Here is a 144,179-nt window from a genome sequence, read left to right as displayed (position 1 = left end):
CATCAGGAAGTTGCGAGGACTGTGGCAGGTTGGGGCACCTAGGTGACCAGAGTAACAGTGTGTGGGAAAGGTGATGAGGGAGAAAGGTGATATCAGAGCATTTGGAAGCTTCTGGCAACTGGGTCCCAAATGTCTAGGGCAGCATGTACAGGAGGAGAGAAGACCTGACGGGTGCAGGATAAATCTCTCCATAAACCAATATCAGTGATCTTTAATTAGTGGCAATGTGTGCATACCAGGGCTGACTTCTCTTTTGTGAAGGTGAAAAAGGTGAGGAGAGAGGATATTGATTTGCTGAGCAAATTAAAAGTAGAAGCAGATGACAAAGGAAAATTTACATACTTAAGGGACCAAATTGATTCAAGTCACTTCAGTATGTATTTATGTGCATGCAGTTTATGTCTAAGGAAAGGGAAGGCTGCAGTGGGAACAGAAACTTATTAAGATCATTCTAATCCACTCATTAAAATGGGACTATGAGTATATATCCTAGTATATATAAAGAGTCAAATACAACTTAGTGACTTAACAACAACTAGTGTATAATACTCAAGTAGCTTATCCCTTCCCTGACCTTTCTGACTTGGTCAATTCCTACTACTAAGAATTTTCATTTTACCCTATAACCTCTTTTCCTCAACACTTATTACAGTGCTTATCACCTAAGAATTTAATTTTGTGTGTCTGTGCATGTTTATATTCCAAGAGGATTCCACAAAGGATTGTATATTTTCCCTTCAGCTAGTACCTACAGAGAAGCTGGCACTTCCTACTGAAAAAATACTATGAATGCAATACAATTAAATATCTTTTAAATATATTAATTCAGACTTTCCACTAAATATTGGTTATAATGAAATTACACTAAGGGGTGTGCAAATCACCAAAATGATAACTTATTGAGAAGAAAAAATTATTCTGGTAAAATAATAATAATCATGGACAATGTTAAGATCCTTTTGCTTTCAATAATAGTAAAATAATACAAGAAAATGAAGCTCAAAAGTCTCTAATAGCATGGTTATATAAATACCTTATAGTATAATCCAATGAGCTAAGTTTTCACCAGAATTAAGCCAGTCTTAAATTCTTTGATCCTTATTGGCAAAGAAAATGTCTTGCTTTTTTCTTGACTGAACTATGGAAAGAGATCTCCTGTCCACCATCCGTTACCTCCGCACTACAGCAGTTCGCTTTGCTTCAGCCCACTGCCTTCCTTCTGCTCTCTGAACACTCCAGGCCTGTCCCACCTCAGAGGGTTTGTATCTGCTGTCCCCAAGCCTTTGTAGAGCTTGTGCCTTATCTGCCTTCTGGTCACCCAAAGAGGCCTTTTCTGGTGCTAATAATGCCAGTGCTAATAATGCCTACCCCCACGTACCTACTAGCAGGTCCCTGCTTTACTTGCTTACCACCTCTATCCTCTATCCTCTATGTTATCCTCATCGATTGGCAGGCTTATTTTGGGTCTCCTCCAGAAGAATGCAAGGACCCTGAGAGTAGGGAACTACATCTGTCTTTACATGTTTATTACCCCCAATGCCTACCATGGTGCCTGGTAGGTGCTTCATAAATATTTACAGAATGAATGAATAGGAAAACAGATGAGGGACTAAGTGAACCATTTTTATTACATAACATCGAAAGAGTTGGATAACATATTCTTGGATGGAGATAATGGTGTGTAGATTTCCTATTAAAGTGTCAGCTGGGCTGTCCAGCTGTCCAGGCATCTGATCACTTAGGTCAGCATGTATGGTGCACTTCGGTGTGCACACATTTCTTTGTTTGGTTCTCACAACAATCCCATAAGTATACAGGGCAAGGACAGAAGCAGGATCACTTATGTTTTCACAGATGAAGAAACTGAGTTCAGAAAGGTTCAATTATTTTCCCACGTCATCTGGGCTGTCTCCAGCCCAGTCTTTTGTAGTTTCCCTGCTGTACCAGACAATGTCTGTCTCTTACGTTTTCAAACAAATCACTTCTTTATTTATTCTTTCAAGAAACCTAAATCAGATACCTGCTACTGATTGTGAAGGACTCTCTTGGGCACCATACAGTAATCAAGCTGTGCAGGTAACAATTTCTCTCTGGAGAATCAAAATGCACAAATGATTCACCAACCTGAAGATATTTAGGTAACACGCCTTATTCCTTATTATCAGGAAAACTTTAATGTTATACAGGTAGGAAAACCTTCCAGCTTGATTAATACTGGGATTAGTCTCCAGAAAAACTGACTTTGTAGCTCTCCCTGGAAAGGTAGATGCAATTGCAATAGGAGAAAAGAAAAGAGAGGACATTCTAAGCAAAGGAAACAAAATGAAACAAGAAAATATTACACTTTCAGAAATTGGTAAAGCATTAATCAAAGGAAAATGTTTGAATAGAGGGGAAACCGTGGAGGTAATAACGGGATTAATATTAAATGTCAGTTGTTGTTTGGTGCTTTTAACATGTGGGAATGGGTTCTTGTGAGGCTTGTAAAATGCGAAGACAGTTGCCATAGAAATATAGTGTCACTATGCCACAGAGGAAGCCAGGCACCTCAGATGGTGGGGAGGGATCCTGAAGCCCCAAATTCAAATTCACAAAGACCTGTGGCCAAATATATTCATTTTTAAAGCCTGAAATTGTATGAATTAAATGTTTGATATGAAATATCTATTTTTTTTATACCCAGAGAATCTTAATTGAAGTTTCATGAAGGTACAAAGTGAGAGAAATATTCATATTTGCTTGGGAAAGAAAGGAAATATTTCATGATTATTATTTAGTGAGACTCTACAGCTGTATATCTAAATGTATCTATAGAGATGCACTGGACAGAAACACACACACCACCGCACTACTACTGCCACTGATACGAAAGGCCAATGTAGGCCTTGACAGCATTCTCCTCATACACTGGAATACACGCAAACTCACTCTTTACAGTAGGACCTAATATTTTAATATCACACTTGAGTTAACTAAACTTGTAATTCATTTACATTAGTAAACGTGTACAAGGTAATCTAAGAGGTGGGTGGTGAGAGGTTTTGACATTAGAGATATGGTTTACACAGAGTGAGTAGATGGGTCCATGTATTTTCATACACAACACCATAATTGCATTACATTCCTTGGTGTTTTGTTAAATATCAGTAACTGGGCTATTTTATTACAGATGAAATTTTCTTATTATTGTGGTTATCAGGAGTATAGACTATGGAGTCAAAAGGAAATGAATTCACATTCCAGCACTGACACATCTTGTGTGATCTGGGGAAACAATAATTACCTTTCTCACTGAGTTATTAAGAAAAAATGAATTAAAATCCATGTACAGTGTTTTGAACAATATCTTGCACATATTAGCCACTTAGCAATGATACACAGTAATAATAATAATAATAATTGCCTTAAAAACAACAATGATCACTTCTTGAGTAACTAGTTTGTTCAATTACCTTAAGTACATTATTTCTAATCTTTGCAAAAACACCGTGTGTTAGACAATATTATTACACTTAACAACAACAAAAAAACCCCGAGGCTTCTAAAGATTTATAAACTTACCAAAATGACTCCAATGGTAAATGGAGGAGCTGAGCTTTGACCCACACTTGACCTACTTCATTGTTTTCTGTTTTTTTGACTCTGCTGTGGCTTTAATACCATGAAGTATCTCAAGTGCCTCAATAAGGCTTTCTTTCTTTTTATCTGGAATAATGGCTCATAAATATTATGACATACAAAAAAAAACTCAAATGATGCATCATTTACTGAACAGAACTTTAGAAATCTAACAAAGGAAATGAATACCGTGCAAGATAAAGCTTGTGCAAGTAAGCAAACAAAGACACAAAAGTAATTCTTAGCTGGTGGACCATCTGATAGTCATTAATACCTGGCACTGGTATAAATGAATAGAAAACAGATTCCTGGTTATATTATGGTTAAATTATGTGTACTACATTATCATCACTATATAAGCAAGATAGTCCAAATTTGACAAAGCCGAGATGAGTAAGTTATTCAGAATTCATCACTGGTGAGGATAAACACTTTCAGACTGATTTTAAAACATTATCAAATGCCAGAATAAAAAAATCTGAAAAATGTAACAGGGAGCATTACCAATTCTTCTTGATTCTTTACAATAGAGAATCAAGACCATGTAATCTTCACTTCATTGCAATTAACTTTAGGTCACCTTTAAAACCTAAGATGAATATTTTGTGGGTGGCATAATTTATGCCAATAAAATCTCATTTATTTACTATGTTATTTGGAGACCAATTAGGCAGCACCTCCCTGAGAGGCAGTGTGTTCTGGTGGTGAAGAAGACAGACTTGGGTTCCCACTGTGTTTTCACCATTTACTAGCTGTTATATTATACACATTAACTTTCTAAGCCTTCGTTTTTTCCATCTGTGTTAAAGTGATGATAAAAGAATCTACCTCATGGAGTTATTATAAAGATTAAGGAAGAGAATATATGTGAAGCCCTTATTTCAGTGCCTGGCCAAAATAACTCTTCAATAAATATTTGTGGTTGCTCTTCTTATTATGTAAAAGTAGAATGATACAGCAGAAGCATATGAGATTTGGATTAAAACAAACTTTGGATGGGATGTACAAAGCCTCATTCAATTACTATTTATGGAACTAAGCAAATACATAACTGTATTCCAGGAAGAGACTCTCAGAAAGTTTGGATTCTTTACTAGATAGGTTAGAAGGGTAAAGCCAGGGTGGATCTTGGGGAGGGGAAATAGATTTTTTTCAAGAAAGTCATGATAATGTACAAATTATAGTAATAAATTTTAATCCTAGCAAAGATATCCAACTTTTAAACAAGACTAAAAAGTTCCCCCCAAAGACCAGAAAACTGGCAGGAAAAAGAGATTATTGACTCACACAATTAATGTGCGCCATTGAGGATCACATTCAGTTGTTTGAATTGTTGATATTCTAAGATGTGCTCCACAACCCCAACAAGCCAGAAATAATACATGTCAAAAATTATGAAGGATTGGAGATTTTACTCTACTTGTGAGCTAACAAGTTAGCCGACTACCGTTTCATGGCTGTTGGTGGAAGACACAGGACTCCTGGATCAGAGATGAAGGACAACTAATTACTCACAGCAAGAGCAGTCACCAGAGAACTAGCATGCATTTTTGTGCCAGCTCCTCAAGCCCCAGTTCCCAATTCTAAGACCATGTGAAGAGGGGCTGATAACACCCGCACACAGTACACTGAATTACACAAGAGGAATCCTAAGCTGAAGGAATCTTTTATAACAGGTAGAGAGAGTGCTGCACTTTTCTCCTGAGGCAGACACAATCATTATTATCCTGGACAAGAAGCACGCCTGCACTTTGCTCCAGTGGGAAGCACTATCTTTCAGGTTTATCACCAACAGTCTTGGAAAGGCTGTCCAGAACAAAGGACAGCCAGCACGTCTGCTCACAAGACATACAGAAACGTGAGACCCGTGCAGAACTGTTGCCCCAAGATGCAACAAGACAATGTAAATAAAACCTTCTCAAGTCATCCTTGTTAGAAAAGAAAAAGTCACTTAGAGAAATCTCTTTATGATTCTGAAACCTATATATCAAGCTTCATTTCCCCACCCTGAGTTCCTATTGCCTAAAGCTCTACTCATCACTGCAGGAGTCAGCACTAACAATTTACTTAACGTCAGCTTCGCTGAGCCAGAAAACACCCCTTCTGATCTGCCAGCTGGTTTGGGGCCTGATGCTCTGCATCCTCACAACTGCCTCGATTGTGTTCTTTGTAGTGGGTGAGTGATACCCACGATAATGAAAAATGATGGGTAATTTCCTTCTCTTAAACCCTGCTCTCTACCGACACACTGTGAAAAGTCAGAGGATGGCTTATTTCAACCCCCTCTACAATTGCACCATTGTTGTCGGAGGAACATAGTGTCACAGTCCTACTGGGAGTCTCCATGGGGAACCCTGGCTTACATGGCTCCCTAGGGATGGCAGCAGGAGACTGCAAGAAGAGACAGATCGCTCAGTCTGCCCTGCAGCTCCTTCCTTAGATGCGGAAGATTGTGAGATAGAGACGGTCTATGGTTCTTTTTCAGGAATCTCCTTTCATCATTAGATTTCCTAGTCCTTCCCATCAGGAGTCATTCTTGGAAAAGCATCAAACAAATTTTACCTTAGTGTGTCTCAAGGCAATATTTTGCTTGGTGAGGTTGGGTGAGGGGGAAACTTGAGTTTTAAGCCCATTCTCTGCATGGAGAAGTCACTGTCTCCAATTAAGAATAGTCATAATAAACCCTTGCATAGCATTTGCCAGGTACCAGGCACTGTTCTAAGGGCTTGGCATATAGTTACACATTCAATCAACATTATTATCCTCATATTATAAATGAGGAACCTGAGGTACAGAGATACTAAAATAAATAAATGGCAGAGCTAGGATTTGAACCCAGGTAGTCTAACAGCTTTTGAAGTGTGGTGTTGGAGAAGACTCTTGAGAGTCCCTCGAACTGCAAGGAGATCCAACCAGTCCATTCTAAAGGAGATCAGCCCTGGGTGTTCTTTAGAAGGAATGATGCTAAAGCTGAAACTCCAGTACTTTGGCCACCTCATGCAAAGAGTTGACTCACTGGAAAAGACTCTGATGCTGGGAGGGATTGGGGGCAGGAGGAAAAGGGGACGACAGAGGATGAGATGGGTGGATGGCATCACTGATTCGATGGACGTGAGTCTGAGTGAACTCTGGGTGTTGGTGATGGACAAGGAGGCCTGGCATGCTGCGATTCATGGGGTCGCAAAGAGTCAGACACGACTGAGCGACTGAACTGAACTGAACTGAGTCCAACAGCAGAATCTGGGCTCTTGGCCACTAACAAGACAGTGTGGGGGTTAAGAGAGTATTACCCATATAAGTCAGACAGTGATAACCTATAGGTTGAACTCAAGTAGAGCTTATTGGTAAATTAGTGCAGTTCAGTTCAATTCAGTTGCTCAGTTGTGTCCGACTCTGCGAACCCATGGACTGCAGCATGCCAGGCTCCCCTGTCCATCACCAACTCCCAGAGCTTACTCAAACTCATATCCATCAAGTCGGTGATGCCATCCAACCATCTCATCCTCTGTCATCCCCTTCTCCTCCTGCCTCCAATCTTTCCCAGCATCAGGGTCTTTTCAAATGAGTCAGTTCTTCGCATCAGGTGGCCAAAGTATTGGAGTTTCAGCTTCAGCTGAAGCTGAAACTGTTGGATCTCTTTGCAGTCCAGGGGATTCTCAAGAGTCTTGAACACTGCAGTTCAAAAGCATCAATTCTGCAGTGCTCAGCTTTCTTTATAGTCCAACTCTCACATCCATACATGACTACTGGAAAAACCATAGCTTTGACTAGACAGACCTTTGTTGGCAGGGTAATGTCGCTGCTTTTTAATATGCTGTCTAGGTTGGTCATAACTTTTCTTCCAAGGAGCAAGCATCTTTTAATTCCATGGCTGCAGTCACCATCTGCAGTGATTTTGGAGCCCCAAAATATAAAGTTTCTCACTGTTTCCATCATTTCCCCATCTATTTGCTATGAAGTGATGGGACCAGATGCTATGATCTTAGTTTTCTGAATGCTGAGCTTTAAACCAACTTTTTCATTCTCCTCTTTCACTTCCATCAAGAGGCTCTTTAGTTCTTCTTCACTTTCTGCCATAAGGGTGGTGTCTTCTGCATATCTGAGGTTATTGATATTTCTCCTGGCAATCTTGATTCCAGCTTGTGCTTCATCCAACCCGGCATTTCTCATGATGTACTCTGCATATAAGTTAAATAAGCAGGGTGACAATATACAGCCTTGACGTATTCCTTTCCTGATTTGGAACCAGTCTGTTGTTCCATGTCCAGTTCTAACTGTTGCTTCTTGACCTACATACAGATTGCTCAGGAGGCAGATCAGGTAGTCTGGTATTCCCATCTCTTTCAGAATTTACCACAGTTTGTTGTGACCCACACAAAGGCTTTGGTGTAGCCAATAAAGCAGAAGTAGATGTTCTTCTGGAACTCTCTTGCTTTTTCGATGATCCAGCAGATCTTGGCAATTTGATCTCTAGTTCCTCTGCCTTTTCTAAATCCAGCTTGAACATCTGGAAGTTCAGGGTTCATGTATTGTCGAAGCCTGGCTTGGAGAATTTTGAGCATTTCTTTGCTAGCGTGTGAGATGAGTGCAATTGTACAGTAGTTTGAACATTCTTTGGCATTACCTTTCTTTGGGACTGAAATGAAAACTGACCTTTTCCAGTCCTGTGGCCACTGCTGAGTTTTCCAAATTTGCTGGCATATTGAGTGCAGCATTTTAATAGCATCATCTTTTAGGATTTGAAATTGCTCAATTGGAATTCCATCACTTCCACCAGCTTTTTTCATAGAGATGCTTCCTAAGGCCCACTTGACTTCACATTCCAGGATGTCTGGCTCTACGTGACTGATCACATCATTGTTGTTATCTGGGTCATGAAGATCTTTTTTGTAAAGTTCTTCTGAATATTCTTCCCACCTCTTCTTAATATCTACTGCTTCTGTTAGGTCCATACAATTTCTATCCTTTATTGTGTCCATCCTTGCATAACTAGTAAATTAATGGCTTTTTAATGTGTATGGTAAGGAACAAACTTGAGTTTAGAATGGATGAAAGTTAACTCCAGTTAAAAAACGGAGACAGCAACAGCTTTTTCAGCCCAGATATAAGGTAACAGAAGTCACCCATCAAAAGTGATTAGCACTAAGATCCGTTAAAAATAAACCATTACTAAGGTAGAGCTGAGTTTTATTTTTCAAATATTTGGAACTACATTCCTAAAACAATAACAAATTAAATCTCCATCAAGCACACGGTAATTGAAGCCCAACGCTCATAAATCATCATCAAGAGGCCAGAATGCCATATTGCATCTGGCTTGTTCTCTTCTGAAGGGACAGCTGCAGTGCACCCATCCCTCCCACTTCCAAGACAGGGCACCACTCATTTCTCAGAAATTATTTGAAAAGAGCTGTCCCAGGTCAGGGGTCAAGGACAATCAGATGGTACTGAAATTGCCTCATTTTGGAACATCATATCTACCAATTTGCTATTGTTTTTCCTTACTTTCCTGAAATGACACTTCAGAAATCCTTCTTTGCTACATTCACACTTATCCTCACCAACACCCAAAGTTCAAAAGTACCTTGATGAAAGTTATTAAAAGCTGTATTTCTAATGCTTATGTAACCATGTTATATATCAAGTTGGCAACCTCCTCCAAGTGTTTACTGTCCAAAATTTACAGTTTCTAATTCCATTTATCATTTGTGGTTCATTCAGCATTTATTTGGCAGCAGACAGAATCTCATGATTGCCCAGACCCTGCTGTCACCTCCTACATTCACACACACACACACACACTTAAAATTACAGAAATCAAAGGCATCTTATAGATTAGCTTACACTGCTCATTTTACAGATGAGAAAACTGAGGTCCAGAGATATTATGTCTAGCTACTCATTGTTTTAGGCTCCTTAGTTTTAAGCAACAGAACTTCATTGCAGACAAGTTAAAGTAAAAAAGAATAATTATTATAGGGATATGATGGGAATGCCTCCAGAAGCCCAAGGGCAGAAATACTGGCAGCACAAAAGCAGGTAGAATCAGGGATTCAAATCCTATCTGCAGCCTCAACTTCTCTTTCCTCTACTCCTGCTTCTCCATTGTGCTTTTCTCCATTTCTCTTTCAACCTGCTTCCTTACTTCTGCAGATGAAGATCAAAGACTCCAGGGAATAAACTCACTGATCCAGGCAAACTCAGATGCCCAACCCCTGACCAGTCACCCACAGCCCAGGTACATGGTCACATTGTAATATGACCGCTTTCACTACAGTAATGCGGTTGGGAGAAAAATCCCAGAAAATGGATATGGGACAAAGTATTCTCTGTGAATCCAGAATTTAAAACTCCTCACTCTTAGTTGAGTTGCCTTTTCTGCTTTGTCTCTCATCTCAATATCTGCAAATTAATAACTTAAACTTATGCAGCATCTGTCTGGACTATACTCATTCACGACTGTTACTTACCAAGGGCCTTCTATATATGTTGTATGCTTTGTAATTATATAGTTGCACTGAATCTTCATGATAGCTTGGCGAAAGAGGTAATATTAACTCCAGTTTACAGAATCTCAGACAGACTGGATAAACAGTAGCCAAACTTCAGCAACTAAAAGTTGAAGAAGAAGAAGACAAGAATAAGCCCGAAGAAGGCAGATACAGTGGCAGAGGAAAATAAATTACATCTCCACTCAGAGCTTGGAGGTTAACATCAGCTCAAGACACCAAAATCACTGATTCACATAAAAGAGAAAAACTGAGTTTCTTAAAAAAAAAAAAAAAAGAAAGAAAGAAAATATAGTCAAGCCAGCCTTAGAGAATTTGAAAGGTAGTATTTAAATTTTCTGGGCCTCAAAATATCAATCCCATTACTATTTATTTTACCATTATTTATCATTGATTCCATAGCAAGAAGGTCTAAAATATTAAGGAGAATATTTCATAGAAAGTATAGTCATCCTTCTTTATCTGTGGGGAAGTGGTTCTAAAATCTCCACAGATAGAAAAATTTGTAGATGCTCTATTCCTTATATAAAATGGTGCAGTATTTCCATAAAACCTACGTACATTCTTCTATATACTTTAAATTATCTCTAGTTTACCTATCATACTTAATACAATGTAAATGCTATGTAAACAGTTGCCAGTATGCAGCAAATTCAAGTTTTGCTTTTTGGAACTTTTTGGAATTATTTAAAAAATATTTTTGATCCATGGTTGATTGAATCCATGATGCAAATCCTGTAGATACAGAGAGCCAACTGTATGTGATTATTACTGTCAAAATTAGGAGTTAGAAGTCAACAGACTTTGTATGACTTTGCATACACCTGGATTGTAGAGTAAGTAAGCAGGTTAGTCAAGTGTGAGTGACACAACAGCTCATTCCAAGGTGCTTACTATGAAGGGTGGGCAGGAGCATCAGTACAATGCAGGGCACTTGGAGACCAGTGACATTCTCAAGTTCTATCACCTTCAGATACCAGGGAACTGGGACCAGGCCTCTCCAGTCCCCAAGGAGCCATGTGCCCCTCAATGGCTATCCCGGGTATCCCAACAGAGCAATAACTAACTCCAAACACTCATGGGTCAACTCAAGCATATTGCACAATATCTCATTTATGGAAGTAACCCCAGGAGGTAGACATTCTCATCTCTGTTTTACAGATGAAAAAGTTGAGGCTCAGAGAAGTTAGACCACTTGTCCGAAGTCACAAAGGCAGGAATAGTAGGGTTATAATCTTTTGGTTCCCACAGGATCTCTCTGGGAGACTGTCTCTGCCACCAGCAGGGCTGTCCTACCACAGCCTCACCTGTCCCCTGCAGGAGGGTCTCCTCATGGCCCTCTCATCCCTGTTCCTAGTGGGAGAAAGAGAGAGAAAAAAGAAAGCAAAACACTCTAGAAAACTACTTCCTTGCCCTTTGAAGCCAACCCTCTCTTTCCAGTCTTCTATTGATCACTTGCTACTCTTAATGCTACAGAGGGCCAGCTCATCACTTCACACCTGACATTTGCTTTCATATACTTTATACGTCCTTCACTCATTCTCTGTGTTTCTTTCTCACCCTAAGTCTATTTCTGTGCCCCACTATATCTCACCCCACCTGCTCTGACGATGAACTAGAAGTGACCATGGCAGAGTAAGTGGGGGCTCTTTTAAAAAAAAAAATTTACTTATTTAATTTATTTGAATGCACCAGGTCTTAGTTGTGGCATGTGGACTCTTTTAGTTGCAGCATATGGGATCTAGTTCCCTGGCCAGGGATCGAACCCAGGCTCCCTGCATTGGAAGGACAGAGTCTTAGCCACTGGACCATGAGGGAAGTTCCTGGAAGCTCTTTCTGACTCTCCATCCCCACCCTCTGCCCTATAACATCCACTCCTTCCTTCCTTTATACTTCACAGTACTCTCTCATCTTTTTGCCCCTTTTTATTTTCTTTAATTTGGCTCTTCTAAGCCTTTCTCAATTTTCTTAGCACAATGGTCCCCCTCCCTGGGGTACTTACTACCTTGAGGTTCCTCCCACTCTCCATCCCCCATCCACCTTCTAGCCATGACCTCTAGCATAGGATGGGCTGTGCATCCCAGCTCCTCACTCTCCTCCCTATCCTGACCTCATCCCTGCCTCAGTCAGTCCATCTGAAGGTGGGTGCCTTCAAATGCTCTCTGGGATGAACCATAGTAACAAAAGAAAAATGGAACAGGAAACTGTAAAGATTTATATATACAAATGTAATCCAGAAATGCAAATGTCTATTTTTTAAAAAACTGACTTCAAAATTAAGGAAAATACTGAAGATTGTGATACTTTTATTTTCAAATTTTCATGCCTTCCATAAAGATACATGAAATATTAAAATTACATTGCCACTAGGAACCTATTTTTTCCAATTACAGGCATTTTTATGCTTTCCATCAAAAAAATAAAATCTAGTAATTCTAATTTTCCAAGAGTTCCCTTTTTGAACAGGCTATATATTCTTCACAGATCAAATCTATGGTCATGCTCCTCTGAGTTCTTTAATCAATGTCCAAGTAGAAAAAGATGATTGTATTCAGAAGCGGCAGCAGCATGGGAGAGGGCAGTAAATCTGATGCCCCAAATGACTTTCCAGATAAAAGTTCTGGTTCAGAGCAGACTGTACTATAAAAGATCTCCCCATTTTAAGGTGGAGTTAATACATGAAAAACTTGGGTTCCCCAAGTAAATGAATTATCTGTTTGCTTTTTATCATACAAAGGCTTTGCCAAAAAAAAAAAAAAAATTCTTTACAAATTTGCTACTCTTAAATCTTAAAACAGTATTCAATTTATCATATATTCATGTGTATCAATCCGATTTCTTTGGATTGAAACAGCTCAAGTACACCTAGAAGCAAAACATGAGTCAAGAAGGCCAAAACACTGATTCATAAAAAGGACTGAGAAAAAATTGTTAGCTCCTGGAAGAACACACAAGCAAAGCCAGTCTTGTGAATAGTGCAATTTAAAGGTTGTTGTTCGAGAGCTGGTCAATAGCAGATAAAGACACCGCAGCTTGCCCAACCTCACAGGGTGACAGAAAAACTGAAAAATGGTTAAAGGACTGGATTGCTGTCAAGCCACTATCAGAACCCAGACATGATGCTACAGGTGGCATGATGATTTACATCACAAGGAGGACAGCCACATACAGAGCATGAAAATGCAGAAAACCAGAGGAAACCTGGGTCCATTAGGGCATCATGGACCTGAATTAACTGCTAACCTCAAAAAAGGGGGTGCTGTTCAATATTCCCAGGCCCTCTCAAATATCAGTCATATTGCCTAGAGTTCCCAAGATACGTCAATAAAAACAGTTCCTTAAGTCCTTGGTTTTCAAGTTTTTTTAAAAAAGATTCTTAAAGACTATGATTTAGAATTTCAGAAATATGCTCACCTACTAGAGATACACCAAATTTCACCTAACTTCCTTTTTTTTAGGTCGCACCATGCAGCATGCATGAGTCAAACCCACACCCCCTGCATTGGGAACATGGAGTCTTAACCACTGGACTGCCAGGGGAGTTCCTCACCTAATATTTTTGAGGGGTAGGTCAGTACCCCCTGCCTTAAGCTAAGCCCTTAATAATCACTTGGAAATTTAGCAAGGAACTGCCAGCCAGCTGAGAACAAAAATAGAACAGAAGGCAGACCCCAACTTCATGAGATCAAAGAATAGGAAAAAGTTCCATGGGTCAACAACGTCTTCACAGTATGACAGACCACCACCCCAAGTTGGAAGAGCTCCCACTTTAAAAGCTCTGAAAATGGTGGTTTTGGAGGAGCAGGTATAGCAGCAGCTATCCTAGAAAAGAGCTGACACTACAAGCGAGTGTAGATCAACTCCCTGAGAATCCTTTACAGCAAAATTCTACCATCTCATTACAATTTCATAAATTATACATTCTCAGACAATGAATATCCAAGATGTGGCCAGAGCTGTTTAGAAACACTTCAGAGCATGTGAGCATAATTCCATACTGCATTATAAGGGATTCCTATGAAATTACACCATGCATCTTTCTGAACCTCAAGGCAGTCCATCGGAAAACAGAAGTGCTCTGAAATGGATCAATAAACTCTGATTATTTTGGCTTCCTTATAACAAAGCCTTCAGAAATTAAGAATATTCTTAGAGACTACTTTAATCAGCCAAAATAGACAGTTCCCAGTTTAAACAAGAGGAGGTTTGTCATTAAATGGCTGACTTGGCCAAGCACAACACTCTTTTCATCACTTTCTTTTTTACCCAGTGTTTTTCTGTCTTAAAGCTATTATTCAATGCATCTCCTAAACTTTCTCCAGTTTTTCTTTGCAGTAAATACACTTAAGTCACAAAAGCTCTTTCTTGGAAACAAATGTCTTTATTAGTCAATAGGCTATTGGAAATCTGGTCAAATTTTAGACAGAAATTTTTATTAAATTTTATAAATTTATTTATAAAATTTTTATTAAATTTTATAAATTTATTTATAAAATTTTAAGACAGAAATTATTCTTATTCTTGCTTTTAGCCAAGATCAAGATGCAGGGTTCACTTAGGAAATCCAGAAGCCTCTCTTAAGGAATTTAGCTCAGCCTTTCTGGCAAAGGACTCAGGATACATGGCATAAGGATCTGACCACCCAAGATGGACCACCTAACACAAGTGAAGGGAAGGCCCAAGGTATATTGTCCAGTCACTCAAGAACAGTCTGATGAACTCAGACTCCCCCCTCAGAGATCACCGTACTGTTGGACAACTATCGTCCAACTCTGGTCCAACACATTAGCGTGCAGCTCCCCATTTTGCTGACTCCAGTCCTGTGTGCTAGTAAGAAGCCTCCAGCTGCCTGAGGACTGCTCCCCACCCATGTATTTCTAGGAGCACCCCCCAAGGGTGACTCACATGTGCTGGTTCCTATAGCACCCACGCTGCCTGCCTGGCACACCAGGCAGCCTGGGGACTGCTACTGCTCACAGCTGCCCCAGGTCCTGCAGCCCTCCTGTGGAGGACTAGGGGCTACCTCCCTTTGTGTTATTATTGGTCCCTATGCCATAGATCACTGAGCTCCAGTGTGTCACAGACTGTCATGGCATGGTTTTTACTTACAGCTGTCTCTCTCCTCAGAGAAGGAAATGGAAACCCACTCCAGTATTCTTACCTAGAGAATCCTGTGGACAGAGGAGCCTAGTGGGCTGCCATCTTTGGGGTCAGACAGAGTCAGACATGACCGAAGTGACTTAGCATGCATGCATGTATTGGAGAAGGAAATGGTAACCCACTCCAGAATTCTTGCCTGGAGAATCCCAGGGACAGAGGAGCCTGGTGAGTTGCCATCTATGGGGTCGCACAGAGTGGACTTGACTGAAGCGACTTAGCAGCAGCAGCAGCAGTCTCTCTCCTCTAAGCCCAGAAGTGCTACAGCAGTTGGGCTGTGATTCGAGACTCATTCTAGCTCCAGAGCTGGACTCAGTCTCCCTCCTGCTCTCTTATAACTAAGTCTTTGACATAAAATCCTACCTACCCCAAGAGCTTTCTCATAATATCTCCTTAGTCCTCTGCAAAAAGGTGGTCATCAAGTCACCCCATCTGCTAAGCATGCGGCTAAGTTGCCCCTGAGTTCCTTGCTACTCAGAGCCCACCTAGTCCAGGCTTGGAACCTAGTCATTCTCTTGGAGGTGGTCAGACACTAATGTCAAAAGAAAATCATCTTGATCAGAGCAACTAACATGTCCCACATCATGAAGAACAAAGAGTTTGATACAAGAGACAGAAGACCACCCAGGGCAAGCAAGTAAGAAAGGCAAGGAGAACAGAAAAGGGAACATGTAAGAAGGAAACATAAAGCCGTGGGTTTGGGCAAGCACACGGCTTCCCAGGGATGTGGCTGACAAGGGTCAAAGCAGCTTTTCATTCCTGCGATGATAAGCTGGTCATTCCCAGTTGGACCAGTCCCAGGCTCCACTCCAAAGCTCTCTACACAAAGGTGCATAAATGTGATGTGACCAGCTTGTGACTGTAACCCAGGAAAGCCAAGAGAGGAGTAATGACAGGGTGAGGAAAATTCATTATGCTACTTACCCCCCTCAGACTCAAAGCCTTGGCTGTTTGAATTTGCTTATCCTAACAGGCTATTGTGGGACATTGAGGATGGCTGTAGCCTGCCGCCATTTGGACATTTCTACAGGTTTAATTATTATTATCTGGTAAGAACTTCTCCTTATATTTATGAAGAACAGATGATCAACAATACAGCCCAGGGTCCTGTGTACTAAGTAGGAGAAACATACAGCTTTTACCAAATATAGTTTATGAATGTCATATCCACATTCTGATAGACTCACTGTAAAGCTGTAATATCAATAATAACAGTCTTTCCATTACAGATATTGGAATAAATGCTTTCCATGTGGAGCCAAAGTAATTATTATCAATATTTGGGTGAACCAGAATACCGGTGACAGCTCCAACAGCTGCATACAGCTTTGGCTCTGTAACAAAACACAGAAAGCTCCCCAGTGAGAAACAAGGCAGGGTTTGATGAATTTCACTCAGCTCTTCAGTTACAGATTATTAAAAGATGAATTATAAAATTGGCTCAATAATGGCCATGCACATTCTTTCTGGCCAACATCATCCCCAAGGCTCTGATTGTCACAGAAGAATCTTTAAATCAGAGGACAATTCAGGTCTAACTCAAACAGACAGTGTTTGTAAAGCTGCCATGCACCATTAGCACGCGCACTTCCCTGAGCGATCGTCCAATTACTCACCACAGACAGCCACACGCGGCTGCTAATGGGACAAAGACGACACGGGATGACATAAGGGTCTGAGCACTGCCTTTTTCTAGCCCATGAATAGGCATCTAGGAGATGGAGACAAGTAGACAATGCTTTCAGGAGATATTTAACCAGAAGCCCTGGACGGAGGACAGAGCTCTATATGCTTTCTTAAGCAGACAAAAGGTTTTGGCAGCATGTTCTTACAAATTCTAGGTGGAATTCAGCAAAATATACTGAATCTATTAGGATGTTGAGGTATTTCCATTGCAACACACTACGATTTCATTCCCTTTTAGATTTCCTGGTTTAGTCAGCGTTCTCCAGAGAAACAGAATCAATGGGATCAATAGACGGAAAGATAGATACAGCTATAGTTAAAGGCACTGATATAGATATACATAGTTACAGGGATGGATAGATATATAGAGATATAGATAGAGTATACCTATATACAGAGAGGGGCTTCCCAGGTGGCTCAGGTAAAGAATCTGCCTGCCAATTCTGGAGACACAGCAGACACTGGTTTCATCCCTGGGTTGGGAAAATCCCCTAGAGGAGGAAATGGTAACCCACTCCAGTATTCTTTCCAGGAAGATCCCATTGACAGAGGAGACCAGTGGGCTACAGTCCATGGGGTTGCAAAGAGTCAGACACGACTGAGCATCTGAGCATGCATGCATATACAGAGAAAGATTGGGGGGGTGGGGATTTAAGAAACTGGCTCAGGAAATTGTGAGAGCTGGAAAGTCTCAAGTCTTTCTGTAGGACAGACAGGACAGCAGGCTGGAAATTCAGCTAAGAGTTGACATTTCAGGCTTGAGTATGAAATCTACAGGGCAGTCTGGCAGGCAGGGGATTTGTACGGTGTCTATGGTGTAGTCTTAAAGCAAAATCAATTGATTAGATGAGACCTACCCACATTATGGAGAATAACGTTTTTTTATTCAAAGTCAACTCATTATAAATGTTCACCATATCATAAAAAATACCTTCACAGAGGGCATTTCATCCCTCTATGAACATCCAGAGTTATGTTTGACCAAACAACTGGACACCATAGCCTAGCCAATTGGTAAAACTAACTATCACATTACTTTTTCCTGAAATATAATGGCAGGATATAAAATTTTCTATTTTAAGTGTTCTCAGCATTCCATATATCTGGCTGAGAAAGGCTGACACCTCCTGCCTCACACTCACATACAACATCAACTCAGGACATGAAGATAGCTGGTATCCTTCAGAATGGGCCCTGGAAAGATGTGTGTGCACAAAGCTTGAGTAAGCAAGCTGCTATCTACCTGTCATCCCCTCCCTCTTTCCAGACTGACCTTCTTATAATACACTGAGGGAGAAGGGAGATTTGACTCATATCCCCGTCTATTCATCACTTTCTTTCATTGATTTCCAGGCTACCTTGGGCCTCCACTTGTGCTGCTCCTGGGAACCCCTGCAGGCTGGGAATAAGGAGAACCATATTTGACATGAGACTGCCTCCACCAGGCTGGCCTGGAGAGAGAGGGTCAGGACAAGAACCCTTCCTGGCTCCTTTCCTTAGTTTCTTACCTAACACACCAGGTGGTATGAATGCATTAGACTGCTGTGAGCATGGGGCCACATAGAGGACACTGCAACGCAGGAATAAAAGTAACACAGGTTAAGCAGCACTGTTCAGTATTTAAGGAAATTTACCAAGGTAAACCCTTCTTAGGGACTCTCCTTAGGATATAACCCAATTCCACATTTCAATCCCCTGTATTAAAGTCCATCTTCCCCTTACCCCTTGGAGAGAGAACTACTTCTTCAATCCTTCCCAGAGTGAATCTCTGTTTCCTCTCTAGTACCAATCTGATACCCCACCAAGGACATTTGTGGGCCTCCACAGTTCCTGGCAATACCTTTCCAATCCTGGGATTATTTATCAAAAATGTGCTTTGGCTAATAATCCAGATTGGGATTTGGTATTTTAAATACAGTCCCCCACGGAGATCTCTCTACAGAGTGATCTGAAGGTAACATGTCTCCAGATTCTTCCTTTTGTCTTTTAGAATGTATACATAACTTCCAGACAAAACATGCATGATGCAGATATACACATCCCAAGAACAAAAATAATTCTCCAGTACAGTCCAAATCAATATGAACAAAGAAAAATATTTTCTTCAAACAAACAATCTGCCAAGCTGTTCCCTGCCCACAACAGAAAGATTACTTTATGTTCTTGTGCACAGTGATTTTAGCTTCCCTTTTCATCATCTCCCTATTCCTAACAACTCCTGGGAGCCTGACTAGGCCTGGACATTGGCACATGTCCTGAAGCCTTTCCTAACAGCAGAATTTCTTGCCCCTGCGTCATAACCTAAGACAGTCCTTCCCAACTTTGATCATGGTATATAATAAATTCATGATATGATAAGCTCATATGGTACCATAGGATAAATGGACTGGGGCAGATTATGGTAAGAGGCTGCCCCAGGCCCTAGATCTGGCTTTCCAAAGGGGAGAGGAAGCAGGGTTTGGCATATACCTCATCTATTACATAGTATCTCAAGGAGCCCCAGAACACTTCTGGGATGCTCTGCCCATGCCATGCTCATCTATCTTGAGCCAGATTGAATTTTTAGGCAGAACTTCCTATTCCCAATATCATTGACAAGTGGCAAAAAAACAACATAAAAGAGATCCTCCCATCATCAGCAGTAAAGGCCAAGAGGCTGGACTGAGAAGCTGCTGCCGCTGCTGCTAAGTCGCGGCTGTGGTTTATTAGACACATCTGTAATAACTGGCCTTCAAAACTCCAAGGGAAGTTCTCTCTGACCTCCCTTGTATTCCCAAGTTGAGAAGCTATGGTCTGAAAAAGCTAACTAGAGAGGCTGACTACACTTCTGATAGAGAAAAAAGTGACTACAATTTTTATAGGAAAAAAAAGTTCTTACAACCTATAAAATGCCTCTTTTTTCACCTAAAAAGATGAAGAATAAGGACAGAACTTCAGTCACGATCTTCTTGAAAAGTAGAGTATTTGTACCCACAACCTAATTTATTGACTGTCATTGAAAAATAAGGACAGTGTCTTTCTTAATTTCTGTCATAACCTAGTTCCTAGCAAAAGGTTTGAGACATAGTAAATGCCCAATAAATATTACAACAATGTGCTCCGCAAATTGCAGCAGGGGATAACTTTTAGTATATTCATCCAGAACTTAAGGAATTGAAATTCATTCCACTAGTGATTTACAGTTTAAGGAGATTATCTAGCAGGAGGTAGCTTCTCAAAATAAGATTTCAGACAGAGAGCCATCTGTCAACTAATGATATAGATATTAAGAAATGAGAACTCTCTCACCAAATTGCTAAGTCAGACCTCCTGCCTTTGTAGAGAAGCAGCTGAAGTGCCATTATCTGCTTGCACCACGGGCAAAAGCCCTTCAGCTCCTTCTGTTCTCCACCTCCAGAACCTGTTGAGAAACCAGATATCCCCTCCATGAAGCCAACAGGCCCTCATGCTGTTTACATTGTATGACAGCCTGCTGGTCAAATTCTTCTCTGAACATTCCAAATAATTCAACACACTCGCTGTTTCCTTGATACGAGTCAATAGTGGAGGAACTGCACACGGTTGAGTCAGAATAAACACAAGCTCTATTAAAAATCCATTCAGATAGCCTTCTTTTTTTGTTGATGTTCTTAATAACTAGACAAGAATTGAGCTGAAGTTGATATCTTGAACATCTAGGACAAAAGAAGCTGTTAAAGTTAATACATAGTGTATACAAGTAAATATATTACTAAAATTAAAGGAGAACACATTCATCCTCCTTGTGAGCACTACATTTTAAAATACTTTTTATAGTGGTTATTTACATGTAAAAAGATTTAGGCTCTTTAAAAGCAAGTATAATACACTTATTTAATATATAATATATTTAATATATTTATTAAAACATGCTAACTAGATTTCTCCATTAATATTTTGTTGTATTTTGTTTCCTTTTATGATGCACAAAAAGTGATGACTGAATTTGCTTTCATATTCTACAGTATTTCACTTATATAGTAGTTTAACTTAGTAGTCTAAATGACCAAGATTTGATTCTATGAAAATCTTGACATAAATGAGCTAACACAAATATTATTGCTTAACCATATAAATGGGATTTAAAAAAACTAAAGAATTCCCCCATCAAAACATACAACCCATTTTTGTCCATTTTCCTTGAATATGACCAACACTTGATCTCAGAAATAGTTAACTGAGTCACACGATGCAAAGAAGGCAAGATAAAGAAAATGCTTCTTCTCATTAACTATATTCCAGTCTAGTTTATCAGTTGTTCACTGTGTGGAGTTTGTGATCCTAAATCACAGAATCACAGAACAGAAAATGAACGCCAGACTATATCTCTGTTAGCAGAGATAAATAGGTTTCTTTATCTTGGTCTTAGATTCCCAGGAAGATATTTTCTGTACTGTTACATAATATTTATTTTACACATTCTTAATAAACATCTTCTCTGTGCAAACTCATGCTTCTACTATGCTTGTAAAATGCTTTTCTTATTTGGTGATTTAAGTTGGAGGACACCTGGTAAGCCTCCTTCAGAGTTACTCAATTCTAAATGTACTTTCAAGAAGCACTTACTGTGTCACTTGCTACATGCCAAATATTTGACCCAGAATGAAAATAAGACAGTCCCTGGCCTCATGAACTCACAATCTAATGAAGGAACAGAGATACAACAAATCAAGCTAATGCCATACTATCAAAGATATAACAGAGGTAGATACAAAGGAGGATCAGCCAAGTCTCTGGGTGTGGAAAACATGGAGCACTGCATGGGAAAAAAAAAATAGTTCATGTGGTTCTCTGAAAGGTGAGGAGATGGCATCCACAAGGACTGGGAGAGAAAGGTATTCCTGACAGAAGGAGTGACTCTACATGATGAGGGAAAACAGTGGGCAGACGATGCATAGGTCATTACATCAGAAGACAATGGCATGGAGTGGTAAATGCTGGAAAGTCAAATTTAAAACAAATTATGAATGATCCTGATCATTTTTTTAAAAAGACCAGTAGCTTTTTGTCTATTTTTAAGTCACAAAAACCAACAAATTGAAGTTCTTCCTAGGAAACCACACTTCATATACCACATCTTCCCTGACCTCATGCTCAAGCCTTTATTTCACATTCCTTTGTTAGTTCACATCCAGACTTTTGAGTTCAAAGATCAGGATCCCTGTTCAGAAAACTGAATACGGAGAGTCCCAGGAGACTGGCTTCACAGCTCAGACTCTGCTGCTTCCTGTTTTCTCCAGTCCCGAGTTTCCTCCTGGAATCCACCTTTCCCACAGTTCCCTATTTGCTCCTACAGCTTTGCCATGGAGAAGAGTACAAATTTTGGAAGATCTCTTTCTCCTGAAAGAGGTCTTTCTGCCCTTCCTTCTTCATTTTCACCTTTAGTTGAACAATGACTGCCAGTATCTATAATCACTCTCATTAAGCACAGCCTAAGCTGTAATTCTTAAATTATGTAAAGCCCCTCCTCTCTCCTACCATCTACAATTAGCTTCTACAGGTAAAGATGGGCATGCTAAACCAGCTCTAACTTTAACTTTTCTTTTTTTAACCTCATTTCTCTATTTTTAATCATTTCCATTGTCCTATTCTGGATCTCAAGAATCTTTTTAATATAGGGATGTAAGCTCAAGAGTTGATCAAGGCTGAAGGTAACAAGTAGACCAATTAGCAGTGCTCACATTCAGTGGACTCTGCATGCCTTCCACATCACACCATCCTTCCTAACCCCAGAGTTTGGTTGTTAATTTAAATACAACTTTTGGTCCATGATATTTCTTTATAAACATCTCAACCCAAGATTAAAAGTATCAGACAGATAATTGTATCCCCTTGGGAGAACAACAAATCCTGAGGGCACATATGCAAGTCAAGGAGGAGACACTTTCCATGTTCTAACTCCTGCTTGGCCATGTGTTGCTTCAAGTATCTCAAAGAAATCTCAAGAGAATGTGCTAGCTGAATCCCTGAAGGCACATAAGATAAACTCGAACCTGGTTTAAATATGGATATTTGTTTATTTATTTAAATCCTAGGCCTTCAGAGTGAAAAGGGTCCAGTGTAGTCAACTTGCTACCAAAAGACTGCTTGATTTCTTCAAGAGACAGTGTCTGTTTTTGGCAGTTGGGCATGTGCTGAGGCAGTAGCTAGGTCTACTAAGCGTGAGTCCCCAATTTGGAGCCCATGCATAGCCTCCATCCTTACCACCATGACTGCTCTATTCCAGGCAAGTTCTTCCCACTGGGACATATTCTTTCAGCACTACCTTTCAAGAGTACCTCTATATGCACTGTAGAGAAGCTGAGGTCCATTTTTCCCTTGCACTCTCTTTTTGAGTCAGCCCATCTGAGAACCAAGCTGAAATTAAAATAGGCTTGCTCCTTGGAAGTAAAACTGTGACAAACCTAGACAGTGTATTAAAAGGCATAGAAAACACTTTGCAGACAAACGTCTGGATAATCAAAGCTACATCTTTTCCAGTAGTCATGTATGGATGTGAGAGTTGGACCATACAGAAGGCTGAGTGCTGAAGAATTGATGCTTTCAAACTCTGGTGCTGGAGAAGACTCTTGAGAGTCCCTTGCACTGCAAACCAGTCAGTCCTAAAGGAAATGAACTCTGAATATTCATTGGAAGGACTGATGCTGAAGCTCCAATATTTTGGCCAACTGATGTGAAGAGTAGATTCTGTGGAAAAGATCCTGATGCTAGGAAGGTTTGAGGGCAGAAGGAGAAGGGAATGGCAAAGGATGAGATGGTTGGATGGAATTGCCAACTCAATGAACATAAGTTTGAGCAAACTCTGGGAGATAGTGAGGAATAGGGAAGCCTGGCATGCTGCAGTCCAAGGGGTCACAAAGAGTCAGACATGACTTAGTGACTGAACAACAACAACATTAGGTTGTCATTAGAGATTCCTTCTATATATTAATGAAAGTGAATGTATTAGTAGCTAATTTGTGTCTGATTCTTTGAGACCCCATGGACTGTGGCCCGCCAAGCTCTTCTGTCCTTGGGCTTCTTCAGGCAAGATTACTGGAGTGGGTTGCCATTCCCTTTTGCAGGGGATCTTCCCAAGCCAGGGATCAAACTCAGGTCTCCTGCATTACAGGAAGATTTTTTACAATCTTAGCCAACAGGGTTAATCCTATATGATTAATGTTCTGCTTAGAGGGGCAGAGACATGTGCAGAGAGGAGAACACCCTAGGAAGAAAGAGACACACCGAAGGGAGATGGCCCTGTGACAATTGAAGCACAGATTGGAGTCAAGGAGCTGCAAGGAATACTAGGAACACCAGAAACTAAAAGAAAGCCATGGAATAGATTCGATAGTAGAGTCCTCAGAAAGAAGGTGGGCCTGCTGACTCCTTGTTGCAGACTACTAACCTTCAAAACTATGAGAGAATAATTTCTATTGTTTTGAGCTACCAGTTCTGGTACCATAATAGTACCTGGTACATACTAAGGGCTTGATATAATTTAAATTGTTTTTTAAAGCAATTCTGACAGTGCCTATTGCATGGTATACGTTCATTAAAAGACAACTGGTAGTATTATTATTAAACATCAATGAGTCAATATTGCTTAGCCAAAAGTTTTCTTCCTGAGTATCTGGTCTCCTGCCATTTGTTCTTAACTTCCCATTGGGATCTAGAGGTGCTGTAAGGCTTTTCAGGGATAATAAGCCACATGTTAAAGAAAACAATCAGTAGGTCTTTGTGGTATCATGTCTCTTTCTGAACAAAAATAAAGTTTCTAAAAGGTCTCAAACAGGAACAAACAAAAAAGGATAAAACTCACAAGGGGAAAAGAATTACTTGGCAAAAGCAGCCTAACACCATTTCAGACCCAAATTCCAAATTAATGATACCCATCCAGGGAACACAGCAGTCATCTAAGGGAAAAGAGTGTTAAAAAAAAAAAAAAAAATTTTTTTGCTCCTTTGCACAAATTTCCACCAGAAATACAGATGTCAGACATCATTTTGTACCAGGCATTAGTCAGTTGATCCTTGTTTACAAATTCTTGTTGAGAATTTGTTTTGCTTGCAGGCACAGCCATCCCTGGCTCATGACCAAGAGAGCACTAAGCATTTCATTCTGTGAACTTTTTCATTGATTTAAGGGGAAGGCTAACTAGAGAGGCTAACCATGCAGCCCGAAGAACAGAAGCTTTGATTCCTCACAGAAAAAGCTCTGACTTTTTCACCCGGATAACTCCAGATGACTTTCTCCTAGATTGCTGGCTGGAGAATGAGTTGCTACTGAGAAGAGAACAGTCAAACAAAAACTGCCTGTATGTATGTACTCTCTGTGCCCCTGTGTCCAAAATCTGACGAGAGATTGATAAACAAGAAGACTTCATTTGGTGGAAGGAGAATCCAGAACTCATTTTTCCTTGATATTAAATGCATACTTAGTCGCTTAGTTGTGTCTGACTCTTTGTGACCCCATGAACTGTAGCCCATCAGATTCCGCTGTCCATGGCTTCTCCAGGCAAGAATACTGGAGTAGATAGCCATTTTCTTCTCCAGGAGATCTTCCCTGTCTCCCGCATTGCAGGCAGATTCTTTGCTGTCTGAGCCACCAGGGAAGCCAATCAGCAAAATTTGGGATAATTCCAAAATTCCAGAAAATCACCACTGAAATGATTTTCTGTTATTTATCTTTCTCATGGAATTGTTTCTAGAAGTGAACAATGGATCCTCTCCTATATTTGTCTAAGAGAAAAAAGTGACTACTAAGAAGATTTGTATGTTTAATAAGGATTTGATTAGGATAGATGATCTTTCCAACTGTGGCCCCCAGTTAGGTCCAGAATGTGAAACATTTGCATTCACTGACAGAGATGAAGATGAACAATGGGCACAATGAAAAATAAGGAGGGAAGTTCGTGGGTGTTTAGGGACAAGGTCTATTTATTGTGACTAATGTGTTGCAATTCCTATCCTTTCTTCTAGGGCATTAAAAAAAAAATAAGACTTCTGCCAGATTTCAAAAAGACTTTTGATACATTCCCCACTACCCATCCCCAGGGCCAGGTATGCCTTATTACCTACAGTCAGTTCCCACACTGACTGTCCCATGAGAGAATCTTAATTTTGTTAAGATCTGAGAATGAAATTGTATTTCAGTACCAAAAAGCCTGTCCCTATTTTCTTCTCTTAATTTTCATCATTACTCAAAAAATAAGAATATTTATCCTCCTTACCTTTGCAGTACAACTTTAATTCATAAATGCCAGAGATTTGTAATTCTGTTATCTGAAAAATTATACATCAGACATGAGTCTTCATTTTTCTTGAACAGCACTGTTTTTGCAATGAACTCCACCCTTCCTTAGAGGCATATAAATTAACATAGCTCAAGGCCACACGCTGGACCACCTCTCCTCAAGTTGTTTGGCCAGAGCTATTTATATAATTTTAAATGCTTTCAAGTATTTTCTAAAATTGCAAATTTCAGTGATAAATTTCTTCTACCTTAGAACCAGCAAAGTAATTTTTACAGATATGAATATGCAAGCAGATTTTAAATGGATCTTAGCAAAAAATTTTGAAGACCCACTTCTTTGGCCAAAGATACAAATGACAGACACTCTCAATTTTGGCACCAAACTTCTGATCTCCCAGTGTTTGTGACTGGCATAATCACTTTATTTTGAAAGTCAGGCTCTGAAAAACAATGCAGAGAACTTCTGATAGTCTACCTTTGTTTAATGAGAAGTATCAGAAAAAAATAACATACTGCACTAAAAATTTCATTGTGAGTAACCTAGCTGTTAGACTCCAGACTGGATGATTTGGTACATTTCAGCCTCTTTTCCTTTTGATACCATGTAGAACTCAGCTTTTTTTTTTTTTTTTTGAGTACCCAGAAAAAAAAAAAATAATGTCATATAAATGGTTAAGAAGATCTCATCATAGTTTTCTTACAGATGGCTTATTTTAGTTATGTTCCCTAGGACACAACAAGTTATAAATGCTATGAATGGTACAAAAGTAGAGCAAAATACAACGTGAAAAGAGAATATTATCTAAGCTCCTCTGTTCTCAAGTCACTTTCTATGTATTTCTGTTATACACACAGTGTGATATTTATCTATATTATATTCCCAGTAAACTAAGCTCTGGGAAACAGAGAACAAGCCTTGCTCTTCCTTGCTTTCCTAGAACCTGGCTCTTAGGAGATATTCAAATATTTATTAAATAAATATGAATCAAGTAATTCACTTCCTTTGTTAGTTGTCAACAGGACTAAAATTGAAAAACATAAATGAATTGAATACATTTTTATCTTGTCTAGTAACAAGATGAATAAAAGCCATCTCAGGAAAATACCTGAGAATGTGAAGATCAGCCCTTCACAACCAGGATTCTTCAAGAGAATTAATTCCTGCAGGAAGTGATTTACGTAACTGCTTACTTCCAAGGATGGTACATTCTAGATGCATAGAAGAGAAATTAATTCATTACATACTATAGGTGCCTTAGGAATTAAGGGGTTAATTCTGTTGAACTACGGTTGAGAAGGGCTGGTATTGACTGTTACTGCACAAATTGAAACTATGAATATTAAAAAGACTTAAATTAGTTTTCAGTCTGACCTTAGGAAGGATAATGTCACATATTGATTAGGCAAATCTGTTAATGAGCTGGTAAAATGTTTAATGATTAGCCTAGTATCTAAAGCCATGATATCCTAGAAGGCAGAGCCTCCTAACACATTGAAAGTGCTAACACTTTCTTTGGGAGATGGAAGCCCAGGACAGTAAGGGAAAGAAGAAAATGAGTTTCAAGGAACAAAGCACTGCAGTATAATGCAGTTTGCCACCCGCCTCTCCCACAGTTATGACCCAGGAAGAGATCCAGCAGGTCCCTTGGCAGCCATTTTCACATGGCACATGGGATTTCTCCAGAAGGGCTGTAAGGAGTAACTATACCCCAGAGCAGTTCTTAGACGATGGAATGGAATCAGAATTTATCTTTCCAGCCCCTCTTTCAACTCCATTTCTCTCTATTTAAGGCTCACCCCCAGGGGAAGCTTACCCCCGTTCACTTCTTGGTTGCATAATCCAGCCCTTCAGGAGTCTCCCTCAGGATTTCAGATCTCCCATCTGTAGCATTTCATTCAAGTCTAAAATGACAGGGCAAGCAGGTGAGGGTGCAGCAGCAACCAAGACAGAAAGAAAGCAGTCATGAAAATCTAAGAAGTCACATAGTGTGCATGCCCTAGAGCAGCAACTTTATTCAGGGTGAAGAGTTTAGAATCCACTTTTCCCCTGGAAATCAAGGGTTGCTAAAGCATATGTGAAGGGGACCCTATTATAATAAGAAAGGATTCTTCTAAGACTCTGCCTTGGGTTTGCATCTTCTAGGGAAATGGCTCCAGTCCAAGACACACACTCTCCTTTTACCTTATCTTGCAGCAGTCTGGGCACCAGTCCAAGCTACTATTTTACCATATCTTCCAAAAGCAAAAATGCTGTTTCTGGATATAGGTTGAGGAAGGCAGTTCAGTGAACCGTTTGGCTATGTTTGTTTTAAATAAATCTTATCCAACTTACAATTTGCACAACTATTCAGGCAATTTGTATTAAGATCTGATTCATCCTTCTTTCACCTACATTTAGTCCCTTAGCTAACTCACCTACTATTGTTAACTACATATTTCAACTTACCCTAACTCCAGGAAAACTAAGCCAGTTAGGAGTTAGTATAATCTATTTCCAAAAATGTGTAGATAACCACAACTCTCAGTTGAATCATCTCTTAGAATCTTTTCTCCTACAACAAAACCTAAGAACTAGAGCCTGCACAGATGTCTAGGAACATTCATTGTTTTTCAGCAGAAACTATATTTGTCAAATCTCCCCAGGCTTAGATCTAAGTTGACAATTATATACATCATTCATTAGCTACTTTGTGGAACAAATGCACCTGCAAATCTTGCCATTCATTTTAAAGGTTAAATGTCAAACCCACCAAGTCAAATCTTCCACCCAGATCCAGTCATACACAATGAGTTATTGGTAGGGATCACAAAAGTTCGCCAAGGGCTACAAGTGTCTGGGATTTACCAGCCAGTCTCATTAATCTCTGATTATAATGTTAACAATCTCCAGAGCAATTATCCACCTTGGAAAGCTTAGATTGAGGAAATACTTATGTATCAAATCCATTAGGCTAAAAACACCTAAGAATATTAAGTGTTTTCTAGTTAAAGCTGAAACAGTGCACTGAACCAAGGCATTGAGGAAGAGAAATTCTGCAGGATGCCTTGTGTAACTTCAAACCTGAGTTCTCTCTCAGTGAAGCCATTCTTTTGGCATCAGGCTCACTTCTGATCCATTAGCCTTCATCCATTTGAAGGACTCATGACATCACCCATGCACATTTGCAGTACTGAAGGTTTCTTTTTGTAGAACACTCAGCCATGTCGAGTCATTTATCAAAAGCAGCTGGCCTCCATCTACACTCTGATTTAGTCTGAACTGTGCCTAAGAGCTCTGCTATCACTACAGAGACTGGCTTATTAAGTTTCTGCTGAAATCTCTGCTGGGATGAGTGATTGATAGCCAAAGCTTCCCACCTCTCCCCAACCCATTCTTTCCTAGTAGCTTCTCCTTCTGCAACAGTAAGTCTATTTGGTTCAAATGTTTGTAAAAGTTTGTGTCCATCTTAATAGGACAAAGAGTATTGTGGTGAGATAAACAAAATACAGCCTTAGTGCCAGTCCTGGCTGGAAGGTCAACTATAACTTGACAGATGCAGTTTCCAAGACTATAGAAGAACTTGTAGGACTGAAGTCCAGCTGGTAACAGTCATGTGCTGTGCTTAACTAAGTCAGCACTCAGTCGTGTCTGACTCTTTGTGACTCCATGGACTGTAGCCCACCAGGCTCCTCTGTCCTTGGGGATTCTCCAGGCAAGAATATTGGAGTGGGTTGCCATGCCCTCCTCCAGGGGATCTTTCCAACCCAGGGATCGAACCCAGATCTCCTGTACTGCAGGCAGATTCTTTACTGATTAAGGCACCAGGGAAGCCCACAGTCATACCGGTTGTCAAAATATTGAAATACTTACATATTTCTTGGTAAGTAGCTGCTTCCCCTGTACTTTCCACTGTACTCCCATATTCCCAGCACCCCCACTCCCCTGGGCCCTCTCCCTGGATCCTCCCACCATCCAATAATGAAGGAGTCAACCTAGTCCAGTACTCTGCTGCAGCATTAAAACAGGCATCCACTTTGACCCATCTTGACCCATCCATGCCTGAGCTACACCAGTTGTTGAGTCATTTGAACAGTACCCTGAGAATACATATACTTAGAAGCAATGGCCATAAAACTGTGGGGCCCTACAGAATATTGAGAACAATTGATATGGCCACTCTATGATAGATTTACTCTCCTTTTAAACATCTATTACTAATTTCTCTTGTCACTTAGCTGAACACCAGGGACTGTCCCCTGTTGTCATTTTAGTCCAGTCCTTATTTTCATGGTGCCTATTGTGATTTCAATTACTTTCTCAAGGCAGTAACTATACTTTGAATACAGTTATATAAGAACAAAGCCCTCTCTGAACTGATGTATCAAGTCAAAAAAACCTGCCAATCAAAATTTCCAAGACTTCTGGTATGAATACTGACATAATGGTGGTGGTTTAGTTGCTAAGTCATGTCCAACTCTTTGTAACCCCATGGCCTGTAGCCCGCCAGGCTCCTCTGTCCATGGGATTCTCCAGGCAAGAATACTGCAGTGGGTTGCCACAGAATGGAAAACACTTAACTGAGTCATCACTGTATATTGGGTATTGTACTAAACAAGCATTGGCATCCACTATCACATTTAGTTTCTCTTAAAGATGAGAAAACTTCAGCAGAGGGGTGAATAAGTAAAGAACTTAACCATGTTCGGTGGACTATTAAGTGACAGAGCCAGGATTAACCCCAGTCTGTTTCCAGAGACCTCACTCCTAACCAATGCATTATATAATTCTAGAAATACTGATATCCTAGAATACTCTTTAAGTAGAGCTAGTGTTTTCCTATTGGACACATTGTTCCTCTTTCCTGCCCTTTTCCAGAGTTTAATGCTACAAATTTCTAGCCAAAGAATGGATTATCCTCAGTTACCCTATAATCTCAGTCAATTATACCACCAAATGTAAGTAATCTTTCAAACTGAGCCCTTAAAACAGTCATCTATATATATATGGAATTTAGAAAGAAGATAACCACAAACCTATATGCAAGGCAGCAAAAGAGACACAGATGTAAAGAACAGATTTTTGGACTGTGGGAGAAGGAAAGGGTAGGATGATTTGAGAGAATAGCATTGAAACATGCATATTACCATATGTAAAGTAGATGACCAGTACAAGTTCGATGCATGAAGCAGGGCACTCAAAGCCAGTGCTTTAGGACAACCCAGAGGGGTAATGTGGGGAGAGAGATGGGATGGTGGTTCAGGATGGGGGGACACATGTGCACTCATGGCTGATTCATGTCTATGTATGGCAAAAACCACCACAATAGTGTAAAGTAATTATCCTCCAATTAAAATAAATTATTTTTTTAAGTTATCTATTTTCTTAGTATCTAAACCTTACACTCACCTCCATTTTCATTCTCTATACTTTCTCCAGATCAGTATCAACACAGTCTTTACTTTCTTATATCATGCATCCTCCTCAGAACACAACACTCAGTGAAGACTGACATGTCACAGTCAACTTCAATGCCAGCCAAGCAGAAGCAGCTGGAATTATTTCGATATCTATCAAGCAGCTGAGCAGCTCATGATGTGTCCAAAGCCAGTGCTAGCTGAATCTTAGGAAGATCTGTTCTCACCATTTACCACCCTAGCCATGGACTGAGTTTCACAGCTCAATCCCTAGAACTCTGAAGGAGGAACTGAATAAGCCCAAACCTAGCAATGAGTTTGAACCTTGGAGGAAGATGAACAAGCATGAACCTGGGTTCTCTTCATAGAACCCAGACTGAGATGATTAATCCACACCCCCAAACTGAAAGATATCAAGCAAAACTGAGCAGACTGGAGCAGAGCACATCTCAAGAAAATAACAGAATTTTCTATCCTCAGTTTTATGCAGTAGTTATTAAGTGTTCCAATGTCTGAGGACTAGCCCCATTCCATTAAGCAAAAAATAACATCTTTTGCTTTGCTGTATACTTTTCTCCTGCTGTGAAAGTGCTGCATTCAATATGCCAGCAAGTTTGGAAAACTCAGCAGTGGCCACAGGATGGGAAAAGGTAGGTTTCATTCCAATCCCAAAGAAAGGCAATGCCAAAGAATGTTCAAACTACCACACAATTGCACTCATCTCACATGCTAGTAAAGTAATGCTCAAAATTCTCTAAGCCAGGCTTCAACAATACATGAACCGTGAACTTCCAGATGTTCAAGCTGGATTTAGAAAAGGCAGAGGAACCAGAGATCAAATCGCCAACATCTGCTGGATCATCAAAAAAGCAAGAGAGTTCCAGAGAAACATCTACTTCTGCTTTATTACTATACCAAAGCCTTTGACTGTGTGGATCACAATAAACTGTGGAAAATTCTTTAAAGAGATGGGAATACCAGACCACTTGACCTGCCTCTTGAGAAATCTATGTGAAGGTCAGGTAGCAACAGTTAGAACTGAACATGGAACAACAGACTGGTTCCAAATAGGAAAAGGAGTATGTCAAGGCTGTATATTGTCCCCCTGCTTATTTAACTTCTATGCAGAGTACATCATAAGAAACGCTGGGCTGGAAGAAGCACAAGCTGGAATCAAGATTGCCAGGAGAAATATCAATAACCTCAGATATGCAGATGACACCACCCTTATGGCAGAAAGCAAAGAACTAAAGAGCCTCTTGATGAAAGTGAAAGAGGAGAGTGAAAAAGTCAGCTTAAAGCTCAACATTCAGAAAACTGAGATCATGGCATCCAGTCCCATCTCTTTATGGCAAATACATGGGGAAACAGTGGCAGACTTTATATTTTGGGGCTCCAAAATCACTGCAGATGGTGACTGCAGCCATGAAATTAAGACACTTACTCCTTGGAAGGAAAGTTATGAGCAACCTAGACAGCATATTAAAAAGCAGAGACATTACTTTGCCAACAAGGTCCGCCTAGTCCAGGCTATGGTTTTTCCAGTAGTCATGTATGGATATGAAAGTCGGACTATAAAGAAAGCTGAGCACCGAAGAATTGATGCTTTTAAACTGTGGTGTTAGAGAAGACTCTTGAGAGTCCCTTGGACTGCAAGGAGATCCAACCAGTCCATCCTAAAGGAAATCAGTCCTGAACATTCATCAGAAGGACTGATGTTGAAGCTGAAAGTCCAATACTTTGGCCACCTGATGCGAAGAACTGACTCATTGGAAAAGACCCTGATGCTGGGAAAGATTGAAGGTGGGAGGAGAAGTGGACGTCAGAGGATAAGATGGTTGGATGGCATCACCAACTGAATGGACATGCGTTTGAGTAAACTCTGGGAGTTGGTGATGGACAGGGAGACCTGGCGTGCTGCAGTCCAGGGAGTCGCAAAGAGTCAGACACGAATGAGAGACCGAACTGAATTGAACTGATACTTTTCTCCAGTGGAGATTTAATCATAGTCACTGATGTATTGTGACATGTCAGGTTGTACCATGATACATGGGAGATTTCAATTGACCAGCTGTCTCAAGGTCGTAAGAATTTTCAAACTTTTGCTTGTATAGACTTAGGGTACACCACATGTAGTAGAGTTTTACACTGCTGCAAAATTTGCTTTCTCCCTCTATTTAGTAATTTCAGAGGCTATTTTAATAAGAATTATATAGCCCAAGCCTTCTAAAATCTTAAGAGTATATCATCTACTTTCCTCCAGGAAAATAAATTACCAATTGGCAATCATATCTATAAAACTAAACTTTTTTTTGCAAATTCTATGTCTTTGAAATACTCAAGTCTATCAAATAATTTCTACTCATGAAAGACATGCAATAATCAACTTTTTCTAAACCTTTTCTTGCTTTCCTTTAAAATAAATTTTAATTTTAATCCAAAAATTTAATTTTAGTTAGTTGTGGCATTTATATTTCGCTAATAAATCCAGAATCCCATAGATAAAGGTATGTTTAAACATATATAACAACATAAATATTTCCACAACCACATGATTCTACTTAGTCCTTTCTCTCCTCTCCCATTTATTCCCACACAGTCCCTTCACAAACCTCTTAATTTAATACAAGTAAACTGATCATTTCTAACACTGAAGGATCCCTGAACATGAACAAACCTCTTAATTTAATACAGGTAAACTGATCACTTCTAACACTGAAGGATCCCTGCACATGAACAAACCAAACGCTATTTCAAAAGAAAACACCACAAAGAAGCACACCGTGTAAGAAATTAAAGAATGACAATGAGCATTCACATCCTCACATTCCCTAATCTGCCTCCAAAAAGGAAATGATCTGAGTCTCCAAGATTATCTTTCTAATTGTATAAGCAGAATATTTCCATGTGGATGTCTTGTTCATCAATCATTTTATCATCGATTTATTCATTACTCCAAAGTTATTTGTGTGCCTACTCGTTATGCCCTTGTGAGGTTTCATTCTCAAAATGGAGATAAGTGAACATCATTACATCTGAAAAATTAGGTTTGTGAGGAATAAGCTGTGTCTGGCACAGAAGCGCCAAATAAAAACTAATAATGGGGCTTCCTTAGAGAAGGAAATGGCAACCCATTCCAGTACTCTTGCCTGGAGAATCCCATGGAGGGAAGAGCCTGGTAGGCTACAGTCCATGGAGTCACAAAGAGTCGGACAGGACTGAACGACCTCACTTTCACTTTGTGGCTCAGTGGTAAAGAATCTGTCTGCCGATGCAAGAGACACAAGTTGAATCCCTGGTCTGGAAAGATCCCATTATGTCGCAGAGCAACTAAGCCTTTGCACCACAACTTCTGAGCCTGTGCTCTGGAGCCCATGAGCCACAACTACTGAAGCCCATGTGTCCTATGGCCAGTGTTCTGCAACAACAGAAGCTACTGCAATGAAAACCCTGTGCACCACAACCACCACCCCACTCAACACAAGTAGAGAAAAGCCTGTGCAGCAATGAGGACTTAGCACAGACAAAAATAAAATAAATTAAAAAAAATTTTTTAATGAGTAATGGATGACAATGTAGGCAACAATGGTGGGCAATGGCAATACAGAGATAAATATTATCTTATTAATGTCAATTGCTCTAAGTCTAGCAGGGCAGACAGAGGTATGGCTATAATGGAAGTACAAGTGGCAGGATAAATACAGAAATGATACATTCTGGATTTTTGAGAATAACCCAGATTTCAATTACTCTGCCCCATTGGCAAATATTGAGTTCATACATGTCTCATTATCTTATTCATGAAATATGATTTTTATAACTGTAACAAAAACACAGTTGAAACAACAAGAGAACATTGAAGATGGATCAGAAACTCTTGCTCTTAACTAATGAACAGTTTCACGGAAGAGCCTTACGCATATGAAACCATTAGAAAGCAAAGGCACCCAACTAGGCTCAACTTCTTAAACCAGACAATAAGTGCTGAAAGGACGATAGGAATTCAGAAGAACTTAACGGAGAAACTGAATTTAAGGAGAAACTTAACCTGGAGTTCAAACTATAAAGTGCATAGGAATTTCACACAAACAGATGAGGTTACCAGGAAAAGGCTGAGTGAGCATCAATACACTGAAGGAGACAGTAAAGGCACATGTCCAGCTTCAGATTCTAAAACTGTTCCCTCGAAGATGAAAAAACAAATGTGTGGAGTACAATGGGGGAAACACCTCTACTGTGGATACAGTGATCAAGAGCAATGTTTTCAGACAACATATTTATTTCCTAAAGGAGACTGAGAAAAGGAATTCACTGCGGGAGGTATGAAAACATTCCATTTAGCTGCAAATTCTCTTGCATTTAATCAGTACTTCCACCTTTGCAAAGTGCTTACTGTGTGGTCCCACTTGAGTATCACCTGTGACCACAGCTAGTGACCAGGTATAAAGCAAACTCCCCTTCTGGTTCTGGGCTGTGCCTGGAATTCAGTGTTCACAGTACTAAAACACTAGCTAAATAATCCACACCTCTACCTTGTGGAATAAGAAAGCACTGCTAATGGAATTGGGCTCCTAGGATACGTAAACTCTGCGTTGATTCAGCAATTACATCCAACCAGTCCATTCTGAAGGAGATCAGCCCTGGGATTTCTTTGGAAGGAATGATGCTAAAGCTGAAACTCCAGTACTTTGGCCACCTCATGCAAAGAGTTGACTCATTGGAAAAGACTCTGATGCTGGGAGGGATTGGGGGCAGGAGGAGAAGGGGACGACAGAGGATGAGATGGCTGGATGGCATCACTGACTCGATGGACGTGAGTCTGGGTGAACTCCGGGAGTTGGTGATGGCAGGGAGGCCTGGCGTGCTGTGATTCATGGGGTCGCAAAGAGTTGGACACGACTGAGCAACTGAACTGAACTAAATATTAAATAATCACTGCAAAAAATATGCTTGCAATGCAGGAGACCCAGGTTTGATTCCTGGGTCAGGAAGATCCCCTGGAGAAGGGAATGGCTACCCACTCCTATATTATTGCCTGGAGAATTCCATAAATGGATGAGCCTGGCAAGCTGCAGTCCATGGGGTGTGGCAAAGTGTCAGACACGACTGAGCAACTAACACTCACTTTCACATTATAATCACCGATTGATTGGTTTCCTTCTTAAGTTTCAGATCTGATTTGAGACTTCTGAAAGCTAAATAAGAGGCCTCATATCATGAATTCCTTCACGTCATGAGTAGGTATGCAACTATGTTCCAAATGTATCCAGAGATAAAGATCTGCAAAGCATTAAGAGCGATTTATTGTCTAATAATATAAAATAGTAAAGGCTGCCTTTTGATTATGGAAATCGACGTGCCGTAATAGATGCAGCTCTCCAAGAATATGTCCTCCCATTCTCACTTGTTGGAGAAACAGAATGCCCACCCACCCCCCACCCCCACAAGGACTAGGAAATGTTTGGAAATGACGCATGTCAAGCAAATTTATAGTATCCCCAAGTGCTCTTTAGCGTTTTGGTCTATAGTAGCTACTTTTGGCAAACCAAGGAGTCTGGCTTTAGATGAAGTTAACAGAACCATGTAGATCCACAAGAGCCCTTCATGACCATAATACTGTGCCTTTTCCCATCTGGCAGAGAATAATGCCTTGGCTTTAAAGACCATCTTGATTCTGCTCTCTCCAAGAGCATTTATAGTTAAGGCTTTGACCCATTTTATAAATCCTTCCAACTTTCTCATCATTGCTTTTCAAAAAGGTAACTTAAATACTTATTGCCTAAGCAGTTTGCCCCCAAATCAGCTGGGGACCCAAGATTTGACTAAAATAGTCATTTTGGGGAGCTAAAAAAAGGAGCTCCTAGAATTTATAGACTTAGGAAAATGCCTCCTTAGAGAATGAAGCCAGTAAGAATAAATGCATATGGAGTTTAGACAGCTGTAGAAGCAGACACCCTATGAAATAGCTTATATGTATATTATTCCTGAAACTGGAGAGGTCAGCAAATATCCCCAGAAAGGTAGCTGAAATGTAGTTGATAGAAAAGTCACTAAAACCTACCTAGCATGGTGCAAGGATGGCTTTGGTGTAAAGTTTTTAAAGGCGATATAATGGTGAAAATGTCTTTATATTTATCAAGTTCTCTTAAAGGAGCTGCTAAGTCACTTCAGTTGTGTCCGACTCTGTGCAACCCCATAGATGGCAGCCCACCAGGCTCCCCCATCCCTGGGATTCTCCAGGCAAGAACACTGGAGTGGGTTGCTATTTCCTTCTCCAATGCATGAAAGTGAAAAGTGAAAGTGAAGTCGCTCAGTCGTGTCCGACTCTTAGTGACCCCATGGACTGCAGCCTACTAGGCTCCTCCATCCATGGGATTTTCCAGGCAAGAGTACTGGAGTGGGGTGCCATTGTCTCTCTTAAAGGAGAAACAACCCTAATTCAAGGAAACCATCCTTCAAAAATGCCTCCTCTCTTTGCTATCATCTGTGACATTTAGGCCTCTGATTTGCATGGAGGTACTTCATCAGGAGGAAGATCTCTAAAACGATGCATAACTATATGGAATTACTCTGACAGATGTTGTTCATACCACAAACAGGGATTCTGGTTTGTGTGCCAAAGCTTGTAGGTTTCATTAACAAGACCTTGTCTCCTGTGGGCTGGTCATCTCTATGTAATTGACAAATTAACCTTCTGGACCTGTGAAATTGAGGACCAGTTCATCACTTGTGATGCCCTCTCCAAGGTACTGATTCCCTTAGGGTCCTGCATATGGCTGCCAGACAGCTTCTCTCTGAATCTGTTCTCACCAGTGACAGCTTCAATCCAGTGCTCTAAATCAGTTCTTCTCAAACTTTAATGCACTTTCAAATCATCTGAGAATCCTTTTAAAATGTAATCTTTTGTGGATGCTTAACAAATCAAGCAGAAACACTATTTTTTGCTGCAGAGAATATAAAATGTTTCAAGTTTCCTTACCTATGAAATAAGGGGGTTCAATGAGCTCTTGATGGTTTTGTTCTCTTGACTGTTTATGATAGATTGCTATAGTAGTACTATCCTGGGAAGGAGTCTGAAGCTGTCTCAGGAAACAGTGATTGATTAGTAATGTCTGCCATGTGTTTAGGATGGAAAAAACATGGCAGATATGTCACATATTAAAAATGCTGTATAGATAATCTTTGAACTTCCTAACTTCCCATGATTCTTGGACTTCATACTTGCAGTATTTTAGATATCTTGGGAAAGAGAATTTTTTCCTTGAATAACAAAAACAAGCCATCCAGAATCCCAATATCCAACATTTGTGATTGTGTAACAGAAACAGCTGTTAAGCCCAGACTTTAGAAAGTTCATACTTTCTCTAGGGAAACTCCAAAAATAACACATACCTCTGGCTCACTGCCTCTGCTAGAGTGGTACTACAGCTTTGTCTGTGTGATCAGAAGTGAAAGGGATGTGTCTATCACACTGCTAGAGTCTCCAAGAGCTGCTATAAAACAAGTTAGTTAAATTTTAATGAGACATGGAAAAGATCCAGGTAAAACAGAATAAGTTTTGAAAACTGGAGAGAAGTTCCTCTTTCCTTCTTAAATTCTTCTTACAATTCAATTCAATTTGACATATATTAAGATCAGTAGAAACAAATCACAAATGTCTAATGTTAACTGTCATATCCATTTGATGGGATGTTATCCAGCCATCAAAATTGTTTATGAAAAATCTGTAGTAACAATGCACAATACTCTTATTCTAGGGTAAGAGAAAATGGGATAAAAATGTTCACAGTTGTTAAATGATGCACCACTGTGCATCTTTTGTATCAGTTCTTTTCAATCAGAAGAGGGCATAGTCTTCTGGTCATTTTTATAGTCCTTGTTCTATTTTTTCAGTCCTAAACTTAAATGGATGAGTTTTGGATTAATATCACTCTTTTCTTAATTGCAATCACTTCTAGCTTTCTTGGGGCTTCCCAGATGGTGCAGTGGTAAAGAGTCCACCTGCCTATGCAGGAAACACAAGACAAGGGTTCGGTCCCTGGGTAGGGAAGATCCCCTGGATAAGGAAATGGCAACCTGCTCCAGTATTCTTGCTTGGAAAATTCCATGGATACAGGAGCCTGGTGAGCTAAAATCCATGGGGTTGCAAAGAGTCAGACATGATTCCTTTGAGTTTTATAGCCTAACACTTCAAGCACAGACATTGTCCCCCTTAAAAGGTGTAATTTTTTACATTTCAAACTTCAAAATGTGTTTATGATACTATATTAAAAGTAAAATGGCCATATCTCCAAGAACTGACATTATAGGTGAACATATGCTTATTGTTCACTTTGCCTTAATATTGTTGCAAACTTTTACATGTGTATCTTCATGCTTTAACAAAACTCAATAAATCATTTTTAAAAAACTATGTTTGATTTAAAGAGATGTTTGCCTTGTTAATTATAGAAGCAATGCAACATTAAGGCAAAGTGAACAATAAGCATATTTTCACCTATAATGTTACTTCTTGGAGATGTGGCCATTTTACTTTTAATTTAGTATCATAAACACATTTTGAAATTTGAAATTAAAAAAATTACACCTTCTAAGGGGGACAATGTCTGTGCTTGAAGTGTTAGGCTATAAAACTCAAAGGAAGCTAGTGCTCTATGCTCAATCATGTCTGACTCTTTGTAGCCCCATGGATTTTAGCTCACCAGGCTCCTGTATCCATGGAATTTTCCAAGCAAGAATACTGGAGCAGGTTGCCATTTCCTTCTCCAAGGGATCTTCTCTACCCAGGGACTGAACCCTTGTCTTGTGTTTCCTGCATAGGCAGGTGGACTCTTTACCACTGCACCATCTGGGAAGCCCCAAGAAAGCTAGAAGTGATGGCAATTAAGAAAAGAGTGATATTAATCCAAAACTCATTCATTTAAGTTTAGGACTGAAAAAGTAGAACAAGGACTATAAAAATGGCCAGACGACTATGCCCTCTTCTGATTGAAAAGAACTGATACAAAAGATGCACAGTGGGGTGATTCCATAAGTGATTAAAATATTCTTTTTTTTTTTTCAGTTTTAGGGCAGCTGCAGGGAAGAAAAAGCAAACTTTTCCTATGTCTATAAAGACATCATGATAATAATTATAAAATTAATGTGTGTGTGTTCTTAGTTGCTCAGTCATGTTCAACTCTTTGCCACCCCATGGACTGTAGCCCACCAGGCTCCTCTGTCCATGGGGATTCTCCAGGCAAGAATATTGGAGTAGGTTGCCATGCCCTCCTCCAGGGGATCTTCCCAACCCAGGGATCAAACCCAGGTCTCCCTCATTGCAGGTGGATTGTTTACTCTCTGAGCCACCAGGGAAGCCCAATAACAATTATCTAATATTTTCCCCATTCATAAAGTGCTTCAGTTCATTTTAACCTATTGTTCTCAACAATCCGGGGAGGTAGGTCTAGTTAAGCCCACTTTACAGGTTCATATACTGAATCTCAGAGACATTAACTGACGAGCCTAAGATCACATAGTTAGAAGAAAATTCAAATCCAAGTCTATGGAACTCTAATTCTCAAGTATTTTTACTACTGACACTGGTAGAAAACCAATGTTTGAGGTAAAAACTCCACCCTGCCTATCAGAATGAAAAAAACTCTTGTCATCAACAGACTCCTGGTTAAAGTACAGTGATCCTCAGAGGAGTGCAGAGGTTTATCAGAATCATTTGAAATGGCTGTTTCAAATGGTACCACCAACACTGCAGATTTCTTTTATACTTTTCTCAGGGCATCAAGCTCCTTTCTTCCAGTGAGAACCACATTTTAATTGCACACCAGCATTGCTAATGTGTGTTGATGTATCTCGGGACTATGTTCTGTCTTTCATGCATGTTGAGACAGGAAAAATGTTTGAAAACTACTGTTTCTGTAGGGGGAAAAACACACACACACACACACAACAAAAAACTCTAGGGAATGTAAAGCCTAGCATGGGGTAGAGTTATAAAAGTCTTAGAGCCATAGAGCCTGGATGTGCTAAGAGAGGTTCAAAAATCAGGTGGCTTCTCTTAAAGAACAGTCAAAATTCACTAGAGGGATATGGAGGGAGCTGGTTCTCCTTCATCTTTGTACCACCTCAGGCCATTCTCTGTTCTCTGGCCACCAAGTTCCCCAGACAACTGACACTTACAGCTAGTGTTATTTAGATTCCTTGGGCTCCGGTGCCCTGCAGTGTTCAGCTAATGGAAAGTAATGGCAGGAGATCAGGGGGTAGGAAAAGAGAGAGATGAGGGTGTTTCTCCTCTGCTTGCTCCCCCCACCACCCCCTACCACTCTGGCAGTAGCTGGGTCCCTCCCCAACTATGGCTCTTGTCAGGCAGCTCCTTTTCTACAGCCTGAACTCTCAGTGGCTCGCACAAGTACTGTTCCTTCCCTCCCCTCTTCTGTCCCTGGAAACAGCTTCTCATTGCTCATCTCTAGTTGTTTCAGTGTTTCTTCTTGGTTTTTTAATTCCACCTAGAGCTCTATAAATTGTTCTACTAAACTTCCTTCAAGATTTCAAATGAGTATGCAAAAGAAGTGATATAAGAGACTGATGTAAAAGTTCTTGGTTATGCCTAGTTGTGTGTGTTTCTTTTAACCTTGCTCAAAACTACCTTTAAATGCTATGGTACTGTGGTTAGCTGACAGTAATGCCATTACTTTACTAAAGAATATGTTTATATTTTGTAATAAGTAATTTAACCTAAATGATCCCCAAAGCCTCATATGGCTCAGTCTCAGCTAGGAGTTATATTCAAAGGACACACAAATTAGACTTCCTAATCTTCAGACAGCACTGTAGATACTGACTGCAGATTTTTTTTTTTTAAATGGGCCATCCAGGAGTTTTATACAGAGCACCAACTAGAACACTTTTTGAAATCATATTCAGACCTTTGTCTGCATCCCCCAATTGCACGCCCAGTCTAGCTGCTAAACTTCTTCCTGTTCTCTCTCATTTTCAAGGTTGCCTCACAACTCTACTCTCTCTGTTCACTTCCTCCACTTGCTGTGAGCACTTTCTCTGGCTTTCTAGCCAGGTTTTACCACCAGGACTGACCCACTCCTGGCCACTGGGCTGAAGAACTACACATCACCTGATCCTTCCTCAACTCCCTGAGGTGGAAGTCTTCTGGGAATTCTTCTGATTCATTTTAATTAATAAGTTTTATGGAAAATTTCTGATGAATAAAATTCTCCCTTTCATTTTGGTGAGAAACATGTTATTCGGTTGGTGCAAAAGGAATTGCGGTTTTTGCTTTGCTGAAATTTGCCGTTTGATATTGGAATACATTCTTAATAAATGTGGTTACATTATACATAATTTTAACATGCAGTTCTTACTCTATTTTTTTGGCTAATGACTTATTACTTGCTGTCTGTTTTATATTTATTTTAGACTAGGAAAATGATGTTAGACACAAAGCAAATTCAAGCGATTTTCTTATTCAAGTTCAAAATGGGTCGTAAAGCAGTGGAGACAATTTGCAACATCAACAATGCATTTGGCCCAGGAACTGCTAATGAACATACAGTGTAGAGGTGGTTCCAGAAGTTTTGCAAAGGAGACAAGCGCCTTGAAGATGAGAAGTGTAGTGGCCAGCCCTCAGAAGTTGACAGTGAGAGTTGAGAGCCATCATCAAAGCTGATCCTCTTATAACTACATGAGAAGTTGCTAAAGAACTCAGTGTCAACCATTCTATTGTCTTTCAATATTTGAAGCAAATTGAAAAGGTGTGAAAACTCAGTAAGTCAGTATTTCATGAGCTGACTGAAAATCAAAAAAAAAATCATCATTTGGAAGTGTCATCTTATTCTATGCAACAATGAACCATTTCTAGATCAGATTGTGACATGAGACGAAAGTGGATTTTACATGACAACCAGTAACAACCAGCTCAGTGGTTGGACTGAGAAGAAGCTCCAAAGCACTTCCCAAAGCCAAACTTGCACCAAAAAAAGGTCATGGTCACTGTTTGGTGGTCTGCTGCCAGTTTGATCCACTACAACTTCCTGAAACCTTTGCATCTGAGAAGTATGCTCAGCAAATCAATGAGATACACTGCAAAAGGCAACAGCTGCAGCCAACATTGGTCAACAGAAAGGGCCCAATTCTTCTCCATGACAACACCTGACTGCACATCACACACGAATGCTTCAAAAGTCGAACAAAGTGGGCTACAAAGTTTTGCCTCATCCACCATATTCACCTGACCTCCTGCCAACCAACGACCACTTCTTCAAGCATCTCGATACCTTTTTGTGGGAAAAGCACTTCCACAACCAGCAGGATGCAGAAAATGTTTTCCAAGAGTTCACCGAATCCCAAGCATGGATTTTTATGCTACAGGAATAAACCAAGTTATTTCTCATTTGCAAAAATCTGTTGATTGCAATAGTTCCTATTTTGATTAATAAAGATGTGTTTGAACCTAGTTATGATTTAAAATTCACAGTCTGAAACCACAATTACTTTTTCAACAACCTAATAATAAGGTACATCCTCACTGAAGGGGGAAAGCCTTGCCCTTTGGATCTTAAGTCCATAGCTTAAAGCACATGAAGTCATCTGAATACAAACATACTATACCTAGGAGGAACTGAATTACCTCCTTTAGAGAGAGAACCCCAACACTAAAGACAGAGTGAAGTTCTCACCACTGTGGAAGAAACACATTGATGAATGGCATCATACTCAATGTCTGTATTTTAAAGAATAATTTGTCCACTAAGGAAAAAAAAATCAAGATGTTTTTGTTTCCTTTCTATAAAGAAGAAGCAGACATAAACATTTTTTGAGGGAACAGAAAGTATCTCTCTAAATCAAGAGAATATGGGAAGTCTGTGGCCAAATCTACGATGAAAGAGCCAAGAAAGAACATCAAAATCATCCAGGTCTCTTACTATAAGAAATAAAGACTGCAAGTTATTAAGTCCTATACATTTACCTCAAAAATTCAGTTATGTTATACAGAATATGAAATAATTATATGAAATTATATGATAGACTCTAGCCAAGAATAATCTCATCAATTTTTTTAATGTCACTTTTAGAGCACAAAGCAAAACAAAGGAAAACGCCCCTCTTCTAAGATACCCTAACACTGCTTGCCAAGCGTGAGCTCAACAACCAAGAGAGTAGAGACAGATGAGAACAGCAGACTACAAGTGCCAAGCACTTAGTCACACCGAAAAAAAATGATAAGGAAAATGGTTCCTTTTTAAGGCTGAATCAACATTAAAATTCTGGCACATCTTCCTTTGTCTACTCAATGACAGCAAGAGAATGTGTCTGAGAAAAGACAGACCATCAAATTAGAGATCTTTACTACTGTCTTAGTACATTTGGGCTGCTATAATAAAATACCACACGCTGAGCAGCTTATAAGCAGTAGAAATGGACTGCTCACAGTTCTGGGCACCAGAAGTCCAAGATTAGGATGCCAGCATGGCTAGATGAGGGCCCTCTTCCAAGTGGCAGACTTCTTGTGTTCTCACATGGCAGAAAGGGCTAAGGATTCCTCCCCTCTGTGGGATCTCTTTTATAAGGTCACTAATCCTATTTATGAAGGCCCTATCCTCATGACCTCATTACCTCCCAAGGGTCCTACCTTCTAACACCATCACATTGGGCAGTAGGATTTCAACATTTGGGTGGGACACAAACATAGCAACTGCTGTAATCCTTAATAGTTCACAGAGAATTCACTTTATGAGTGAATTCATAAAGTGAATTCACTTTATTCATCTTTTGGTGATGAATGATGACCTCCAAAAATTCACAGTGCTAAAACTATCCAGCAAAAAGAACAGTGCACAGAGGAGACCATCTATGGCTCACTTCTTCAGTATCTGTAAATACTTACCATGGAGAAGAACCCTATCAATGGGAGCACCTTGCCCTTCTCAATTCCCCAAGGCTTTGAGGTAGGCTTACAGGGAAAGGGTACTATTACAAGTGATGCAGGTAGGGGAAATATGGGTTGACAAAAAGAGATCTTGTCAGATTAAAGGTGCCACAGGTGGCACTCACCTTCCCATGGAGATGGAGCAGGACTGAGGTGTCCTTCTGAATGGACTTTTGCAAGGTTCTCCAGCTAAAACCTTACATAATCAGGAAAGCCCAGGGCGAGAAAGAGTCGGATGGTTGCTTAAAAGCTTGGCCTCTGACCTCAGAAAATCTTAGGCTTGAATCCCAGCTCCCTCAATTGCATTTCATCCTGACCCTCTCTGCCTCAGCTGTCTCATCTATAACATGGAGTTTGTGGGAGGATTAAAGGAAATAATGCGTTAAAGCACTTAGCACAGTGCCTGTAACAAGCACTCCATAAAATGGTGGCTCTGGCATCATAACCTGCATATTCACTAACACTTTTCTCTCTCCTTTCTAATATTAAAAGTTGCTCACCAGAACCTTTCTTAGGCTCTGAAAAGTTTGCACTGGGAGAATCTCTCTCTCCTTCTCTCTCTGGAGCTAGTTTACCAATGTTGGCTATGAAAGCAATGATTTGACACCCTCCCCCACTCTCTCCCCAATACCACCTCCCTTATGCCTCACATGACAAGCCAAGTCAGACCCAGCTGGAAAACTAGGTAAAATGTAAAAATCCATGAAGTCAGCTGTTTTCAATTATAAACATAATACAAGAAGCATACCCACAAACTCCTTTGTTGGGAGCAATAAACTGAAGGAGAAAATTGCATGTAAAAATATTACAACACGCAACATTAAGAATGAACATTGGGCTCCACTTTAGCAACAACAATAAAAACAGAGGGGCTAAATATATACCCTGGCCATGGGAATTGTGGCACAACTGAAGTAGCATTAGCTGGAATGGAATTCTGAGATGCCAGTGTATGGCTTGTTTGAAAAACTGAGCACCATCTTGCAAATCAGAACCAGATGGAAGGTTCGATCTAAAACAGATCTGGCCATGGAAAGGGAAAAGTCTTAAACTACCCCAAACTGGCTTTGTCAGCCTGGCCCTGGATCCCAGGGTACACTCTTCAGTTTCAGCTTTTTTTTTTTTTAAATTTTTCTAACTGGGTTAATTGTTCTGGGGTCTAGGTGCCAGAGCTCAGCACAAAATATCAGGCCTGTGGCCTTAGCTCCCCAACCTTTTCAGTTAGTCTGGCACTAAGGGAGAGTGGTATGGCTCTGTTGGGAGCTCAGTTTTTGCATCAGGCTAAACATGGGATTTAATCCTGGCTGTCACGTGGCCTTGGCATTGGTCCACTTATTTCACCTCTCTGTTTCTAGGCTTCCTCATCTCTAAACATAGTGATGTTGTAAGGATTAAATGACTTAATACACATAAAATAGTTCTTGGCACCTTATAAGAACTCAATAAATGTTACCCATTATATTATTCCAATTCTCTGCTCTTGCTGATCTTATTATTTCAGTTTTTTTTAATTAATAAAGAACAATAGAGAAACTACAATGTATGAGAGCTGGCCTCATCCAAAACTTCAGGAACTTTCATCCAAACATGGTCTCCCTACATATAAGTAGCACCAGCTTCTAATTAATGACCCTCCAAATGCCTCCAAATCCAATATCTGCACTACAAAGACAAAAAGAGGGCTGAGGTCAGGGTTCTCAGGGAATGAAGTTTCCTCCCTGTGTTCTCAAGAGTGCTGGCCAAATCTGTTTCAGAGAATTTCCTTGCCCTCTGAACTTAGAGATGTTTTTAGATATTGCTGTCTTATAAAGTATTACGGTGTGTGTTTTTTCATACCACAATACAAATGGTAAAAATTTATTCAGAGCCAAATTACAGTCAGAAGCAACCATTAGAAATTCAAGGATGTTCTCACAGCCAAATTGCTTCATTTTCACTTCTTATTTTTTGATGTAAAATTACCAGCACTCTTGGAATTTATGGAAGCAGTCAGCAAAATGTGTTATAAACACCTTCTTCAAAAAGACCCCAGAGAGCCTAACTGCAAAATTTCTCACTCTGATAATCCTCTCCATGCCAGTTCTGCATAATTTTAGAGACACCCTGACAGAGACCATGGGGTCGCAAAGAGTCAGACACAACTGAGCAACTGAACTGAACTGACACAGAAATTATTTTCCTTCCACCCATAAGCTCAGATGGTGGGCTAGCATGGAGATATGCCTAGAATGTTTCACATGGAATCTGTGTCAATTATTTTGAGGCTCTGGATAAAGGCAACAACTATTTGACAAACTTACACAAAGCACTGGGGTGATGAGGAGATAAAATGACCAAAACATGACCTTGTCTTGAAGAAACTTGCATTCCAATGTGAAAGAAATAATCCCCTCTTCCTATAAACCATTTAATCAAATTGCAAAAATATCTACTTCTGCTTCATTGACTATGAGAAAGCGTTTGTGTGGATCACAACAAACTGGAAAATTCTTAATGAGATGGGATTACCAGACCGCCTTACCTGCCTCCTGAGAAACCTGTATGCAGGTCAAGAAGCAACAGTTAGAACTAGACATGAAAAAACAGACTGGTTCAAAATTGGGAAAGGAGTACGTCAAGGCTGTATATTGTCACCCTGCTTATTTAACTTATATGCAGAGTATATCATGCAAAATGCCAGGCTGCATGAAGCACAAGCTAGAATCAAGATTGCTGAGAGAAATAACAGTAAGATCTATACAATGAGATATATGTGTGCTTAGTCACTCAGTCGTGTCCGACTCTTTGAGACCCAGTGGACTATATATAGCCTACTAGGCTTCCCTGTCCACGGGGATTCTCCAGGCAAGAATACTAGAGTGGGTTGCCATGCCCTCCGCCAGTGGATATTCCCAACCAGGTGTCAAACCTAGGTCTCCCTCACTGCAGGTGGATTCTTTACTGTTCGAGCCCCCAAGGATATATAATAAATATCAGATATGCAGATGACACCACCCTTGTGGCAGAAAGCAAAGAGGAACTACAGAACCTCTTGAGGAAGGTGAAAGAGGAGAGTAAAAAGCTGGCTTAAAACTTAACATTCAAAAAACCAAGATCATGGCATCTGGTCCCATCACTTCATGAAAAATAGATGAGGAAACAATGGAAACAGTGACAGACGTTACTTTCTTGGGCTCCAAAATCGCTGTGGACGGTGACTGCAGCCATGAAATTAAAAGACACTTGTTCCTTGGAAGAAAAGTTATGACAAACCTAGACAGCATATTAAAAAGCAGAGACATTACTTTGCCAACAAAGGTCCATACAGTCAAAGCTATGGTTTTCCCAGTAGTCATGTATAGCTATGAGAGTTGGACCATAAAGAAGACTGAGCACTGAAGAACTGATGCTTTCAAGCTGTCATGTTGAAGAAAACTCTTGAGAGTCCCTTGGACTTAAAGGAGATCCAACCAGTCAATCCTAAAGGAAATCAGTCCTGAATATTCATTGGAAGGACTGACGATGAAGCTAAAGCTCGAATACTTTGGCTACCTGATACAAAGAGCCACCAACTCACTGGAAAAGACCCTGATACTGGGAAAGATTTAAGGCAGGAGGAGAAGGGGAGGACAGAGGATGAGATGGTTGGATGGCATCACTGACTCAATGGACATAAGTTTGAGCAAGCTCCGGGAGACAGTGAAGGACAGGGAAGCCTGGCATGCTGTAGTCCGTGGGGTTGCATAGAGTCAGATATGACTGAGTGACTGAACAACAATAAAACATACAAGGTTTGCTTCATGCTTATTCTCCTGAAAACATCTCTGAATCTTATTCTCTTATCTGCTTATGAATTCTTTTTCCTTTGGCCACCATTTGTGGCTTTGGTCTATGTACTCTGTACCTTGTATGGAAGGCATTGGTTCTTATTCTTGTATTGTTCATCCTTTACCAAGGTCCCAGAAATGTCTGGTTCCAGGGCATTACTGGGGGTGGGGGGGAATGTAGTGTTTGCATATGTGGAGAATGATGTGTTTGTTGGAAGATGGGTATATCATTGAACTCTTTTCCAGAAAGTTCTTCACTCTCCTTGAGGCCACAGCTATCTCTAGTCTCAGGTTTGAGACATGTTGGGAATAAGAATAAACAGGTCAGTTCAGACTCCTTGACCAAGTCATATATCTATCCCAAGCCTCTAAGTTCCCAGGGTGCTCTGAGGAGATTTTCTAGCTATGGATATGGCTTCATTATATCTGGATACATGAGGAAAGTTAATGAGGAGATTTCTAGGGGCCTTGTAACTCTTTTAAGAGCTCTTCTTGAGATTAGGAGTCTTGGTTAAGTCTGTATGTGTGCTTCAGTAAAGATGCAAGTGAGCTCAGCTAGGACAGGAAGAAAGAGGGGAGGAAAGAGGAAAGATGATGCTGTCAGCATCAGGACCTCATGGTCTCTGAAGAGACTGCAGCTGAAAGGTGAGGAACAGAGATGGAGGGAAGGAGAGAGAGTACCACCCAGGGCTTGGTTGCCACTCTGATCACCAAGTCCTACCAATGACTTTCTCTAGCCTATACTGGTTGGAACCAACTATGGGTATCATGGGAGGGTTCTGTTTCTAGAAAGAATATTCATAAGGGTCTGCGTAGGAAGGAGCAGGGCAGGTCTAGACTTGAGCTATGGTAGGGAGGCTAGATTGCACATTACTAAGCCCTTTGAACAGATTTGTGCAGGAGTTGGAACTGTCCCTCATGGCCTTTCCTGCCCCATACCTCATCTCCACCTGTACTCACATGCTCAGTCTATTGCCTCCCATGCCCTTTCTTTCAGACAATTCCTTTCCAATCTGTGAAAAAGCTGCACTTGAAGGAGTGATGACAAATGTGAAAGAGGGTTAGAACAGGAGCTGAAAGCATCTCCTTTGTTAAATGGACTGCTGTCTTTTCACCATTCTACCTCTCAACACTGACTGTTCAGGGGACAGTTTTAATAATAATGCCAGTGTAAGTGTGGCTCAAAGAATTCAAGAGCATCCTTTGCTCTGGAGAGGCCTTTTTCTAGATTCTATAGACACTCTCTTCCTAGTTCTATAACTTGAAAGGGGAGCAGAACTGCCCACCCTACAGCAGCAGAGACACTCGGCCTCCCGACACTGATGCCAACACCTCTGAGGAATCGCTTTCATCACTGCCTCCAAGATTCAGCACTACAAGATCATCCATCACCCCCTCTCTTCCCTCCCTTCTGCTCCTCTGAATTCACCAGCAATGGCTCAGACAGTCTCTATCTCAAGCCCTCAACAAAATCAAACCACAGAAGTCAAGGTCATTGTAAGAGGGCTCACTGTGGAGGATTAGCAGTAGGAGACCAAAGAGCCAGGTCTGACTTAAATGAGTCAAGTTACAGTGATCCACAGAGCAGTGCTCCCAGATCAGACCTATTTCTTTTTCTTTTTTTCCCCTAGTTTATTGAGACATGTGTGTGTGCTAAGTTGCTTTTAGTTGTGTCTGACTCTTCACAACTGTATCAACTGTAACCAGGCTCCTCTGTCCATGGGATTCTCCAGGCAGGAATACTGGAGTGGGTCACCATGCCCTCCTCCAGGGGATCTTCCCAACACAGGGATTGAAACCAGGTCTCCCATATTGCAGGTGGATTCTTTACTGTCTGAGCCACCAGGGAAGCCCCTTTTTGAGACATAATTAACAAATAAAACTGTAAGGTGTTCAAAGTGTACAACATAATGACTTTATTTGATACACATAAACATTGAGAAAGGATTTCTACCAATTAATTAACACATTCATCACCTCACATATTTACCCTTTTGTGTATATGAAACCATTTTTCACTCTCTTACCACATTTCAACTATACAATACAGTGTTATCATCTACCATGGTGACTACCATGTTATACAGTAGATCTTCAGACCTTATTCATCTCATAACTAGAGTGTGCACCTTAACTAACTTTTCCTTATTCCCTGCCACAGCTCCACTCTAGCTATATCTCTCTGTTGCTCTTTTAGAGCAAAACTACAACAAAAGTGTGTATTAACATGTACTTGTTATTTCCACTTCTGCAATTCTTTCTTGAATTCACACCAATATGGCTTACATTCACCCCAATCCACCAAGATTTCTTAGGACAAGGTCTCCAGTGACCTTCTAATGCCAAAGCCAACACTCACTGTAAAGTCTTCATCTAACCTAATGCATCGGGAATATTTGACTTAATTGATCTTTTCTTAAAACACTTTCCTCAACGCTACTTTTAGAAAGGCTTCAGTAGTCACTCTTTCTCAGTCTCTTCTGATCTCTGAACCTGAAGGCTTCAGACCTCATTATTAGATTTCACATCTTCTCTATCTACACTCACTCTCCAGATGATTTCATTTGGTGATTTCATTGGATTTCATTTTATTCACTCTCTGAAATATTTCACCCTGGCTTGAAATATTCTCTACATGCTGTAGCTCCCAAATTTATATCTCCAACCCCAACATCTAAACTTAACACCAAGTTCATATTTCCAGCCACCTACTCAACATTTTATATGTCAAAATAAATATAAGGTGCTTTTCTACTCAAACCTCTTTCAGTTGTTTCCACCCCAGTAAATGATTTTTCCATTTTAACCAACTGCTAAAACCACAATCCCTGGAGTCATCCACTCTTCCTTTCACACTCGCATTCAATCCATCACCAAATTCTGTTAACCCTTCCTCCTAAATACATTCAGAATGTGACCACTTCTCAGCTCATCCACCATTACCATCCTATTATAAGCCATCATCAACCTTCCCTCTTGACAACTGCATTGGCCTCCTAACTGCTCTCCCATCTTCTTGCCCCGACTCTCTGCAGTCTATCCTCCACACAGCTGCCAGAGCGCTTTTGTTAAACTAAAAGCGTAATCCTCTCATCCAGCTGCTTGAAATCTTTCAAGGCTTCCTGTCTCAAGGAGAGTATGACTCAAGGCTCCTCCATGGTCTATATGGTGCCCTGTGATCTGCCCCTACTTCTACTGCTCTCCTCTCCCTCAGTCATTCCACTCCATTTCTGTTGGTCTTCTTGCTTTTCCTTAAATATGTCAAGCCTGATTGTACTTTAAAATTGCCATCTCTTTGCCTGGGATTCCCTTTCTTCAGATATTCACACAGCTTACCCCCTCACTTTCTCCAAATCTCTGCTCCAGTATCGTTCTATCTGTATTAAATAGCACTCACCTCCACCACTGCTCTACACCCTTTGTTGCTTCACTCTCCTTTGCAGCACATATCACAAGCTGACTTGTACTGATTTTTTCATGGAGCATCTCCTTATCCTCACTGGATTGTAAGCACCATGAGAGGAGGGACTGGATCTGTTTTGTTTATACCTGACCACCTTGGAGAAGGAAATGGCAACGCACTCCAGTATTCTTGCCTGGAAAATCCCATGGACAGAGGATCCTCTCAGAATACAGTCCGTGGGGTCACAAGAGTTGGACACAACTTAGCCACTAAACCACCACCACGGACCACCTACTGCAATGCTTAGTACCTAATATACATTCAATTGAAGTGTTTGTTGAATGAATGAATGATGCCACTGGTATGAAATATTGAGACCTCCCCTCCACTGAGATGCAAAAGACAAATAAGAGCATTACGCTATTACAAGTGGATGCTCTACTGCTGGTGCTTTCCATGGAAAGTCAGACGACTATGTAGGTTGTAGAGAAAGACAGCAATTTTCAAGTTACCAGTCTCTCTCCACAACCTCCCCTGCCTCGGACCCAAAGGAAGAATTAAAGAGAGACTGAAGTTTCTGCAGTTCTTTGTGAGGAGAGCTGAGGCTGAAAAATACTGCTCTACTACCACTTTGAAGACCCTAAAATAGCTTCAGCTGGCAACCTGGGAAGCACCTGTTACATTTACAGTGATAAATGGTGTATGGGTTTATACAAGTCCATAAACAATTCCACACTAATGCTCTAAATGACCACAAGTTTGGTTACATGACAAAAGGAAGGAGTCCATTAACAAGCTCAGTCATTCCGAGTCTCTCCAGAGGTGGCTCAGATTCCATAGGGCAGCTTGAGGTCAAAGGTTCTGTGGCTTCCGGAGTCAGAGTCTTAACTCAAAGGGCTACTTCTGCCTCCTGGGACAGAGGAACCAGGAAAATAATTCTAGTTGATGATGATATCTTAAAGGGGCTATAAAGCAACCAAACCACATCCTAGGATTAAATCAACAAAACTACAGGAATGGAAAGGGGGGACTACTGATGACTGACTCATCAACTCAATGGAATAAAGCTACACCTAACACTCAAAGCACATTGGGATCTCAAGACACTAATTTCCAGCTGAGAAAGAAAATCACCAGAAAAAGCTAGAATAGGCCCATTTAATCCCAAGTGACTATAGTAAGTAAGAGTTACTGCTGCTGCTGCTGCTAAGTTGCTTCAGTTGTGTCCAACTTTGTGTGACCACATAGACCGCAGCCCATCAGGCTCTGCCGTCTCTGGGATTCTCCAGGCAAGAATACTGGAGTGGGTTGCCATTTTCTTCTCCAACGCATGAAAGTGAAAAGTGAAAGTGAAGTTGCTCAGTCATGTCTGACTCTTAGCGACCCCACAAACTGCAGCCTACCAGGCTCCTCCATCCATGGGATTTTCCAGGCAAGAGTACCGGAGTGGGTCGCCAGTGCCTTCTCCAAAGTAAGGGTTAAGGATGTGCTAAAGTCACATTCATGTTCTCAGAATCTAGTAATAACTAATAAGCATGCCTCCATACAGTTCCTATCACTTAGCTTGTTTCAGTTCAGTTCAGTTCAGTCCAGTCACTCAGTCGTGTCCCACTCTTTGCAACCTCATGAATTGCAGCACGCCAGGCCTCCCTGTCCGTCACCAACTCCCGGAGTTCACCCAAACTCATGTCCATCGAGTTGGTGATGCCATCCAGCCACCTCATCCTCTGTCGTCCCCTCCTCCTCCTGCCCTCAATCCCTCCCAGCATCAGAGTCTTTTCCAATGAGTCAACTCTTCACATGAGGTGGCCAAAGTACTGGAGTTTCAGCTTCAGCATCATTCCTTCCAAAGAACACCCAGAGCTGATCTCCCTTAGAATGGACTGGCTGGATCTCCTTGCAGTCCAAGGGACTCTCAAGAGTCTTCAACACCACAGTTCAAAAGCATCAATTCTTCGACGCTCAGCTTTCTTCACAATCCAACTCTCACATCCATACATGACCACTGGAAAAACCTTAGCCTTGACTAGATGGACCTTTGTTGGCAAAGTAATGTCTCTACTTTTGAATATGCTGCACATTACAAATCAAAGACTTTCATTTTGGGGACACACATCTTGCTCCTCCAGGTATCTCAAATGTATTGGCTAAGCAATGTTCAGCATGTGAAGAACTCTTCTATCCTGGTAAAATCAAATACCTATTTTCTTAATACAGATGCAATCAATGAACAAACAGTCTACTAAGATAACTGTTCTCAAATGTTCCCTCTGTTTTTCAAAGACCGTCATATGCATTAGAGGCCACATGATATATTTAATCTAGTTGCAAAATAGACTCCCTCACATGTTCATTCTTTCTACACATTTGCTAAGTGCAACGCATGTGGTGGTATGCTACCCAGTTCCCCTTCACAGTCAAGGGGCTGGTTTCTGAGCTCCCAGAGTAGTTTGGGTGCTGCAGGTTCACGGTTAAATTCCTCTCCCCAGTTGTTCTAGGAACCACCTAAAGTCACACCCCTTTCCAGGGCAGCCCACATCTAATGACTGATAGTCACAGGGAAAAAGGCCTGACCCCCTGCCTCAGTGAAGGACAGGTACAAAAGACAATCCCATCTCCAGAGCTCCTCACGGACAAGCTGACACTCCTGAAGTGACTGTGCTCAGCTCAGCTCTCCTCCACCTCACCCTCCTAGGCACTATTCTCAGAGTCTGTTTCCCAGCAAACCCCACCCAAGAGACCCTCACCTAACTTTTGAAGAACAAGATTAACAAAACAGGGTCTTGTCCTGTCCCAAGTAACTTACAGGCTGAAGGGCCAAAACAACTCCAAAACACACATGCTACAGAAAACTGGCATTTAGAACAAGTGACAGCCTTGTTTCCAGGCTCCACAGGGACAGTCATGACTGGACCCATTCTGGACGATGCATTCAACTGGTGGACAAGGTGGAGAGCAGCACAATCAATGGTCATGGGCAGAGGTAGTAGCATTTGCCAAGTCAAAAAGGCATGAAAGAACCCGGTTTACTTCAAGTTACAGGAAGTCTGTCAGTGTGACTGAAGCAGAGTGACGCAAGAGGGGAGTTAGGAAGTCTCAGATCTGATGCTCAGAAAACAAGTGGAGGTCATATTACTAAGGAACAAGACAGAAATGAAAAACTTGAATTCTGATGTCAGACCGCCCAAGTTTGACTATTAATTCCACAATTTACCAACTCATGTGACCATAGGTGAGTTGCTTAACCTTAAGAAAGAATGTAAAACTACCACCTTCCTCATAGATACTGCTGTGGAAATTAAATGAGAAAATGCACATCAAGTGCTTTGTACAAAACTAGGCTCAGTTTGGGCATTCAAATATGTATAAGTGAATCACTTGGCAGTACACCTAAAACTAAGACAGCAAAGAAAATCAACCATATTCAAAAAAAAAAAAAAAGAAAAACCTGTTAGCTCTGATAGGCTTTCTCTAGAAGGTGATGGGGAATTACCAAATAATCATAAATAGAGTTGTGCTTTTAGCTCTGATGAGGTCTCTCCTTTCAGGAGAAAGGTTAAAGTTGGAGAGATAAATTTACATATATAGGTATACCTCAGAGATTTGACAGGTTTTTTCCAGACCACTGTAATAAACAGTGACTATCACAACAAAGCCAGTCACATGAGTTTTTTGGTTTCCTAGTGCATATCAAAGTCATGCTTACACTATACTATAGTATATGAAGTGTGCAATAACATTATGTTTTTTAACATGTACATCCTTAAGTTAGGACTTCCCTAGTGGTTCAGATGGTAAAATGTCTGCCTACAACGCAGGAGGCCTGGGTTTGATCCCTGGGTTGGGCAGATCCTCTGGAGAAGGCAATGGCACCCGACTCCAGTACTCTTGCCTGGAAAATCCCATGGACAGAGGAACGTGGTGGGCTGCAGTCTGTGGGGTCACTAAGAGTCAGACACAACTAAGGGACTTCACTTTCACTTCTCACTTTCATGCACAGGAGAAGAAAATGGCAACCCACTCCAGTGTTCTTGCCTGGAGAATCCCAGGGATGGGGGAGCCTTCTGGGCTGCCGTCTATGGGGTCACACAGAATCGGACACGACTGAAGCAACTTAGCAGCAGCAGCAGCAGAATGGCTAAAATTAAGACTGACAACACCAAATGTTGGCCAGTATGTAGAACAACCAGAACTTTCATACCCTGTTGGTGGAGTGTAAAATGTTAAAATCTCTTTGGGGAAAAAAAAAAAAAAAAAAAGCTGGACAGTTTCTTATAGAATCAAATCTACAAAATTCTAGATATTTATATAATGGAAATGAAAATATGTCCACAACATGACTTGAATATTCACAGCAGCTTTAAGTATACTACCCAACAACTGAATACAGCCCAGGCCCCAAAACTAGAGAAGGAATGAACAACTGGAATATCCATGCAAAGTAAACATACTCAGCAATAAGAAGAAAGAAACTACTGATAGAGACGACAACATGGAAGAACTTCAAAACATTATGCTGGTGAAAGAGACCTGACACCGAGGGAGCATAGTGTATACGTATTTATGGAAACTTCTAGAACAGGCAAACCTAACATAAGGTCAGAACAGTAGTTGCTTCTGAGGGAGTAGAGGTGAGTATTGACTAGGCAGGGACATGAAGGAACTCTCTGGGTAACTACAAAGTTTCATATTTTGATAGGACTGTGGTTACAGAAATTATGCATTTGTCAACTCAAACATACGCTAAAGATACATGCATGTCACTGTAGGTTTTATATTAAGAGAAAAAACGGCAAATAAATTTTGAACTCTAGTTAGTTACTGGTATATTTACATGACAAGGGAAGTGGAAGTATACAGATGTCTGCAATTTATTTTGAAATGTGTCAAAAATAAGATGGATTGATGCACGAATAGATGTATGGAATAGTAACGTGTTAATGGGAGAACACAGGTGTGGGTTTACCAATGGTCACTGTACAAAATCTTTCTAATTTAACATACTGAAACTTTTATAATAGAATGTTAGAAAAGTGCTTTTATTTTAGGGGAGCTGGATTCAAATCAAAGGAAAGAAAGCTCAGCCTCACAGCCGCCATGGCCTGTTTATCATGTTGGGTGGATCAGATACTGAGTGCAAAGTGAAGGCCCTGGATGGAAGTGTGAGAGCTGGGGGACTGCAGGGTGCATGGGGAGTGAGGGGGTGTGAACATGTCAGCACAAGGTTAGCCTTTCTTGTTTCATCAGATATTCAAATAGAATTCAATCGCTGAATATTCTGTATGAGACTACAATGCACTTCCCACCAGCTTGGAAACTCATACCTAGCAGGCAGTTCTATGTGCAACTAAAATAAATAAATTAGCCAGCAGGTCAGTGGACCTCACTGCAGTTGTGGCCTCTGTGGTGATGACCAGTAAGTGGTCTACATATGCAGAGAAAAGGGGTCTGGGGCAGGGGGGGTCTTCCTCCTTCCTGTGGCACAGACAGGCATTGCCACTGTGAAAATAAACATGCATGCTGGGGTTGCAGGCCTGTTTGCCTAGTGCCTGGGCTGAGCCCCTGCCCTCTGATCCTACAATGTTTGTGGAGCCTGTGTTGCTGTCTAGCAACAGGGTCTATTTTCCTCTCCTCGGGCGGTGCAAGTGGATGCGGCTGTCATGGGCTGATTTACAGGAGGAAGTCACCAGTATGAGGGTCAGGACGCTCACAGCCCAAAGTCTTCATCTCAATTCCCCAGCTCCTGGTAGCCATGAGGACTAGGGTGAGGGTTTGCCAGTGTGATCATTACACCAGGGGGTGCATGGAGCTTTATCTTTCAGGGAGACACCCCCTACAGAAACCCCAGAAGGTTGCCCAGCTGGTCATTTTCTCTGCAGCCAACTGGATATAGATCCTGTTTGCCACCCACATTTTCCATCCCTCTCGGTCCCTTAGCTCCAGAGATGTTATTTCTAGGCTTCTTCTTGGGAGCATGAGGGGTGGGGCTTGGGATGAAAATAAATTTTTTTTTCTTCAGTTTTATTAAAGTAGCATTCTTATATGCTTCTGTGCCTTATTGGGATCAGCCCTGACTTTAAAGACCCACATATACACAGAGTATCCATGTCTTCCCAAGAATGCAGATCACATAGAAAGTACTGTCCATCCACTTCTTTGCAATGCTTGCCATGGCCTGGAGGTAGCAGCAACTCCAGTTTACTAACAGGGAAACTGACACCCAAACAGGTTGAATGGTCTTCTTGGAGAATCACAGTTAGAAAGCAGCAGAGCTTCCTTTTTTTAATTTTATTTATTTTAATGGGAGGCTAATTCCTTTATAATATTGTCTTGGTTTTGCCATACATCAACATGAATCTGCCATGGGTATACCGTGTTCCCCAGAGCTTCCTGTTTGACTAAATCCCAATGCTGGCAGAGAGATTACCCACCGTTGGTCTGGTAGGCACCATTTTTCAGCTATGCTGTTTATTTGGTATCCATGGTATAAGACAGCAGAATAAATCCTCATTATCACAAGCTCTCAGAGGTTTCTCTCTATCTGAGAAATCTCATCTTAAGACTGAGATTAAAGAGCCAGTAGTGATGATGGGTTTCCCAGGTGGCACAGTGGTAAAAAAAATCTGCCTGCCAATGCAGCAGACACAGGACATGTGGGTTCAATCCCTGGGTTAGGAAGGTCCACTGGAGTAGGAAATGGCAACCCACTCCAGCATTCTTGCCTGGAGAATTCCACTGACAGAGGAGCCTGGTGGGCTACAGTCCACGGGGTCACAAGGAGTCAGACATGACTGAGGGACTGAGCACAGCGATCAAGTGGTAGGCATTAGAGCCTGTGAAGCCAAGGGCCCAGTCCCTTATTCAACCCAATATACTTATTTTCTCAGACGTATCTTGGTCCATCAACATCCTTAGAAAATCACAATATATGTGCACATACACACATACAGACACATGTAACAGGGTGACTCTGCTGCTGCTGCTAAGTCACTTCAGTCGTGTCTGACTCTGTGCGACCCCATAAATGGCAGCCCACCAGGCTCCTCTGTCCCAGAGGCTGTGAATTATCAGCCGCCTGAGGCATCTCCCAGGGACTGAATTCTAGCTCCATAACCTAGACAATGTTTCTAACATTCTCCTTGCTTTCCAATGTGCCCTCAAAGAAGACATGAAAGAGAGCCCTCTGACGTTCCCACCATATGCACTCAAAATACCAGCAACTTCCTTGTCATCCTGCATGAACTATGCAGCCTGTCTAAAACACAGAGAAAGCCAGCCATGACCAATGAGGGAGATGGAAAGAACACTTTTCTGCCTCCAGGAGATGGAAAGAACACTTTTCTGCCTCCATGAGTTCAGCAGTGTCCTAATCACAGATTAAAAATACAGATAACACTCAAGGCCATCACTAAACATGAACCCAGTCCACATGGTAAATGAGCTGCTGTTTATCTCCCAGTTTTGCTTCTCACAAAGCCCCTCACTATGTCCTTAATCACCATCACTCCATTGCTCTCACTTAAACCCCAAGACAAAACCAGACCAGCTCTGTCTAGGTCATGACCCTCCATGGGTAAAGTAGTTCTCTAGCCCTTCCTTGAATACCACTAAGGAGATTATATGTTTTAATCTTCATATATATAATTTATGGCCTTAATATATATAATTCTTATCACCTCCTTGCAAGGCAGATATTATGATCATTTTACAGATAAAGAACCTGAGGCCCAGAGAAGTGAAGTAATACATCCAGTGGCTGCTTATACCAAGATTCACACCCAGGCCTGTGTCTCTCCTAAACAAAGGCAGCAACCCCAGTGCAACGCTGCCACCCCTGAGGCTCGAAAATGTCACATTTTATCTCTCCTTAGAGATTTCAGCTCCCCTACTGCTGTATATGTGTTCACTGGAGAATGTGGGAGGAGCTGAAAGAATGGGCAAGTGATAAGCATGTCTCTGTAACAGACAGGGGCCAAGAGGTGACTGCTGGACTTGAGGGGATGGACAGAAGGAAGAATCTGTGAGTCGGCACAGATTTGTAGTGTGCCAGGCTGAGAGACAGCATCGCACCTCTTCACCAACACCCCAAAGCTGTAAATCCCTACCAACAGGAACACTCTGACAGCTGTGCCCTTCATCTGGCCCCCAGATGTATTTTCCTGGATCCGTTAATTGAATTAAATTTCAACAGTTAACAATGAGATTTCACATTAAAATTCTAATTTCCTGCTTCTCATAAGAGAATATTCAGCAAGACAGGATTCACATTCCAGATGGCCAAATGCAGCTAGAGTGACAGCAATGGCTATCAACCACTATCCAGTCTCCAGCTTGTCAAAGTCACCACCACTCCCTAGTGCTTCCCAGACACTCAGCCCACTTCACTCATTTACTGGTCTCAGGATTTTCTGAACTGTAAATCTCAGTATATATGCCCAGAGGAAGTAGGGTATGGCTCCTGCTTCCCAGAGTGGAAAGGTAAGTGAGCATGTCCTCTAGAACATCAACTCCACGGGGGCAGGGACTATGCCTGTTTTATTCACAGTTGTCCCCAGCACCTCGGCAGTACCTGGCATACAGATGTCCAATGCATACTGTAATGAAGGAAGGAGGAAAGAGAAAGGGAGGGAGGAATATTGGGAGGGATGTTGCTTCAGTCCCTCTTAGGACATTAAGCAAGAAATGAGAGCAAGTCTGGCATACAGGGAGCCAACGATGGACGCAGAGAAAGAAATGACACCAAGGACTCTAGGAATACAGAGGAAGAATATTTTTTAGGTGGGTGACCAGGAAAGACCTTTAAAAGAGAAGAGGTTTCTGGGTATTTCAAAACATTGTTAAATTACAGTCCCCTCTTTGGTAATGTGGATTGACTTACTAGAATCACTTCATCTCAGGAAAGAAATCCCAAGTCTAAACACCATACATTCCCCAGACACGCTGACTTTGACCAGACAGAACCTGACCAGAGGGATTGGATCAGACCCCAGGCTGCCATTCCCGTGGGCCACAGGGACAGCCAGGCTCCAAGCTTCAGCAGCGGCAGTCTGTGCCAACAAGCCCGCTGTGGTCAGGACGCAGGAGATGGGCCTGCCTTATGTCACCACGGGGTTGTACGGGAGCTCCCAATCAGTACAGTGAAAAGCCCTGATCCCAGACTTCAGATTCTTTTGTGAAACAGTCATCCTGTTTCACCCCGAGCCATTCAGTGACTGACATGGACCTCCAGTCACCCCGCCCTCCTGCCTGGTCTGCTGCACTTTTCTCTCACTGCCCCTCCTCAAGGTAGGAGAATATCAGTCTGTTCAATCTCTGAGATTCTGATTCAACTCCAACAACACACAGGGCTTTCCTGAGGCCTCCTGGTAAGAAGATACTACTTATCTCCATTAACCTCTGACCCAGCTAAGATGAAACAGCTCCCGTCTGCAGGCCAAAGGCCCTCGTCCCTGGACTAAAGTTAAATAAAATGTAAGGTGGGGGCAGGGAGTACAGCAGCCCTGGAATTGTGGTCCCTGTCTCCAGGGAATGGCTGCCTCCTTCCTCCTGGGTATATAAAGCCCGAAGCCTGTTAATAGATGACACCCCAGGAATCCCTCCAGGCGGCCTCTGGGTTAAGAACTACATCTGGAGGAAGCAGTGCCTCCTAGGAAGTTGGAAAGGCCATAAACCCTCAAAGACTGGCCGGTTGATATATGTGATGATAATGGGAATGTTAATCTCCAAAGGCAAAGCCATTCATCCCAAATTCCATGCTCCTGGGTCCCCACACCTGACTCAATGAGGACAACCACTTCGCAACGGCTGCTCCCATGGGCCAGGCCTTTTACATGCAATATCCCACTTAATCCTCACCAAAGGTCAGAGGGCTCTGTACTATTGGGATGCTCAGTTTACACAGGAGGAAACAGAAGCCAGAAGAGATCGAAAGACCTGCCCAAAGTCACCGACAGCGTTGAGTTGTTCACTAGCACGAGTGGCCCAGGTGGGAGCGTTCACTCTATGTGTCTGATGCCAAAGCCTATGCTTTTCAGTCCAGTTCTACTCTCCTGCAACAATCATGCTGGGAAGTGCCTATTTCACCCCAAGGCTACAAATGATACTACTCTTAGTTTTTTTTTAATTCAAATCTTAGTTTACAGGACAGTAGAATAGTAAATGCTGTACTACTACCCTCTGAGAAAGAACTGTGCTTCACTCAAGTTAACACTGGGTCATACTAGGGACCAGGCCATATTAATCAATGCAATACCAACTATAAATACCACAGGTGGTATCACTAAGTATTAGAGAAGAGTATGTTTCTATCTTTTTTCCTGGAATGTACAGATTTAAATTTCCATAAGCAATCATTCTCTTTGAAGATGATAAGCAGTGATAAACAATATGAATTAAAATTAATAAAGAAATAAAGTCTTTTTTTTTTTAAATAGTCTGCTTGTCAGTGCAGTGTGCTGATCAATGGACTTGAAATGAAAGCAAGGAGCTGATTTCAGGTGGCAGGGCAGAAATTTGAGACCATAAAAGAAATCTTTGCTGTTTGGTTTAATATTGTGAGAGGCCCATGAAGACTGTCTCAGGAGTAGACTGTGTCTTATTTGTTTTTATATTCCAAATGCTTGATACATAATATATGCTGAAAGAAGGAGCTGAGGCATGAATGAATGATTTTCAGGCTTTTCCATGCAGAGGTATCTCCTTGGATATGCCCCAGTTGAGGGTGGCATAGCATGCAGCAATCCTCTGTGGCTCAGATGGTAAAGACTCTACTTGCAATGCAGGAGACTTGGGTTCAGTTCCTAGGTTGGAAAGATCCCCTGGAGAAGGGAATGGCAATCCACTCCAGTATTCTTGCCTGGAGAATTCCATGGACAGAAGAACAATCCATGGGGTCACAAAGAGTCGGACATGACTCAGAGACTAACACTTTTAGGATTTTCTAGATGCATTCACTAGGGGAAAAATAATCTTCAAGGACTTTCTTTGTAGTTGTCTAAGTATATTGGATGTATGTTCTCTCATTTAATACAATGAGCCTGTGAAATCTATATTGTTGCGCACATTTTACAATGCAGAAACTGGAGTTTATAGAGCTTGACTTACCAAAGCACACCAAGCAGGAAAGCAATGAAGCCCCAGTGTGGACCCAGATGTCTGGGTCCTCAACATATTCACTTTGCTTCACAACACTCTGAAGGAGTTTGTGTTTCCTCTGAGATGGAGGCTGCAGCTGTACCTCCAAGTGTGTTGAGGAAAGACACACGGCACATAACTCTGCAAAGGAAAGAACTAGAAGCACTTCAAATGACAGTGAGGATGCTGTATCTACACTGGATGTTCCTGGCCCTTTTGTTTTCAACGTATCAAGCCAGCAGAGAGGGGGCTGGCACATCACTCTTCTGCAGTATTCCCTTTAAACATGCAACATCTGGGAAAAGGGAGACAAGGTCCAGTCAACCTCCTCACTCAAAGATTCTTGCCTCTTAAACCAGCGAGTATTAATAAATCCCTCCATTGTTCCACACATAAGCATCTCCACCAAAGACTACAGAGGAGAAATAAGTGTCAGAATAAAATCAAAGTGGGCATCACTGCTGTTTGTAACCAACTATATAGGTTTGTTTTTGTTTTTAATGAAATGAGGAGAATTAGGAGGGTACTGATGTGGAAGAAAGTTGAAATGACATTGTTTAAAAAGATGTTTGTAATTTTCTTTTCATTTAGATTAACCACATTATCTTTAAATTCCTTTTTCTAGCTAATCTAAATTGACTATAAAATCAGGCAGATTTAAACTGTTAATATCGTACATAAATTAACAAAAATTTTATTGTGTGTACTTTACTGCCTGATGCCTGGTTCGTTGACTGCAAAATTTGCTTGCAAAAATCTCTAAGGCCCAATGCAAGTGGAAGTTTAATGTGGCCTATAATTGAGCTTTGCAAATAACTAAATTCTTCTGGAGTAGGGTAGGATAAAGGGGAGCCAGGGTGGTGGCCAGGGCACAGAGTGCCAAAAAATCTGTCCATGTGCATAAATTTTTCCAAGCCTGGTGTGCTTTCCAAACCATTTCCTATACTTTCCAGGTGGAACGAGGGCTCATCTGAGAAGAAAACAGGGACGTCATGTCTCCTCACTGAAAGTCAACTCTTTTACCTTCTGCTCTCTACATCCCCTGCTGTGAACATATTTGCTGGATCAAAAACTGAGACACATGGTCGGGACAAAGAAAAAAATGAAATTAGGACCGTTCCAGAAAACCTAGGACATATGTTCTCCAGAACTGAAGCAATCCAGGACTGTGTATCCTGTAGGTGCCTAATAAGTGCCTGCATAAACAATCATAGCAGTATTCCAAAAGGCATTGTGAATTTTTTTCTCTTTTCTTCAAAAAATCTTATCTGCAGCTAGGTTTTTTCTAAATCCTAAAATTTTCAGCTCTGTCATCCAGATTATGCCAATTTGCTACATGCCTTTGCCTGGTCCATTTCACTTACTTACTATAGTTTTCTTTTTAAGATTAAAATTAAATTTAAAATCCAAATCTGAGAGCTCTCACTTAAACCCTGGGAACTATAAAATATGGTTAAAGATGTAATATATTTTCTCCACTTGAAAAGTAAATAAGTACTTTGATAAGTCAAGTGCTACTCCAAACATATCCCAACAGTAGAATGCTCCCAATGAAGTATTAACTGTTGGTTTGTTTAGATATGAAATATGTCTAGTCAAAATCAAATTGCAATTACAGGACTTCAAAGCAAAATAACTTGGCTCAGAGATATTGGTTCTAATCTCACATCAAAAGCAGCTGTATCGTTGTTGGCTTATGAAAAGAAAACAATTCTTTTCAACTAATATGAAGCATGAGAAAACAAGGATAATATTTCTTGAAAACTTCCGAGAAATAAATAGTATCACACTGTGAAACAGACATAGCACTTCAGAATTTTTTTAAAATGTAAGTTGTCTGGAGACATTACACTTCACAAAATAAGAACAGGTGTAAAACCCAAAGGGAAACATTCATTTTCACTTTTAAGACTTACAGACAAGCATATTAAAGAGAGAAATTATCAAAGCTAGGATCTGTCCGGGACACTTGGAATGGGGATTCAAGGAGAGAAACAAAAGTGGAAAAGGGTAAGATCCTAAAATTAACCCAACCAATCCCATTCTCTCGGCTTCAGAATAAAACAGTACTTCTCAAATTTCTCATGGGAAATCTGCTATGTGAAGATTCTCGATCAGCAGGTCTGAGGCAGGCTTTGGGAGACTACTTTCCTAACAAGTTTCCAGATGATGCTGATGCTGCTGGCCTATGGATCATACTTTGAGCAGCTAGGATAGATAACTTTTGACCTCTGAATCCCATCCATTCATTAATCCTTGCCAAAAGCCAGCAGCCTGGCCAGATAAAATGTGGCACAGTCTGAAGCCCCAAAGGGGGTAAGGGGTATTGTGATGTGTTAAAAGACCTCCCTTAGAGTCAACACAACAATATAAAGCGAAACAAAATCAGAATTTCAATGGCAAAGATCAGTTCATTAGGAGCGTATCATTAGAGAGATTTAGATAAAAGGCAACTGAAGCTGGTGAAAAGTGTGCTGGGGCTTTCACCTGAAGCTTGTGATTTCCCTGGAAAGTTTGGTGAAGAGTCACACGGGAGGGCAGAAAAACCAGTTGGCCGCCAAAGTCATTATCAGCTCTGACTTTCAGAGATTGAAAAAAATCAGTGTGAGTTTGCACAACAAACAACTGACTTGAAGATGGGTTCATCCTAGTTAGTGAAGATTTGAGAATGAAATGAGGAATTATAGTTATCATAGAGCTATAGCAGATGACTTAACATCCTGGTCCTTAACCTTCTATCATAATCTCCTCATCTGTAGAACGGATAAAATAATGATTACTTTTCCACGGATTACTATGAGAATTAAAATGAGTTCTATTAAAGTAGTCAGAACAGTTCTCAACCCATAGTAAGCATTATATATATATATATATATATATATATATATATATTATTAGGCTTGCATTACATTGGTTTGGGATATACAGAAATCTAGTTGCAACACTAAAGGGTCATCAACTCTAAAAATGTATGTGGCCTCAGTAGGAAAGTCATCCACTAAAGAAAGTCAATTAATTTAAAACCAGTGACAATTACTCAGAAAGTAGGTACTACTTTACAGGAACAGATATTGATGACAGGTTGGAGGGCAGAACCTCTTTATGTGTAATTCCTCACTTAATATAGAAATTTTAAAATGAAATTTCTATGTGAAAAGGAGATATCAGGCCTAGATGACTTTAATGAAAAATAGATGATGTTTTTCAACCTCTTATGGAGTCTATTAGAAGACTTCCCTGGTGGCTCAGATGGTAAAGAATCCACCTGCAATGCAGGAGACCAGGGTCAGTCCCTGGGTTAGGATGATCCCCTGGAGAAAGGAACAGCTATCCAATCCAGGATTCTTGCCTGGAGAATTCCATGGACAGAGGCACCTAGTGGGCTACAGTCCATGATGTTGCAAAGAGTTAGGCATAACTGAAAGACTAACACCTTCACACAGAATCTATTATTTTTACTCTAAGGACAAAAAAAAAAAAAAAAACAGCAATTAAAAATCAATATTTTCCCATCAGTCTTCAGCAGAAGATACTAGCCAATGCCAGGGGTCAAAAAAGAACATGACTTTGCCATGGGATGGTAATATTTGATTTTTCAAGAGAACTGTATCTCAGTTAGGGAAAATATCTGCCTCATTTTCCTATATAGAAGGTTCTCACACTATCAATGTGAGGTCATTGTATATCTGAGCTCCAAACTTCAAGAAAGCCACTAGTCAAAATAATTACTTCCTGCCTCAAGGAGAATTCATTTCCAGTGAAGACTGGGGTCTAGAAAGTGAATATGTCATGAAAGAGAACTAAGCAAGGACAGGGAAATTTAGGAGACCCACTAAAATGTACCTCAATGAGGGCAGGAGTTTGGTCTGGCTAGGCCACCGTGGTATCCACAACCCCAGGTCAGTAATAAAGGAGTAAGTCTAGCTGTGAAAATCTGACCACTGACTGGGCTTTACTTCTCTCACTGGTCAAATAGGAAGCTGGAAACCAACACAAAAATCCTCCTCCAATAATACTCGCTAACATCTTCCCACTGTTAACATTTCAGGTTTCTATGACTACTGTTCTTTGTGGAAGTAACTTCACTGGATATATCTTCACAAAGCCTAAATAAATACAGTAAGTCCCCTACATAAGACCCTTCAAGTTGCAGACTTTCAAAGAGTTGAGCATACATTCACATGTCCATTCATGTAAGCTAGTTCACACATGTGGTATACACTGTCACAGGCTTGCATCACTCTGTGTACTTTACTGTACAATACTGTAGAGGGTACAGGATACACTATCTTTATTTCAGGCCCAGAAACTGTGCCATCAACATCAGGCAGGGGTAAAGCTGAAACTCGCCCTCCATCTCCTGTTGCTGACAATCCTTCAGCCCTACCATTTCCCGCCTCCTCTCCCTCCTCCAGCCTGCTCTGGCCTGTTCACTCAAGGCCAGCCCTGGATGCCAGTTGTTGTACCGTACTACTGTGCTTTTCAAGGTACTGCACTGAAGATTAAAAGTTTATTTTTTGTGTTTGTTTTTGATGAGTTACTTGTGTAAAAAGTATTATGAACTATCACAGTACATAATGTAGTACAGTACTACATAGCTGATCGTGGTAGCTGGGTACCTAGGCTAGCTTTGTTGGACTTATGAACAGATTGGACTTAGAGCACGCTCTTGGAACGGAACTCATTTGTATGTAGGGGACTTACTGTAAATAATAGATTACTCTAGATATTGGCTTCCTGTGCATGATATAGCAAGATAAACTGCATGAGTCCCTACTAGAACCACCCTCCACAGACATATAGTCAGATCCATTTTTAGACAGGACAAGTGAGAGCCTCCTATTTCCTGGGCATTCCATGTTAAGGTATGCTTGAGTATATGAAATGCTCAGCTGATTTTACGAATGGCCTGGACTTCTCAAAACCTTGAAAATCTTTTCTGCAGACTAAAGAGATTGATCCCAAGTAAAAGGAATATCCAAGAAATATCTCAAAGGGTGCTCCTCTGCTAAGCAGCCAAAACAGAACCCCAAATAGTCACAGGGTATCCCCACAAATACCTGCAGCAGGTTCTAGGAAGACGTCCTCAACCTCTCTGACTAGTCACAACCCCATAGCATAAACACTCATACCCTGAACCCCTTCTCCTGCCCTGCATTTATCCCAAGTGAAATGTCACAATTTTCTAATTATTTGATTACACTAGACCTCAGCACCATAGTCCCATACACACATCTGCTATTCTTACCACTGCCTCCCGAGAATTTAGCACAGGGTTTGGCACATACTAGATACCTAATCTATAGAATGAATGGATGTATGACTTAAGCAGTCAGTTTGATGATGAAAAATATTTCTAGAACATCTAAAGATTTCTCTTAATTTTAATACCAGGAACAAAGTCCTGTGGACATCATATAAAATACTAATATAAGAAAGACTATTTCAAAATCAACTGGGCATCCTTATTCACCAAACTAAAATTTGATCCCATAAATCAACCCTGAATATTCATTAGAAGGACTGATGCTGAAGCTGAAGCTCCAATATTTTGGCCACCTAATGCAAAGAGCCGACTCATTGGAAAAGACCCTGATGCTGGGAAAGACAGAGGGCAGGAGAAGAAGGGGGCAAGAGAGGATGAGATGGTTGGATAGCATCATCAACTCAATGGACAAGAGTTTGAGCAAACTCTGGGAGGTAGTGAAGGACAGGGAATTCTGGTGTGCTGCAGTCCGAGGGGTGGCAAAGAGCTGGACAGGACTGAGTAACTGAATGACAACAACATGCTGTGTACCACATACAGAAGGGTGGTCCACACCACGGCAGTGTAATGGTAAAAACATGTGCTCCAGATCCTTTCAGATCTGGATTCAAACATCGGGTTTTCCACAGTCAATTCTGTGACCTTGGATAAATTACTGAACTGCTCTAAGCCTCAGTCTTCTCAACTGTAAAATCAGATTTATTCATAAGATTGTTGGAAAGATGAAATGAGTATACACATAGAGGGTTTAGCAAAGTGTTGGTCATATGGTAAGTAGTCAGAAAATGTTAACCCTTCTTAAACATCATTCATTGTATCCTAAAACAGACTATGGTAGCAGGAAAAAAACTGGATAATAATGATTCTCAAATATTTTCAATCCCCTGACCATTTCTACACCACAGCTCATCACACCTGGATCCCATTGTTTTGGTTTTTACAATTGTGCAGTTAAGTCAGGAGCATCTTGGATGAAACACCATAGATAAGTCATTAGTTTACACCAGAAAGAGAAACTGAGAAACTGCAGGAGAAAGCCTAAGTCCCCAGCCAGGGGCCCCCTGTGCGTCCCAGGCCTTAAATACCAGCGCCAAGAACAGAGGGAGATGATGTGATCAGGAGGGCACTTAATTTTACTTGGACTTTCTCAGCAGGCCCGGGGTCCCCACAGATACATACTGCCCTCCTGATGACCAGAAAGCATCAATTTGCCTTCATTTCTAAGACAACAGGACAGTTCAAACCAGATCCGGTCTCTATCAACTGGAACACAGTAAGTTTGAGGGTGGCAAGATTAGCAAACTTCAAAAGGTTAGGAGGGCTTGATAAGCCAAGGGCAGGGTTGGGACTATTTATTTAAAAGCTTACAGTGCCTGAAATATTCCATCTCAGTCCCCTCGTCCCCCCACCTTCCTTCCTCTTGACCTTTCTGTGACCTTCTCTCAGCTCTCAAAGCTTCTTGTTTTGGGTCAGCTGCATTTCAGTAATAGCATTTCTTGCCTAGTAAAGTTTCCAAAGACACATCCCACACCTCCTCTCCTTGGGGTCCCTTGAGGGTTTAAAAAAAAGGAGATCAACATTTACATTGGTAAAATACACTCAGCTGTGAGGCAGGTTTAATCTTTTTTACAACCGACCCCTGCAGCTGTGCTGTCTGCTTTACCAACGCCCCCCAACCGGCACTGGCCCTCTGCCTTCCTGGAAATAGCTTTCCCCAAAGAGCCTTGGGACACACAGTCCCAGCCTCACTAAATATAGTTAAACGGAGATCTCAGGCGTGCTGTAACCAGATGGGATAACTTGAGTGGGGTTTCTGGATCCAGGAAATAAAGCAAGGAGGGACAGAAGGGGACCTCAAGGAGATAAAGCCACACTGAAACAGCCTGTGCCCAGAGAAGGCATACCAGAGTAAAGTACCTGGGTTAGGGAGAAGTTGGGAGGCTCTTTGGTGGGGGACATGAGGAGGGGAAATAGTTGCTACCGATATTCCTCCCTGAAACAACCAAACTAAATTCCTACAGCCCTCCCCCCTCCTCCTTTTAACTGATTTTTCAAGAATATGTGGTAAATAGAGCATGAATCACCCCAAGGTTCCTGGGCAACAACTCAGGTCCAACTGGGTCCCCTTAACAAGAGCAAAGAAGAAAACAAGAACAAGGGGAATAAACGGTTTAAGAAAAAAAAAATCATTAAAAACTCATCCTTAAAGTCACCCAAAGGTCTGCTTTAAATATGCTTTAGGGAAAAAGGAAACCTAGCATTATAAAAAAAAAAATCCCATGGATGGAGGAGCCTGGTAGGCTGCAGTCCCTGGGGTCGCTATGAGTTGGATACGACGGAGCGACTTCACTTTCACTTTTCACTTTCATGCATTGGAGAAGGAAATGGCAACCCACTCCAGTGTTCTTGCCTGGAGAATCCCAGGGACGGGGGAGCCTGGTGGGCTGCCATTTATGGGGTCGCATAGAGTTGGACACGACTGAAGCGACTTAGCAGCAGCAGCAGCATTATAAAAACAAAGTATCTCTCACAAAGCTTGGAGGCGGTCTTCATACCACCCAGAATACAATCCACACTATAACCATTCAAAACCCCACTCAGATTCTGTGCTGTGACCTACATTTTCCTGTGACAGAAAACAACAAAATTCTGTAAAGCAATTATCCTTCAATTAAAAAATAAAAATTTTTTTTAAAAAATAGTGAGCTATTTTTAGGTTTATTGCCTAATTCTTAAAGAGTCACAAAATGAAATAATGATTTAGGAAAGTACAGCGACACAGGTAAGCAACAGAAAGATGGATAAAGAAGTGGTGGCAAGTCCATACAATGTAAATTATAGCAGTTGAAATATCATGGACAACACGTTTCAGCATGGATAAATCCCCAAAACGTAATATTGAACAAAATGAGCAGAGTATGAGAATCATAAAGTCTAATGTTACTTATAGAAAGTTTAAAACATGCAAAATTTAACTACATAGTCATCCCTCTGTATCCCAGGGTTCCACACCCATGGATTCAACCCACACAGATTAAAAAAAAAAAAAAATTTTTTAATTCCAGAATGTTCCAAAACAAAACTTAAATTTGTTTCAAACTGACAGCTAAAATTCATATAGCATTTACATTGTATTTACAACTATTTATGTAGCATTTACATTGTATTAGGCATTATAAGTAATCTAGAAATGATTTAAAGCACATGTAAGGATTGACATAGGCTATATGCAAACACAGCTGTGCAGTACCATTTCATATGACACTTGAGCATCCTTGGATTTTGGTATATGGGGGAACAGTTCTTAGAGCCAATCCCTCACAGATACCAAGGGACAACTGTATACTATTTATGGATAAATACATATGTATATGGACACATATGTAAAGTGTAAAATATGCAAAAGAGAAATGATGAATGCCAAATTCAGAACAGTGGTTTCCTCATGGGAAGAAGGAAAGGAAAAGTAAGGTAAGGAATGCTCCAAGTGCTTCTACTTCTTTGGTTTTTCTTTTAAAAGTGATGTGAAACAGATATGGCAAAACAATAAAATATTTGAGAAGCTGCAATGAGTTAATGCTGTTTATTCATTACTGCTTTTTAATGCTTTACTGCATTCTTGAAACATTTTATTGTAAAAATGTTACGAATTTCAGACAAGAGTCTTCATATGAAAGTCAGTATACAACTTTGGACACCCACTGAATCCACTCAGTCTTCCATGAGTATCAGGGAGGACCTCGGGCAGGGCCCCTGGGGTCCACGGGACCAGCTCCAACCTAGTGCAGTCCTAACCAGCCTTTGGTGAGGAGTATACGGACCAGAGGGCTCCCTTTTTAAAGCTCTTATTAAATCTTTTCACCCAGAGGATTCACAAAAAAGCAACCATTAGATATCTAAAAGCTTCCATCAGGAGCTGTTAGGAGGAAATGGAATTTAACAAGCCTCCTTCAGACTAAACATGGATACTTGCAAGCTTGGTCTTTAATCGTCAGTTCCACTACTGGGAGAGATGACATCTGGCTGTCACCCTAGCTCTTATGCTAGTGAATTACATCATCTTGGGCAAAACCATTCACTTCTCCAGGCCTCAGTTACCTCATTTGCACCTAGAAGATCTCAGAGGTCTGAGCATTAAGGGTCTATGGTTCTAATCTGAGAATTAAGACTGGGCAGGTGTAGATAAGCAACAAACACCTCCCACCCATCATTCATTCTAGGGGTGCTGATGGGTCTCTACTCAGCCCATCTCTGAACACATATCCTGTGCCCCTTATAAGTTTCTGTAGCTCAAAGGCCCATCACCAGACACTCATCAAATGCCACATTATAATGAAAACGACACCTGGAACCATAATCACATCTTGGTGGTGTTTAGTCGGTAAATCATGTCCAACTTTTGTGACCCCCCCAAGGACTGTAGCTTGCCAGGCTCCTCTGTCCTTGGGATTTCCCAGGCAAGAATCCTGGAGTGGGTTGTCCATTTCCTTCTCCATCTTCCAAACCCATGGATGGAACCCAGTTCTCCTGCATGCAGGCAGATTCTTTACCTACTGAGCCACCAGGGACTCACCCCTAAGCCTCAGCAATATACATTATCTCTTAATTCCCACACTATTCCCATACTACTTGTAACATAGATAAGCAAACTAAATTAAAGCAATTTACTTAAGATAGTTCAGTTCAGTTGCTCAGTCGTGTCCAACTCTTTGTGACCCCATGGACTGAAGCATGCCAGGCTTCCCTGTCCATCACCAACTCCCTGAGCTTGCTCAAACTCGTGTCCATCAAGTCAGTGATGCCATCCAACCATCTCATCCTCTGTCGTCCCCTTTTCCTCGTGCCTTCAATCTTTCCCAGCATCAGGGTTCTTAAGGGTGGAATTCAAGCTTCAGGGCCAAATCTTCAAAATTCCAAGTTTAAATCCTTTCCATAAAGGCTAATCTAATTTCCTCAGATTAGCCTTAACAGAAGGAATAGAATCCTAAAAGAAAGCAGGAGTAAGAAGGCAAGGAGGAAAGTTAAGGGAGAAATGGTCTTTGAGTGAGGTCTGCAGCAAGGGGAAGATGAAAAGAGAGTGATACAGACAGAAAAATCCTGTCTTAGTCATTTTGTATAAGGATAGTTATATAATCTGAGAAATCTGTATGCAGGTCAAGAAGCAACAGTTAAAACTGGACATGGAACAATGCACTGGTTCCAAAGTGGGAAAGGAGTACATCAAGGCTGTATATTGTCACCCCGCTTATTAACTTACATGCAGAGTACATCATGTGAAATGCTGGGCTGGATGAAACACAAGCTGGAATCAAGACTGCAGGGAGAAATATCAATAACCTCAGATATGCAGATGATACCACCCTTATGGCAGAAAGCAAAGAGGCCTCTTGATGAAAGTGAGAGAGGAGAGTGAAAAGGCTGGCTTAAAATTCAAAATTCAAAAATCTAAGATCATGGCATCCAGTCCCACCACTTCATGGCAAATAGATGGGGAAACAATGGAAACAGTGACAGACTTGATTTTCTTGGGCTCCAAAATCACTGCAGATGGTGACTGCAGCCATGAAATTAAAAGATGCTTGCTCCTTGGAAGAAAAGCTATGACCAACCTAGACAGCATATCAAAAAGCAGAGACATTACTCTGCCAACAAAGGTCCGTCTAGTTAAAGCTATAGTTTTTCCAGTAGTCATGTACGGATGTGAGAGTTGGACTATAAAGAAAGCTGAGCACCAAAGAATTGATGCTTTTGAACCACAGTGTTGGAGAAAACTCTTGAGAGTCCCTTGGACTGAAAGGAGATCAAACCAGTCAATTCTAAAGGAAATCAGTCCTGAATATTCATGGAAGGACTGATGCTGAAGCTGAAACTCCAATACTCTGGCCACCTGATGCAAAGAACTGACTCACTGGAAAAGACCCTGATGCTGGGAAAGATTGAAGCTGGGAGGAGAAGGGGATGACAGGATGAGATGGTTGGATGGCATCACTGACTTGATGGACATGGGATTGAGCAAGCTTGGGGAGTTGGTGATGGGCAGGGAATTCTGGCATGCTGCAGTCCATGGGGTCACAAAGAGTCAGACACAACTGAGCGACTGAACTGACTGATAAGGATATTTCCCTTCAGAGCCTGAAGGGTTGTGGGTTGTAGTACTGCCATGATTGACAGGGGCTGAAAACAAGCTACTGAGCTGTACAAGACTGTTATTACATGCAAACTGTCTTCCTCTCCAAATATTCCTACCAAAAGCAAGCTGGAATGTAGCTGTGTAATGCAGGAGAGATGATTTGTGTCAATTGATGTGTACAGTCCATGGCACCATATGTGACCAGTGAATGACAGTAGTGATGGAAATGATGACAAAGATGGTGATGACCAAATCAAGAAATTATCTAAGGTTACTCCATAACATCACATAGAAAATGGTTCATGCAGCCTAACAGGTGCACCCCTGGGCTTTCATTATTCATGGTGTTTTCAACAATAAAACTGCTTTAACATGATCCAGTTTCTTTCTCTGTCTAAAGTGCTAGGTTCAAAAGGGTTTTCTCAGCAAACGTAATCCTCCCTGTCTCTTTTTCTAAAGGGAATTCAAAATGACTCTGTAAGAGAAACATGAGGAAGTAAGCAGAGGGGCCTTCTCTAAGTACCATCCCACAAGTTTATCGACCTTTTCTGTAAGCAGAATGGAAGAGAAGGAACAGAATTAACAGGTACTTCCACATAAGCAAATTAAATGAACACTTTAAAGAGGAAAATAGAATTAGTGTATCCCTTCTTTTGTTACAAATGCCCTATTGCAAGGCAAAGGTTTTCTTTTCTCTCCTCGGGGAAACCTCCCTCCTGGGTTCCCTCCTCCTTTCAACTCCTCACAAATGGAGTTGTCTTGTATAAGATTCCTTACAAAATATTTCAAATAACAAGCTGTTTTCTCAATTATTTTATTTTGAACTACAAAATGCTGGGGATGGAATGGAGAAGGCACCAAATCTTTAAAACCACCATAGTCCATGCTTGTTCAGATACTTAATATGTTGGTAAGTTTTTTAAAAAAGCAATTTAACATAAATTTAGTAATTTATTCCCATAGGTTAAGATTTATATTTGCAACTACTGAATGCAGTTAAAAATAAACAAGGCTTTAAAAATAATTTTTAAAATCAATAAAGTGGTTTCATTTTGGAGATCACAAATATGTAACATACATGAGAGTGAAAACCCAACTACCTAATATTAGCCAAATACATAAGTACATGTGGTTTGGCACAGTGGTTCTTGTGATCACATTAAACAGGGATTCAAATGTGCTATTTTTCAAATAACTCAGAAGTGAGAATGATGAGCCCTAGGAATCTGTGTTAAGTCATTCAAAAATGGGTCATGGAAAAAACATGCATATAAAGAGTTTAAACAAAATTGTTTCTGGACACTGGGAGTGGAAAAACTACTATTTTCATATTAATTTATTAATTTAGACGTGTGTGCATGCCAAGTCGCTATAGTCGTGTCCAACTTTTTGCAACCCTATGAACTGTAGCCCACCAGGCTCTTCTGTCCATGGGATTCCCCAGGCAAGAATACTGAAGTGGGTTGTCATTCCCTTCTCCAGGGAATCTTCCCAACATAGGGATTGAACCCACATCTCTGGCAGCTCCTGCATCTCAGGCAGATTCTTCACAGCTGAGCCACTGGGGAAGTCCTTTTAGACATGTTATTTTAAACAGAGATGAGCACCAGTGTTGACAAATTAAATTTTATTTAATTTTACTAGTTCATCCGTATTCACAAAAATATATAATTTTTAAATTGGCAAAATGCTCTTACTTGGCTCTTAATTGGCTTTTATTCAATGGGTGTACATTAAATACAATAGGATTTCACTTCAAAAGCAAAGACAAATAAATCATTCATAGCTTTTTTTGGGGGGGGGTGGGGATAAGTCAGAGGCATACAGAGTAGCCTGGAGGAGGAGACTTAAAAGCAATAGCCCATCTGCTGGAGCATCCATGTGAGTTCAGCACAGTGTCTGGGCTCTCAAGGCATCCTGCTTCCAGCATTGCCCCCAAAGGAACTTCCCTTTGGAACACATTATACAATAAGATCTTGTTCCACCAATCTTGAAAGTGGCTGGCTCTAAATTAAATCGTCTTTCTCCCAAATCAGGCAATGGGGCTTGTAGAGACCAATGGGGCCTGTAGAGAACATTTTGTTGTGTTTTGTTTCTGACATCTCTGAAAGTTTAAAGAGGGTGCACCGCATAACCATCATAAGCCAGGAGGAAAAAATTATTTCCCCAAATTCTTACTCAATATGTCACAGTAAAGACTCCATTCTACACAAAATCATAGAGTTGGAGCAAGAAGAAACCCTGATTGGCTAGGAAACATTTCTTCCTCAAGGTAGAAAAATATCCCTTTACACATTTTGCTTGTGTTGGCAATAAGACATTTCTTTTAGGTCCCCAGAAAAGCTTATCAGACATTTTTCCCCAAGCTAAGTAGAAAAGCTCCTATTTCTATTGATGTTAAAATAAAATTAAGTTTAAAGCTCTTAATACTTGGTGGATCTTCTCAAGTGAATCCTTAGCTTTGATTTACAGAGAGGGTAGATTCTCTTTCACACGATGTTGGCATCACCACCTCCACGGGAGACATTTGTAGCTCCCCCCAACCCACATGTCAAGTGATCGCCGTTAGAGGTCACCACAATTGAAAATCCATTTCCAGGAACTAAGATAGCTACTAAATCATGAGGAGAAAAAAGCTATCAGGGCTGAGAATGTCACCATGAAAAAACTGGGTCCCCTATAATCAAGTGGATAGTGTGTTATCCTCAAGCTCAAATGTTTTTCCTTTAAGTTCTGTTATTTTTTAAAACCACTAATACATTAACAGATCCTAAATAACACTCTGCATGAGATTCTAAACATAAAAGAATTTCTGATTTTGCTATTTTTAAGTCAATAATATGTGTGTGTACATGTGTGTGATTCTATGAGCTTGAGACTTTCCATGTGATCAGAACTTTTCAGTCCTTACAACATATAACAGGGCAGCAAAAAGTAAAGCCAGACTAGCAAACCACTAATCCAAAACTCCTCAAGACTGGGAAAGGAAACAAAGGATGAATGGCCCCATACATAACCCAGAATCCATCCCTCTGGGGTGATATTCAAACTTGGGTAAACATTGTTGATTGGAGAAGGCAATGGCACCCCATTCCAGTACTCTTGCCTGGAAAATCCCATGGATGGAGGAGCCTAGTAGGCTGCAGTCCATGGGGTCACTAAGAGTCAGACACTACTGAGTGACTTCACTTTCATGCATTGGAGAAGGAAATGGCAACTCACTCCAGTATTCTTGCTTGGAGAATCCCAGGGATGGCAGAGCCTGATGGGCTGCCGTCTATGGGGTTGCACAGAGTCGGACACGACTGAAGCGACTTAGCAGCAGCAGCAGCAGCAGCAAACATTGTTGATAACACTCTAAGTACTCTGTGCAACACTCAGAGCAATAATGCAAATGGAAACCAGGAATACTGATTTTTCAATAAACAGAAGCTAGTTAAGATGAGATGCTGTAAAGTTGAGGAAGACATACTGAGACCTCTCAAGGGCACTGAGTGTTGGGAAAGTGAATCAAGAGGGATGCCTAGAAAAGAACAGGTTGAGGAAGAATGGATGGTGAAATTAATTCAGTCAGTGAAAGAGATTAAAGTTTGGGGAAAAAATGGTGTATCTAAAGAATGATCCCCAATGGTTTGGAATTCCAGAATGCCAGGCATTAAGCAATTAATTTGCCAGTGGAAATCCAAGAAATGTATTTTCCTCAAGGACTAGTGAATCCATACCATGAATTAAGTCATGAAGTCAGAGGGAGGAGAGTTAGGTCCCAAAGCTCCATCACTATGAAACATCTCCATGTAACATCGTGGGGCTTTGGTTCTGGCCTGGGAATCCCCACACTACCAAAAAGTGGATTTTTTATTGTGAATGTCTGGTTCGTGAATGATGTGCTAATGAGGCACCAGCTTTGTTCTGATTCATCAGGAATAGAAATAGCAAAGATATAGAAAATTGACCAATGAGATTCTGATTTAGGCTCTAAGGAAAGTGTGATCCAAAATTTTCTCTGGCAAGAGATTCTCATTCTTCCCTTCTGGGCTGGTCAAATCACAAAAACTGCAGTGTTCCCTTGATTTAGATGAAAGAAATAAAAATGCTTCTTCCACCATGCTCTATGTACCATGAGGTCAGTTCCAGCTCATCTCTGAAAACTGTAATACTAATTCCTATTAAGTACTAAAAAGCTCTGCTTTGTTCTGTTCTTATTTTTCATTTTCAGAATCAAACAATTTTTTTTTTCATTGCTTGACAGAGGAAGGGGGAAATGGTGCTCCCAAGGTAGAGGAATAAAAAATTTTAAGTCATTTTTTTTCTAATTACTTCATGTGTTAATCATCATTTCTTAATATTTTACATTTTCTTCATAGTTTAACTTCAGCCTCAAATCATCATCTCAGCTCACATCTAGGGATGGAAAGGAAAAATTAAATGCATGGGCTTAGCAGTCAGGTAAATTTCTGTTCAAGTCTACATTCCGCCAGTTATTAGCTACTTGACCTACGGCAAGTTAATTAACCTCTCCAAAAGTAATAGTATCTACTTCAAATAGTGGTTATGATTAAAATGAGAGGGAAAATGCAAAGCATTTAGCACAGTGCCCAGCACACAGTAAATATTCAATAAATGATATTTTAAAACATTCTTCCTATGTTTTCATAGTCGCCAGAGAGACAACAGTTCTACAGCTTGACTATACCAAGTATTAAGAAGGATGTATAGCAATAGGACCTCTCATACCTGACCACAGGGAATGTGTGGCAAAGTTGGAGGCCACAAATTATTACTGTCTAGTATACTCACCCCCAAAGATATGGAGGATATGTGTTTCTCTCCCTTTGATTCTGGGCAGGCTCTGTGACTACTCTGACAATAGCATGTGGCAGAAATGATATTATGCAAGTTTCTATGTCCAGGCTTTAAGAGACTGGCAGTTACCACTTCCAAATTTTTGGAACACTTGTTCTTGGAACCCTGAGCTACCATTTAAGAATTCAGACTGTCCTGAGGCCACTATTCTGTGAGAATCCAATCCATGGGGAAAAGCCCTGGAGGCTGAGATACTATGTGAAGGAAGAGACCAAAGAACACCACGATGTAGATACATGAATAAAGAAGCCATCCTAGGATGGAGCCTCCAGCCCCAGGAACCTCAGTTTACACCACGTGGATCAGAGACAAATCACTCGGCCAAGCTCTTCCCAAATTCTTGACATGCAAAATCATGAGCAAATGAATATTGTTGTTTTAAGCACTGGGACAGTTCATTATGCAATGTTCAGTAACTGCATCAGAATGAAATTTATACAATCACCTTGGAAAGCCATTTGGTATCACTTGGTAACGTTAAAGAAACATACCAATGATGCAATGAGTCCACATCTACAGAACCTCTTGCACATACACACCATGAAATTGGAATAAGAATGCTGATACCAAGTGTTCATAATAGGAAAAAAATGGAAACTCAAATGTCCATTAAGAAGAGAAGAGATAAATATGCAGAGGATATGCACACACAAAGATACCCAGCAGTACAAATTAATGAACTTTAGCTTCACACATACACCTAGATGACTCTCAAATTGAAAAAAAAGGTAATATGGAAAGAATAAACCATGTGATGGAAGAAAATACAGAGTATTATTCCACTTATACAGAGGTCAAGAAAAAATGAAATAATATCCCTGTATACATATATACTAATATATATGTATATACGTGTGTGTATGATAAAAAAATTTAAGCAAAGGAATGAATAACATAAAATTCAGAATTATGGTTAACTCTGGGGGAGGGCTTTGGATATGGTCAGGGAGGGGTGCCCACAAGCTTCAAAGATATTTGTGGTGTTCTATTTCATGAGATAATTGGCGATGGGGGGAGGGTGATTTATTATTATTCTTTAAACAGAGGTTGGCAAACTTTTTCTATAAAGGGCAAGATAGTAAGTATTTTAGGGCCACATACAAGGTTTCGTGTATCTTCTTCTTTTGTTTTTTTCCATAACACTTTAAAAATGAAAAGCCACTCTTAGCTCACAGGCTGTACCATAAGAGGCCACAGTCAAAATTTAGCCCACAAGCTGCAGTTTGCTAATCCCTGCTTTAAACTATTTATATGCATTATACTGTCTTTTGTGTACATGATATATTTCTCCTCCACCTATCTGCTCCAAAAAAAATTAAAGAATTAAACAGGAAGATCGTGTGGTGGCCACAGATTATTTATTATCTGTTATCTCTTTACAGAGAAAATATACACATTCTTCCTAACCAAGACCAAAACCCTACCCATTAAAGCCTCCAATCTGTTGACAGCTCCTTTGTACCATTTCAACTTAAAAAAAGAAGCTGCACTTCTTTCCAAAATGGGGAAAAGGTAATGAAGTGAACCATAACTCTTGTCTATGCTAAACTCTGAGCAGATTCTAAATGACGAAGTTAAAACAGTCATAGTAGTTCAGACTGTTGCTTGGGCAGGAGGGTAGGAAGATCATAGATAAAATTCCATTTGGCCAAATTATGATCCTCGATTGCCATCATCCAAGGAGTGTCTTGCCTGGAAAATCCCATGGACAGAGGAGCCTGGTGGGCTGCAGTCCATGGGGTCGCTGAGAGTCAGACACGACTGAGCAACTTCACTTTCCCTTCTCACTTTCATGCATTGGAGAAGGAAATGGCAACCCACTCCAGTGTTCTTGCCTGGAGAATCCCAGGGACGGGGGAGCCTTGTGGGCTGCCGTCTATGGGGTCTCATAGAGTCGGACACAACTGAAGCAACTTAGCAGCAGCAGCAGCAAGGAGTGTCTGCTCTTAATTCAAAATTAACATTTCCTGGACCTCACCACATGCCAGACACTGATCTCACACACTATGCGTACTTTCATTTTATTCCTCACAACAATCTCATGTGGTAGATACCACTATGTACCTCATTTTACCATAGTGGAAACTGAGGCACTAAGAGACTGTCACTGGCTCAAGGTCACACAGGTAGAAAGTGATGGAGCTGGAATCCACATCCAGGAGGCTGGATCCTGATCCCACACTCAGACATAAGACTACTCTAATTGCTAAATACATTTGTCTCCTCACGGTAAATGAAGTGGTATTTTTATCCCCATTCCACAGATAAAGAATGTGTGCTTGCTGGCCTTGATCCAAGAAACTTGGCTGGAGGCTGGGACTGAAAATAATGCTGCTCATGTTGGTGAGACCATGTTTTGGCTTATTTAAGGGACATTTCACAAGTCTCAGCTTGTCAGTAATGGGCAAAGAACTGCTAAGAAAAAAATAGGTAAAAATGTGAGGTCCGATTTGTGACAAGCTGCAATTCTTCATCAAGGCCATAAGAAAAGTAATTTTGCTCCAAGAGCCCAAACTTGCTGTTTAAGGGAAGTGAGCAGGGCATGGAGGTTATTGCTGAGATAAAGAGGAAAGCTTGGGAGGTATGAAATGGAAAAATAATCAGTCTTAATTCAACCAGAACCAGAATGTGGAATGGTCATCACCACTTATTCAACTAGCATTTTTAAGCACCCAAACTGTGTCCAAAACCCAGGGCAGAGGCCGGGATACAGTGACAGACATGCCACAGTCCCTCTCCAAGGCTCTGGAATATCTCTCCTTGGGTCCTCAGTGGAATGTGGTTTTAAAAGAGTGCAAGTGGACAGAGGCAGGAGAATGGAGGAGGTATGACCTCTCTGCTGGCCTCCCCCTGCAGCCAGGGCAGAAGGTAGATTCACACCCAACTCTGATGAACTTTCCCTGCGGGATTTCTCGTTGGCTAGAGTTCACAACTGCCTTTTCTCCTGAGGCCTGGAGTGGGGATGAGGTTGCTGTAGGAAGGAAGATGACTGTCCAAAAAAAAAAAAAAGACAAAACAACAGACCCTCAGAGGTACCGTTTTGGGCCTGAGTGATTCAGAAATTTTCCTTTGGTACTTGAAGCTCAGATTACATAAGAATAGCACATCTGCTCTAAATCATGATTCCTTTCCTCCATCTACACCCAGCCTGGGCCAACCCTTCAAATTATAATGATCCAGAAAGAGGGCTGAGTTTGTTTTTATTTTTGCTATATGGATTTTGTGGAGAAAGTAAGAAGAGAAAGTCATGCAATAGGCCATCCCCAGAGAGATTACTGAAAAATTTTGTTCAAGACTCCCTTCTCCCACCAAGTTTTCCTATGCTGGAGAAATTTATTTCTGTACTGGAGAAATCTGGGGACCATGAGGCTCAGAGAAGGCCCTGATGAAAGGACCAATGTACAAACAGCAGGTACAACAGTTATTGGGTAGAAATGTCCCAGGGAAGAGGTGTCACAAAAGCCACTGAAGCTGCTGGCATGTAGGTGCTGATGTATTTACACTATGATGCTAATTTCAGGGCCAGCTGCCAGCCACTGGCTCCTCCTCTCCCCAGTGGCTCTGCACAGTGAAGAGCCTAAATATCACTCATTTGGCGCATCTAAAGGAGGCGTCTGAAATGGGAAGAAATCTCTCCCTTTCCCTAGTGGCAGCAAATATTATCCCCCCAGTGAGTAATCCAAACTGGCCAGAAACCTTCTCTAAAGACTGCTCCCATTTTAACATAGAGCTCCATTTCAAAACAAGGCCCCTGGTGCAGAATCCCACCCAGGCCTGTCCATCCATTTGGGCTTAGAACCCCCTTTCAAGCAGTCAGTACGATTGTCTGCTCAGGGAAAGACATTACAGTATCAGTGGCTGTGACACCTCAACCAGGAGTCAAACCACTTGGGGAGTTTATATGCAGAGGTTAGGCCATACCCAGACCTATCAAACCAGAGTTTCCAAGAGTGAGGACCAAGAATGTGTTTATATCAAGGCCCCAGGTTGAGAATAACAACTGAGAACCAATTCAAGAACATTTGTGGTACCTTCTTATACTCATTGAGCCCGTGTCTCAAGGGTCTAACAGCCCAAAGGATCTGAAACTAATTCGCATTCAGGGTTGAATGAGTAAAACACATTCATATAACATATTCACATTCACATTAAGCACAGGTTCCTGCATTTTAAATGGACTCTGCCCTAAAGAAATGGCAACCCACTCTGGTATTCTTGCCTGCAGAATTACATAGACAGAGGAGGCTGGTGGGCTATGGTCCACAGGGTCGCAAAGAGTCAGACACAACTGAGAACATAAGCATGCCCTAAAGAAATGAATGACTTTTGAAGAGCGGCAACTCCAGTCCAGTAACAGGGTTCTGATAAGAACATAGATGGAGCACATAAACATCCAAGATATAGCTCAATTATATCAAGTTCAAATATCTTATTCCATAATCCCCCAAAGCATCTATAAATTAAAAGCCACAGGCCCCAGCATGAGATATAGAAAGTATCTTTACTATGCCCATAAAGTACCCTCTATTTACTAAAGTTCCATCAGTACTTTTTACTATGATCAAGACCACAGCAAAACAATAAAATGCAACCAAAAACAGTGGAATTTTGAAATGACTTTTTTTTCCCCAAATGAGGAATCCATCATGAATCAGGTACTGAAATTTGAAAACTAATACAGATTAATTCTTCCAGATGACCCTATGAAACAGGTTAAAATTTTCAAATTAATAGAAACTATAGCTGGGGCAATGTAGAAGGAGCAAGAAATATTTGGGGGCACTAATAAAAGCAAAGTGTCTGGCATCTGAGCCAGAAAGACTGAAGGGGCAGACACATAGGGGGACTGAGGGGAATGCTGATGCCTGGGGAAGACCTTCCTAGAGTTCCTATACATTCTCCACTGCCAATGTCATGATCAGAGTCGCAAGATACAGATGCTCATCCCTCCAATTTCTAGTTCGAGCTTTGCTAAAACCTGCCATGTGGGCAAAGCTACAGAGCTCTGGACAGCTGGGCCCTTGCAAGAGGGGCCCACTGACTAGCAGTTCACTCAGAAACCACAAGAGGCGTCCCAGGCTGGCTCAGTGGTAAAGAATCCACCAACAATGTAGGAGGTACAGGTTTGATGCCTGGGTTGGGAAGATCCCTTAGAGAAGAAAATGGCAACCCACTCTAATATTCATGGCCTGGGAAATCCCATGGCCAGAGGAGTCCAGCAGGCTACAGTTCAGAGGGTCACAAAAGAGTCAGACACAACTTAGTGGCTAAACAACAACAACAGAAATGAAGGGCCAAAAAATGGAGATGTGATGCATTACAGCCTCATTAGAAGACTTCCACAAAAATCACTGCATCTGATAAGGAATAATTAAAATTCTCCCATCCCCTTGCATAGGAAGATGGGGAAAGTCCTATATAACCTGGGAAGAGGCCAAAGTGATTAGAAGGCTTGAGAGGCCTGGGAAGAAAGAAACAGGAGAAGATAAGATAAAATAAACAAGAGGGAAAGAAAGATAGAGACCAATGTTAGAATAAGTAAGACATTCATTTAACATATATTTACTGAACACTTTCTTCCTTTCTTAAATTCCAAATCCCTCATTCGAAGCCATCCAACTGCTGAGCTACCCCAAGCATGGTCTTCAACACACTCTCAGATACAACTCTTATTTTCGCCAGAGCTTTCCATTAATATACCCCATTTCCTATTCATGATTACCCCCATTTCTATGATTTTGCTCATTTTGCCTGAAATGCTTTCCTCTTTTCCTTTCACCAATTCAAATCCTAAACATTCTCCAAAATATCCAGCTGAAGCTGTACTCTTTGTGACATCTCACTGGATGTATATTACATTCCACACAAACACTTGATCTTTTTTGTGTTGAACTGTTCTGCTTCTGACTGGAATGACAAAGAACCCAGAGAGGTTGATTAATTAGGTGGAGATTTGATTTAAAATTAGAATGAGGAACTCATTTTCCTATAAAAATAATTATATATGATTTACTAGAATATGTTTTACTATATTAATAGTCAATTGAGATTCTAATTGCTACTATAACACTTCATGGGAAATGTATTTTTAGTTCCCAACAACCAGTATAAAAGATTACAAATAATCTTTTCAAACAAAACACATTTGTAAAGTGGATATTGCTTCTGTGAGGCAAAACAGAAAAGAATGATTAAAGAAGTGTAGAACATGAGTCATCTTAGGAACTGAGTAACAAGTGCTTTGAGGAAGAAAATTGCAGGACAGGTATTTTTTTTTTTTAATTTGCAATTAAAATACAAAGCTTCTTGACCTCCTAGCTCTTACAGGTAGTCAATCACAGTTGGTTTTAAGAATTTCTATCTCCTCTTCTACACTTGACTCTTCAACAGTTTAAGATCTCATTAAATTTTTGTTGATTAAGTCAGTACCAGGAGGTTATTCTGTTAAACAGTAACATTTAATAGAAAAACAGTAACTAGAAACATTGGTAAAAGCCTCCTTCGTAAATCGTATGATGACCTTTCCTCAGAAGACACAGAGTGGGGCCCCTTCTTTCAGTTTTTGAGCTCCCCTCGGGACTCTTGGGGTTTGTGGACCGTGTTCAGCAAATATTCTGAAATTGCCCGGCCACTGCTGGCCAAACCTGCTCTCTATCAGCAACACTTTCACTCCTGCCTTTTAGGGTTGCCTGTAACTGAGCGTAGACCTTGCCAGGAACACTCCTTGATTCATGGCATTTGGCTGGAAGTAGGAATAAAACCCAAATGAGTGTGGGCGATACTCTGAACTTGGAATAAACTATTCAGAATAGTTACGTGTTTACCAAGGTTCTCATTAAAATACCACACCCCTTAATATTACAAGAAGCCAATTTTTTCCTCAAAGCACATGTGCTATAAGGTGAGAGGTGTTACTTCCTATTGTTTAGAAGGAACAATCACACCCATAATTTAATGGACTGTTTCATGGAGCGAGATAAGGTATTCCTGACTTGAATTAAGAAATATAATGAAGCAGGTCATTTGTGGTTTGAGTAAAAGCTTGGGATCACGGTGAGCTCCTGCTGTCAGTGGTAAAGCGCATACGCATAGCCTTTCGTAACTCGATGGTAAACATGGAGGATTCTTCTCCATCAGTTGGTTCCAGGGCCCTGTTCCTGCTAACAACAGCAAACCTTTCCAAGCAAACTTTGCAAGCCAGGCTTGCAGTTAAGGTTAAAATACTAGCTTCTCCCCTACCCAGATAAATCACTTTGGGCAAGGTACTTAACTTTTCTAAGCCTTCATTTCCTCATCTGTAAACTGGCCACAATAATAATAATTTCCTTATAAGGCTTCTGTAAGAGTTTAACTACATTGTGCCTTAAAGATGGGGTGACAAGAATGAAGAAAGGGAACCTGGCATGGTGCTGGCTATTTCTTGGGTAATACTATTGGCATTAAGCACAGAGAAAATTAGTCATCTGCCTTATTCCATTTGCAAGTCACACAGCTTGTAATTTCACCCCCTCACCCTAAATGCTAACATAAAATACGGCTAGAGGCTCCATCATTTAATACAGTTTTCAGGCTAATTATTCTATTTCCAAGTCCCAGATAAGTATGAACAGAATACTGTCCAACTTCATGACTGTCTTAACTCATTGTTTTCTTCTGGGTTCTCCACTAGCTTCCAGAAGAAATGAAAGCAAGGAGAGAGAGTAGAAAGAAGGGACAGGGAAGGGAGGAAGGCATGGGAGCGGGGAAGAAGGCATGGGAGAGCTAGGAGGAAACCTAAAGGTAGTTCCTTGACCTGGTTCAAAGAGGTTCGCAGAACAGACCATGCCAAGACTCTTAAATCTTACAATTCCTTTGTTTCCAAACAGAACTATGTCTGACACTAATCCTTCAAGACCAATGGGTGGTCTGTCTCAGACCTTAAGGATCCCTGAAAAGAGTCAAAGCCAGCAACCCCATTTCCCCTACTAAATGAAACTTCATTCCAACCTAGCAGCTACAAATCTCAACTTAGATATGCAATAGCAAGACTTTGTTTCAAATTTGCATCCACTGAAAAGATGTCTATGGTATGGAAGGAAAACAGAGAGAAAAGTAAGAAAGCTGGTTCCTTTGATTTGACAGAATACAGATCACTGGGGCTTCCCTGGTGGTGCTAGTGGTAAAGAATCCACCTGCCAGTGCAGGAGACATAAGAGATGTGGGTTCAATCCCTGGATTGGCAAGATCCCCTGGAAAAGGGCCTAACAAACCACTCTAGCATTCTTACCTGAAGAATTCCCAAGGACAGAGGAGCCTGGAGGGCTACAGTCCATAGGGTTGCAAAGAGTTGGACTCTACTGAAGCGACTTAGCATGCACACACATACAGATCTTTGGCCATGGGCCCTTAGAAATCCAGGGGGGGAAAAAGAGAGAGAGAAAGTGGTGTTTCTCATCAGGGGCCCCGATATGGAAGATAACTATCAATAAGAGAAAAGCTGCCCCAGCTAGGATAAAGGAGGCCCTGATAGATCAAGACATTCCCCTTCCAAACATTTTCAAACCATTCCACAACCAAAAAGGAAGACAAGTCAGCCACTTCCCCCATGGCATTCTGCCCCTGGCAGACTGAAACAAACAGCAGTATTGAGAATCTCTGGATTTTTGGTGAGAGCAGTTGATAAACCTGTGCAGTGGCCCTGTTTGCTGAAAGTAGGAAGCCTCACTACATGGTAAGAGTAGTCAACTGTGGTGATGGAGTTTGTAGACGCCTTGCTTCTGACTTCACCCATTTCTCAGTTCCAATCCTCACTTTGTCAGAATTTCAGCAATAGATGCTTTACTGATCCCTCTCCATCCAAATCAGTCCTCGCCAACTCCAGAAGACACTGGCTTTCATCCAAAGGTAAACAACTCTCTGACTCACTTAAATTCTGGAAACATCTGTCTGACAAGGCCTCTTTGAAAACGTTGCCAAATTTTCCACATTGCCTTATTTGCCCACCACTCTATTTCACTGAGCATTCACTCTCGAGATTATTCACAATGCTCATGAGACCTCAGAGAGAACAGATCTGTTGCATGCTATGTGAAGAATGAACCATACTTGTTCTTAAGAAATAAAACTCCTGAAAACAAACTGGCATTATATTTGACCATGTTATACCCTGCAGCTCAGCATTCCATTTCTATATATGTACCCAAGAGAAATCCACATATATACCAGGAGAGAATGTTTATAGCATTGAACAGTGTAATACCACAAAACTGGAAATAATCAAATACCTATCCACAGTAGGATGAATAAATAAATGGTAATATGTCAACATAATGAAATGTTGTATAGCAGAGAAAACAAACTACAACTACATTCAACAACAGAAAAATTTTAGTATCTTAATTTTGAGTGAAGAAGACAAATTCCAAAAGACTTCATGTAGTATTCTGCCCTTTATATAAAGTTTAAAAATTAATAAATAGTGGGATGGGGAGGGAGACAGGAAGGAGCTTCAGGAGGGGATATATGTATACCTATGGCTTATTTATGTTGAGGTTTGACAGAAAACAGCAAAATTCTGTAAAGCAATTATCCTTCAATAAAAAATAAATTAATTTTAAAAATTAATAAAACTAAATAATACATTTTCATAAACCAAAAAAAAGGTAAGAAAATGCATCCAGGAATAGGAGAAAAAGACTGAATAAGGAAGAGTAGTTGATATAAGTTGTTAATTATGTTCTAGTTCTGGCATGCATGAGGGTTTTAATAGAAGTTCATGTTATCATGCAATTAATTTTTTATAAAGGGTCATGTATACAGAAATGATAATACACAAAATTTAAAAAAGAAACAGTGGTTACTCCACAAGTATTCACTAAGCCGTTGCATTGAGTATAAATCTAACAATAGCATCTTTGGAACAGTAGGAGAGAAGGTTACAAACCCCTGCAGGTTGCTTCCCCACTGTTTCTCTCACTGACTCGTTCAGAATTTATTCTTCACAATAAAATCAAACTACTGTTCAGGATGATGTTTCACACAGAGGGAAAAAAAAGTCCCAATAGTTCACAATCTCTTATTCATCTACAATTTTGTCAGCCTCCGACGCAGCAAAGTAAAAGATTGGCCTCTATCGTTATGTTTATTTTTCTGGTCTTGGGCAATGCTGAAGCAAATTTAACAGAATCTGATTATCACTCCATAAACCCCACAGTTCTTGCTTATCGCAGCAAATAAAATTCGCTTCTGTATATCTGCTTTCTGAGCTGTTGTGGCTACCCAAGACCCAAGGAGGCCTGCTCGTGTTTGGCCTGGTTTACAAAACCTAGCAGAGTAAGAGCAAAGTGAGCTAACTCAAAGGACAGCCACGTGAAGTCCCTTCTCTGAGAAGGGTGGTCTGGTTCTAAGTCATCCAGAGCCTGCCCTCTGCTCACTCCTATCTCAGAGGTCAGCAGTCATGATTCCTTACAGCTAAATGGAAGAGAATGGCTTAGGAAGAAATCTATTTCATTGAGCATTTTCAAATCACTCAAGAAAAACTAAAATTATCATTACTAAAATAATTGCCTGATTTAGGACTGTTTAGTCTGCTGTCTGCTGTGTGAAAAATGACCAACTGAACTGATTGTATTTCTTATACTATTTTAGTGCCAACATAGAAATTCTTGCACTCTTTCCCCCACTATGTTGAATATAATTAGTCTGTGAGCCAAACTTTTGCTCAGAAACCTGAGATCTTCTCTCAGTTAAACCCCATGTGAATAATATGAGCACCATTAATTTTCCATGTTACCAGTGGCAATACTTGCTATTTTGGAGCAAAGAAGCCCTGCTGGGAAAGTGAGCTTTCCGGAAGTCTGTGATTCATAAAAAAATGGGCAGAGATCCAGGTTGTCTGTACCTAAGAACTCCTTTTTCTGCCTTCATTCTGCAAAACAAGGACATTCCTATGTGCCACCTACTCATCAAGATGCTATGAGCATGAGCTGCCGGGGCTGTAAGATTCTTGAATGAAAGTCACTACAATGCAATGACAACTGACTTCTAGAATTCCTTTTGCAAACTCAGATGCCACATTTGTAACTTCAGTGTGAACTACATTAAGTCCTTGTCATTTATTACACATAGAACACATATTAAGCCACTTCTCTGAGGAATCCAAATGCAGCCAGTCAGACTACAGGCACACCTCATTATATCATGCTGAGCAGACACTGCATTTTTTCAAAAGTTGGAGTTTTGTGGCAACCCTGTATCAAGCAAGTCTTTTGGTGCCATTTTTTCAACATCATTTCTTTACTTCATGTCTCTATGTCACATTTTGGTAATTTTTGTAATTTTTCAAACTTTTAAGTTATTTTTATATTTGTTATATGAGCTATGATTAGTAATCTTTGATGTCACTACTTTCATCATTTGAGGTGCCACAAACTGGCCCATATAAGACAGCAAATTTAACCCATTAATGTAGTGAAAAGCTGAGACAGAGTGAAATCTAGGCCTTTTGCTCCAAAGAGTAGCCAACTTGTGCATGCAAAGGAAAAGTTCTTAAAGGAAACTAAACGTGCTACTCCAGTGAACACATGAATGATAAAAAAGTGAAAAAGCCTTATGGCTGATATGAAGAAAGTTTTAGTAATCTGGATAGAAGATCAAACCAGCCACAACATTCTCTTAAACCAAACCAAACCAACTTCAATTCTAACTCTCTTCAATTCTATGAAGACAGAGGTGTGAGAAATTTGCAGAAGAAAAGTCTGAAGCTAGCAGAAGTTGGTTCATGAAGTTTAAGGGAAGAAGCCATCTCTATAACACAGAAGTGCAAAATGAAGCAGCAAGTGCTGATGCAGAAGCTGCAGCAAGGAATCCAGGAGTTCTAAGATCATTTAGAAAGGTCACTGCACTAGACAACGGATTTTCAGTGTAGACCAAGCAGCCTTCCATTGGAAGAAGATGCCATACAGGATTTTCATAGCTGGAGAGAAGTCAATGCTTAGCTTCAAAGGACAGGCTGTCTCTTGCTAGGGGCTACTGCAGCTGGTGACTTTAAATTGAATACAATGCTTATTTCCCATTTTCAAAATCTTAGGTAGGTTTAGCCACTCAGTCATGTCCAACTCTTATGATGCCATGGACTGTAGCCCGCCAGGCTCCTCTGTCCATGCGGTTTTCTGGGCAAGAACACTGGATGGAGTGGGTTGCCATTTCCTTCTCCAGGGGCATCTTCCCAGCCAAGGAGTCAAACCCAGGTTTCCTGCTTTGCAGGGAGACTGGTTATTGACTGAGCCACAAGGGAAGCCCCACATAACTGTGTGTGTGTGTCTGTTAGTCACTTAATGGTGTCCAAATCCTAGGGCCCTTAAGAATTATGCTAAATCTACTTTATCTGTGCTCTATAAAGGAAACAAAGCCTGAATGACAGTGTATCTGTTTACAACATGGTTTACTGACTATTTTAACCCCACTGCTTAGACTCGCTGCTCAGAAATAAACTCCTTTTAAAATGATTTTGCTCATTAATGACACACCCGGTCACCCAAGAGCTCTGATGGAGATGGACAACAAAATTACAGGAAGAGATGGATATCCCTGATAACACAACATCCATTCTGCAACCATGAACCAAGGAGTAATTTTTAAGTCTTATTATTTAAGAAATATATTTTGTAAGGGTATAGCTGCCACAGACAGTGATTCCTCTGATGAATCTGAACAAAGTAAACTGAAAACCTTATGGAAAGGATTCACCATTCTTAAATGTCATTAAGAACATTTGTGATTTATGGAATAGGCAAAAATACCAACATTAACAGGAGTTTGGAAGAAGCTGATCTCTATCCTCATGGATGACTTTAAGGGGTTCAAGACTTCAGTGGAGGAAATAACACACTTTTGTGTGCTGGAAATAGCAAGAGAACTAGAATTAGAAATAGAGCCTGAAGATGTGACTGAATTACTGCAATAGCATAATAAAACCTGAACAATGAGGAGTTGCTCCTTATAGATGAGCAAAAAGAAAGTGAAATGAAAAGTGAGATGAAATCTACTCCCAGTGATGATGCTGTGAAGATTGTTGAAATGACAACAAAGGGTTTAGAATATTACACAAACTTAGTTGATGAGAAAGCAGCAGCAAGGTTTGAAAGGACTGACTCCAATTTTGAAAAAAAAACTTAAGACTCAGATGTTAGCTAGCATTTTTTAGCAATAAATTATTTTTAAATTAAGGTATGAACATTATTTTTTCAACTTATGGTATTAAAGACTTAATAGATTACAGTATAGTGTAAACATAACTTTTATATGCACTGGGAAACAAAAAAAAAATTGTCACTTTCTTTATTGCAATGTTTTCTTTATTGAGTGGTCTGGAACAAAGCCCACAGTATCTTCAAGGTATTCCTGTATATTCTTGGCTCTGAGACATGAAAAGTTCTTACCGATCCTCCTGAGATTCTTCTTCTAAGGGATCCATTCATAGGTACAATGGCCCTCTATTTTGGATTAGTATCTTGCTATAAATAGGTGGCTCAGTGGTAAAGAATCCACCTGCAATACAGGAAATGAGGGTTGGATCCCTAGCTCGAGAAGATCCCGTGGAGAAGGAGATGGCAACCCACTCCAGTATTCTTTTTTATTTATTTAATTGGAGGGTAATTACTATACAATATTGTGATGATTTTTGCCATACATCAGTATGAATCGGCCATAGGTATACATGGACTTCCCCGATGGCTCAAGTGATAAAGAGTCCACCTACAAAACAAGAGATGCAGGAGACAGGGGTTTGATCCCTGGGTCAGGAAGATCCCCTAGAGAAGGAAATGGCAACCCACTCCAGTATTCTTGCCTGGAAAATTCCATGGACAAGAGGAGCCTGGCAGGCCATAGGGTCCATAGGGTCAAAAAGAGTCAGATACCACCAGGCACACATTCATTCATTCAGTCATTCATAGGTATACATGTGTCCCCTCTATCCTGAACCCCTCTCCCACCTCCCTCCCCACTGTATCCCTTCAGGGGCAACCCATTCCAGTATTCTTTCCTGGGAAACCCCATGGACAGTAGAGCCTGGCAGGTGTCTCAAAGCTGAGACACTCTTGAGTATTTCTCACTATCTCTCTTCTAGGAGAAGAGGTGAATAACTGTATAAATGATTCCTCTGGATTGTATGACATAACTTCAGAGAGAAGTAGAGACAGGGAGAGATTTCCAACAAGATCCCAAATGACAAATCCTGAACAAGGGACTTCCCAAGAACAGCCTGAGAAACTGACTAGATTCCAAACTTCCAGCTGAGCAATATTAACTTTCCCTGGGCCTTGCATAAACCAGTGGTGAGGCCATGCCAAGGCAGCAGTGCCCTGGGCACAAAGGGTGAGGCAACAGCACAACTCTGCCGGGACAGAGGTCCTGACACAGGCCTGAGTGCCTTAGGACAAGGCAGGCCATGGTGTGTGATCACCCCGAGGTCACTTTACTATCTCTGGGGATGGGGTAAGAGGGGCAAACCTGCCGTGCAGCTCTGTCCTCTCCATCATAACATCCTTCCTCCCATCCAGGGTTCCCCACAGTCTCTCCTTATCCAACAAGACCCTCTTTCTTCCACCCAAAGGACACTCAGCTCACCTATGGTACAAGAACCTCCTCTTTGCTTCACTAAAACTGCTACTCCTGCGCAAAGAAGGAAAGGGCAGGGGAACACTGGATTTTCACTGAGGGCCATTTTTGTTTGTTCTGCCACTACGTAAAACATTAGTTCTTGCCAGGGAAAGAAACAGTCTAGGGCGGGTCCCCAATCCCCGGAATGAAGACCAGTACCAGTCCATGGCCTGTTAGGAACCAGGCCGCACAGCAGGAGATGCGTGGCAGCAAGCAAGCACAGCCACATCTGCCGCTCCCCATCACCCCCATTACCACCTGAACCATCTCCCCATCCCACACCCCCACCTCGGATCCATGGAAAAACTGCCTTCCACGACACTGGTCCTTGGTGCCAAAAAGGTTAAAGACCGCTGCTCTAAGGACTTCCCTGGAGGTCCAATGATTAAGAATCTACCTCCCATATGCAGAGGACACAGGTTCAATCCCTGCTCAGGTAACAAAATTCCCACATGCTTCCAGAGCAACTGAGCCTGTGCACTGCAGCCAAGAACAACATGGGGCAACTGAGACCCACCACACCCACAAATAAATATATACATATATTTTTTAATAAAAGAAGAAGCAGTCTAGCTCCCCTTTGGACATGAGAGATTGCTAAGGTACAAACTCATAAACCGACTTCTGTGTTTTGATAGTCTCTTCCAAAGCAATGCCTGAGAAACAAGCTCTACTCAGGCATGCCGCCTATCTCCCAGCCCCACCCTTGATTCCTCCAGGGGACCCAAATCAGCTCCAGGTGACACCAGTAAGACATCCTCAGGTTTATCTCCCTAAAATCTGGCGGTTGAAGAGAAGATAATCTGAGGGTATCTTCTGGCTTCTAAAAGATTGATGGCTTGGAGTTTTGAACATTCACCACCCACCAAGCAGGCTTTCCAAGAGCTCCATAAGCAATCAGGAGTGGAATGCAGCTGGAAGAGAACAAATTAATCAAGGCTAGTGGGAACCTGCTTGAGAAATGGATCAACGAGCTTTCCAGAAGTTTGTCAGACTGGGGCAATCAATATACCAGCCCAAACAGAACACCATTGCAGTATTGACGATATTTTCTGAGACAAGCTATCTGAGAGCTAACTTGGTTTGTGACCCTTACAGAATTGCCTCGTGGTTACCACAGTTTTTATGGGTCCACTTAAACATAAATCAATCACGCTAGTTGCTAGTCACAGCTCACTCTATGTTCCCAAGTGTCCTGAGTGCCTGACACCATTGTGCAGATAAAACTGCAAAATCCACTCTCTTGGCCCTACTTGGAGTGTAGAGAAAATTAGATCTTTTTCTTTTTTTTTTTTTTTTTGCTTGATGCCTCCCATAAGCAATTCCATATATTTCCTTAAGCCCTAAATGTCATGTAGGATATTAAATGGAGTTGCTTCTGAAATGTAAACATGTATTTCTCAATTCTCTGTTCAAATCAAGCTTTTGATGGAGGGCAAGATAACCCCAAGCTGACTCTGTTGGTCTTCAGATCTGCAGGTGAGAATCTATCTTGATACATTAACTCCCAGAGTTAATGGGAGATTCACCCAGCCTTAGGGAGTTGAAGGGCATTTCACCCTAAGTTTTGAAGGCAAAGATTAAAAAAAAAAAAAAAAAAACTGAAAGGAAATGCATAGCATTTCCTCTGTGCATGTTAAGACCTTAAGAAATATACAGTGAAATACATTATTTTACAAATATACAGTCTCCCTGTCTGGCATGACACAGACAAGGGGAAATGTAGCTTATTTATTTCTGCCCCCTGTAAATCCCTTATTTCCTTTCCTGAAAATACTCCATGACATACCAGCTGTGACCCAGCCTCTGATGTGTGTGTATATTTCAACTGCATGTTGATGGTATTAAGAATCGAAGCATCCCTAAATCCACCTCACAGGAAGCCAGTCCATAGCTGCTAATATTAGATTACATTCTAATTATTTACTCTACATCCCTCTTCACACCATTATTCCAAGACCAACAGATCAGGGTTTTTCACTGAATACAATGCACTGTTCCTCCATATTCTAGACCTACATTTAGCGTCTCCCTGGATAGAGAGACCAATCACAGGACAAAATGGAAAACCACACTCTGCTCACTGGTACAATGAGCAGGTCTCTTCCTATTTCGGTCACAAAGTCATTTCCCAGATGTACCACATAAATAGCCCCTTTACCACTGATCAATATGGATGAAGCCCAAACTACTGACTTTATGCAAAACATAAAAATACAACATCCTTTCTCAAAAAAATAAGTAAATAAATAAAATCAAGTGAACCAATCACTTCTCTCTTTCTTTGTGAAAGCAGCCACTTCTCTAGTTTGATCCTATCTGGCTAGAATTTACTCCCAGCCTACCCACATGAGGACCAAACAGGAGACTTCCCATGGAAACAAGAAATTGAAGTTTGAGATGCAAAAGAAATGAGTTTCAGGAAGGCAAAGAAATAACAATGACCCAGGAAAACAACTGCCTACTTACCTTCTCCCTAGAAAAGGGTTGCAGAAAATTTTCTGATGATAGACCAGCCACACAAGCTAGTGTGGGAGACAGCAAGACAACCCAGATGAACTACAGGAGAGAAGGGTGGCTAAGGCGTTATAGGATATGGCTGACTTTTTTTTAACTATCTGCAATCAGAGATTCATGCTCAGTTTTCGGTTGGGGCCAGTGATAGGCTGTTTAAGTACTGGTCTTGCCACCTGTAAACACTCTGGCAGATCAGTGAAGACACCTGGCAAGTATTCTGTCTCTAACTGTGAGGTTGAGCTCCCAATTAACCATCACCTTTCACTCAGTTAAGCACTCAGTGAGAATTTACTGATAGTGATAGCTAACATTTACGGAGCTCCTATTATATTCCAGATCCTCTTCTAAGAACGTTTAAAACATTATTTCTAATAATTATCAATCAGCTCCAAAAGAACCTATTTGTGATAGTTAATTTTGTCACTGGCAAAGCCCATTAACAAGTCCTAGGAAATAAAGATAGAAGCTGGGTAATAAAATAGTGGAACCTTTCTTTCTTTTCTTTTTTTTTTAATTTTTTAACTTTACAATATTGTATGGGTTTTGCCATATATCAAAATGAACCCACCACAGGTATACATGTGTTCCCCATTGTGCTCCGTCTAGTTTCATTTGCTGATAAAGTCAGAGTGCAGAGACCTTAACCCTACACTTTGGACCAGAGTTTACGGTGCTAAACGGCTGCAAGGGCACCTCAGCTCTGTGGGGATGTGTGCAGAAGTTACAGTCAATTCAAGATGGCGGCACCCGGTACTGGAGCCTGAGCAGCACGCATGCGCCTGCCCAGTGAGAACTCCACCCTCTTCCCCTGACAAGACCCACCCTCTGCACCGCCCCTCCGCCGCCCCAGCCAGTCGCAGTGTACGGGCTTCTCATTGCAGTGGCTTCTCTTGCTGAGGAGCACAGGCTCTAGAGCACTCGGGCTTTAGTAGTTGTAACACATGGGCTCAGTAGTTGCAGTTCCTGGGTTCTAGAGCACAGGCTCAACAGTTGTGGTGCCCAGGCTTGATTGCCCCATGGCATGTGGGATCTTCCCAGATCAAGGATGGAATCCATGTCTCCTGCATTGGCACGTGGCTTCTTTACCACTGAACCACCAGGGAAGCCCTAAAGCTTTCTGATTGGCGCAAACCACCCAGCAGGAGGACGCTTACTGGAGCCTGACTAGAAAGAGTAACAATTTTATGTGCTCAGGTTAGTTATTTCTGGGTATGTCTGTAAGGGTGTTTGGGGTGAGATTTGTATTTGAATTGGTGGACTCAGTAAAGTAGCTTGCCCTCTGCAATGTGGGTGGTCATTCTTCAATCCACTGAGGGCCTGAATAAAATAAAAGGTGGGGAAGGAGGAATTTGCCTCTTTTTTCCCCGCCTCACTGGTTAAGCTGGAACATATCTAATCTTCTCCAGTCCTTGGCCTGGGATTTACACCACCAGCTCCCCTGGTTCTCAGGCTTTCACACTTGGACTGAATTATACCACTAACTTGCCTAGGTCTCCAGCTTGCCGACAGCAGGTCATGGGACTTCTCAGCCTCCATGATCACATAATCCAATCCCTTATAATAAAGCGCTCTCGCTCGTGCGCGCGCGCTCTCTCTCTCTCTCTCTCTCTCTCTCTATATATATATATACACACATGTCTCACAGCCTGGCAAGATATATATGTATCTTGCCAGGCTGCATATTCCAAAACCCATCCATGCTCTTTCCAAGGCACCAACAAATGTCCACAACAGTAAAGTGCGCTGAGCTAACCGGAATTTCCAGGCTAATAAAAAATGAGGCAAGCCAAAAGTTCAAATCTGGATAAAATGTAAAGTTTATTCCTTTCAGTAAAATGGAAAGTCGGACTCAGAATCAACAGCTGCTAAAACACTTATCATTAAGTATCCCGGCCTTAGCTCACAAAAGTCAACAAGCCAGAAATTAAAGTGCAAGCACATTTATCTCCAGAATTTAACACAGAAGACAGTAGAATAAGCTTCTAAATATTTTAAGCCCTAGGTTCGGACTAAGGAGACCTGGTAGTGATTCGTATATCTGTTGGTAAGTAATTGTGTGTGTCCCTAAGCAAGTTGCTTGACTGTCCTGGTCTCAGTTTTCACCTACAAAAAGAAGAGATTTGATTCTACAAGATGTCTGAGTTCCCATCTTGACCTAAGGCTAATATTATTTAGAACTGATACTAATTCACCTCATGACATTCTGGAGAGGCATGACCCATTTTACAAAGATTCAGAAATAGAGATAAAGAAAAGTTAGCTGTCTTAGCACGTCATCACAGAGCTGAGGATTAATGTCTCTTTCTCCTGCATCACCAAACCCTCCTTCTTCCCCATCCTGCCTGGGATCCTTCGTTGACAGGGGCTCAGGTGTGACAGAAGGAAAGCAGAATACTCCTTTCTGCCCTTCCTAATGCTGGCCACCATCCCTCACTATCTACTGTCTCGAGGGTGGAGAAAGCACCATGTCCCTAACTCACCCCATGCTGGCAATCATCCCTTGATGGAGGGGGCAGAGGGGTTGTGATTTAGTTCCCATCTATTAATATTTGTGTGGATGTAATTACCAGTAGACTCACCAGTCATCTAGACCCCCAAAAAGGGTCTGTTGTTGAGAGTCAGCACTTTGCCTGCGTGTTTACTGACACCTCAGCACAACCTCACAGTCTCTCCTTTGGCCACTTGCTTCCCACTCATTCCAGTCAGCGGGGCCCAAAACCAAACCATGCTGTTCTTCTGTACAAAGATGTCGTTGAGTGAAAATTCAAAACACAAGCTTAGCATGTTACATGAAGGGTTTTTTAGCCAACCTTATGCTAAATCACTTGGGTTTGGCTGTCTCTCTCTCTACACATCACACACTCATACCTCCCTGCCAATTCCAGAGAACTCTAGTTTTCCCTACCTCCAAATTTTCAGCAGTGTGCATTTTAAGAGCCCTTTTCCCCTTGTTTATTTCTTCTTTCATCACCTCAAGGTATTTCATTCCTAAATACCTTGTTTTTCCATTCCATATTTTCTCACTCTTATTTGCCAGTTATGTTCATTCCTTCCTCCACATTTATTATTTTCCCTTCCTCTGGCCAAAAACAAACAAAAAAAAAACCCACAGGAGGGAAAAAAAGACTTCCTATTTTAGTGCTTTAAGGAGTGCTACACTGTTCTTTCTCTCTTTATCTGCATTTTGCATCACTGGCTCTGAAGACAAGGGACCCTTTTTGCCATCTTGGGATTTACAAAGAGTATTTTTTAAGTACCCACTAAGACACCTGCATGTATTGGGTGCTCTGTGCATGCTTTCCCATTAAATCCTCACAACCACCTTATGAAATGGCTCCTTCCCTAAAACAGTGCCTCTCAGACTCTAATGTGCATATAAATCATCTTGGATTCTGATTTGAAGGTTTTGGACGAGGCCTGAGAATCTACATTTCTTGCAAGTTCCTAGGTGATGCTGAAGATGCATGTCTGTGGACCACACTGCAGGTTTGACAGAAGTGTTATGTGAGACACTGATGTGAAGATTCTGCCTCCCAGGAGCATTTTGGTCCCTAGTATCGAGCACTACCCTCCTCCCACCATCCTCTCTTAAAATTCAAACATTCCTTGAAAGGTTAACAAATTCATTGTGAACAGGGAATTGGTGACCATTTCAAAATGCACATCCTAAGAGCAATGAAACACAGAAAAAGAAACCAAAATGGGAAGGGACACAGGAGAGGCAAAAGTTGTTGAAGATGAAAGTGATCCAGCAAGAGACTAACGTGACAGGATAAGTCTTCAAGAAAGATATCTGCAAAGAAGATGTCTGTCCCCCCTTATCACAGGCACAGGAGGTGAGATACAGCCTGCCATCATGGCACTCACTGAACTTTCTCTCAAAGACCTTTTATAGAGTACCTACTGGCATGAGTGTAATTGAGGTTCTCTCTCTCACTTTGTCTCTCTCTCTCTCTCTCTCTCTTTATATATATATATATATATATATATATATACACACACACACTTTCTCATCAAATGCTCACAACCACCTTTTGAAATTACTAGTTATCACTCTCAATTTTATAGATGAACAGAACTAGAGCTCGAGGAAACTGCTTAACTTTTCCCAAGGTAAGTACCAATTTTCATGAATAGCATTTAACCCATCACTTCCCACTGCAAGGATAGGTCTCTATGATCACACAAGCTACCAAAACACTGGGAAAAAAATATAGGATCCTACTAGAGTTCCAGAGATAGAGATGAGTTTCTGTCTTTGATAAAGTTTTTTGGGGGGTGGTGGGGGAGAAGAGTGTATGACCCAGAAGAGAATGAATCTGTTTATGTTACTCATGGCTTTGGATGCAAAGGGAGAATAAGAATCTCTAGAAATACTGCTTTGAGTAGGGTCAGGGTGGTGTGTAGCAAAACCCTTCTGCAGCATTGTTATTTGGTGCACCTCTGATCTTTTTTTACGAGGTGGGAATCCTTGAGAGCAGAGAGAATTTCTGAGACCAGCCTGTCTCTGAAGAAGGAACAGTGCTCAGTCCCCATGTTTCACTACATCCTTTCCCACCTCCATCTGGCCTCCTGAGATCTGGCTACCACAAATTACCATAATTATATCATTGGGATTCCCTGGTAGCTCAGATGGTAAAGAATTTGCCTGCAATGCAGGAGACTGGGTTTGATCCCTGCTTCAGAAAGATTTCCTGGAGAAAGAAATGGCAACCCACTCCAGTATTCCTGCCTGGAAAACTCTATGGACAGAGGAGCCTGGCAAGCTACAGTCCATAGGGTCACAAAGAGCCAGACATGATATTATATCAGCTTCTCCCCAACTGTTGGGTCCATCTTCTCAGTCTTCTAATAAACTCTTGGTATTCAACTTTTTGAATGAATCAATTCTTTGAATGAATCAGTTCTACAGTCCTAGTTCCTCATCCTTTCCTCTGTGTCCCACCCATTTCCTTCACCACCAGTTTCCTGAGAGAAGCACCTTCGTTCCTTGCCTGAAGTGCTCACTACAACTGAAGTGCTTGTAGTCACTGTTTGCAGTCCCATTGCTCTCCTAAAACTATTTCCCTCTGTGGTCACCTGGAGCCATGTAATTACCTTCTCTCTGACTACTCTATCTCATGCCTGGTCCTTCTCAATTCTTCTTAATACCGTTGCCTACCTGCTTCATCTGGAAAAGCTCCTTCTGACTTTGAAAATGCAATAGTGCCTCATTCTGTTCCAGCCTTTCTGATCTTCCTCTGACTGCCTTGAAGATTCTTTCTCCTCTTCTCACCGCTAAATGTGAATGGCCTCAGACTCGTCATTGCTCCATTCCCATTTCCCCTGACATTCCCTCCTTTGATGATGATCTCTCCTGCTGTTGCTTCAATTATCATATTTTGGATAGATGACTTCTTGGCTCTAGACTCACATTTCCATCTGGCAACTGAGCATTTCCACCTACTATTTTCTAAGTAACAATTCTATCTCAAACTAATAGTCTTTCCCCAGATTTTTCTATTGCTATTAAGGATATCACTATTTTCCCATTCATCTAGAGTTAATTTTTGTCATCTCACAATTCTTAGTCCTTAAGATCTAAGAGATGGCCAAATACTATAGATTCTCAATGAGAGATTCTCACATTCTCTTCCCTTCTTCTTATTCCTACTACTACCATCAGAGCTCAAATTCTTGGTGGTCACTAAAACTTCTGCCTCTTTCCGTTCTCACTGTCGCTATTTCAGTAATCTCCCAGTGTCTTCTTTCATGTCCCCCCACTTCCCATCCCTACAAAGTCTTTTTGCCAGATAAATCTTCCAAAGATAGAGCTCTGGTCATGTCACTTCCTAAAACTTCCAGTTCCTAACTGCTCAAATACTGAAGTCCATTCATTATCTATATCTTGTTATACAACCACCAAACCAAATTGCTCTCTGTTCCATGACTATCCACCATGCTTATCCTCTTCGAAGTGCCTACTCACGGCTTCTCTGTCTGAAATGTCCTCCCCAACATCAAACTTAGTTCCTTGGTTTTCCACACTAATCAGAAGCAATCTGTTTTCTCCAGGCTTTGAGTCTCCAGAACCACTAGCTAAATATCTTTAATAATTTGTTCCTCAAGTTACTTATAATATTCTGTACAATAACATGTAATAAAACATGCGTACCCACCTGAGAATCTAGGAACAAAGATAAGAATACATCCAAGTAGCTATGGTCAAAGAGGTCCCATGATAACCAAAACATCTCAGTTCTTTTCTCCATTGGTGATCACAGAGTCAGAAACCCATGAATGTATGTACAGAGGGACAGAAGGGAGTCACACGAACTTTTATTGACAACAGTAGTAAAATATTACTTGTTAACTAATCAAAAATATTTAGTCTTGGAAATACTATAAAAGCAGCTCCTAAAGCAGTCCCATCAAATTAATCTAAATAGAAGCACACAAGGGTCTTATTCTAATTATTAATAAATGCTAATCAAATCAGTGAGAAGCTGTATTTAAGAGACTAACTAGAGATTCTCAAATCATACCATTCAGCAGAATCCCCAGGAAATTTTTGAATAACTCAGAATCCTAGTCCTCCAAACTGAATTCAAAGGAACCAAAACTTCTAATATTGGTCTGTAAATGGGGTTATCTCTCTTAAATAGCCATGCATAGGGGTGGGGGTTGTGGGGAGGGAAAGATGGAGGGGAGGGGGAAGTCAATAACCATCCAATAAATAAACTGAGTTCCAGTACAAAAAAAAAGAAATAGCCATCTAGTTCTTCAAACTTTATGATTCTGGGGAGCTCAGAACAGTTCAACAATGGAAAATGAGTGTTTAACCAGTTACCTGTGGTGTATGAGTGTGAATAGCTACCCTTTCTTAACCATATCAGAAAGTCTTGGGGGTTTTTTCCTCTGCAATTTCAAGTAGAATGGGTTCAGATGTCTTCTCTCCTCAGGAAGAAAGTACAGCCTCGTGAGTCTCTGGGATCCAATAAAGTGGGTCTCTTGGAGCCATTTAATCCCCCAAAGCCCTTGATCTAAGAAAGCAACTCAATAAATCCCATTTTTCCACCAAGTTTCCATGACCTAGCCATCTGCTTGCGGAGAAATAAACTAAGTTTCCATACCCTGAACCAACCAATTTCTTCCCAACCTCTCATAACCTGGCAAGCACTAAGAGCACAAATGAGAAGAACATTCACAACTCTGATCATTTCCTCCATCACATCATACAAAGAACCTGCAGAGTTCTTGGCACAGACTTTCCCAACAAATGATGCAATGCAATCAGCACCCACTTACCTTCTCATATGATTTGAGCAAAATACTGATGTATTTCCCTCACATTGCAGGTGCCCCATTATGTGACCACTGGACCCAGCTTTTCTACAATGAGACTACCTGAATGTCTTACTGGTGACCACTTAAGCTCTTCTGATTCGTGCTGGCTAATTTTATAGGACCGTTTTTACTAAATATTTCCAACACACTATATCCTGTTGTTTAGAAGACCATATTTTAGAAGACTCAAATCTTGGTTTTTTATTAGGTCACTATCTACACCCTTCTCAGAGAAGGCAATGGCACCCCACTCCAGTACTCTTGCCTGGAAAATCCCATGGATGGAGGAGCCTGGTGGGCTACAGTCCATGGGGTCGCCACGAGTCGGACACTGAGCGACTTCACTTTCACTTTTCACTTTCATGCATTGGAGAAGGAAATGGCAACCCACTCCAGTGTTCTTGCCTGGAGAATCCCAGGGACAGGGGAGCCTGGTGGGCTGCCGACTATGGGGTCACACACAGTCGGACACGACTGAAGCGACTTAGCAGCAGCAGCAGCAGCATCTACACCCTTCTACCTCATACACTGCAAACATCTCTCAGAGAATAAATGGTATTCTCCTCTTATGGGATATCTTTTCCTAGAAGTTCCACCATAGATGAAACCATCATCCCTTCGGAAAATATGTATACTGTGCGTATGTGTGCTCAGTCACGTCCGACTCTTTGTGACCCCATAGACTGTAGGCTACTCTGTCTGTGGAATTTTCCAGGCAAGAATACTGGAGTGGTTTGCCATTTCCTTCTCCAGGGGAATTTCCTGCCCCAGGGATCAAACCCACATCTCTTGTGTTTCCTGCACTGGCAGGTGGATTCTTTACCACTAGCACCACCTGAGAAGCCCAAAGATACAATAGATTCTAACTCATTCCCTCAATTAATGGACAGAAATGGCCATCCTCTCTTATTCTAATAATAGCACTGTATTTTTCTTTGGAAGGTTATTTGTTCTGAATTATTAGTTGTTGTTGTCCTTACGGTCTCTTGACATGATCCAAGCCAGGTCTATAGAAGTAATCATCTAAAATTGGGGAAAATGGGAAGGTGGGACTCTCTTTCCATTGGGTTAATAAGCAAAAGATATGAGCCAGGAGCAGCTAGCTAGTGACCATCTCAACACCCACAGAACAGCCTATCTGAGAATACAAGTAACACTGAAGAAAGAAGCGAAATGTCAGATTTAGATAATATCATATGTGTCCCTGGTTACAAATACCAACATATGCCTTTTCTGTTTAAGTTAACTTGAAGAGGGTTTCTGTCAGTTATAAATGAAAATGTCCTAGCTGACATTGGACTTAGGAAATGATAGTGATAATAATAGATAACATTCACCCAGCATTACTCTATACCAGGCACTGTTGCAAGGGCTTTCCATATATTAACCCATATAATCTTCACAAGCTTATGCAATAGGTGTTGTTAGTATCATCATCATTTCCACTTTACAAATGAGGAAACCAAGATAAAAAGCTTCCTCGAGGCCACTCAGCTAACAAGTGATGAAGACAGGATTCAAACATAAACAGTCTGACTCCAGAGTCAGTGCTGTGAATGAGGGCTGCTCAAAGAGTGACCCAAAGACACTTTTGGTCTATAAACTATTAATGATCTGCAAGGAGAAATGGAAAGTACATGTATAGAAACCTAGTAAGTTCACGTTGCTGCAACATTCTGTATTTATGAAAAGTATTGGTCTATAATGGACTGCCAATTTTTTTTTAATGTATCCTTCACCACAGAGTTTGAAAAGCATTATTTAGCTTGTAGGATCAGCACTGTGATCTAGATATAAATCACAGCCTTTCTTCAAATGCTCTTAAGTTTCTATAATGTCAGTGTCACTTGGCAATCTTTAACTGTGTTACTTCTTGACTCAATTCCAACATTTCAAAACAGTTAATTGAGATATTTTAATTTTCAAGGCTCTGGATTAGAATGGGATCTGGAGTTCTCAATGGACCTTTTGAGATGCTAACGTATTGAGTTAAAGCTACCTAGCACTAAGGAGCTTGGCAATGGTCTTTCCAGTGAAACCTGCCCTAAAGAGACAAAGTAAAGATAAAGGGAATCATAATCTCAGTCAAGGAAGAAGGCAGAAGGTCAGTCCTAGGAAATGAATGATACCACAAAGTTGGAAGAGGGGCAACAAGGCACGGAAGCAAGCTGCGACCCTGCAGAGCTTTCCTATGCATCCTACTTTGAGAAATACACTCCCCTTCTGTGCCCTTGCACAAAGAAACAGTGCCTGGCATAAAGTGTGTCAGTCACTCAGTTGTGTCCGACTCTTTGCAACCCCATGAACTACAGCCAATCAGGCTCTTCTGTCCATGAAATTCTCCAGGCAAGAATACTGGAGTGGGTTGTCATTCCCTTCACTAGGGGATCTTCCCGACCCACGGATTGAACCTGGGTCTTCTACATCGTAGGCAGGTTCCTTACCATCTGAGCCACCAGGGAAGCCCCCTAGGACATAAGTTTAGCCTGGAACAAAAAAAAAAAAAGTTTTTCTTGAACAGACACTTCACAAGTGGACAATAAGCCCATGGAAGAAACTGACATTGTTAGTCATCAGGCAAATGTAAAAAAAAAAAAAAAAAAACAGCAAGATACCACTTCACCACCAGCAGAATGGCTAAAATTAAGATAACACACAGCAAATGTTGATAAGGATGTTGAACAACTGCAACTGTCATACACAGCTGGCAGGAATGGAAAGGAGTTGGCAGCTTCTTATAAAGTTAAAGTGTACCTATCCTCTGACCCAGCAATTCCTGGCCTAATAGAGAATTGAAGACATAGGTCCACTAGGACTTACACAAGAATGCTCATATCCCCTGAACCAGAAATGATCCAAATATAAGTTAGCAGGAAAATGAGTCAACAAATTGTGATGTAGTTCCACAAAAGAATCTACTGAGTAATAAAAATGAACAAATTACTATACAAGCCACAATAATGACGGCTCTCACAGACAATGTTAAGTGAATAGAACCATTCACAAAGGGTACACACTGTATGATTTTATTTACATGAAATTCTAAAACAGGGAAAGGAAATTAAGGTGAAAATTATTAGAATGGTGGCTGCCCCTTGAAAAGGGGGGATGGACAGGATGGTTGCATGGGAAAGGACATGAAGGAAATTTCTAGGGAGATAGAATGTTTTATTGGAGAAGGAAATGGCAACCCACTCCAGGATTCTTTCCTGGAGAACTTCATGGACAAAGGAGCCTGGCAGGCTACAGTCCATGGGGTTGCAAAGAGTTGGACACGACTGAGCAGCTAACACTCACTCACTCAGAATGTGTGATATATATCATGATAGGGACATGGGTTACAGGACAGAATCAAGTGGTAGGTATGAGGGGTAGATAAAGATATAGATGAAGCAAGTGTGGCAGAATATTGATCATTGCCCAATCTGGATGATGGGTACATGAGTATACTTATACTATTGTTTACTTTATTTACAATTTTCCATAATGAAAAGCTGGAAAATCAATAAATGCAAGTCTCTTGCCATTTAGTTAATATCATCAGCACTTTTTATTTAAAAAAAAAAAATTTCTCCAGGAAACCTGCACTTAAGAACCAAATGCCCTTGTAAGAACAAGCACCACCACTAGATCCCTCCTGAGTCTGAGGCAGACATGTCACGACAGAGTACAAGACAGTGTGCTTTGCTCTGGACATACACTGTTCACCACTGTTGTGTCTAATGACTCAGAAGTGCATGACCAGGAAAAAGCAGTTCTCACTGATTTGCACACCACCTTTTACGCAAGACACAGTACAACTCCACTTAAGAGAAAAGTTCCTGGGTACAAGGCAAGGAGTTATGAAATAAAAAGCATTTGAAATTTTTAACTTCTCTTTACAGCTTATTATTTTTACTATAATTGCCTAAGAGTGATTTTAAACCAAGCTGTTTAAGATTTAAATCAGGTAAACTAAAATTTTTCTGCATGCCACTTAGGAAGTATTAGAAAAAACAAGTCTCACAACAAGGGAAAACATGAATACATTGTCACGTAATACATTCTTCAATGTATAGCTTATAAAGAAAATAACTTGTGGCAGAGTGTTTATGCTATGTCAAGTGAAAAAGAGCACAGACTTACCTATAACACCAATTCTTAAATATACGTGCATTTGAAGAGGGGAAAAAAAAAACTTACGAAAATAATGACTTTTAACTTCATATTGGTACATTACGGGATGGTGAGAATGAGAATTTTGAATTTTTTCCTTTATGCTTTTCTAAATTTTCCAGTTTTCTATAAAATTTCCTTCGTGACAGAAAAGCAAAACCAAAAAGTCATCTGTAAGGGCAGTACACAACTTGTTACAAATCAAGTCCTTACTCCAGCAACAGTACAGAAACCAAACCCATCATTTTGTATTATCTAGGTTTCCTGAGGAAGAACAACGGCGCCTGGTGAACTACTGCTAACAGCTTGCTTATTAGTAAGGCTCCTCTTTCCCCAAGCGCTTTCAAAATTTGTTCAAAACACCCACTTTGCTTATTTGGGTATGGAGAAGGACAAGGCTGGCAGGCCAACAATCATTTTTCATTCTACTGCAGACATCTTTTATTCCAAATCCCCTCACCATTCCCATCCCTCCAGGGATTCCAACAATGTGCCATCCCTCGGCTAAGGCACTGAGGCATACAGACCCTGGTCGACAGGCCAAGCCATCTGGGTTGAGTCTCGGTGCAGGGCAGACAAGAAAATAAACTCAGCTTGGCTTTCTGCCACTGAGTACAAGGGGCCTATGTGGCTGCCTGAGTACAGGAAACACTAGCTGGCCTTCTCTACTTCGCTTACCAGAATCTCCAACTAGGGATAAATGAACGCACTGGCATTGTCACCCTGGAGCTTGCCACATAGAATTCAGCTGATGGAATAATTGGGTCACAAAATCTTCACTACAGCTTCTGTGGAAAAGAATTAGCTATCTCACCAAGGCCCACTTCTGGACCCCATTATGACGAATTCAAATTCGTTGAGAACCCAGCAGGCTGTTCTTATTATAAATGATTTTGTTTGGTTGGTTGGTTTTATTCAATGGCTGTGGAGGTGGGGGTGGAGGTCATGATGTCATTTGTGGCTATCATTCAATTTTTAAAAATAAGATGCTTTCTTCACTCATGCAGAAGACCAGTTAGCCTACAAGGCCATGCCCTAGAATGATGCTGTGCCATATGGAAGCCACTATCCACATGGCACTGTGGAGCATTTGAAACATAGCTAGACCAAACTGAGATGCACTGTAAGTGTAAAATTCACATCAAATTTTGAAGACCTTGTACAAAAGAAAAAATAATATAAAATATCTCATTAATCATTTAAATATTGATTGCATGCTGAAATGATAATATTTTGGCTATAGTGGGTTAAATAAAATACATTACCAAAATGCATTAATTTCACCCATTTCTTTTTACTTTTTTAGTGTGGCTACTAGCAAATTTAAAATAACATATGCCATGCACATTTTATTTCTATTGGAGAGTGCTAGTTCAAAAATTATTAGTGTTCATTAAATAAGTAGCTGTGAATATCCACTCTGGAGCATCCTACGTAGAAATGTCCATGTGAGAAGGAGGTTTATCCTAAATGAAGTGCTGTATGTCAGCACATCTGTCCTTATGTCCTTCAATCTGGGGTTCCTATGTGACCCCACTCTCCATCTTCTCTGTCCATGAAGATTTAATAATACATACGGCATGAGAAACGCTGGACTGGAAGAAACACAAGCTGGAATCAAGATTGCCGGGAGAAATATCAATAACCTCAGATATGCAGATGACACCACCCTTATGGCAGAAAGTGAGGAGGAACTAAAAAGCCTCTTGATGAAAGTGAAAGTGGAGAATGAAAAAGTTGGCTTAAAGCTCAACATTCAGAAAACGAAGATCATGGCATCTGGTCCCATCACTTCATGGCAAATAGATGGGGAAACAGTGGAAACAGTGTCACACTTTATTTTGGGGGGCTCCAAAATCACTGCAGATGGTGACTGCAGCCATGAAATTAAAAGACGCTTACTCCTTGGAAGGAAAGTTATGACCAACCTAGATAGCATATTCAAAAGCAGAGACATTACTTTGCCAACAAAGATTCGTCTAGTCAAGGCTATGGTTTTTCCTGTGGAAATGTATGGATGTGAGAGTTGGACTCTGAAGAAGGCTGAGAGCTGAAGAATTGATGCTTTTGAACTGTGGTGTTGGAGAAGACTCTTGAGAGTCCCTTGGACTGCAAGGAGATCCAACCAGTCCATTCTGAAGAAGATCAGCCCTGGGATTTCTTTGGAAGGAATGATGCTAAAGCTGAAACTCCAGTACTTTGGCCACCTCATGCGAAGAGTTGACTCATTGGAAAAGACTCTGATGCTGAGACGGATTGAGGGCAAGAGGAGAAGGGGACGACAGAGGATGAGATGGCTGGATGGCATCACTAACTCGATGGACGTGAGTCTCAGTGAACTCCGGGAGTTGGTGATGGACAGGGAGGCCTGGCATGCTGCGATTCATGGGGTCGCAAAGAGTCGGACACGACTGAGCGACTGATCTGATCTGATCTGATCTGACGGCATGTCTGCCCCTCCAGCCAAAGTTCTGCTGCTCTTGCAGGAATGTCTGTGTAAACTTTGGGGGCTCCCTGAGCATGTGTGTTGGAACAGTCAATCCAGGAAACCAAGGGCTGCAAGAAGGACTGTAGGAAAACACCACTGAGCACCCTAATGAAGGAGGCAAATGCTTTTGTTCCTCCAAAGTCAGGTATGCTTCTCCCAGCTGGTACCCTGGTGACTTTTCAAAGATTTTTGAGGGTAGGAAAATTCTTAGCCAAAAGAAGCAAATAGCAGTCTTGCTGGTTCTGAGATAAAGAGGCTGCATAGACCCCCTTGAGAACAGAGCCCCTAATCCCACCTGGATGGGTAAAGCCCATGGTTAGGCCACTAAGCTTTCCCCTCTGGCTAAATGACTAATTATTTCTGATAATAGTGGTCTCTACTAACCCCTCACCTGCCCTACAGCAGAGCAGATCTATCAAGTGAGGAGGGTAGTAATTACTGGTGATACTTGCAAACACTCATTATCTAAGCTCCTGGGTCCTTAGGAGACAGATATGAGACACAAGGGGATCAACTCACAACAATGCCAAAAGGAAGCTGCAGCCATTTGAAAAGCAAAATATGGTGATTGTTAATTTACAAAAGTAAAGTCAAAGAATGTCATGTTAAAAGTGAGACTCTAATACTTCAGTTACACATGTCTTCTAAAGTCTGAGAATTGCTTCTTGCCTGCCTTTCTCCCATTAGCTATTATGACTAAAGCTGAGATTTCTGCCTCCAGAACTTGCTAATCTTTGCCTCTGAATCTCCTTCCAGATGCCAATTTCTTATAGACAAGGGCTGTGTCATCTGCTATATTCCCTACAGCTCCCTGCACATTGGCAGCTAAAGGGAATGTACAGATTCATTACTGTTGTCTGTCAGCTGTACTGGTGGCCTTCTCTTCATAGATGAGTATCTTCAACATTTCATAAGACCAAAGTTTCAGGAGCCAAACAGATCATCAGGAATGATTAATAATATGAAATTTAAAGGCCACTTGTAAACACTTCATGAGTATTATATTGTGCTACAAGAAACAGTTAGTGAGACTTCTTTTTCTCCAGAAAGATTTCTTTTGCTATGAGGTTTCACTATAGAATTTATTTTATGCTAAGGAAATATTATAGGGGAGAATGCAAGCAATATGAATTCAACAGTGAAATCACCTGGATGACTGTTTCAAGACTCTCAGAAACACTCTCTTTTTCCTCCATGAAAGAAAGTTTATAGAGAGTCATGATGGACAGAACGGTGGAGACTTTCTATTTAAGACACAACTGAGGTTTAATTTTGAAGAGAAAAAAAAAAAAAAAACAGATTTCAAAAGACAGAGCCTGTTGGAAAGTCACCAATTAGCCAGAGACAGAAATGTCTGTAAGGGTTTGATTTTTCTCACTCCAGCTGGGAGTTTTGTTGTTTTTCTTTTTCTATTTTCTGAATGTATTTCTCCTAAGATAAAAATCCCAAATTCTACTCCTGGATAATCTGGAAAAGAGATTCTTTTCATCTTCAGAGTTGTTTTGACTTTTAAGAAAAAAAAAAGATAAGAAAATTTTGAAATACTAAATTCTATATAAATATGTATCTATATATACATATATATAGTAAATTCCTTTTAAAACATTATTCCAAGAAACAGCAGCTAAACAAAAATAAACAAAACAAAACAAAAACTCACAAGAGAGAATTTATTAGGAATAAAATTAAATGATAGACATATAAAACTGACTATATCATATGGAAAAACTTTTTCATAGGAACATCTTAAGAGGATTTATTGTGAATATAAGTATGAAGCCCACTAAATCATGGCATACATGACTGACTTCATGCCGTCATTTTTTTCCTGCCTTAACCAACAGTCAAGAAGCACTTTATTTGTCAAAATTTTAAAAATAAATGTACCTTTTGAAATAAAAGCCCACACAAAATACACACACAAATATACCCAGTTCTGTGCATTATCAAAAGAACTGAGGCCTATTTATTGCCATGGCCTAATGTTTAAAAACTTACATCCTATCTGCATCTTCAAATCTACATGCATTAGAAAAATTCCAAGAAACCTCACCATAATGCTCTATTACTGCATGGTTCCCACTATAACAACAGAGCAGCGCTTTGTAGCATTATAGCACTTTTCATGCAAGAATAGAAATACTCCTTTATGACTCCTTTGTTTTCCTCCAGTGACCCATAGAGGAAGGTCAATGATACATCCATTTTATTGAAACTCTTATCCAAGAAAACAGAAAAGCAACAGAAAAGAGTGTAACAGTGAGCCACTTGAGGTGAAGCACTACTTTCTTGAGTTATTATAACTTTTCCAAAAATGTCAATTGATTTAAAACATAAAATTCTAATCCCACTTTAACATTATTATCAGTGAAATATTTCTTATCCCCACCTTCATTTCTCCAGCCAAAAGACACTCCTCACCCCAACTATTATACTTGACCCTATGTAGTCACTGAAAATAGAAAACTTTGAAATCTGAATGCTTCTCTTGTAGGACCGGGATATCTGCAGCTTACCCAAAGATGGAGTGTCTTGGGGCAACTTAATGAAAGGCATCAAACAGCCTAACTGCCTGGGCCACAAACAGGTCCACACATGAAAGTAAGAACAAGATGTTACTCCAAAAAATACCTTGATAAGTGTTTTTCCTTAACATACAAAGCATCCTTTAGAAAACAGGAGAGAAGAGGAGAAGGGAGGGGAGAGGAGAGAACCCAAGAGAAGAGAGGGAAGAGAGAACAGAAGAGATAAAGGTAGAAAGGGAACACTTCTCCCAGTGTGGGCACATTTTCAGCACCCATCCAGCAGATAGGATACATTTTGGTCACTGCTAGGCCTTAAAAATATCAAGCTCAGCTGACTGTGACTTAGAGAAAAGCTTGTATGCCTAGAAACTAATCCTTTTCCACTTTAACTTCTCCTTTGGTGAGCTTACCAAGCAATTGTTCCATAATTTATCCAGCAAAATAATTCCATAGCCCACCATGAAAAGACTAAAAAGGAAACAGTAATGTGTGTATACAGAAAGTACTTATAAAATATACATCCTATCCTTTTCTTTTTAATTTTCTGGGTAAAGTTTATGAACAGAAAGTATCTCAGAAAGTATCAGAGTATCTTAAAGTACCTCAGAAAGTATCTCTGAGGATAAACAATTTTTAATATGAATATTCATTGATCTGGATGAGTATTTGCAGTCATCACATTAATAAAGTACAAAATTTAAAAATCCTTGAGTTACATTTGTTTTTCAGAAAACAAAACCATATATCTCCACATCATTCTCACTGCCATTTCTTCTACCTACTAAAATATGGATCAGGGAAGAGCACCCTGTTCAACCTCAAACAGGATGCTCAAAATGAAATGGGGTGGGCTTTTCCAGGTAAAGAGAAAAGAATCCACCAGCCAATGCAGGAGACAGGTTCAATCCCTGGGTCAGGAAGATCCATCATGCTGTAAGGCAACTAAGCCTGTGTGCCACCGCTATTGAGCCTGTACTCTAGAACCCAGGAGCTGCAAGTGATGAGCCCCCAAGCCACACCTACTGAAGCCGGCTCCCCCTAGAGCCCGTGCTCTGCAACAAGAGAAGCCACGGAAATGAGAAGACTGTATACCACACCTAGAGAGTACCCACCACTTGCTGCCATTAGAGAAAAGCCCACGCAGCAATGAAGACCCAGCAGAGGCAAAAGTAAATAAATATTTTTTTAAAAAACGAGGGGGTGAGTGTGAAAACTAGTATAGGATCTGAAGATCTGAGTCCAGGGATTCAGTGAGCATTAGGACAAGGCACTTTATTTCTATGACCTTAGATTCTTCCTCTCAAAATGATGACTACAAATCCTACATGATTCCTTCAATTTGAAGCAAGAATAAATTATACTTAATAAACTGTGGGCAAATACTTGGGGGTGGGGAGCACAGATAGAATAAGAGAGAGAAAAACAGCAATGTGCACCACAAACGTGCTTTCAGGAGGAAGCTGGAGGTCTGCTGGCCACATTTTGAGAAACATATACTCAACAGAGACCTTTTTTTTTTTCAGTTTATTCAGATTCTTTATACTTACTTTTATCATTGCTTCTTTAAAAGCAATGCTTTGTCAATAAAGGTATTCTACACATGAGAAAATCAAGAAAATGTCCCCAAATCCATTCTGAAAATTTTAAATAAACATTCTTGATGTTCGTTGCATGGTTGCTTCACCCTTGCATTCAACCATCTCAAAACAGATGGAATCCTTGCTCAACTTTGCTTTCACCAAAGCACCAATGATGCTTCAAGCATTCACTGGGCAGGGGGGTCGTAGAGGTAAAAAGGTAGCCTTCCAGGGGCCCAGGTCTAAAGGGAAGTCATAAATAAGTTTTTAAAAAATGTAGTTAAAACACAATAGGATAATTATAATGCATGTCATGGGAGTCACTTTCAACTTCCATATACTAACTGCTTGTGGTTGATGTTGTTCATGACTCCATGGACTGTACCCTGCCAGGCTCCTCTGTCCATGGAATTTCCCAATCAAGAATAATGGAGTGGGTTGCCATTTCCTTCTCCAAGAGATCTCCCCAACCCAGGAATCAAACCTGCTGGTGCTGGGCGGGCAGATTCTTTACCACTGAGCCACCTGGGAAGCCCTTGCAGAGCCAAAAATAAAGTTGAGCAAGTGTTCCATCTGTTTTGAGATGGTAGAAAATCAAGAAGATATTGCTCTCCTTTCCAAGAGCATGATTCCTTTCTCTAGTAGAAACCAAGTATAAGCCTCTCATACTCTGATTTCTCAGTTCAGGAATTTTAATCCAAAAGCCATAAAACAAGGCTATGTGGCCAAGTAAAAGCCTAAAAGAACACCTTTCCCAGATCTCAGGAGTATGGTGATCCTTTGTGCAGTTAACTTGTCTCATGTAACAGACTTTTAACACACCTTCTCTTGGATCCTGGTACTGACCAAGTTACCTGGGTTCTGTAGGGTAATCAAAGGGTAAGTAGGAGAAAGAAACACTTTCAATAGAATAACAAGGGGAATTGTTAGCAGAAAATTAACATTCACAATCCAATTATTTAAACTTTCTCCCCTAAGATTACCTCCAACAAGAATGGTTCCCATCCTTCCTCCTCATTTAGAATCCAGAACACCCCACCTCAATCTTGCTCCCACTCCCAGGAAAACAAGGAATGTCAGACAACCCTCCTATGAGACTAGACACAAAATATAGACAGGAAGGAGATGGGGGGAAAAGAAGAATAAAGAAAAAGAGCACTAAGGAACTATAAGGCTAAGAAAGAGGTAGAGAGATTATAAAAGAGAGGGGACAAAAGACATAGTCTTACTTACCCAGCTGGTCGATCACATGATATGTCCCAAGTATTTAAGCCTAGGGATAAGTTGAATTTCTAATCCCCATAACCCTGAAGATTTGGAAGGAAGTAGAATATAGTACTTGGATCTGAAATAGTCCATTTGAAATGTTTCTAGATTCCACATGTGTGTTTGACTAATTAATGGTGGACTCTAGGACCTCTTTTTTCAGGAATAAGGAACTGAAATATCTAATAGTCTTTGATATTTAATAGTCATTGGCCTCTTCTTTAATCCAGGGGAATTTTGAAATAATGTACTATCAAACTATCAAACAGAGTTCCTGGGGGCATCTGGAGCAAATCCAGTGTTGGAGGAGGGCCATCAGGGCTGTTGAGCATCACCATGATCACTAGGCTGTCATTCTTAAACTGACCTATTAAATTAACACTTAGGCTCTAGGTTGTCACCTCACAAAGCTATATTGCTTTGGTTTCACCTATAAATAAATTCTAAAGAGTCCAGGACTCTCCTTGTGAAAGTTGTAAAAATGCCTATGTTCATGATCAATTTCCATGGGAACCATGACTAAGGCAGATCAAGTTTAGGTTCATTTGACTCCTAACTCCGTATCTTTTGAAAATATAAACAAGAAGGCAATATTTTCCCTGGCCCTCACTATTGTGAGTGCCTGGGGTATAAACCTCCATTCTTCTTCCCTTCTCAACTCAGTCCTTCCTTTTCTTTGTATCTGAATAGAAGCAAAGATCCAGCAATAATTCCATCTTCCCCTGTGTAGTATGGAAACCATTTCTATCCTTTCCCTGTGCACTTCTACTTTTGCTCCTCTAATTTTTATCCCTTCTTTCTCTAGGCATATAATGCTACGCCAGACATGTAATGTGCTCGGTCAACAGAACTGAAGGAAGACCTTGGTTGTTTATTTCCGAGTCTCCCTTAGACAGGAAAGCTCTAGATTCTCCACTTTCACCAAGACACTAGGTTTTCATGCTCCACATCCCCTCAGGCCCAGGGATGAAGTCAGTCTCATATGAACAAGTGGGAAGCACATGGATTGAAATGGGGAAAGGGTGCCATAAATGTAAAATTGTGCCCCCAAAACGGGTGTCCTAGTGCTGAAAAGCAAAGTAAATAAACATTCATTATGCTTCCCTAACTGTGAGGGGTCATCAAGAAATGCTTCAGCGAGGAGACTGGAAAAAACTTTGGAATCAAGTTATGAAGGATGACTAGGAGTTTGGTAGGCCAGAGAAGGCTGGGATGAGAGTGGACAGGCCATCCAAAGCTCAGAGAACACCACACACTAATGTAACGGACAGGAAAAAGTCATGATTTTTTTCCCCAGGAAATTCTAGTTAGATTCATATGAATGTGCCTATGGGAGGAGCAATAACTGAAGTAATTAGGTAGGCTAATGATTTGGGGCTTTATATACCATATATAGGAATTTAGAATTTTTTTCTCCTTTACAAAGAGATGGGGAGCATTGAGATAGATACCTTATGCAAGCATTTGATCTCTTGAGCTAGAAGGTAAGTTGGATGGGTGCAACAAGGGCTGTGAAAACAGGGAGGAATCTCAATTGAAAACATCTCATATAATCTGAACCAAGGTCATTGGCTGTGGAGATTAAGAGGTGGAACTGATTTTAAAAAAATAGGGAAGGAAATCCTGCCATTTGCAACAACATGGATGGACATTGAGGGCATTATGCTAAGTGAAATAAGTCAGAGAAAAGACAAATACTGTACAATTTGACTTATGTGTGGAACCTAAAGACCCAAATTCATAGAAACAGAGAACTGTTTGGTCATTGCCAGAGTGGAGAGTAGGAGATTGGATAACATGGTGAAGGTGGTCAAAAGGTACCGACTTCCAAGTATAAGATAACTAAGTTCTAGGGATGTGATGTATCTTATACCTAGAGGTCAGTACCTTTTGACTATCTTCACCATTTCATCCATACCCCACTTTGAGATATAATGTGGGCTTCCCAGGTAGCACAGAGGTGAAAATCTGCCTGCCAATGCAGGAGACACAAGAGTATAGGTTCAATCTCTGGGTAGGGACAATCCCCTGGAATAGGAAATGGCAACCCACTCCAGGATTCTTGCCTGGAAAATTCCATGAATAGAGGAGACTTGTGGGCTACGGTCGTTGGGGTTGCAAAGAGTCAGACATGACTGAGCACACAGCAGAAGGATGTAATGTAGAGCACGGTGACTATAACTGACAATGCTATACTACATGTTTGAAAGTTGCTGAGAAAGTGGATTTTTGACATTCTCATCACAAGAGAGAAAAAAAATGTCTATGTGTGGTGATGGATGTTAACTAAACTTACTGGGGTGATCATTTCAAAATAGATACATGTATCAAATCATTGTGTTGCACACCTTAAACTAATTCAGTTACATGCCAATTATATCTCAATAAAACTGGAAAGAAAAAAAAAGGTGAGGCTAGACTCAATAAATAACTAAGTGGTAGAAATGAAGCGCCTGGTGACTGGATGTGGGAAATGCAGGAGAAAGAAGTTTCTTGCTCAGGTTTCTAACTTGGAGGAATGAATAAAACAAAATGCAGATTTACTGGGATACTAAATCCATGAAGATTGGCCATTGCATTACCATTAAGTCTTGGATCTAACTTTCCAATCCAGATTTTTCATAAAAATACATGTCAGTAGTTATAGCCACCTTTCAATATTTCTAGAATTCTATGAGACTAACCATTTCATTGACAAATACGTCCTGCAGTGCTTCCCACCCTCCACCCCACCCACATCGCATCTGAGTTATTTACAACAGAGCTGGTTTAGAAGTTAGGATCATCATGCTGCTCCATCACAACACAAAACAAACAATACCTCTACCGAGTGATTTCCAGATCAATAAAGTGGTATATTAAGGAACAGTCCTCAATTCTAGTCCATAAATAACATAGCTAAGGTCATTCTTGAGGCAATGAAATTCACATGATGATATTTTATCTCTGAAAAGTGACTTTTTCGTGGTGACAGAGTCCATCTGAAACAACCCTGGTATTTATTTATGTGTTTTTATGTTTGTGAAAGTCTCCCTGCAGGATATCCTCTTTGAGCTTTGCAGCTGTTGATAATGGGTCCCTGCCCAAGTGTGGATTTACTTTACAAACACATTTATCATCTATCAAACATATTGGCTGGCAAAGGTTTTGTATATTCCATGGCTTGTAACATTCTGCTCCTAACTATCCTGAAACCACTGAAACACTCATATTGTTCTTGCTCACCCTTCAAGAAGGAAGTGAAAGACTGACTTTGTCTGGGAGGTGATAGGATTAAACCGCATTTCTGCTGAATCCACAGTGTTTAGAGAGCATGAAGCTGTTTTCTAGATGAATCAGCTGATTCTTTGTGCTTTACAAGCCAGTGGAGGCATTAGTTAATGAAAATGTAAGGAAAACAGTTCTTCTAACCAATACTAGATGGCAAAGAAAGGAAAACAAAGGAGAAAACATGAGCCTGCAGGACAGATATATCATCTTCTGGAGCTGGAACTTAGCTCACTCACTCCAGAACCTAAACTAGGAGCTACATTTCCAAACAAATGGGCAGATACGTGTCCAGAGTTCTAAGTCAAGGAGAAAGCTTGCCAGAGTACTACATGAGTCCCTGTCTTTAAGTCATTCCCACCAGGAGAGGCCAGGGAATGGCGCTTGGGATATGACATTGTTCCCGGCAGCATCTTTCTGGACCAAAAGCACAGCTGAAACTGGATCCAGTCCCAAACTGGAAAGAACTTCCTCTGGCTCAGACGATCATGGCCTGAGAGAGATCAGAACCAACCAGAGGGACTTCGCTGGTGGTCCAGTGGCTAAGACTCCACACTCCCAATGCAAGGGGTCCAGGTTCCATCCCTGGTCAAGGAACTAGAGTCTGCATGCTGCATGTAAAGATCCTGCATGCCTCAGTGAAAATCCCACACCCAGCAGCTAAGACCCAGTACAGCCAAATAAATTTTAAAATTTTTTAATTTAAAAAAAAAAAAAGAACCAACCTAAACTGTGAGTGAGTGGGAAAGGCTACTAGGCTCATACTGCTGGTGTTCATTCCTTAACTAACCACTCACTCCAGCTGGACAGGAAACCGTGGGTTGGAACGTTGCTGTTACTTTTGACTTTTTTCCCTTCCGGAAGCATGGGAAGTTCTCCATTTCTTCCAAAATAGGTGAAGAAGATCCATGCTCCCTACTTAACCTCTTTTTGGTTTCACTGTCCTCTTCTTTTAACCTAATTCCTGCTTCATGATCCTTGCCTATCAGTCCTTCACTCATTTCCCCATCTCCTTTGTTGTATTCCTTTTCTGCTCTTTCTGTCTTTTTCAAGTTCTACATTTTCACCCTTCTCTACCCGATTCACTCCTTTCACTTTCTTTCATTTGCAGTATTAATGTTTTTACTCCTAGAAAGTTGAGTCAACCTGAAAAGTTACAGCATTCAGAGCACAGGTAAGCAAGATTAAGGAAGTCATCAGACAGAACAGATAGAATTCCTTAAAATCTGACCCAGATATTATCAAGAAATTGTATTGGCATAAATTACACAGTTTAGCAAAACTACACTGAGACTTTTTCTTTCAGGTTCATATTTCTTCAATACTCTAGTATGTCCAGCAAAGTATGCCCAGTCAACAAACCTATACTCCAAAAGGTGAAGGTGTTCATGCAATGGCAGGCCCCATTAATTTGTTTGTAATGTGAGACACCTCACCAAACCTCTTAACAATCCTCTGCCAAGCTTGAAAATCCCACTTTAGTATCAATAACTGATGATAACAAAGTAGGGAAGTGTCTCTAGAGTTTAGCAGGAACACCATTTCCTCTAAACCCTGTGTAAGTAACTGTTATCTAACCAAATTAGATAGTTGATGTTTAGAGCCCAGAAACAATGAGTTGCAAGATAGGTATCATTCAAATGCTAGAGGAAGGGATTAGGGGAAGGGGTATGGGGTTATCAGACAGGACTCTTGATTGCAAGTGACAGAATCAACTTGAACCAGGAGAACTGAAAAGGGAATTCATTAGACCATGAAATCCAAGGAAGAGTCAAAGGACCAAATTGAGAGAAAGGCTAGGATCCAGCTTTGCTTAGGAGCACCTGGAACCAGAGACACATACCCTGGTTCCATATTGCAGCTCTGATTCTCTCTACAAAGCAGACCATTTCTCACTGCATAGTGGTATCCTCTGCATGGCAAGAAATTCCATGCCAAGACTCTAAGAGCTCTTCTGAGCCTTACCACCCACCATTGGAACCTCCAGAGAGGGACTGACTCTCTTCTTCATGCCAGTTTTTTAAATTCCCAGGGAAGGAATCTGATGGGCCCAGACTCAGTCAGTGCCAGCTCTGGGCTAATCACCTGTGGCCATGAGGGTCATAATATATGTTCATGAAAGATGGCAGCTTTCCCTGGAACCCCATGGAGAGTGAAGGGAGGAGAATTTCTAAAAAAAAAAAAATTCAGTAAGGGAGGAGGGTACTGTTCTCACACTAAAAGAATGTATTGGACAAACAGAACCCTGAGTGCCTACTCTGCACACACCCCAGATGACAGGGAGAGCAACAAACTGATCAGAGAGACCAGACCAAGAGGGCCTTGGGGAACTGACAATCCATTTCAGAGGTGGAAGGACAAGGAGCAAAGATGTGTGTGTCTTTATCACAATTTTACAAAGTATTAGTCTTATCCCCAAAGGCTACTGGATCCAAAACAGTAGACATATGGAGCCCTGGAGTTGTACTGTTACAAAGTTTAAATAGCTTAAATAAAGTCATCTCTTCTGTGTGAAACAATAGAAAATACATATATTAGTCTCTGCCCCCACTCCTTGGAACAGAGTTCCTAAATCCTTTGAAATATTCTACATCATAGGAGCGATAGGAGCATCTTTTGCCCTAATATTTGACTTTGACACTAGTTTCTTACAGAGAACTCTTAAAGCTCTTGGAATTTCCTGGGTAATAGGGAGAAGGCAATGGCACCCCACTCCAGTACTCTTGCCTGGAAAATCCCATGGACAGAGGAGCCTGGTAGGCTGCAGTCCATGGGGTTGCTAAGAGTCGGCACGACTGAGCAGCTTCACTTTCACTTTTCACTTTCATTCATTGGAGAAGGGAATGGCAACCCACTCCAGTGTTCTTGCCTGGAGAATCCCAGGGACGGGGGAGCCTGGTGGGCTGCCGTCTATAAGGTCGCACAGAGTTGGACACAACTGAAGTGACTTAGCAGCAGCAGCAGCAGGGGTGTCTTTTGTTCTGATGAGGTGACACTTGGTGGGTTCCTGAATGGAGGTTGGTTGACAGAAAGACCAAACTGAGTAGAACTTGAAACTTTCAGCCCCACCCATTTTCCAAAGAAGGGAGAGGGCTGGAAATTGATCTAACGATCCATTAATGATGCCTATGAGATGAGGTGTCCATAAAAATCCCCAAAAGGCAGAGTTCAGAGAGCTTCCAGGTTGGTGAACATATCTGCATAAAAGGAGGGTGACACCCCAACTCCATGGGGACAGAAGCTTCTGCAATAGGGACCCTTCCAGATCTCACTCTATGTACCTCGTCATCTATATCCTTTATGAGATCCTTTATTATATAATAAACTAACAAACATAAGTGTTTCCCTGAATTCTGTGAAATTTCTACTAAACAATTGAACCCAAGAAGGAAGTCATGGGGACCTCCCATCTGTAGCCAAGTTACATAGAAGCTGCAGGTAACTGGGGACCTACTACCACTTTGGATTGGTGTCTGAATTAGGGGGACATTCTCATGTGACTGAGCTCTTAACCTGTGGGGTCTCAGCTAACTCCTGTTGGTGTCAGAAATGAACGTGATTGTAGGCCACACAGTTGGTCTCACAGAGAATCACTTGGTAAGGGAAAAAATACACACCTACTGTCAGAAGCACAGTGAGTGTGCTCCTAGTGTCAGGACAAGGGAGAAACACACAGAAGTGTTTTTCCATCACACCTTAGCAAGATGACAAAATATTATACCAAAGTGGACCCAAATTCATGTAGTGGTCCCTTAAGGAGCAGCACCTATCTGTCAGATGACACCCGAATAAGGGGGCTCTTGGACAAACGCCTGCTTGAAAATGAGGGATAAACCACAGACATGTCAGAAACTTTCAAACCCTGTTCACCTACTAACCACCTCGCTTTAAGGGGATTTAAAGCTGAAATAGTTGCCTTGATTCTGGAAAATAGTTTTAGTAGCAAAATATCGTGAAAGACTGGGAACTATTGAAAGGATAAAACTGAGAATGTATGTAAAAGAACTTTGAATACATATGAACGTTTCTTTACTACTACTTTGTTAAGAAGAGCCTGCTCTCCTAAACTATTGGTTTTTAGGATACTGTCTACCTGCCTTGCAGGAGTTAACCTGCAGCTGGCATTAAGTTCCCCTCTGAGGCAGGGTGGGTAAGACATTTGTCAGGTTTATTTCTATGAGGAATTATGCTTGAGGTTATCGTGCAGTCAAATAAACTTTTTTTCTTATGGAATACATGGAAAGGGGTCCAGAGAACTAGAGGGGCCCTGTTTTTCATTGAACAAAGTGATTTTGTTCTAAGGTTAAGTCTGTATGACCCAAAGTACAGGCTGGTATGCAAAGAGTCATGCATTGATTTAAACAATAATAAATTGTGGTTCAGAATGCAAGGGAAAGCTGTTCCCTCATGGACACTGAAGACCATACAATTTCACCGCTGTGATTTCAAAATAAACCTTGCACTTGTTAAGTTCGAGATTTGTAGCAAATACTAGGAACTTTTAAAATGGCTACTTAATCCAGACCAGTCAGTTCTGATGCTCATGAAACAACTCTTAGAACTCCAAATGGTTAGGTAAATAAGTAGAACATAAATCATTATAAGTAGCCAATAAAATTCAGAACTGAGGAGTCAAATAATAAATTTTTAAATCATAAAACCTGGCAAATACAATATTGTGACTTGAGTTCATGTTATCCAAGACTCAGGGGACTTTTAGCAAGATAATTTAGGAACAGGATCATCCTTGCAAAACCCAGGGAACCCAAGGAGGCAGATGTGCTTTTTAAAGAGGTAAGAATGAGTCATGACAGTGCCTGGCACATGGAAGGAATTCAGTGATTATTTGTTGAATTAATTAATTGCTCTGGAAAGGCTAAGTTAGTAGAAAGGGTAAGATCATTACTAACTTCTACCAGTAAGAAGGGGAAATTCAGTAGTATTCATTCCTACGTGGCAAGTTACCAACACGGGCTCCGGGGATGCCAGGCTACATACACCATGGTCCTTGTTTTCCTGCCCCACAATAGATCATGGAGTTCTGTCAGTTCTTACTGCCATTCTCTCTACAGCCGAGAAGCAGCCTTGGAGGTTATGATCAATGTGACTGCCCGAGTGGGTTCCTCTCACTAAGCCCCACTAAGCCCCACGTGCCCCCAAAGATAGCTCTCTGAGGACTTTCCTGATGTTTCATATTTCTATCAGTGGAGTCACCCTCAAATGAGTTTCTGAAAATTCAAGGAATGACACCCCAAAGAAGGTTATCTGTGCCAGCCTGCTTATCCTAGCAGATCCCTTTAAGCCCTCTGATTAAAGGATAATAGCAACAACTCACTAACAACAAAAATAGTCCCTGACGTTTCTCTAGAGCTTTACAGTCAGACAGTGTGGAACTCTCAGAGTGATGATCTGAGACAGAAGCTACAAACCTTGTCCTTAAGTGTGCCTCATGCTGCTTTTGGCTCCTTAGAAAAGCCTCTGGTGGCTCAGATGATAAAGTGTCTGCCCGCAATGCGGGAGACCCGGGTTCGATCCCTGGGTCGGGAAGATCCCATGGAGAAGGAAATGGCAACTCACTCCAGTACTCTTGCCTGGAAAATTCCATGAACTGAGGAGCCTAATAGGCTACAGTCCATGGGGTCGCAAAGAGTCAGACACGACTGAGCGACTTCACTTTCACTTTCCCCAGATACATAGTTTGTGATCCAGCCCAAAGCCTCCTCCTCTCTGAGGCCTTTGGCACCTCCCCTGGGCTTGACTGCAGGCTCCTCCCTCTGTGATCTTCATGTAGTAACCCATGCCTCTCTCCCAGCCCTGGAGCACATTCTGCCATATTTATAATTAGGTTGGTTGTCTCTCTCCCCAATTAGTTCTGAGACTAACAGGGCAAGAGTTATTGCCTCAGTCATACAGTATCAATTTAGCACAGTAAACACGCAGATATTTGCTGGATTAAACTAATTCCCAAGTGAGCATTTTTAAATCCAACGTTTCCCCAATTTCAAGCATGTATGGAGACACAGTTCTATACAAAATCTAAAGTGAATCATTGTAAACATTAAAAAAGGAAAAAGGAGCAGCTGTTTTTGAACAGGAGGTATGGGGGTAGAGCTGGTAAAGATTCAACCAATCTGTTGTCAGTCAATCTGCTGATGGTGGTGATTTGACCAATCCATTTTCTGCTTCACACCTCACCTTTGCTGTCAGAGAGAATCTGTGCTTCTGGTTCTTTAGACTTTCTGGGGTTCCACAGCACAAGTTGGGGTGCTTCTTGTTGGTTTTCTGTCTGCTCATATAGGATTTCAGTGCTCTACACTCTGCCAGGTTAGTTGATGCTCATCCACCTGCTTCTATCTTCAAATTTTATCTTTCATCTGGTGATGTTACTTCACCAGTAATCTTTGTTTATCTCTTTTTTAAATTCCTAATAACCCTGTCCTTTTAATAAAGTTTCACTTAATGAAGAGGAAGAGGCTACAAAGACAAGTATACACACTACTATATTAACCAAACTTCTCTGAACTAATTATTTTGAAATGTGAATTTATAAGTTGGCATTATTAAGACAAATACCAATTTGCTGTTCCAATGCTAAGTCATGTCCAGTTCTTTGTAGCCCCATGGACTGCAGCATGCCAGGCCCCTTGTCCTTCACTATCTCCCAAGGTTTGCTCAAATTCATATTCATTGAGTCGGTGAAGCTATCTAACCATCTCATCTTCTATGGACCCCTTCTCCTCCTGCCCTCAATCTTTCCCAGCATCAAGGTCTTTTCCAATGAGTTGGCTGTTTGCATCAGGTGGTCAAAGTATTGGAGCATCAGCTTCAGCAACAGTCTTTGCAACGAATATTCAGGGTTGATTTCCTGGTTTGGTATCCTTACAATACAAATGGTTTAATAAAAATAGTCTAATAAGATTTTTTAAATAATTTTCTGTAACTTGCCCTTGATACCAGAAAAGTAAAAGATGAAAAGAAAATAAAACCCTCTTTCAACTTGTAGAAAAAGGATTGTGAAAAATTATAAGAAAACAATCATCTTACTCCGCAATTTCTAAATTTAGTCTTATCCCATCTTTATGAATGCTATTCTGTGAAGAATCCATTTCTGAATAGGAAAGTTTCTGAACAGACACAGTTTACCCATAACTTTGTCATGTAATAGGAAATAGGCCACCATGAGCAGACTATCATCCTCTCCTCACCTTAAACAAGAAATGTAAATGGAACACAGAATTATTGTGGAACACAGAATTGTTGTAATACGCAGAATCGTTCGAGTATAAATGGAGGTCCATGAACTAAATAACAAAGAAAAAAATGAGTCCTGGAAAGAGAGATAAATAAGAAATCTGGGGACCCTAGAGCTAATCCTTTCTGTCACCAACCAGCTATATCAATTAGCATTGTCTTAGCTTCTCTGTACAGCAGTTTTCTCTTGTGAAAAACGATGAGGTCTGACTTTATCATCTGCTTGAATTTTCAAGCTGGCCTGATCCTCCTCTGCCCCAGACACCTGGAAACTGTGAGGCACAAATGTGCCCTCTTTGGAGCAATTGTCCAGGACCCTACTTGTTTTATTCTAGCTCTTTCTCTGTCCCCCTCTCTTAGCTCCTTCTTCAGCCCCCCTCTTCCCCACATTGGTTAGGTGGTTGACTCTGCTACCCTGATTCATAAGTCTCCTAAAAGAATGATGAGTGTGGTTCAATCTCTGCTCTGGGCCCTAACTGCTCTATTGACATCCAACTTGATCTCATCTCACTCACTTGCAAGAGAGGAAGGAGGTGGATTCAGACAGGCATTTCTGAGCTCTCTTTCAATTCCAGAATCCTACAATTCCATCAGCATAACAAAGTCTGAAAATACAAAGTTTCTATAACCAAAATAAATCTCAGCTACATTTGACTGGCATGAAGAATGGCAAGTTCATCTTCAGCAAGAAGATGAAGATTCTTGGGTTGTTAAGGCAGAAGGAAGTCTTATTTTAGAGGGAAATCTCTTCCTTTATTACTGTTTTCCTGGTTAAAACAAGTCAGTATCACCACCTATGAAATTCCTCACAGGTACTCGGTTTCAATTACTTCTGTACTGGAGGGAAACAGATGCCAAATGGAAAAATAATCTCGAAAGATCTTAATACCAGGCACGAAGTTGCCACTGCCACACATGTCTTGGAATGAAGCCACATTTCTCAAGCTTCATTTCTTATAAATGTTTATTGACATGGAGCCTTTGACAGGAGTCAACCTGGCCGATAGCTTTTTCCTATTAAATCCAGTTGCTTTCACTGCTGAAAGCTCTTAGTGACAAAAATGAGGAAGACGTGTCTGCAGCAAGAGACAAATGTCTTGGGCTTGGTTTCACCTTGTCCCAGTTGGTCTCTCCTCAATGAAGAGGGGCAGTCATACCAGTATATATCTGATGAGGAAGGATTCTAAACTCAGAAAAAATTAGGGCGTTTGAGAGTTTTATAATTAAAACTCTAAAGGAGAGAGGAACTAATATTTATTGAGCGTCTAAATTCCAGGCATTATTTCAAGGGCTTTCAAATTATCTTTTTAATTAAAATTATCTTTGATTCTCATGAGAATCTTAGAAGAGAGGTAGCACTGTCCCTATTTTATGGTTGAAAATGTAAGTGAAAGTTACACTCAAGAGTGTAAGTTGGTGCAGCCACTATGGAAAACAGTATGGAAGTTCAAACTAAAGCTAGAACTACTATCTGATCCAGCAATCCCACTCCTGGGCAGATATCCAAACAAAACTATAATTCAAAAAGATACAATAGCCAAGACATGGAAGCAACCGAAATGTCCATTGACAAATGAATGGATAAAGAAGATGTGGTCCATATATACAATGGGATACTGCTCAGTCATCAAAAAGAGTGAAATAATGCCATTGGCAGCAACATGGATACAACTAGAGGTTATCATACTGGATGAAGTAAGTCAGAAAGAGAAAGACAAATACCATATGATATCACATACGTGCAGTCTAAAATATGACACAACTATCTGTGAAACAGAAACAGACTCACAGAGATAGAGAACAGACGTATGGTTGCCAAGGGGGTCGGGGGAGAGATGGACTTGGAGTTTGGGACTAGTAGATGCAAACGATTACATGTAGAATGGAAAACCAACAAGGTCCTACTGTATAGCACAGGGAGCTATATTCAGTATCCTGGAGTAAACCATAATGGAAAAGAATATAAAAAAGAATCAGATCAGATCAGATCAGTTGCTCAGTCGTGTCCAATTCTACTATATACCTTTCTGAAGTGAGTTCTTTTTTTTTTTCATTTTAAAATATTAAAAAAAAAATTTTTTTTTGAAGGATAGTGGATTTACAGTATGTTCATTTCTGCTGTACAGCAAAATGACTCAGTTATATACACACACTCACACATATATATATATATTCTTTTATATATATAATATATATTATATATATTATAAATTATTATAATAATAATTATAATTTAATTATATTAATAATTTAATTAATAATAAATTAAAATATAATTATAATAATAATTATAAATTATTCTTTTATATATATAATATATATTGTATATATTATAAATTATATAATATATATAAATATATATAAAAGAATATATATATGTGTGTGTGTGTGTGTGTGTATATAACTGAGTCATTTTGCTGTACAGCAGAAATGAACATACTGTAAATCCACTATCCTTCAAAAAAAATAAATTTTAAAAATATTTTAAAATGAAAAAAAAAAAAAAGAACTCACTTCAGAAAGGTATATAGTAGTTCAAAATCAAATAAATGGTGGGGAACTAGTATATTATCTCAAGTCTATAAACTGGATTTTATTTAGTTCTGGTGTGCACTACAGACTTTCATCTTCAATTCAACAAAGGGAAATGTGCTCATGGGAAAATAAATCATAGAATCATATAATTTTACACCTTGAATGTTATAGATAAGGAAACAGACCCATAGAGTTTAAATGACTTACCCAAATTACATGGTTCTAGCTGTGCAAATTGTGAAACTCTTTCTTGACTGAAGCACTAGGGATTAAAACGCATGCCTTTTGCAGTTAATTGGATAAGAGATATCCTAAACCAGCACAAATAACAGAGACTGTAAAAGTTCCAAATGGGAATTTCTAAGATAACCCAAGGACACTCAGTAGTATGGACTTTGAGAAGGCTTTCCTATCAAACCAAAGGCTTCCAAGCACAACTGTTTTTTTTAAGTCAGAGTAAAAAATGTGACCAAGCAAGTCCATCTGCAACTAGAAGTAGCATTGTAGTCTGTTTTTTTTTTAACTAGGAAATCACTCAACATCAGGTCAATGCGTTAGCAGAAATGGTGGGAAACAAGACAGGAAGGAAAAAGGCAGGAGAAATAGAAAAGATTCATCCACATGGAAACTAAGAAACAAGCAAAATCAATTCCACACATTTCTCCATTGGTATAGGAATAATTTGCCATACAAGCCCACATATATTTGCATTACTTAACCATGGGTCAGAGACCCCAGCAGAAATTCTCTCTGCCCAGAGAGAATTCAGTCTTAATCATCAAGCAGCTAGCCAAACTCAGTTATATTCCACAGCTGAAAGCAGAGATTTAATAGACTTCCCTGCCCAGAATGCAAATGCTCTAAAGATCATCTCCAATTTTAAAAAGCTTAAGAAGAACATTTATGTACTGGCTTTTATGAGCTTAAACTCCAAGGTCTAGAGTTATGTAAATGACAATACTCAGGAAAGGAAACTTATCTTTTGAATTTGGGCTTTTGCAAAGCTTGGATACAAAAAGTGCCTGAAAGAGGAATAAACATGATTCATAAGGGTTGTCTCATGTGGTTAATCCTTCCAGGCAGTTAAGGACTGGATTCTCCACAGATGTTTTTACCAACTTTTTCTCTTGGAGCATCCAAGGAGGTATAACGATTATTAAACATCTCATTGATCTGTCTCTTAACCCTGGAGGACTAAGGGCAAATGCTGCAGTTGAAAGATGATGAAGCAACTTGAAAACTGTCAAAGAACAGTATTTGATGCACTTGATTTGTATGCAATCAACTGATTTGAATACAACTTATTGTAAACTAACTGAAGCCTAAAAGATGAAGCCTTCCCCTGCTTGTTTGTAATGCTTCAGACAATAATGTTATCTCTCTTGGATTTAAGTTAATCGACTTAAGAGATCCTCACCTGGATGTGAACTGAAGAGGCCAGCAAATGGAAAGGAAAAATCACACAGTATAAACCAATACCATTAGTTCATGGCATTACACAAATTTTCTCAAAAATGTCTGCTTACATTGTGTAACAGCTTTAACCCCTTTGACAAATATGTGCTGATGTGTTCACAGTGATTAATAACTGGCTATCTCAAAAGCCTTGATGCCCCTTGTACTGAATAGGAAGCAAACCACCCCACTTGATGGTCAGAGGATCATTTGGGACTTGTCAGAAGATCCAGACAGGCTGGTCTCAGCCATTCCCCTCCCATGAAGTGCTGTTGGGATGACTAATGCAGACAGTGGTGGGAACACCAAGTGCTGCCCATTTAAAAGTTGCGCAGAATGCATGCAAGACAACACTGTGAAAATACAAACTATTTATTTTAAAAAAAACTTTACTTGCTGTTGTCTTACCTAGAAATAGAATATTCCTCATTCAGACAAAAATAATAACAATAATAATTCCATCCAGAGCAAGCAGCCAACTTGTGCCTTATATGCCTCCTCCGCTTTCATGGAAGACTTGGAAGGACATTAAGAAAAAGTTTTTTGTATTTTTAACTTAAGTCCTTTCTTTCTTTTGAACTTTTTATTTTTATTAGCCAATTAACAATGTTGTGATAGTTTCAGGTGAACAGCCCAGAGACTCCACCATACACATACATGTATCTGTTCTCTCCCAAACCCCCCTCCCATCCAGGCTGCCATGTAACACTGAGCAGAGTTCCCTGCGTTATGTAGTAGGACTTTGTTGGTTATTTTAAATATAGCAGTGTGTACATGACCATCCCAAACTCATTAATGATCCCTTCCCTCCAGCCACCATAAGTTCATTTTATAAGTCTGTGAGTCTCTTTCTGTTTTGTAAATTCATTCGTATCATTTCTTTTTAGATTCCACATAAAGGGATGTCATACTATATGTCTCCTTCTCTAACTTATTAAGCTCTTTAATTTTTTTTAAGGCTATTTATTATTGTTTACTTACCCCTTGGAAGGAAAGTTATGACCAACCTAGATAGCATATTCAAAAGCAGAGATATTATTTTGCCAGCAAAGGTCCATCTAGTCAAGGCTATGGTTTTTCCTGTGGTCATGTATGGATGTGAGAGTTGGACTGTGAAGAAGGCTGAGCGCTGAAGAATTGATGCTTTTGAACTGTGGTGTTGGAGAAGACTCTTGAGAGTCCCTTGGACTGCAAGGAGATCCAACCAGTCTATTCTAAAGGAGATCAGTCCTGGGTGTTCTTTGGAAGGAATAATGCTAAAGCTGAAACTCCAGTACTTTGGCCACCTCATGCGAAGAGTTGACTCATTGGAAAAGACTCTGATGCTGGGAAGGATTGGGGGCAGGAGGAAAAGGGGACGACAGAGGATGAGATGGCTGGATGGCATCACCAACTCAATGGACGGTGAGTCTGAGTGAACTCTGGGAGTTGATGATGGACAGGGAGGCCTGGCGTGCTGTGATTCATTGGGTCGCAAAGAGTCGGACATGACTGAGCGACTGAACTGAACTATATTAGGTTTTCTCAACTCATTTCTACTGACGTCTAGGGTTGGATAATTCTTCGTCCTGGGGGCTGTTTAATATACTATAATATGTTTAGCAGCACCCTTGGCCTCTACCTTCTAAATATCTGTAGCACCACCATCTTCCACTCCTTCCCCAACAGCGTTATGAAAACTAAAAATGTCTCCACATTGCAAATATCTCCACATTGAGAACCACTAAATGCAAAATCTTGGCTCAAGGAATCCTGTTTCATATAAGTATGTTCTACAACAAAGTAATATAACTGTCAAATCAGTCAATGGAGGCAGTGAGGAGCTTGCAGCAGCCACTGCCATCCAGGAATCCAGGATAATCTCAAGATAATTACATCTACAAAGATCCTTTCTCCAAATAAGGTAGCATTCAGAGTTTCAGGGATTTGGACGTGGACGTACCTTTTGGAGGGGCTTCCCAGGTGGCACAAGTGATAAAGAACCCACCTGCCAGTGCAGGAGACATAAGAGACGCAGGTTTGATCCCTGGGTCAGGAAGATCCCCTGGAGAAGGAAACAGCAACCCACTCCAGTATTCTTGCCTGGAGAATCCCATGGACAGAGGAGTCTGGTGGGCTACAGTTCCATGGGGTTGCAAAAATTGGACACATCTGAAGCAACTTAGCCCATCACACATCATCCAACCTGCTACAGCTGGATTGCCTACCTCGAGACTTCTTATTTATCCTCTCCCCTCCCCCAAAAATAAAAATCCTCCTTAGGTTTAAATCATTATTTTCGAAAATTCTGTAGCTCACAGTCAAATACCTTCCTTCACTAATAGGCTGCTTGATTCAGTGAGGATGTTGGGAGAGCTTCAGGGAAGGATCTTGATGACTGGTTTTAAATTCCCTGGATTCTGAGTCTCTATGTTGGCACTTTGGCAGGGAAGATCAAGATCCAGTTTAGAACTCTAGCTCACATCTCAACCTGTGACCCGAGAATCAGTATTACCTGCTGTGTGTACTTAAAATTCTGGGGTTTTACCCTCAAAATGAGTTTGACATCTCAAAATCTCTGGGAATTTACATCTCTAGCAGGTCCCTTTGAAGGTTTTTATGTCCCCTGTATTCTAAGCACCATTGCTGTCCTTCCTGCTTTTCACAGTGATTCTCTGCACCCTGACTCCAGATGGAACAGTTAGTCCTTATCACTCAGGGTGGCTTGTCTACCTCGAATTTTATTGATTTTGCAGTTAAACCTGTTTATGCTCCATTGATTAAACAAAATCTGTGTTTCCTTAGCAATAAAACAAAAAATTATCTTTCTTATATTGAGTCTTTTCAGATTTCAAAAGCTACCTGATAACCTCGTCTACACTTTTATTGCAGATGCTTTGTAAAAATGGTTTCTTTTTTAGCTACAAAGTGCACAGTCCAATCATGTTATAACATCAGAGCTGCGAGCAGAGGGCTGCACCCAGTACATGATAGGATTTCTGTTTCGACAGAGGGGCACCACGCATCGTGGGGTACTTAAAAAACAGAATTCTCCTCAGTCAGATTCATGACTCCATCGAGATTAATCAAATCCCCGGTTTGTGAGGGAGTTTATTGTACATTCCTTTGTCCCTGGTTTCTTTGATTCTTGCTTTTCAACTTCCTTCTGGAGAGCATGATGCATGCCATCTGGGATCAGGTGACAATTCCAAAGTGTGGCTCCAGACCATCCAATCACTAGTTACAAGTCCTACCTTAAGCCCCTGCAATTTTGCCATTTTCCATGTGTGAAAGGAGGCCTCGTCACCTTCAGCATATACAGAGAAGGGGGACAAAGCAATTATCTGAGGAGTCAGGCACTGAGCTGGGTTTTGAGCATCTCAAGCCTCAGCCAATACAGGAGTCAAGAGGGTGAGCTCTGAATCCCCAGTCTCCCCACACAGAATGCAGGACGCTGATGGAGAGAAGCGGCATGAAACTGAAGTCAAGGGGCTACCCTCACTGCAAACTGCCTAGAAAAGGCCTCGCGCCAAGGAGGCGCTGATCTGAATCACTTGGAAGGTCAAAGAAAAGGATTGTTTTCTTTCCTAGAAACCGAACCCCCAGAACCACACCCACCTCAAATCCCTTCCAAATCCCCTAAACTCAGCTAGAAGCCAGACCCAGATGGGGGCAGGGGACGGTGAGATTCCTCTGGCTTTAAAAGTGTGCTGTAACACATTAACTGCTTCCCTGCTGAGAACCTCTGCCATCTCCTGAGCCCAGCCAGTGCGTGCCATTCAAGGCCCCCAAATGAACATTCGAACATTTGTTTCCCGATGTGTGCTGGAATTGTTCCTCTGCCTGCCCTCCCTGCCCACCAGGGACTTGCAAACCTACAGCAGAGAAACCACCACACCTACTGATGTTTCAAATGTTGGCACACACTGCGAGGACAGGAGGCCGCCTTCCTTCCGTGGGGCTCCTCCTCTGGGTGTCTGGTTTCTGTTTAGAGGGCATGAAGCGGGTTAACCGGCTTTGTTCTCCCCAGGCCACCTAAGCATGCTTAGAATATGCTGCCAGAAAAACAAAGCTCCATTCCTTTCCTATTTGTGTTGGGCTCTGTGTTGAGGCTGTTTTCAGCTCTGAAACTACACAAATTTATCTATCAAAACCGCTTTCAGAAGCCGACAGATGCCATCCTAGTCAGTAATTTCTACTCCGAATCCCTGTAGCATCTCACGCCTGCAGCATCTACATGACCTTCTGTGTGGGCTTCCTGGCTTGGTCTCTAGGTTTATATGTCTTAATGCCCTTTCTGCTCTAAGTTCCCAGAAGGCATGTGGTATAATCTTAAACATAGTTAATGATTCACGCAACACAATAACAAAAAAATAACCCAGTCAAAAAATGGGCAGAAGGGTTTCCCTGGTGGCTCAGTGGTAAAGAATCCACCTGCCAATGCAGGAGACATGGGTTCAATCCCTGGTCCAGGAAGGTACCACATGTCATGGAGCAACTAACCCTGTGTGCCACAACTACTGAGCCTGTACTGTAGAGCCTGGGGACTGCAACTACAGAGCCCTTGCACTTCAGCTAATGAAGCCCACATGCCCTGGAGCCCATGGTCCGCATCAAGAGAAGTCACCACAAGGAGATGCCTGTACACGACAACTAGACATTAGACCCTGCTCACCACAAGTAGAGAAAAGCATAGCCAGACCCAGCATAGCCAAAAAGAAATAACCAAATACAGTTTATTTTAATGGGAAGACAATCTGAATAGACATTTCTCCAAAGAAGACATACAGATGGCCAACAGGCTTATGAAAAGATGCTCAAAATTACTAATTATTAGAGAAATGCAAATCTCAACTACAATGAGGTATCACCTCACATTGGTCAGAATGGATGTCATCAAAAAGCCTACAAATAATAAATGTTGGAGAGGATGTGAAGAAGAGGGAACCCTCCAACACTGTTGGTAGGAATGTAAATTGGTGTAGCCACTATGGAAAACAGAATAGAGGTTCCTTTAAAAACTATAAATAGAGTTGCCATATGATCTAGCAGTTTCACTCCTGGGCATATATCCAGAGAAAGATCAATTTGAAAAGATACATGCACCCCAGTGTTTACAGCAGTACTATTTACAATAGACATGGAAGCAACCTAAATGTCCATCAACAGATAAATGGATAAAGAAGATAAAGAAGATGTGCTATGTCATATATATAATAGAATACTACTCAGCAATAAAAAAGAATGGAATAATGCCATTTGCAGCATTGGCATTAGAATGGGTCTAAAGATTATCGGTGGCTTAGAGGTTCAAGTGTCTGCCTGGAATGCAGGAGACCCAGGTTCGATCCCTGGGTCGGGAAGATTCCCTGGAGAAGGAAATGGCAACCCACTCCAGTACTCTTGCCTGGAGAATCCCATGGAGGGAGGAGCCTGGTAGGGATCACAAAGAGTCGGACACAACTAAGCAGCTTCACTTCTTCAAGCCAGAAAGAGAAAGACAAATACTACACACTATCACTCACATTCACATGTGGAATCTGAAATATGATACAGATGAACTTGTTCACAAAACAGACTCACAGAAGACAAACTCGTGTTTACCAAAAGGGAAAGGGGATTGGGGAAGATAAATTAGGAGTTTGGGATTAGCAGATACTAACCACTATATATAAAATAGATAAATAACAAGGTCCTTCTGTATAGCATGGGCAACTATATTCAATATCCTATAATAAACCATATTGGAAAAGAATACGAAAAATATATATATAATACCTATATATGTGTGTGTTGTGTATAATTGAATCATTTTGCTGTATACCAGATATAAATAAACATAGTTAATGATGAGTCATCTTTAATTGAATTAATGAAATCTTAGAGTACCATGCATTTTCTATTTGGAGACCAGTAGGAGTTATTACAGAGAAGGCAATGGCACCCCATTCCAGTACTCTTGCCTGGAAAATCCCATGGACGGAGGAGCCTGGTAGGCTGCAGTCCATGAGGTCGCTACGAGTCGGACACGACTAAGCGACTTCACTTTGACTTTTCACTTTCACGCATTGGAGAAGGAAATGGCAACCCACTCCAGTGTTCTTGCCTGGAGAATTCCAGGGACGGCGGAGCCTGCTGGGCTGCCATCTATGGTGTTGCACAGAGTCGGACATGACTGAAGCGACTTAGCAGCAGCAGCAGCGGCAACAGCAGGAGTTATTACTGTGTGAGAAATGCATGGATTAATTTTATATTTTAGGCCAAAGCAGACTTGACCTAACTATACCTAACTCAGTCAGACAGAAACACAATGGCTGCCCCTGCTTGCTACTCATATACCCATATTTAGAAACAAAACTTGACATGCAAGTCTCTCATGAGAACATGATTTGTTGCTGTAACCAACACCAAACTTCTAGTGTTATGAATTAGAAAAGAATATTCAATGGCACTGAAGCAGATGATGATTGCAGCCATGAAATTAAAAGATGCTTACTCCTTGGAAGGAAAGTTATGACCAATCTAGACAGCATATTAGATAGCATATTCAGAGAAGGCAATGGCACCCCACTTCAGAACTCTTGCCTGGAAAATCCCATGGACGGAGGAGCCTGGTAGGCTGCAGTCCATGGGGTCACTAGGAGTCGGACACGACTGAGCGACTTCACTTTCACTTTTCACTTTCAGGCATTGGAGAAGGAAATGGCAACCCACTCCAGTGTTCTTGCCTGGAGAATCCCAGGGACAGGGGAACAAGGTGGGCTGCCATCTCTGGGGTCGCACAGAGTTGGACACGACTGAAGCAACTTAGCAGCAACAGCAGCAGACAACATATTAAAAAGCAGAAACATTACTTTGCCAACAAAGGTCCATCTAGTCAAGGCTATGGTTTTTCCAGTGGTCATGTATGGATGTGAGAGTTGAACTATAAAGAAAGCTGAGCGCCAAAGAATTGATGCATTTGAACTGTGGTGTTGGAGAAGACTCTTGAGAGTCCCTTGGACTGCAAGGAGATCCAACCAGTCCATCCTAAAGGAGATTAGTCCTGGGTGTTCATTGGAAGGACGGATGTTGAAGCTGAAACTCCAATACTTTGGCCACCCAATGTGAAGAGCTGACTCATCTGAAAAGACCCTGATGCTGGGAAAGATTGAGGGCAGGAGGAGAAGGGGACGACAGAGGATGAGATGGTTGGATGGCATCACCAACTCGATGGACATGGGTTTGGGTGGACTCCAGGAGTTGCTGATGGACAGGGAGGCCTGGTGTGCTGCGGTTCATGGGGTCGCAAAGAGTCGGACATGACTGAGCGACTGAAATGAACTGAACTGAATTGAAGTAATTTCATAATGTTTAGCAATAGCAGAGATGATGGGAGACCTAGTATCCAGGCAATAGCCTCCCTATTCAGAGGCAGAAAATGAGAATAAATAGGAAAATACTGGTTAAATTTCTAAGGGTAATAGAATCTTGGAATAAAATACCCAGTTGTCAGTAGAATACAATTAGACCCATAAGTGAATTTTTTTGAGGTTACTTGCTCTTTGAGATTAGATTGCAGCTACGTCAAAGTCTCATTTTTCATGGCTTACTCCCTGGGCCCTCCCCATCAGAAAGGAAATTAAGGTCAAATGGCTTTTTCACTAAACAATTTATTTCCCGTTTCTAGGCTGTTCATTTAATAAGAGTTCACTGAATGCTAAACATGGAAGTAATACAATCACTGCTCGGCACCTGGGGTAGTGTGTCTCCAAAGACGCCCCTCCAACCATGCTTCCTGGGGTTTACTCCCCTGTGTAGTTCCTCCTCTTTAAGCAGGGCTCTCACTTTCGAGACGATGACTCCCTTTGAATCACAGAATATGGCTGAAGTGATGCAGCACGATTGCTAGCACTGTATCGTAAGAAGACTTGCAGCTTCCACCTTGATCTCACTTTTCAATTTATTTTTAATTGGAGGATAATTTCTTTATACCACCTTGATCTCTTTGCAGTACTTCTTCTGGGAGAAGCTAGCCACCAGGGAAGAAGCTGAAACACCCTGAGACTTCCATGCCTTGGGAAGCCCAATGCAGCGATGTGAAGAAGCCACAGGAGAGAGAGAAGGAGAGGGCCCCAGACAGCCTTATGTGTTTCAGCTGTCTCATATGAGGAGTCAGACATGTGAGACAAGAAGTCATCTTGGACATCCAGCGCATGCTTCAATAAGTCTAGTTTCTTCAGATAAATCTAGTTTCTTTTACCTTCTGGCTACAATTGCAAGAGAGACCTGAAGCAAGAACAGCCTAACACAACACACCAAAAATACATGAGAGAGAAAAATAAATTGTTGTTGTTAGCCTCAGAGTTTTGGATTGGTTTGTTATACAGCAATAGATAATGAAACCAGTCCCAAAGAAACATTTTGTATCTATTAAAAAGCAAAAGCCTTGCCTTTGGAGAACTTAGATTATAGATGAAGCAGCAATACATCAAAGAAAGCAACGTAAATACCCTACGACATAACTCTTTCAATGTCCTCCAACTGGGGAACAGCTTTATGAGGCCTGCATGTGGGTTTGTAAAGGAAGAAAGTGGCAGCAAAGGAGAGTAGCCAAACTAATCCTGGCAACCACTGAGGGGACAGCTGTCACATTTACAAAAAGAGTAAAGACAGAGCCTGGAAGCACTGAGGATATGTGGAGCAGAAAAGTGAGCAGAGAAAAGTGGCAAAACACATCGTGTAAAACTGTTCAAATGTTCACACTAAAAATATAACCGAGAGAGATACAAATTAAAGCAAGACACTGTTTTTCAACTATCAGAATGACAAACATCTCTTTTAAATGAAAAATATTCATGCTTTCAGAGTTCAGTGAAACCCATGTGCCTTTTTTGGCAGGAAAGTGAAAGTGAAAGTTGCTCAGTCGTGTCCAACTCTTTGCAACCCCATGGATGATATAGTTCATGGAATTCTCCAGGGAAGAATACTGGAGTGGGTATCCGTTCCCTTCTCCAGAGGATCTTCCCAACTCAGGGATCGAACCCAGGTCTCTCGCATTGCAAGTGGATTCTTTACCAGTTGAGCCACTAGGGAAGCCCAAGAATACTGGAGTGGGTAGCCTATCTCTTCTCCAAGGGATCTTCCCAAACTGGGGTCTCCTGCATTGCAGGTGGATTCTTTACCAGCTGAGCTACTAGGGAAGCCATAAGTCATAAATATACATATACTTTTGGCAGGAGTATACTGTAAATGCATCTCATCTTTCTTCAGGGCAATAGGTAGCAAAGTCTTTAAAATAATCACATTTTGGTAAATAATCACATCTTGGCACTGTTATTGAATTTCCATAAATTTAACCAGGGAAAATTATCTGTCATTTATTTTTTAAAAATTTGTGTAAGGTTTTTAAAAATAGATTTACTTATAATGTGTGTGTGTTAGTCACTCAGCTGTGTCCAACTCTTTGTGACCCCATGGACTGTAGCCCACCAGGCTTCTCTGTCCATGGAATTCTCCAGGCAAGAAAACTGGAGTGGGTTGCCATTTCCCTCTCCTTACTTATAATAGCATGAGTTAAACACTGTTGCAGAACCATGTTGTAGAACAGCCAGATATTAACCTAAAGTCCTTCCCTGTAGCTAAAAATCATACAATTGTTAAAAATCATGTTTGTAAATGATGTTTCATGAAACCACAGTGGAGAGTTAAGTGGGAAAAAAAGAGAAAAGACCTTAAGTATATAATCTCTACACATTTACAAATGTATGGAGGGAAAAAAAAGGAGGAAATGTATCAAAATACAGTGGTTGTCTGGACTGGTGGAATTATCAGTGACTCGTTCATTTTCTTTCTTTTCTGTGTTTTCCAAATCTTCTGTGATAAGTATGCATTTTTTCACAAATTGTCAGAAAAGTCACATTATATCTAAGGAAGAAAATACAAGTCATCAGAGAGCTGGGGTTGGTTGACATGTGTGAAGGTAGAGTTAGAGTGACAGCAGAGATGAAGGGAAGTTCTGTTTGGATACGAAGTGTAGGAAACTATAGGAATGTGAAGATGAGAATGGACAAAGGATGGACCAGAGGGGTTCTAAGTGCTTGAATAAGGACAGCATAAGAGGGAACCAATACTGGATGAAGGCAATTCTAACTGCTAGGAGGAAGCTTGCAGAGAGGAGACAGAAGCAGAGAATGGAGTAAGGATTTCTACAGTATTCCTGGCAGCTAAGTCAACATGCACAGGCATGCACACTCATGATTTATGTTTCTTGCAGCCTGTTAGCACTTTGATTTTTACTAAAGTGTGTCTGCTCTTGTCATATATTCTGAGTAATCCAACATCTATGTTATCAACAAATGAGGTTTTGGCATCTTCTCCCAGTTAAGTGTCCGGTTAAAAAGAGGAAGACAAGAGAAAAGCAAAACATTAGTTCAGTTCAGTCGTTCAATTGTGTCTGCCAACTCTTTGTGACCCCAAAGACTGCAGAACACCAGGCTTCCCTGTCCATCTCCAAATCCCTGAGCTTGCTCAAATTCATGTCCATGAGTGAGTGATACCATCCCACATCTCATCCTCTGTCACTCCCTTCTCCTCCTGCCTTCAGTCTTTCCCGTATCAGGGTCTTTTTCAGTAAGTTGGCCTTTCACATCAGGTGTCTAAAGTATTGGAGCTTCAACTTCAGAAACATTCCTTCCAATGAATATTCAGGGTTGATTTCCTTTAGGATTGAGTGGTTGGATATCCTTGCTGTCCAAGGGACTCTCAAGAGTCTTCTCCAACACCACAGTTCAAAAGCATCAATTCTTCAATTTTTCAGTGCTCAACTTTCTTTGTGGTCCAACTCTCACATCCATATGACTACTGGAAAAACCATAGCTTTGACTAGATTAACCTTTGTTGGCAAAGCAATGTCTCTGCTTCTTAATATGCTGTCTGGGTTGGTCATAGCTTGTCTTCCAAGGAACAAGCATCCTTTAATTTCATGGCTGCAGTCACCATCTGCAGTGATTTTGGAGCCAAACAAAATAAAGTCAGCCACTGTTTCCACTGTTTCCCCATCTATTTCCCATGAAGTGATGGGACCAGATGCCATGATCTTAGTTTTCTGAATGTTGAGTTTTAAGCCAACTTTTCACTCTCCTCTTTCACTTTCATCAAGAGGCTCTTTTGTTCTTCTTTGTTTTCTGCCATAAGGGTGGTGTCATCTGCATATCTTAGGTTATTAATATTTATCCCAGCAATCTTGATTCCAGCTTGTGCTTCATCCAGCCCAGCATTTCACAGGATGTATTATGCATATAAGTTAAATAAGCAGGGAGACAATATATACAGCCTTGACATACTCCTTTCCTAATTTGGAACCAATCTGTTGTTCCATGTCCAGTTCTAACTGATGCTCCTTGATCTACCTGCATACAGATTTCTCAGAAAGCAGGTCAGGTGGTCTGGTATTCCCATCTCTTAGAGAATTTTCCAGTTTGTTGTGATCCACATAGTCAAAGGCTTTGGTGTAGTCAATAAAACAGAAGTACATGTTTTTCTGGAACTCTCTTGCTTTTTTGATGATCCAATGGATGTTGGCAATTTGATCTCTGGTTCCTCTGCCTTTTCTAAATCCAGCCTGAACATCTGGAAGCTCATGGTTCACATATTGTTGAAGCCTGACTTGGAGAATTTTGAGCATTACTTTGCCAGCATGTGGGCTTCCCCTGTGGCTCAGCTGGTAAAGAATCCACTTGCAATGTGGGAGACCTGGGTTCGATCCCTGTGTTGGGAAGATTGCCTGGATAAGAGAACAGCTACCCACTTCAGTATTCTGGCCTGGAGAATTCTATGGACTGTATAGTCCATGGGGTTGCAAAGAGTCAGACCCGACTGAGCGACTTTCACTTTCACTTGCCAGTATGTGAGATGAGTGCAATTGTGTGGCAGTTTGAACATTCTTTGGCATTGCCTTTCTTTGGGATTGGAATGAAAACTGACCTTTTCCAGTCCTGTGGCCATTGCTGAGTTTTCCAAATTTGCTGGCATATTGAGTGCAGGACTTTCACAGCTTCATCTTTTAGGATTTGAAATAGCTCAACTGGAATTCCATCGCCTCCACTAGCTTTGTTCATAGTGATGCTTCCTAAGACCCATTTGACTTCACATTCCAGAATGTCTGGCTCTAGGTGAGTGATCACACCTTCATGATTATCTGGGTCATGAAGATCTTTTTTGTATAGTTCTTCTGTGTATTCTTGCCTCCTCTTCTTAATATCTTCTGCTTCTGTTAGGTCCATACCATTTCTGTCCTTTATTGTGCCCATCTATGCATGAAATGTTCCCTTGGTATCTCTAATTTTCTTGAAGAGATCTCTAGTCTTTCCCATTCTATTATTTTCTTCTATTTCTTTGCACTGATCACTGAGGAAGGCTTTCTTATCTATTCTTGCTATTCTTTGGAATTCTGCATTCAAATGGCTATATCTTTCCTTTTCTTTGCCTTTTGCTTCTCTTCTTTCCTCAGCTATTTGTAAGGCCTCCTCAGACAACAATTTTGCCTTTTTGCAAATGGTTGTCCTGGGGATGGTCTTGATCACTGCCTCCTGTACAATGTCATGAACCTCCATCCAGAGTTCTTCAGGCACTCTATCTATCAGATCTAATCCCTTGAATCTGTTTGTCACTTCCACTTTATAATCGTAAGGGATTTGATTTAGGTCATACCTGAATGGTCTAGTAGTTTTCCTTGCTTTCTTCAAGTTAAGTCTAAATTTGGCAATAAGGTGTTCATGACCTGAGCCATAGTCAGCTCCTGGTCTTATTTTTGCTGACTGTATAGAGCTTCTCTATCTTTGGCTGCAAAGAATATAATCAATCTGATTTCAGTATTGACCATCTAGTGATGTTCTTGTGTAGAATCTTCTCTTGTGTTGTTGGAAGAGGGTGTTTGCTATGACCATTGCATTCTCTTGGCAAAACTCTGTTAGCCTTTGCCCTGGTTCATTTTGTACTCTAAGGCCAAATTTTCCTATTACTGCAGGTATCTCTTGACTTCCTACTTTTGCATTCCAGTCCCCTA

This window comes from Bos taurus, chromosome 10 (genome assembly GCF_002263795.3).
Source record: "Bos taurus isolate L1 Dominette 01449 registration number 42190680 breed Hereford chromosome 10, ARS-UCD2.0, whole genome shotgun sequence".
In the NCBI taxonomy this organism is placed as follows: Eukaryota; Metazoa; Chordata; class Mammalia; order Artiodactyla; family Bovidae; genus Bos; species Bos taurus.
The sequence above is the reverse complement of the archived record's forward strand: the minus strand, read 5'-3'. Positions refer to the sequence as shown.